A 138193-nucleotide genomic window follows, 5' to 3' on the forward strand; every position below is an offset into this window, starting at 1 on the left:
GAGAAGGTGGGGAATTAAGGAAGGCAAGACAACCGTTTCTCCCCCCCTCTTCCCTCCCCACCCTGCCTCGAAACCCACCATAATAAGGAACTGAGACTGTCAGCAAAGCCCAAGACTGCAGCCTCAGCACAAATTTTATCGGGTCAGCCAAGCAAAGTCATATTCGTTTGCTTCCCTTCAGCAATAAAGGAGCCGTTCGGAGGAGGAACACAAGAGATGGGGAGGCTTCAAAGAAAGGCTTGTTCCACCCCAAAAAACCACACACACACATACCCCTCCCCATTCCTTCCCTATCAAATGAGGCTAATCGGCAAACCAGCAAATGAGCATCTTAGTTAAGGAGCGAAATTTCTCCAGAGAGCCATCCCCAAGGGGATTTGGAGCTAGCTAACGGCAAGGGGGAAGCCCCACGAGGTTGGCCAAAGTGAGGAGAAGCAATCAAGAGCAACCATGGCTTTGTATCAAGGGACCCTAGAGATCTTCTAGTCCAACCCTCCGTTCGAAATCCATGCCAGACAATCTCTTCTTGAAAACCGCCAGCGAGGGAGCTTCTCCCACAACTTCTGGAGGCAAGTTCTGCTCATCACAGGTTAACAATCCTTTGTTCGGTGCCTGACGTTACAACGGCTCTGAAAAAAGTGACTTACGACTGTTTTTCACGGTTAAGTAAGGCCACACCTAGAGTACTACTGCATCAAGTTTTGGTCACCACATTATAAAAAAGACGTTGAGGCTCTAGAAAAAGTGCAGAGAAGAGCAACCAGGATGATGAGGGGACTGGAGACTAAATCATACAACAAATGGTTGCAGGAACTGGGCCTGGCTAGTCTAGTGAAGAGAAGGACCAGGGGAGACAGGATAGCAGTCTTCCAATATTTGAGGGGCTGCCCCAGAGAGGAAGGGGTCAAACTGTTTTCCAAAGCACCTGAAGGCCAGACAAGGAACAAATGGATGGAAACTGAACAAGGAGATATTTAACCTGGAAACAAGGAGAAACTTTCTGACAGTGAGAACAATCAACCAATGGAACAGAAGTTGTGGGAGCGCCATCACTTGAGACTTTCAAGAAGAGATTGGACTGCCATCTGTCAGAAATGGTGCAGGATCTCCCACTTGGGTGGGGGGGTTGGACTAGATGAACCAGAAGGTACTTTCCAACTCTGATTATCTGTTATCTGAAGGAAGCCATATTCACGTTTAGCAACCACGTGACTAACTTACCAACTGCAGGGATTCACTTAGCTGTGGTGAGAAAATGTTGTAAGTCGAGGACTGCCTGTAGCGATCAGAGAGGCCAGTTAGTTTTCTTGTGGGGTAAAGGCAGAACAAATACATTCCATTTAAAACCCAGTTTTAAAAAGTTATGAAAACTGAAATTAAAAACAAAAACAAAAACCAGGGTGAGTTTTCAGGAAGGGCGTTAAGTTTCTTTCAACAACGGTACAAGTTTCCAGTCCCTGGTGAAGTTGAAAGAGAATTGGAAATAATAAACTTGATCTCTTCCAGTGTGAAGTGCAAAATTTGAGTTGTTTTGTCATATTTCAGCACGTGTTAATGAATAACAAGGAGTGGGGGGAAAGGATCTAAATTCTTAGTTTGTGGCAGTCTTATCTTATGTTCAGACATGTTAATTAATAGATGTGTTAAAATATGACAAGGAAAAAAAAAAGAATTAAGACTTTGCCTTTTGTGACAATGCCTTATTTTAGAGCAGTGTTTTCATTTTAAAAAAGTATCGGTGTTTTGAAGAGAAGTTGAGACAAGGCATTTCAGAATTCTTTGCTGGCTGGGCATGATGGGGTTTGTAGTCAGGCCCCGTCGTCACACAGGGGAGACAATTGGCTTCAAGGTGTTCATGATTTCAAGAACCCCCCAAAATTCACTTGCCTGGGCTCTTCTTCTCTACAGCTGGTCCTCGACTTACAACAGCGGCCATTCAAAGTTACACGGGCACTAAAAAAACTGACTTAGGACCGTTTTTCAAACTTAAGACTGCTTAACCGCTGCGACAAGGAAGGGTGTAAAACGGGACAAGGCTCATTTAATAACACCCTCGTGTAGCAACAGAAATTTTGAGCTTGTAAGTTGAGGACTACCTAAGAAAACATAAACTACACAGAACTTAACACCAGCAGTAAAGATTCCCGAAGTATTCGGCTTCCTTAAAATTGTAAAATAATTCCAGCTCAAATCTTGCTAGGAACAGATCCGGGAACTTGGGTGTGAACTGAACCATGAAAAGATAATTGGTAGCAAAACTGAACTTTAATGAAATGCATCCCTTTCCATGGGGGGGATGGCGGGAAACCCCACTACCTAAAATATTTTTTTTTCTTTTCACTGCAAAAATATAGCCACAACTATGATAGCAGTATTCCAATATTTGAGGGCCAAGACAAGAAACAATGGATAGAAACCAATCAAAGAGAGGAGAACCTTGGAATGAAGGAGAAATTTCTGAACAGTGAGGACAATTAACCAGCAGAATGGTTAATTATTATTTGTGCAAGATAACTGTGTTTTTTTTTAAGAAAAGCCTGGACGTCTGAAATGTTTGACCAGGTGGTTGGCCTAGGAGATCTCCAAGGGACCCTCCAGTTCTATTTTAATTAAAGGAGGAAGAGGAAGAGGAGGAAGAAGGGGAAGGGGAAGGAGAGGAAGGTGGAGGAAGAAAAAGAAGGAGAAGGGAAGAGGATAAGGAAGAAGAGGATAACTGGAGGTTTTTAAGAAAAGACTGGACAGCTGCTTGTCTGAATTGTTTGATTTCCAGAGGCCCTTCCAGCTCTATTTAAATTAGAGGAGGAGGAGGAAGAGGAGGAGCATGAGGAGGAGGAAGAAGAAGAAGAGGAGGAAGAGGAAGGAATGGCTGGAGAGGAGGAGGAGGAGGAGAAGGAGAAGAAGAAGAAGAAGAAGAAGAAGAAGAAGAAGAAGAAGAAGAAGAAGAAGAAGAAGAAGAAGAAGAAGAAGAGGAGAGGAGGAGGAGGAGGAGGAGGAGGAGGAGGAGGAGGAGGAGGAGGAGGAGGAAGGAATGACTGGAGAGACACTGGACCCAGCCCAGAAGTACCTCATCCAAGCTACCACAGCCTTTTCGGGGAAATGAAGGCTCCACAATTAATTGCTAGCCCCGAGGCTTCGTTAGCCACGGCCTTCTCTTGTGCCTCCAATATTCTGCACGCTGCCACTGTTGTACCCCCCCCCAACCCTGGGCTCCCTTGCCTTGTCATGCAGAAAAGGAACTGGGGGGTGCACATCAAGGCAAGGGGGGGGGCGCAGGCATAGAGGAGGCTGACCCATTTGTCTCGGCTCCAGGCCAGCGGTGGGGAGGCAGGCGAGGCCAGGGCTCAGCTGGGAAACTGCCTGTGGCTCTCTCTGCCAGCCAAGGTGCCTGTGCCTCTGTGTGTGTGTGTGTGTGCGTGGTTTGGAAATAGCTATATTTGTTGGGGACTGGATTGTGTGCAGGAAGCAGACGGGCATCACATGACAAGGCCAGTGCTGTAAACAAGACAAGCTGGATTAACCCTTTTTCCATGTGGTTTCTCTCTCTCTCTCTCTCTCTCTCTCCAGAAGGTTAGAGGAAGAGCTGGGTGCAAGGGGAAGGAAGGGAGAGAGGAAGGAAAGAAGGGAACAAGGAAAAAGGAAGAGGAAGAAGGAAGGAAGGAGGGAAAAGGAAGAAGAGGGAAGGAAGGAAGGAAGGAAGGAAGGATGGATGATGAGAAAGGAAGAAAAGATGAGGGAGGGAGAGAGGAAGGAAGGGAGAGAGGAAGGAAGGAAGGGAACAAAGAAAAAGGAAGACGAAGACGAAAGGAAGGAGGGAAAAGGAATAAGAGGGAAGGAAGGAAGGATGGATGATGAGAAAGAAGAAAAGATGAGGGAGAGAGGGAGGAAGGAAGGAGAGAGGAAGGAAGGAAGGGAACAAAGAAAAAAAGGAAGATGAAAGGAAGGAGGGAAAAGGAAAAAGAGAAGGAAGGAAGGATGGATGATGAGAAAGGAAGAAAAGATGAGGGAGGGAGAGAGGAAGGAAGGAAGGAAGGAAGGAAGGAAGGAAGGAAGGAAGGAAGGAAGGAAGGAAGGAAGAGAAAAAGTGACCAAGTGTGGAGAAACATTTCCCTAAGCTCTGAATAAGCAATGTTTAGTTCCTACCTCTAGGGTTAAAACTTAAAATTGCATTTTCCCCCCTCCCTTATTTGGAGAAGAGGCGAAAGCTGGAACTAGAAACAAGCGGGAAGTTTTGTCAATGCTTCTTTGTCGTGTGGTGCTGCTGCTGCTGCTGCTGTTGCACTCTTCCCTACACGGGTCATGCATTCATCTGAATCCTTTGCCCTTTGCACATTTGGATGGCCATGGTCCCCACAGGCTGCCCAAAACAACCAGGCATTCGTTTGCATGAAAACAAGAGGTGGTTCCTGCGTAAAAATAGATTTCAAGCACAGACACACACCGTGCATTTTTTAAACTGGAGTGGCTTGCATTGTAATGGTTTTAATTTCAAACAACCCAATGAGCAAGCAAGAGAGAGAGAGAGAGAGAGAGGGAGGGAGGGGGGAGAGAGAGAGAATTTTTGTCTTGCACAACCAAAGCTAAATCTGCCCCTGCATCACAAACTCATCCTCCGCTGTCCACAAACACGGGTGGGAGGGAACAAAATGGCTGAAATGCACCAGAAATTTGTTTCGAACTAGATCTTGATCGTGATGTTCGTGACCCAGCGAGACAGGGGGATAATAAGACCAGGGATTCTAGAACCCAGCAGCTCCCAGAATCCCCCCGTGAGCACAAGTGGACTTCAGCTCCCAGAATTCAGCGGTCAGCATGCAGCAGGATGGCTGGGGAATTCTGGGAGTTCAAGGGCACACAACGCAAAGTTGTTAAGATTGAGAAGCACTTGTGTGCTAGACCGATAAATCATTCAAAGTTGTATTTCCTTCCTTCCTTCCTCTCTCCCTCCCTCTTCCTTTCCTTCCTTCCTCCTTCCTTCTTCTTTCCCTTCCTTCCTTCTTCCTTTCCTTGCCTCCTTCCTTTCCTCCCTTCCTTCCTTCCTTCCTTCCTTTTTCTCTTTCCTTTTCTTCTTCCTTTTGCTTCCTTCCTTCATCCCCTTCCTTCCTTCCTGTCTCTGTCCTATTTCCTTCCTGTCCTTCCTTCCTTCCTTCCTTCCTTCCCTTCCTTCCTTCTCTGTCTCTGTCCTTCCTTCTCCTTCCTTTCCTCTTTCCCTTTTCCCCATCTTGCCTTCCTTTCCTTCCTCCTTCCCCTCTGCCTCTCTCCTCCCCTCCTTCCTTCCCCTCCCTCCTTCCTCCCCAGCCTGCCTGCTTGCCTGCCTCTACACACTTTATCCTAAAATATAATTGCTTGCCAAAGTTTAGGCAACCTATTTCCCCAAACTCCCCCTCCCAGCCTGACATTTCTGCAAGGGATTAAAGGCAGGAAAGGCAGCAAAAACAGGGCCGCTTCTGGCTCTCCAGTTTCTATAGCTGCGAGCAGAAAGCAGGCTGGAACAGCCGCAGGAATAAGCTGGGGACAAAAGCTGGTTTGTGCTCACGGCCGTTAATCTCGGCTGCAACACAACTTCACAAGGTCTGATGCAAAGCCTGGACGGCGCCAAAGAAGTGCGCTTGGAGCAGGCCTGGCTTGTGCCAAGGCTGAGTTTCCCCCTCCCTCCCTTTTTGCAGCCAGGGTTTTCAGTCCTTGCCTTGGCCGTTTTTGCATTCCCCCCCCCCGCCACCTCTTTTTAATAACAAGACGTTTGACTGGACGTCCCAGGGATACCTGCAAACACCTGCCTGCTTCCTGGCTTCTTGAGAGCTGGCGGCTCATCCAACAAGCCAGCTGGTTGGTCCAGTCCAGGCTTTGTGGCTTTTTTCCCCTTTAAGAACCTGACATTGGTGAAGGAGCTTTTTACCTGACATCAATGCGCTGACTGACTCCTTCCGCCGAGCCCAATTCACCTGGGAAGGGAGCAGAGAACTCACCGGTTGGGTTTCTGCCCTCCCTGGGAATGGATGGTGCATCTGGCTTGCGTTGCTTGGGAGAGAGGCACCGAAAAGAGCTTTTGGGAGGCGGGGGTGGATTTAGGGGGAAACGGGGATTTTAACAAGAAAAGCGACAAGAGAAAAACGGTTGTGTGAATCCGGCCAGCAAGCGTGTTACACATGGATGGCAGCTAGGAGGTGGAAGACGATTGGGGTTGGAAGGGACCCGAGATGTCCTGCAAACCATATTTTTCACCTGAGTAATTTGCAAAAATATGTGGACTTCAGCTCCCAGAATCCCCCAGCCAGCATGCTGAAGTCTTCCCTTCTCCAGGCCACATACCTTTCCACTATTCCTCCTCATATGCCATTCTCCACCAGTGTTTTCCAAACATGGTAATTGTGTGGATGTGTGGACTTCAACTCCCAGAATCCCTGGCTGGGGAATTCTGGGAGTTGAAGCCCATCCATCTTGACGTTGCCATGGTTTCTAGATCTTCTCTTCTTTTCTGGATGCGTTCCTGGTGGCCATTGTCCTTCATATTCCCTTGAAGCCACCATCATCTTTGAGATACACAAAGTCTTATGTTGGGTGTGTTGTAGGAAACCAGCCTGACCATTATCAAACCAGGTTAGGTCTAAGAACCTAACCACAAGTGCTTCCTAACAAGGATGGGATCCCAACGTTACCTGATTAATCTTTCAGAGCAGCGTTTCTCAACTTTCTTGACTTTTCAGACAAGAGGACTCCCAACTCATAGAATTCCTCAGCCATCACCATGCTTGGACTTCATCTCCCAGAATCCCCCAGCCCGTGCTCCTTAAGATGTGCAGACTTCAACTCCCAGCATTCCACATCCACCACGGTGCCTGGGAAATTCTGGGAGTTGAAGTCCACACATCCTAAAAAATAAAAAACAACATCCCCAAGGTTGAAGAAACCCAGATTTAGGGGTACCCTAGAGGGAGAAGTTGTCTTGAATCCAACTCAACGGGCCCACGATAGACCACGTCCACGCCGGGGCCTCCCTACCGTCCCAACAGGGGTGGGTGGAAGGCCCCGGGGCTTCTGAGAAGCAGATGGACACCCAAAGGGAGCAGGGCAGATTGGACAGGATGGAGGACGTGCTGGGAAGAAGGTGGTGTCCGTCCCAGTCCTGTTCCCCCACCCCGCCACCCCCATCGGGGGAAGAAGAAAGCTCTGCCCGGGACACAAAAACAGGCAGCTGTCTCGGTGTTCCAGATCACGGCGGCCTCCTCCGTTTCGGTCGGCCTGCAGCCCAGGCAGGCTCCCGGTTTTCCGAGGGAGGGAAAAAGGAAAATTGGCCATAGGCCAGCCATTAGCAATGGAAATTTCTTTTCCCACCCCGTCGGCAGATTTAGCCAGATTTTCTCTCTCGCTCTCTTTCTTTCTCTCTCTTTTTCCCCTCTCTCTTTCTCTTTTAACCTCTGTCTCTTTCTGTTTTTCTCTTTCTCTTTCTGACTTTCTTTCTCTCTTTCTCCTTCTGTATTCCTGTCTCTCTTTCTTTCTTTCTTTCTTTCTCTGTTTTTCTCTCTTGTTCTTTTTCCCTCTGCCTTTCTGTTTTTTCTTTCTTTCTTTCTTTCTTTCTTTCTTTCTTTCTTTCTTTCTTTCTTTCTTTCTTTCTTTCTTTCTTTCTTTTTCTTTGTTTCTTTCTCTTTCTTTCTGCCTCTCTCTCTCTTTCCCCCTGTCTTTCTCTGTCTGTTTTTCTTTCTTTTTCTTTCTGATTTTCTTTCTGTCTCTTTCTTTCTATTTGCCTGTCTCTTTCTTTCTCTGTGTGTGTTTTTTCTCTTTTTCTTTTTCCCTCTGCCTTTCTCTTTGTTTTTCTCTGTTTCTTTTGCTTTCTTTCTGCCGCTCTATCTCCCCCACCCCCCGTGTGTGTGTGTGCTTGTGTGTCCCCTACCCAAGCCACATCTTACTCCTCAAAACCTTGCTTGGAAAATGCCAGACTTTCCCTCTTTTTTTCCTCTTTTTTTCTGCCTCTGCCTCTCTGTTTGCCAGCAGATGGGGACATGGGAGACAGGCTGTGAAAATAACAAGCCTAGTTTAATTGAGGTTTCTTCCCCTGTTGATCCAGTGGCCAGAACGAGCCTTTTTAAAAGAAGACGTAAAAGAAATACTTTTACTTAATTCTGGAGGTCCCCAATTGTGATGCAGAGTCTGGTGGTAGGAGTGGGGGGGGGATTTGTGTGTGTCCCTTACTGGGTGGGGAGAATGTTTAATTATGTAAAGGGGGATAGAGAAAATAAATCAAATCTTCTTCCTTCTCACCTGTTGAAAAGACCTGTTTGGGAAAGAGAGGTGAGGAAAGAGAAGATGGCACCATCAACCAAGGGTTCAAGGGTTTTAATCAGCTCATTGCCAGCAGAAGATGCTTACAGTTCTTCTAACTGATTTTGTAAATAACCATATAGAAAAGAAACAATAGTAATGAGTTTACTTTATGTATCAGTGGTCATCCATCCATGTCTGATGGTCACATCTACCTACCTACCTACCTACCTGCCTACCTGCCTACCTATCTATCTATCTACCTATCTATCTCATCTTCTTCCTCAACATGTGTCCAGTTTCTTAGCGATTATAATCTAGTCTAGTGAAAAGAAGGACTATGGGTGACATGATGGTGGTCTTCCAGTATTTGAGGGGCTGCCCCAAATATTCTCCAACGCCCCTTCAGAAGGCAGGACAAGAAGCAACAGATGGAAACTAACCAAGGAGAGAAGCAACCTAGAACTAAGGAGGAATTTCCAGACAGGGAGGATAATTAATCTGGAACGAAGTTGTGGGGCTGCATCGCTGGAGGTTTTAAGGAGAGTCTGGATTTGTCTGAAATGTTATAGGGTCTCTCCTGCTCAAGCAGAGGGTTAGGCTAGAAGATCTCTATGGTCCCTTCCAACTCTGTTATTCTGTTATTGATGGTGAGACCGGACTCTTTAAAAGAATTTGCTTCCCAATACCTCCAAAGATTTTACTTAACCATTATCAACAAGATCATCCTGACAAAGCTTCGAATAAAACTCCTCTAATGTCACTAGGGCTGGTTTTCCCCTCTGCTACCATAGAAATGAAAATTCAAACCATCTCTGGACAAGAGAAAGTGGTCAGGGCCAAAAGGAAAAAAGAAAATGGAGAACAAGAATTAAGAACAAGAATCAAGGTGAGCTTTTTAAAAAAATCCTTCCATCATTTTTTCACCATCAAGAACCTGGAGTGACATGATAGCAGTCATCTGTTATTTGAGGGGGGTCACAGCGAAGGCAAGAAGTAACAGAAGCCCCTTCCAACTCTTGTTATTCTGTAGTCTGTATTTCTGGAGCGGCTCAGTTTCTAGGACAACTTCATTACGATTGCAAAATTCAAAATAACCAGCAGAGGTCAGCAAAGAGGCACCCGAAATCTAATTCTTGGCTGCCATCCAGTGGCTGTCTGTAATTTTACAGCTGTGATTTGAGAGCCTTTTAAATCCCGCAAGGGAACCTGGAGTATCTGTTGGGCCACCCCCAAATCTCTGCAGAGATTCCAGATAATCATTGAGGTCGTTTCCCCCCAGCCAGCCTCCTAAGCTCCTAGATCAATTGCTAAGCGCCTGCCCCATCGTGGGGAGGGACAAGACAGGGCAGGGAGAGAAAAATTGCCTACCTCGTGGTTCTCCTAACCTTCCTCTAGCGGGAGAAACACAGCAACTGTTTTGTATTTATCTGGTTGCTGGGAATTCACATGGGGTGTGTTTGCCGACCGATAGGTTTGGATGATTGGTGTGAAAAGCATGTGCCCAAAAAAACCCGAAGCAAATCTACCAAGACGTATTGGAGGTTGCCCCACTCCACCCCAGAATTAATTTGGGGACAGTCCTTCATCTGCTGGATGCTGGGTCTTTCCGCCCCCAAACACACACACACACACACACACACACACACAAACTTTTGTTATTTTCTTCTTCTTTTCCTTTCAACCAGAAAACCGGAATGGTCGACGCTACAGGCTTCAGCACAGGGATTCGGTCTCGCTGGCGCTTCGGCGCGCCCTTGGAGTGTGAGGAAGGGAGGGGTGGGAAGGAAGAGAATTGGAAGCCGGGGACCAAAAATAACAACCTGGCGTGGATGGCTGAGACCGGGGCCGGCCGGCCGTTGGGTCTCTCGGAGAGGAAGCGGAGTAGGGTGTGCATTGCCCCGTCGAAAGACCCTGTGAAAACAACAGAGGATGGGAGGGAACGGCAGTGTGTGTGTGTGTGTGTGTGTGTGTGTGTGTGTGTGTGATTATAGTGTTATTATTTTTACAATTGTCACATTTGGTGTTCAAGTTTTGCCCAGCCTGTTGGTTTTGGCTGGGGAGAGGAGAACAGGAAAAAGGGGTCGGGGCAGAGGAGGGTTGGGGGCTCAGGCCAAGCTGGAGGAGAAGTGGATTTGAGGAAGGGGTCAAGCATATGGTGGGAAGGTGGCCAGAGAGCAGGAAGGCAGGGCAAAGGTCATCTATACCCCCCCACCCCCACTCTGGGTGAGGAAAACTCCCGGTGTTGACTAAAGGCAAGGGAGAATGGGCAGCTGTCTAAGTCTTCCCTTTTCTTTCTTTCCTTCCTCTTTCATCTAGTGGAACTGAGTTTAGCCTTAGGGATACAACACAACCTATCTCCTGCCCATATCACAGTCTTTCCAGCCGTTCCAAGAAGGCTCCCCATCCATTTGCACGATTCAGATGACCCTGAGGGGATAGATTAAACCTCCAAGCGGCCTCAACGACTCTCAGAAAGAGCACTAATGACAAGAGGACTGCAAGGAATATAAATCCTTCCACTTTCCACCATTCCACCAGAACTGAAGAAGCTTCTTGGATGAGAAGGGAAAAAATGAAGTCCAATGGCCTTTTTGGGGGGGAAATCTTCGGGAGAACTGCAGGGATTCTCTTAGCAACTGTGCCAAGAGCATTTGCAAAACGGGACAAGACTCACTTAACGCCTGTCTTGCTTAGCAACAGAAATTTTTTCCCCTACTTTTCTGTAGACTAGCCAAACCCAAATCCTGCCAACCGTTTTAGTCTCCAGGTCTTTAATCATCCTAGTTGCTCTTCTTTGCACTTTTTCCAAAGTCTCAGCCTCTTTTTTTTTGGTCATTTGTGGTGACCAAAACTGGATGCAGTATTTCAGCGTGGTCTTACCCAGGCGGATAGTAATACTTCACGAGATTTTGATTCTATGCCTCTGTTTATACAAACCAGGATCGTATCAGCTTTTCATCAGTTGAAGTTGGAGAACTTTGCCCACTGCTTGCTTACGCCAGAGACCCAACCCAGCCCAGCGTTCGGGCGTTGTGTGAAGCCAACTCAAACCAAGGAAAAGCCAACTGGAGTTTTTCCTTCCTTCCATCCTTGCTGGCTCCCTTGTGTTGGAATGGAGAGTTGAAAGCAAGCCCAGCCAAAACCATTGCAACACTGCCCCCTTGTGGCCAAAGGCCGATACTGCATGATCCACGGGGTACCACATTTTATCCAAACTTAACAAGCTTGGCTGGGTTCACACAACCTATTTCCCCACCCACCCCCTCCCCACCAGAGTCCCATAATCCACAGAGCCCAGAATGTCCTCCCTCTTGGCCATCCACCTCTCTTTCTTTTGATTGGCTAGCATCTTTACGGGCAAGTTCTATGACCGGTATTTTGCCAACCGATTTCCGTTTATGCGGCAACAACACCTTCACCTCCCCTTATTAATACGAAGGTAAACATATTTTTACTTCCTATTATTTCGACCCCAGGCAAACTGTTCTCATCCCAGAAGGGCTGCATTCAGACAACCACTTTGGTCCACATACGGCAAACCTTTCAGGTCCTCCTTGCGAGAGACAATTTCTCAACACTGCTGAAACTAGGGTTTTACACTGTTTTTTAAATTGATATATTCACATCCTTTTACAACTGAGGTGTGTTTCATCTTCCTATTTCTCCCATCCCACCGCTCTGTAAAGTAGACTGGGTGGAGAGAGAGGAACTGTCCCAAAGTCACCGTGTTATAGGGTCTTCTGCTTGAGCAATGGTTGGGCTAGAAGACCTCTAATGCCCCTTCCAACTGTTTTTCTGCAATTCTGTTTAAACCCTAAGTCTGTTCAGGCATATCAAGAAGTCTTTTTCTGAAGTTACCTGCATGCAACCTCCAGAACCTGGGTTCTGAATTACCTTGTACTATTATTATTATTATTATTATTATTATTATTATTATTATTATTATTATTATTATTATTATTATTATTATTATTATTATTATTGCTGTTGTTGTTGTTGTTATTAATTGATTAGCCTATAGGTCATATCAATATACAAGGTTCAAACACGTTATTACCAATAAAACCCTATACAAACAATTCAAATAAAGAGTAGGGTAAAATACAATAGTTACAGGATAAAAAACAATAATTTAATGCATAAATAGGTAAAATAGAATAAAATGACATAAAATTATATCTCTGTATTTGTCAAATAAATGACTGTAAACCATCAACCAGTCCTGGGCTAGTTTGGTAGCAAGTGCTCAGCTAATACACGCCCCCCCCCCCGCCCCCCCACACACCTCCTTTATCCAGATTTAATAATATCTAAAAGTTGAGCTAGATTTCGATCAGTGTTTCTCCAACTCGATTACTGTAAAATATGTGGACTTCAACTCCCAGAGTACCCCAGCCAGTGTGGGGTGGACTTCTATAAAGGAGGGGGGAAATGAGCAGAATGAGGAATTCTGGGAGTTGAAGTCCACATGTCTTAAAGAGGCAAAGTTTGAGAAACACTGAATCTAAACGTTAACACTTTTAATTAATACAGTTTCTGCAAACGGCACTTATTAATCTATTTTTCTTTCTGACTGATTTTATTATCACTGGGATATTTGAAGTTGTACTTTATCCTACCTTCTAATCATTGGACCCCTCCAATTTCTATTACTGTTGCTTAAAGCCCTTTAAACAAAACCCAGTGCCCATGTTTGAACCATTTTCTCTGTTCAATCCAATACTATTAAGCTCAGCTAACCTATCATTCTCGGCTTGGTTTTAGTTGGCTGCATAGGGCAAACCCACCTCCCCAAAACACCCACCCGGATCCAGATGTTGCACCCAAACACAGGTGCGGTTTTGCTGGTTTGCCCAATTCATTTGCAACAACTTTTATTTTCATCAATATTTGCCTGACTCCCTTGCAACAATTTTTGTTCGATAAACACCCGACCAATTCACCTGTACCATTTTTTTAAACATCATTCTCTTATGAAAAAAGTTCCACTTTTTTTTTTAAAACACACACACAAACACACACACAAAACCTTTTTTTTTTAATTTGCCAGGCCTAGGTTAGCTCAACGAAGAACCACCTCAAAAGGCGCTCTCACCATCCTGATTCTCACCATCCTGATAACAGGGTGGGAAGGGCCCTTGGAGGTCAGCTAGCCCAACCTCCTGCTCAATCAGGAGACCTATGCCCATCCCGATTTGCTTAGAAGTTCCCCTCCTCCGTCTTGCGCTAAACCCGGCTTCCCGATGCCCATACCAGGGCTGACCTTCTTGGCATCCCGCGCTTGGAAGAAGGCAACCCCAGCCTTCCTCCCTTTGCCCAGCCGAGCGCGCTCCGGGCACCCAGGCCAAGGATGCGCTTCCCGGAGCGCCTCGGCGCGCTCGGCGCTGCCCGGACCCCGGTGGCTCAGTCCTTTGTGATGCCAGGGCTGTTGCGCACGGCCAGCCCGCGCGATCCTTGCGCTCGGTGGCTCCTTCTTCCTCCTCCTCCTCCTCCTCCCGGGCAGCGAAGGAAATTGCGTGCCGCGGAGGAGGAGACTTGGCCGGTCCAATGCGCAGCGCCGGGTCCCCGCAGGCGGAGCGTCGGGCCGGAGGAGGCGCCGTGTGCCAAGCGGCCAGGGCAGCACGGAGGGGCGGACCTGCTTCCCGCAGCTGCCCCGGCCGCTCTCCGGGCGGTGAGTTCCCACGGGAAAGGGGCGGTTAGGAAGCGGAGCGACTCCGGAGCAGGAGAAGAGGAACCGGGAGCTCCGAGGCGGCTTTGCTTGCCTTTCCACGTGGCTGGCTCTGGCGCTGGGAGGGAGGGGCGCGCGGGTGGGGTGTCTCCTCCGTTGTCCTGCAGGGGAGGAAAGAAACCCCCCCGTTCTCCGCAGCTTGGCATCCCCACTTCTCTTCTCCCCCTCCCCCCTTTGCGCTTCTAAATTGGGGTCCGACTGAATCCATGCGCCCCAGTTTGGCAAAGCCACGCTGCCGGTAGTTGTCTGGTTTTTGCTATGCCTGCGTTTAAAAGGCCGGCCTGGGGAAGGGGTTTGGTCGCTTACCCGCTTTGCCTTGCCAGGCACCCCCGCCCTTCCTTGCCCCCCCGTCGCGTCGACCCGCCCCCAACACGACGACAGAGCAGCCCCGGACCGAGTTCACACGTTATGTCTTCACGCGGGAGTCTGGCACAGCCTCAGTTACCGCGTTGCGCTCCACCTTTGGGTTGGTACGGTATGGTAGGCGGTGCTTATGCAGCCCCTTCTCCGTCTTGGGGCTGACCCACCGGCTACCCCTGCCCCACCCCTGGTCCCAGCCTTGTTAAGTCGGTTATTTTTGTTAATACAATCCTAGGCCAAGATCTTTAACCAGGGTTTGTTTGAATAAAGGATACGCCTAGTACTAAGAAACAGTTACATCTCAAACATGGCAATGGGTTACAGGAGACCATTTGAATTTGGTCTGAGATAGTATAGGATCTATTGCTTGAACGGGGTGGTGGGATAGACAACCTCCCAAGATCCCTCCTGGCTCAATTCTGATTCGCCTTCATTTGTTCTGTTGCAGAGAAAAAGAGTGCAGGGTAGGTTAGGATTGGAACTAAAACCAGCGCTATGTTAAACTGCGTTCAGGCCTAGTGCGAATTCCTTGGCCAGCAACAAACGACTGTTTTATGCATGGCGTTAAAAGCATTACATCTCTTTAACTTGAATTTACCCATGGTGCGAACACGTCGGTTGTGCTGGCTCAACCCTACTTTAGAGTTTTGTGTTGAACGTGGCTTTTAAATAATCACACCGTGGGAGAAGCTGCCAAGCCTTGAGCATCTCCGGGCTCATTCGCACAACCGTGCCTTGCTCAAGAAGCAGACTTACGGAAGAAAGGAACCCCTTTGACTAGCATTAAACCCGGCTCCATTCGCACCCTCGGGGTACTTGTGGCTCAGAACCCAGACAGGTAAAAAACTTAGTTAACAAACCTGGCACTGTGGGAGACACGCACCCAACCATTGTGGCTTAGCTTGGGGTACACACTGGGTTGCTGGGGCAAACCCTGGTTGAAACCCCCCCCTGGTTTAGTGTTTGGCGTGAATGCTGCTAACCTGGCTTGTTAATGCTTGCTTTGCAGGGCTGTTAATTCAGTATGAGCTTGCAGCGGGAGGACGTTGGCCCTCAGCCTGTTTTCATAATTGGGCATGGAATGACATCTCTCCCAAGGAATGTATATATTTAGTCCCCAAGGCCCGTCCGTCTTGGTCGCACGTATTTTGGCAGTTACAAACACCGCCTGCATTCTACACCTGTCGGTTTTGTACACAGTGCACAGCCCATAAGCCCCAGCCTTCACACACCCCTTCTCTCCAAAACTCCCCTAATAATGCTTACACGGAGATCTAGATCAGAAGAAACGGAGTGTGATTTCGAGAGCTTTGGTTCCATTGCGTTCGGCCCTAATGGTTTTAAAAAGCAGATTAAATTCCTTGGGGAACAGATCAACCCGCGGTTATGAAGAAGGGCACGGTTTCTTTCAGCTATTCCTACCTAACGGGCTTGCTAATCAATTAAAAACTTTTTTAAAAAACCAAAAACAGTTTGGAAAGTTACCGCACTCAAAGAAAGTCAGAAGGGGAAGATAGAGGGAAAAACCACAGACCATTGTCATTTTAATATTTAGAATTTAGAATAACAGTTGGAAGGGACCAGTGGTGGGATTCAATTTTTTTTTTACTACCGGTTCTGTAAGCGTGGTGTGACTTGGTAGGCGTGGCAGGGGAAAGAACTGTAAAATCTCCATTCCCTCCCCACCCCACTAACCTGCTTTCCAGCTCCGTTCTCCTGTGCAGGGCAACCAAAGGAGACCCAGCCAATCAACTGGGACTCAATGGGAGGCAGAGAATAGAGGGGGGTTGACAGGGCCAGTCAGAGGTGGGATTGGCTGGTTCTTCAAAAATTTCCGCTACCGGTTCTCTAGAACAGGTCAGAACCTGCTGAATAGCACCTCTGAAAGGGACCTTTGAGGTCTTCTAGTCCAACCCCTCGGCAGGAAACCCTGCATCACTTCAGACAAATGATATCACTGAATATCAGCTGTTGGGGAGGTAGAAGGGAGAAGGGGAAGGGGGAAGCATTGGATTTGGACCAAGGTTGGATAAAATTAGGGGAACCCCAGCTTTTCAGGGGCCAAAAAAACGCAGCTAAATTGCTTTGCAAGACAAGAGATATATATGTAGGAACTGCTGGCAAGAATGAGAGGGTTTGGCCCTTAACCCTAAACCAAATGGGGACTGAGCACCCCAACTCAGCTCTGCTGATTGATGACCCGTCACAAAGATTTGGTTGACTGGAGTGACTTCCCCCAAACTCGACACCTTGGGACATGGGTGCGAATCCTGTGGCTGGGTTTTTTGTTTTAGGTGGGGGGGAATGTTTCGCACCTAAAACAGGAGGAAGTTGCATTTTACCCGACTTTAGAATTAATTGGGCTGTTTTTGTTGTTGTTGTTTTTTAACCTCTTCTCCTGCTTCTCTTCCTTAAAAAAAAGGGGAAAACTCAGACCAGCAGCAGAAAGCTTTTTTTGGAGGAAAACCACAACCATGGCCAGCGACGTGGTGGAAGATGAGCTAGAATTCTACTCCAAGGCCGAAAAATATTGGAGGGACGTCCCCCCCACTGTGGATGGGATGCTGGGAGGCTACGGGCATATTTCAAGTATCGACATTAGCAGCTCCAGAAAATTTTTACACCGGTTTTTGAGGGTGAGAAGATTTTGCCTAAGGTGGGGGACCCCCTGTGCCCCCCATTTCTATTTCTCTTTTTCCATCATTCTCTCATTTCTATTTCCTCTGTCTTCTTCTCTCATTTCTATTTCTCTTTCTCTGTCTCTTCCTCTTCCTCTTATTTCTATTTCTTCTCGCTTTCCCTTTCTCTCACACAAACACACAGTATTTTGCAAGGAAGATTGTCGCTGTTGTGCAGTGCTCCAGAGAAGTGTCTCTCTCTCCCCCCCGCCCCCCCTTTAGCAAAAGGGCCTTTATTCCAGTTATTTCTCAGCCTTGGCAACTTTTTAGATGGACGGACCACTGGAAGGGTAAAAAAAACGTAGCTTGCTTTTGAGGGTCATGTTTCTAGCCCTCATGGACTTTCTTTGTGTGTGTGTGTCTAGGACGGGCCAAACAGGACCGGCACAGCCTTGGCCTTAGACTGTGGCGCTGGCATCGGACGGATCACGAAGCGTCTGTTACTGCCTCTTTTCAAATCTGTGGACATGGTGGACGTGACAGAAGATTTCTTGAACAAAGCCAAGACGTACCTCGGGACTGAAGGCCAACGGGTCCGAAATTACTTCTGTTGTGGGTTGCAAGACTTCAGCCCCGAGCCTAACACTTACGACGTTATTTGGATTCAGTGGGTAATTGGTACGTGTCGCTCACAGGAGCAATCACAGTTTCCAATTTCATAAGGGCAAAATTCTGTTGATGCAGCTTTAGAGAACAGTCCGATAAGAGACAGCGTAGCCCTGAGCTGCATAAGGAGCAGGGAAAGGAACTCGGAAAGGAATCCTCCCTAGTTTCTCGGGCTGTAAAAGAGATGGTGGGTGATTTGTACCTTTGGATTTGCAAGATTGTGTTAATGTAGCTTTAAAGAAGAGCCCGATAAGAGACGGCGTAGCCCTGAGCTGCGTAAGGGATAGAGAAGGAGAAGAGACCCACCCTAGTTTCTCAGTCTGTAAAGGAGACGGTGGGCGATTTGTACCTTCAGACTTCCAAGATTCTGTCAATGTAGCCTTGCCAATAAAATAGAATTATGTTTGCCAGGGACTCTACCTGGCAAGACTTGGATCCCACAAGGCTCTCACGCGGCCCTGTTTCTCCTTCCCCAACAGGACACCTGACGGACGAGCACCTCTTACACTTCCTGCAACGGTGTCGCCTGGGGCTCCGCCCCAACGGCATCATCGTCATTAAGGACAACATGGCCCAAGAAGGGGTCATCATGGACGAAGTGGACAGTAGCGTCTGCCGGGACCTGGAGGTGGTTTGTAAGATCATCTGCCGTGCCGGGCTGAGCCTTCTAGCCCAGGAAAAACAGGAGAATTTTCCAGATGAGATCTATCACGTCTATACCTTAGCCATGAGGTGAAGGAGATCCAGGAAGCCGTCCCATGGTGCTCCGGGACAAACCATGGTTTCCAGCGGTCCAGGAGGAAAGGGCAAAGAGGCGCGATCAGCTGGGGGAGGGGTCTCAAGAGGTGGGGAGCAGGGAGGGAATTAAGATGGTTGTGTCCCTGGGCAGTAAAACGGACTGGGACAGGGGAAGTAAAGGTAAGCCCAATTGTAGTGTCCTATGTTGGTTTGTTATGATGGTTGGAAAAAAAAGATCAGAAGAATACACCTTGTACGGTGCAGGCAAGTTGCCGAATTGAATCTCTACAATCTGCCGTCATGGCTTGTTTGAGTTTCTTTTGCTCCCATCTTTCGGCAAAAAATGACCCCCACACCCCCCAAAAAAAATTTCCCCAGATGGGTTTAAGAACAATCCCGCGTTTCCAAGCAATCCAAAACGACCCAAGAGGAAAGCAGGATGGGGGGAGGGGAAGAGGAAAAAACAAGCAGGCTGCATTTTTTTTGCTTTACAATTTTTTTTTTTTAAAAAAAATGGTTTTTCTTAAAATTCACGGTCAATTAAAATGATAGAACAGCTGCCTTGGATGTAAAGAACTGCGGTTTGAAGATCCTGAATTGAGCATCTTAAATCGGGTATGTTTGTCTTGGTTAGCAACATAAATTTTGGGGCCAATTGTTGTAAGTTAAGGACTACCCGTTTGTAAAGTCAATGGGGAAAGACAGCGGGACGTCGAAAATGTACGATCGCATAACGGTGGGATGCTATGATTTGGCTAACAATGGCAACTCGGGTTTCTGGAACTACAAGTGTAAGTTACTCAACTCACATGATGTCACGTGGTGTGACTCGCTTAGCAGCGAAGACTTCCCAGTCCCAATTACCATCAGTAAGCAAGGACTACCTGTAGTAAGATTTATCACAAAGTGGAACAATGTTTTTATCCGTAGCACGACAATATGTGAAGAGCGTAGGCACGTTCTTTTAATCGGCATTCCTGTCTTGACCATGGATGGTTCAGTAGGGCTCCTACATATAAGCCTATACAACCTCACAATCCTTTGGCACAAGAGGGACAAATTCTTCCTTCTGCTGGTTACACAAGTCCAGAAAGGATTTTCCCCGCCGGTTCAGCTGCTGTGGGGATGTGATTCTGTTGCAACATCTAACTGCCACCCACCCACCTGCTCCCACATACCCACCAGTGGAAAGTGCTGCCGCAGACACGGTATATATACACCACGTCGTTGGCTGTCGAACGTTGATCGGAGACCTTGCCGTTTGTGTGCTGGTCCGCTAGCAACGAGGAGACCCAAGATGCCAAATATCTGAGGTCCACTTCTCCTTCCAGGAGGTCACACCTGCTCCAGAGATGCGCTCGGATCTATGAGGAGGTATCTCTTCAAGCGGTTGGGCAGAGGGAGGGCCTTCACCTTGACGTCTACGGGCCAAGGTTGGAGAAACTGCCGCAGGTAGACTCGGCACAGGTGCTTCAAGGTAGGCGGGCTGTTCTCCAGCTGTTTGAGCTTCCCGAAAAGCGCCTGGATCTTGTCTTGGTGGTAGCGGCAGTGGCTCAGGTCGATCTGGAAGTTGCTGGGCAGCTTGACCACGGGGCCGCTGGCCATCATCAGCTCCAGGGCAGTCTCGGCTTTCTGCAGCAAGTCGATGGAGAAGCTGTCGTCCTCAGACTCGCTGAGATGGGAACAGAGGCGCTCAAAGATGATGTCGAAGCCAGACCAGCATGTCGGTCCGTGGAGGGAGCAGCTGTGCGAAGCCCCGGACTCCAGCAGGAAACGCAGCAGCGGGAAATGCAGCCGGAAGCTCTTCAGGCAGAGGTGGGTGAGGGACTCATAAGGCGGGCACTCGCTGGGGTTGGCGCCGTGGGCCATGAGCAGCCGCGTGGCCTGGAAGCAGAAGCGGTGGATCATCTTGGCCTCTTCGGCGTCGCTGCCCACTGTCTCGCCCAGCAGGAAGATGATGAAGGTGAAAACGGTGTCCCCATCTTTGGTTGTCGCTTTGACGTCTGCGCCTGGAGAGGCAGAGGGGAGATTGAGAAGAAGACTGGCAAGAGTTTGCAAATTAAACATTTCTCAATCTCTCTTAAGTTTTGGGACAGTTTACTAGTATATTTGAGGGGCTCTTTAAGTTTTAGGACAGTTTACTAGTATATTTGAGGGGCTCTTAAGTTTTAGGACAGTTTACTAGTATATTTGAGGGCTCTTAAGTTTTGGGACAGTTTACTAGTATATTTGAGGGCTCTTGTTTGGACAGTTTACTAGTATATTTGAGGGAGGACAGTTTACTAGTAATTTAGGGCTCTTAGTTTATTTGATTTGAGGGCTCTTAAGTTTTGGGACAGTTAAGTATATTTGAGGGCTCTTTAAGTTTTAGGACAGTATATTTGAGGCTTTAGGACTAGTATATTTGAGGGCTCTTAAGGTTTTGGAGACCTTACTAGTATATTTGAGGGGCTCTTAAGTTTTAGGACAGTTTACTAGTATATTTGAGGGGCTCTTAAGTTTTGGGACAGTTTACTAGTATATTTGAGGGGCTCTTTAAGTTTTGGGACAGTTTACTAGTATATTTGAGGGGCTCTTAAGTTTTAGGACAGTTTACTAGTATATTTGAGGGGCTCTTAAGGTTTTGGAGACCTTACTAGTACATTTGAGGGCTCTTAAGGTTTTGGACAGCTTACTAGTATGTTTGCTACTCTACAAAGAAGAGGAGGAGTCCAGCTATTCTCCAAAGCCCCCGAAGGCAGGACAAGAAGCAACGGATGGAAACTCATCAAGGAGAGAAGCAACCTGGAACTAAACAGGAATTTCCTGACAGTTGAGAACAATTATTCAGTGGGACAGGTTGCCTCATGAAGTTGTGGGTGCTCCAACACTGGAGTTGTGCTCTTGTTACCTAGTTGGGTAATGAAACATCTGCAAACAAAACTGTTTGCCTCCAGAAGTTGTGGGTGCTTCATTACGGGAGGTTTTTAAGAAGAGATTGGACAGCTGTTGGTCCAGAAGGGTCTAGGTCTCCTGCCTGAGCAAGGGGGTTGGACTAGAAGACCTCCAAGGTCCATTCCAACCCTATTATTCTCCTATTTGTTTAGCCACAGATGTTTTGGTCCAGTTGTGGCCTTAAGTCTACCTGTCCTCCTTCACCCTCCTGTCACTAAATTGGGGCAATTCTCTTCATCTTTGAATGAGATTTCAGAAGCAAATTCTCTTCCTCCAGGTTGAGAACCGGCAAAAGGAAAAAAAAAATAACTTTTTCCGCATCGCAGAAAATCCTTTTTTTCCCCCTTGCAGCCGAACCTGGAAATTCCTCAAAGCTCTGCTTGAAAACGGGGTAGAATTTGCCCCCACCCCCCCCAAAAAAAATAGCCTTGAAGAAGGACGGACGGGAAGCAACTCACCTCCTTCCAACAAGAGGCGAATGTTTTCGATGTTGTGGATTTGAACGCCGTCGCTGCTGGCCAGCGCATGCAGCAAAGCGGTCTTTCCTGAAGGGAAGGAGAGAGGGATGAGAGGAAGAGCGGAAGAGGAGGGAAGAGGAAAGGAAGGACAAGCCAAGAAGCCCAATTCCAGTATCTCAACGCCAGGTGGGGAATTCTGGGAGATGAATCCCTGGCGTCTGAAGGAAGGATTCCCGAGGAAGCTAGAATTGAACTGCTGGGGTTTAAGGCAGTGGTCGACCACCAGTGGGCCGGGGACCACTGGTGGTCCATGAGAACATTTTGGTGGTCCGCAGAGAAATAGCTCCCCCCCCACATAGCAATTAATCCAGGCTGTGGGAACGCAAGGCTTGTGTTGCTTGCATTGAGAACAACATGAGGTAGTGAGAGGAGGGGGGAAAGGGCGGAGGGAGGGGGGACTTGCCCCACATGCCCCATCTGGCAACCGGGCTGCTTCTTTCTTCTTCTGCTTTTGGCTGCACGCAAGGAAAGCAGCCAAAGTCTTTCTTTCTCTCCCCCAAACTCCGCCAGAAATGAGTCTTTGGGCCCTTGCAAGGCCTCCTGCTCCAAGAGGCTGTGCCAGCCAAGACTCATTTCTGGCGGAGTTTGGGGGAGAGAAAGAAAGACTTCTGCTGCTTTCCTTGCATGGAGCCAAAAATCTCCCCCTCTGAGAACATAGCTGGAGATGGTATCCTGCAATCCCAAATAAAGAACGATCGATCGGTAGGAATTTTCCTGCAGACTTTTTTGGGGGGGATTTTCCCAGGGTCTCCGGTCCGCGGAATTTAAAATGATGAGTTTGGTGGTCCCCGAGATCCAAAAGGTTGGCGAGCCCTGGGTTTAAGGAAACCAGAGGGGGGGGAAAAAGGTAGAACCACTAACCATGTTTATCAGCAGCGTTGATATTGGCCCCGAGTTCTAGGAGACGCCGCAGACAAGGCAGGCGTTCTGGCTCTTCGCTGGCTAGATCCAAAGGGCTGCTTTCATGGATCTAAGAAGAATTGGAGAGATGGGAGGAATATTAAGAGTCCTGTTTCTTTCGACCTGAAATCGATGCTTTTCCATTACATTTAACTCCTGTCTAAAATTATCCCCATGCAGACACATCCAGTGAACCCCTGGAAGGAAGGAATTGAGCTGACTTTGCCCCTGGGGCTTCTAACAAGGTGACCCCAAGGCAGCTAAGTCACCAGTTGTGCATTCACACAACCTCTTTAAACCTGTTTAATGAATCCATGGCAGGAAACGTCATAAAACGGGGGCTAAACTCCCTTAACTATCATCTTGCTTAGCAACAGAAACGTTGGGGTTCTTGTAAGTCGAGGACTATCTCTCCTACCCATACATAAGAATCTGGTCAACCAATGGTTAAAGCCAAATTGGCACCAGATAAAGAGTGAAAGGGAATTCAAGGAAGGTCTGTCTTGTGGCTGCACATTGACTCCAAGCTGATGACACATTTAACTCCGCCCTCCAACTCAGTTCGGTCATCTCCTACTCTTTCCCCCAGTTACACCCACTCGGCTTAGGGGGAGGGTGTCACTCCCTAAGTGGCTCCATTTGGGGAACTGGTTTGACTTGTTTTAAGGGGACCCCAAGTCCCCATACAAAGGCACCCCATTTGCACTAGAGGTTTTGCTGATTTTGCACTGTTGCTCCAGGGACGAAAACGCTGCAGCCATGTATCATCTCTTCCCTTTTCTTCTCCTCCCCCCACCTCAAATGTGGGGTGGTGGTGGGGTTTACACCCACACACCCCATTGCTTTTTCCTCCATCGATATGAAGTGGGGTACTGACAAGGAGAACTGGGACCCCCAGTCTTCTTAATCCACCCTCTCGGCCATGTCTGCATGGTTTAGTATTGCGAAACCTCAGAACCATCAAAAAAAATAAGTTTTAAGACACACACACACACACACACACACACACACACACACACAAGATTTAGCTGGCTACAAACCCTGTCTCTACGGTTGATATCTGCGCCACGCTGCACCAGGAGTTCAACCATATCCGGCTGGTTTCGTAGCACCGCGATGTGCAAGGCTGTGTAATAGGTGACCGGATCTATGAAAAGTAGAACATGTTCATCAGAAAACAATCCGTGCAAAAACCCCAAACAGAGTTTTCTCCTTGTTAAGGAGGTCCACGTGCCTTCCAGCTTTGGCTCAAGGGCTGACCGTGGCCCCTCGAGCCCCCTCCCAATTTCTAAAACACCTGCTGTCCTACCCTACAAGGCTGGCGTTGCAAGAGCTGGCAGGAAGAAAACCTACCGTTCAGTACCGTCCCCCCGCAATAGGAAAGCCAGCAGGGGAAGAAGCAGCCGGCCCCCCGCTTCCTCCCCATCGCCCCCCCCATCCCAAATCAAAGACCCTTGAAAAGATCGGACAGACAGCCTCGCCGGGAAGCCGCCATGTTGCTCCGGAGACGGTTGCCAGGCACATCATCTGTAGGAGGAGCTTGGAACTCAGGAGGCGGAGCCTGAGGCTCGCCTTGCCATTCTTAGCTGTGCATACCAACTAAGGGGCGGGGCCTGTGGACAAAGTGGGTGGAGCTAGTGGCCAGGAAGAGAAAATACAGGCGATACAGACTTGTGACCCAATTTTCAGACTTAAAGACCGGGATCAAAATTCGGACGGCCACTTTACTCCCATTTACGATGACCTCAGTGTCCCAGGAGTCACGTGATTCTACCAAATATACCCAAAGTCCTCAACTTCCAACTGTAATGAGGCCTGACTATTACGGTCATAAGTCACAACAGTCCCCCGTGAAACCAACACGATCTGATCACCCCCTCTTTTGCAACGGTTGTTGAATGAACGCCGTGGTCATTAAGTGAACCAATGTTTGCTAGGGGGCATTTTTGCAACCATGCAGTTGCAGTAAATACGGGCCAAGATGCAATCACAGGAGGGGGCTGGCACCAAATAATTAAGTACCTTTTGGGGGGAAAAGGGGGGCAGACGTAACTTGACGCAGTCGTAAGTCTGAGGATTACCTACACCGATCTTATCCCTTCAAATGACAACAGTAGCACAGCGACATCTACCGGTGAGAAACAGGCAATGCAATGATGAACGGTACTTGTTCCAAAGCAGCAGGTTGCAAATTTGAATTACAACCCCCTTTAGTGGCAGAGCTGGGGTACACAACTAAAGGAAGCCGCCCACCCCTTCCCCTTCCAGGTCAACACCCCCCCCCCCGAAGTTTTCCCTCTCCCCTAAAATGAAACCAAGGCGAAAGAGGGGAGGCTGGCAAGCCCGACCTTCGAAGGTGATGTCTGCCCCATTGTGCAAAAGGACTTCAGCCGCTCGAACCAGCCCGAGCTCCGAGACCTTCAGCAGCGTGTAGCTCACGCCTTCTTGGTAAAAAGCCGAACGGGATTCGCTTTCCAGAAGCTTCTGGAGAACCAGAAATTTGCTGTGGTCTTCGGACGCAGACCTGGAGCTTTTCCAAACAGAGAAAAGACTGGATGAAAACAAGGGCAGCTTCACAATCTTCCTATTACACAAATGAAGAGCCTGTTTTGGAAAACGGGGACAAAGTAGGTAGGTAGGTAGGCAGGCAGGCAGGCAGGAAGGCAGGGAGAGATAAAAGATAGATAGATAGATAGATAGATAGATAGATAGATAGATAGATAGATAGATAGATAGATAGATAGATAGATAGATAGATAAGCAGACAAATGGAGATCTGTGAGCACAGAAGAAAGAATGTTAGCTTTTATATGAGGACGTACAAAGTCTAGCTTGGATGTTGCATGACAGCTAGTTCAGTTTAATGGTAAAGCTGTTGGCTTTGAAACCAGGAGCTGTGAGTTCTAGTCCTGCCTCAGCCATGAAAGCTGGCTGGGACTGACTTTGAGCCAGTCACACACACTCAGCCAAACCCACCTCCCTGTTGTAGGAGAAGGGAGGAATATTAAGTATGCTCACCATCTTAAAAGTAATAAAGATGGGAAATAAATAAGAAAAAAAAACATGTTTGTCTTAGGATGGTGGAGAAAGAATCCTTTTTTCCCAATTCTTTGTCGTTAAAAGCTGCTTACCTCTCCGGCAACTCCTGGTTTTCGGGGTCTTGTAGCCCCAGAGACTCCAAGATCGCATCTACTAAAGGCTGATATTCGAAGATGATTCTACGGAAGCCATGAAGAAACGGCATTCTTTCAATAATCATCCAGAAAGGATTCCTTCATGCCCAGCCCAATGGTTGCTTCACTCCAGCTTCTTCTCAGCCTGTTTCAAAAGGAAAGCAGGTTGATTTTTATTCATGATTTTTATTCAATCAGTAAGAATCAGCTGAGGAAGCTACTGAAACCATGACCGGATGCCAAGGGAAAGGCTTCAAGTTTGACTTTAGGGCCATGTTTTACCTCTTGCCAATGCAAGAAAGGAGAAGGAGGAGGAGGAGGGGGAGAGGAAGAGGAGATGGAGGAAGAGTGGTGATGGAGGAAGAGGAGGAGATGGCAGAAGACAAGATGAAAGAGGAGAAGTGGTGGAGGAGAAGGAGCCACACCCCTTCCCCTTTATGGCAGCCTGTTTTCTTAAAGTCATTTAAAATTACGATCGACGGCCACGAGATTTTGGCCACCTCTCCGCAGCTCCCATAAGATTCCAAGCAAGAATGCTGAAATCCTGCAAGATTTTGGGCAAGAACCCACGAAATTTCAGGAAGGAGGCGGCCAGATCTCATCAACGTTTGCCAGTTAACTCTGGCAGGTAAAAAACCAACCTTCCGATGGTGTAGCATTTTGGGAGCGTTTTTTGTAAGGCAAGCTGGGAACCGATCCCACCCCACCCCCCCGCGCGACTAAAAACCATCCAAGAAAGATGGGTAAAAGTGGGTTCAGAAACACAACCTAGTCGTTCCTTCAAGGTTCATCCTGAAGACCTTTTCAACCAAGGATGGAGATCCTACCATCCAGTTTCCAGCAGGAAGTCTTGGAAGGGGGCCCTGGAGATATCGTCTATGCAGGAGAACCCAAGATCGTATCAATGTGGGTTTGGGACCCTAACATCTCCTAGCCCTGGAGGTCAAAACCAGATTGACCAAAACTTTGACCAGATTTATGGCGTAGAAGGTCATAGTTATCCTTCATGTTCCTAGTAGCTCCCCCCCCCTCCGCAGAATTCTTTGATTCAACTGCCACCTCCAGAATCTGAGGCTGGTTTTGCTGGGACAGACCAAAATTTCAGGCAGGGAGGGGTGTAAGCCATATGCGTGGCATATGCTTGCGGTGGGACTAGAACTCCCAGTCTCCTGGTGAGTGGCCCAAAGTCCCCCAGCCAGCTCTTATGCCTAAGGCATAACTATAACTCCCAGTCTCCTGGTGAATGGCCCAAAGTCCCCCAGCTGGCTTTCACGCCAAAGACGGGACTAGAACTCACCATCTCCTGCTGGGCTAAGATACCTTTTCTGCTCTGGTTCTCCCCCTATGAGGATTTAGAGGTCTGGAGGCTGCAGGAATTATGTCTGGCTAGTCTAATGGAAAGAAGGGCTAGAAGAGAAGATGATAGCAGTCTAAGAAGAGAGTGGACATTCATTCGTTTGAAATGCTCGAGCAGCGGGTTGGGCTAGATGACCGCCAAGGTCTCTCCCAACTCCGTTACTACGGTCCTGCAGTCCTATAACATCTCAAGAACATGTCCAGAGACCCAGAAGTTGGACCTTGGTAAATCGTGGCTTATATTTTCTTTCGTTTTAAAAAGAGGATCTTGTAACCCACCTACCCAAAAGGAAGTCAAAATAACAACGTAAGGCAACTGTTTGCAACAAGGGAGATTCGTGGAAGCCCCATTATTTATTTATTTTTTTAAAAAAAGAAAACTTCGCAAAACAGATTATCTTTGCATGCAGAAGGAGGGTGGAGAGAGAGGCTAATCGAAAAAGCCAGTTGTTTTTTTAAGAGGCAGGGCAGGGACCTCACCCTCACACAAACCAACCTCAGTCATTTCTGTTTTGTAGAAATCCCCTTGGAGATGGCCTTAGGTGGTTGGTGAAGCTGTCAAAAGAATAAATTAAATTAACCCAGTGGCAAGCAACCAGGATGGATGAAGTGGAAAAAAAAGCAAATTGCAACAACCCCAAGAAAACAAATCCCATTTTCGGGAATGAATAAATAAAACCGAATGGCAACTCCAAGAGGAAATAAACTTAACTTGTAGCAAGGATAAAAGACTTGGGGAGAATAAATTTTCTGCCTCTTTTTATCTTTGGTGCTGGCCGATTCTACCTTCCCCTTCTTACGCAATATTGTTAATTGTTATTGATATTATTTCTTGATCGATACAGACTATTAAAAAAAGCATAAAAACACTTCCTGGGAAGTAACCGAGATTAATATATTAAAATTCTAACTTTCTCCTTTTTACGCGGCTATTTTTTTTTTTCCAGATCACGCACTCGCCCGATTTACGATGGCTTTGCTTACTCGAGGGTAACCAGCCACGGGTACCAGTAAAGCTTTACTTTTTCTCGTTCCCTCCTTTGCAAACGTTTACTCTCAATCTCTCTCTCTAGCGCTTCCTCCTCCGTTTTTTTACGCACCGTCTCGGATCAAAATCTCCGCAATTACGTTTGCACTTCCAAAGCCAACCATTCACACGGGTTTCTCTTCTCCTTTTTTCACCCCCCTTTTTTTTTCGCATCCGGGAAAATGCAGGAAGCGGAAGGGAGGAAAAAATATATGCAAGCACAGCTTTCGGTTGCAAAATTGCAGAAAGAAGCTCGCTCCTGTTTTATAATGTTTTCTTCTTATTCTTTTGCCCTCTGCAGGTTGGAAAGAGATTTCTGGCTGCTGAAAAACACCCGAGTTTCAGGTTCAAACGACCTCTAGAGGGAGCGCTTGGCTGGGAATATTCTTCTTTTTTTGTTTTTAAAGATGCATTTTTAAATTTTAAAAAAGAATTTTGGTTTTCAGCTTAAGATTTTTATTTCACATTTATGTAGCCAGGTGGACAGAGGACTATCTGGAGGGACATGATAGCCGTCTTCCTTTGGGTGCCCCAAAGAAGAGGAGGTCAAGCTATTTTCCAAAGCACCTGAAGGCCAGACAAGGAACCATGGATGGAAAACTAATCAAAGAGAGAAGCAAACCTAGAACCAAGGAGAAATTTTCTTGACAGTTAGAACAATTCATCAATAGAACAACCTCCCTCTCTGTGGATGTTTCATCCCTGGAGGTTTTCAAGAAGAGACTGGACAGTCATTTTGTCCAGAATGGTAGAGGGTCTCTTGCTTGAGTGGAGGTTGGGCTAGAAGACCTCCAAGGTCCCTTCCAGCTCAATTCTAATCGAGAACAGGGTTGTCGTTGTGAGGAAAACAGGAGAAGGAAGCTATATTTGGATATACGTACGTTGCCTTGAGTTATTTGTAAAATAAAAATAAAGGCGACCTGCAGATAAATCAATCAATAGATTAACAGTAACCGATCATCAGAGTTGGAAGGGACCTTATAGGTCATCTAGTCCAACCCAAGCAAGAGACCCTACACCGCTTCTGACAAATGGCAGTCCAGATTTCTGGATGTCTCCTCTTTTCTCCTGGTTTATATTTGGCATTGAAAAATCTTTCCACAATCAGAAGTGGGGCCGAGTTTAGCCACCTTGAAAGGAAAGGAAACGCTTGGAGATTTTTCTGAGCAACGTTGACTGTTGAATGATTGCAATGCTTTTTTGGGGGGGTGGGGTAGGGGGAAGGGGTACCTTTGGGGATACTCAATACTCCCCTTCCCACTTAGCAGTTTCTTATCTTTGAGAAATTAATCTGCCCTTTGACACAGCGTGCAAAAGTTTTTCCCCTTTCGGAAAAAAAAAACCCTCACTATTATTCTGGGCCATCTGTTTGCAATTTATAAATTCTAGTCGGAGTTGACTTTATTAGCTTTCCTCTAGCAGAGAGGGGTTCGTCCTCCCCTCCCCCCTCCCCAGCCCCCCCTTTGATCCCTTGTGCCTGGCTCTGCAAAAATTTGCCAAATTCCCAAGGACGAATCTTTCCTTCTTCTCTCTCCCTTCTTCCTCCACATTCACCATGTAACAGGCCTAATTCTTAAAATTATATATGATTAGGATGCAGGATGATTGCTGCTAGATGAAAAGGTTTTTTTTTTTTTTAATTGATAGAAACATAGTCAACTGGCAGCAGAAAAAGTCCCAGTGGTCTGTCGAGTCTGCCCTTTGAGGTTTTGTTAATAGAATAATAGAGTTGGAAGGGACCTTGGAGGTCCTGTAGTCCAACCCTCAGCTCGCGCAGGAGACCCTATCCCATCCTGCCCAAATGGCTGTCCAGTCAACTCCTCCAGTGTCGGAGCGTGCACAACTTCTGAAGGGAAGCCATTCCACTGATCGATTGTTCTCACCAACAGGAAATTCCTCCTTACTTCTAGATTGGATTTCTCCTTGCTTAATTTCCATCTGTTGCTTCTTGTCCTGCCTTCTGAAGGTGCTTTGGAGAATAGCTTGACCCCTTCCTCTTCTTTGGGGCAGCCCCTCAAATATTGGATGACTGATATCCTGTCTCCCCTAGTCCTTCTTTTCATCAAACTAGACATGCCCAATTCCAGCAACCATTCTTTGTATGTTTTAACCTCCGATCCCGTAAGCATCTTAGTTGCCCATTTTATGACCTTTGTTGTTAAGAGTTGTTAAGTGAATCATTGTAGTGGTTAAGTTACTAACATGGTTGTTAAGTGAATCTGGCCTCCCCGTTGAGTTTAATTCCCCTCCCCCCCTCTGCCCTATCCATCCATCCATCCATCTCTCCCTTTCCCTTCCCTTCCTTTCTGTCCTCCATCCATCCATCCATCCATCCATCCATCCATGCACCTCTCCCTTCCTTTCTTTCCCCATCCATCCATCCATCTCTCCCTTCCCTTCCTTTCTGTCCCCATCCATCCATCCATCCATCCATCCATCCATCCATCCATCCTTCCATCTCTCCCTATCTCTCCCTTCCCTTCCCTTCCCTTCCCTTCCTTACCCGAAGAGAATCAGAGGCTGAGATTGGCCCTTGCTTAACATTGATTGGACCTGGAAGGGAGCCATCACCTATCCAGCGGGGAGGCGAGGAGCGGAGGGGGCATTTTAGGAAGCGGTCCAGAGAAATTTGATCATTAAGAACCCCTCCTGGCTGTCTGGGGGAAATTTAATTAAATTGCTGGAAGGCCTGTGTGTAGAAGAACACATCTGGATTCAATATGTGCAACTTTGATACACACAGACACACAGACACACACATAAGTGTGTGTGTGTGGGGGGGGTGAATATGTGTGCGTGGAGGGAGAGCGGGTAGCAACAGAGAAAAGGGGAGGTGGCTGAAACAATTTTGGATGTATAGGAAGCTCCTATGAGTGGAAGGAAATCTACTTACTGAAACATCTGAAAAATGAACGTGTTGAATCAGACACTTAAGAGATCCTCCAGCCCATCCGTCCTGCCCATGGCAGGGACCCTCAGACCACCCAAGGCTGCCCAAACCTTGCTTCAAACCCTCCTGGGATGGAGACCCAGGAGGTGGGCCAGAACAGGGCTTTGGGGACTTCGTTCCAGACATCTCAGAATTAGTTCATGCACGGTGTATGGCGTAAATACCTTTTCTTCTCTTTCCTGCCTCTCCTGATTTTGATAGAAGACGGACCCACCGAATATCCTTCTCACTCTGAGAAGAATCAACCACTGGGGGAGAGAGAGAGAGGGAGGGAGGGTGGGAGAGAGATGTCCTACAAACACTGTGATGACCCAAAGGGGTGTGGCACAAAGGCAACACAGTCAGATAATCAGTAGGAGTCCCTTTATTAGCTCCAACTTTGCCCCCAATGTCCTGGTTACTTTCTGGGCCGGAGGAAAAACTCTCCGAGGAACAGCCTTTGGCTGCAGAGATTCAAGTCCAAAACGTGGTCAACAAAAACTATAACTAGAAGTCCAATCAAGGCAAAATGAGGTAATTAATCCAACAGGGCAGAGCAAGAATTCCAGATGTGAAGGAACAAAATAAACTCACGTTTGTTCCCAGCAGCTGCCACACTCAGCATGCATTTCTTTTAAACTCTCTTCCCAGCTGCAGCTAATGAAGGGAATCAGGGCCCTTTCCTCCCCCGTAAGCCACGTAACTCATGTTGCTCCCTTCCTCCCTGCGTACCCTAGGATGAAGAGGGGGTGGGCCTGGGTCTTCCTCTGAATTCCCTCTCCCTTGCTCTACCTCTCCCCTGCTCTGCCCAGCCTTCCCCAGTTTCCTCATAGCCAATGGACTCTGACAGGGGCACGACAAACACCCTCCTTTAACCTCTAGCGTAAATAAAGCAAATTTATTGCTTTGACCTTTCGAATCATCTCCAGGATGGACTTTGAGCGAATGAAAGAGAAGAGGCCAAAAGGGTAACCGGCTGGAGGCCGTTGAGGGTGGCCTGGGGCTCAGGAAAGGAAGCGAAGGACCAGTTTGTGCCACTCAAGGCCTGAAGAGCCACTGAGCAGTGGAAGGGGCCTCCCTTGCAGGCCTTTCTTGGCGTCAAGAGTGGAGAAGAACCAAAGAGGTCCGTCAGGTTTTGGGTGCCCAGGAAACAGTTTCCTAGTCTTGTTTGCCAGGAGGTTGCAGTGATCCTGGGGTCTCCAGGGGGAAGCCCAGATCCACTTAACAATTATATGACTAACTTAACAACTGCAGTGATCCACTTAACGGCTATGGCACGAAGGGTCATAAAATGAGGCAAAATCCACTTAACAACTGTCTTGCTTAGCAACAGAAACATAAACTTTGGCTTCTGACAGCAGTGGAGATAGATAGGTGATAGATGATAGATAGATAGATGATAGATAGATAGATAGATAGATAATCACACGTAATAGGCCCTTCCAACCGCCTCCCACCTGTAATTCACTTTTTTGCTTCAGTCATGTCAGGCAAAGGCGTATCTCTTGTTGTTGGTTCCTCTCTTGTCAGACCCAGCCTGGAATGCTTGTTTCTATGAGGTGATGTTAACCTGCTAGCTATTGCAATGTGTTGCTTTGCTCGGCAACCCATGTGTGTGTATGTGTGTATGTGCATGTGTGGGTATACATACAAATACACACACATATACATACACACACGTATACACACACACACACATATTTCTTTCAGTAGAAGTGAAAGTGATAAGCTTGTTAGCAGCTCCTTATGCCTTGTCTGCAAATTTACTGGTGGAAAACTGATACTTTCCTTCATCCATGGAAGGAAACCGACCAGCAGAGATAAAAGCACCTGATCCTATTTAATTGTGAACAGGCGGGCAGCTCCACCCGAAGCCCTCCCTCCGCCAGGCACACACTCATCCTTATAACTGGGACCTCTTAAAAAGAACCAGAGGCATTTAATCCTATCTAAATTTTGAAGCTGGGGAGAAGAACAGGGCGATGGGGGCGGGGAGGACAGAGGAGAAGCAGACATCCCCCCTCCCCACCCACCCCTGGGGTCCTACGCAGTGCCTTTAAGTACCCGAGAACGAGGGAGGAAATGGCATTAATGCGGCTTGTTTAATTTATTTATTTGACTTTGCAAATCACCGCCTTGACCTGCAGGGCAGGGAAGGGGGAGGTGTGTGTGTGTGTGTGTGTGCAAGGGCTTTGTGAGAGTCCCAATCTCTCCTCCCCCCCACACACACCTTCCTCCTCCTCTTTCCAACCTCCAAAATTTTCTCAATGACTTACTGTTCCAGCTGTGTGAAAGGTCCAGGGTAATTCTAGGGGTCCCTCTGCCGCAGAGCGCATACGTCTTGGCGTGTCTAAAGAAACTTTAGCTGCCTGCCAAGAAAACTTTCGGCCTCCCCCTCCTGAATCAGCAACCCCTAATTCTCTCTCTCTTTCTCTCTTTTTCTCTCTCTCTCTCAATCCTCTCCCCCTCCAGGCAAATCCTTTTTGCTTTAGAACTCGGGTTCTCCTTTGATCATAAAAAAATGAAACGCTCGTATTTCACTTTTCAAATACCAGCAATCATCGGACTGGAGGATCCACAGGGAGACTCAAGACTTGATTATGCTCCCCACATCATTATTTAACGCCCTGAGCAGCTACTCAGATGCCTTTGGGGGTCTCTCTCTCTCCCCCCCACAACCTTGGCTGGCCTCCCATCCTGGACTGCCTTCTTCTGGCAGAGGAACGGAAAGAAGAGAGGAGTTAAATTAAAGGAGTAGCTAGCGGCTAAGACAGCTAGAAACTAGGAGAATGGGAATTCTAGTCTGGCCTTGGGCATGAAGACCGGCTGGGTGACTATGGGCCCATCACCAGGAGAAAATGAGTTCTGGTTCGTCCTTAGGCATGAAAGGCAGCTGGGATGTTTTGGACCAAACCCCAGGAGATGGTGAATTCTAGTTCTGCTTTTGGGATGAAAGCTGGCTGGGTGACTTTGGGCCAATTATCAAGAGAAAGAGAAAAGAGGTGGAGGAGAAGAGGAGGGGAGGAGGAGAGGTGGTGGTGGAAGAGGAGGAGGAGGAGGAGGAGGAGGAGGAGGAGGAGGAGGAGGAGGAGGAGGAGGAGGAGGAGGAGGAGGAGGGAGGAGGAGGAGGAGGAAAATATCAAAGCCACAAGAGTGTTAGGTTTTTAAAATATAGTACTGTAACAAAGTTGGACGTTGGTATTATTATCCGCCAAGTTGGCCATCTTCTCTGCCGGAAAACTTTCCTTTTAAAAAAACTAATAGAGTCATGTGTTTTCAAGTCATCCAATAAAAACAAAATATGTCTGAGCCAGTAAGCTGACTGTCAGCAGTTTGAAAGAATCTTAGCCAGAATCCTGGAAGGGAACAAACCTCTTGACTCTGGTTGCTTTCTTTCTGGAATCATGATCTGCCAACACAGAACAAACCCAACATCTAGAAAGGGCAACATGGACTACAACTTCCATAATTCACCACCAGCACAGTCAGCGGGTGTTCATTGGTTTAATCCATGGCTTGCTGAAGAAAGAACAGTTGCCACTGTTTACTTGCTGTGCTAGATGAGGTGAGGAAGAAGAAGGCCAGGAGAAGAGAGGAGGAGGAGGAGGAGGAGGAGGAGGAGGAGGAGGAGACCTTCAACACATATAATAAAGTTGAGTTGACTCTTCTACCTTTTAACATCAGAACCAAAGTCTTTGGCGATTTCCCTCTTCTGAGGTCAACTTTAGATCCACCATCTCTCTCTCTCTCTCTCTCTCAGTCCTATCAAGAGATTTGACGTGTAACAAGAACTTCTCAACTCCAGTTGCTCAACTCAAGCCTCCTGATGCTTTCTGGTGCTACGGCTGGTCAAGCCCACACCGCTGAATTTTAACTCGGGTGTCAGAGGTCACGTATGGGCAGATCCCGAGCTAGGCCTCAGGGGACAGACCTCTGGTCTCTCTGCATGTTTTATGTCTGCCTGGCCCCTGACCTTCTGGACCATAGATCTGGAGAACTTCCACCTTTCCTCAGCGCTGTCCTTTGGGACCAATCCATGGTGTCTCTTGGGACCTTCGCATTGATGGTCTTCAAGAGCCAGATGCTCCCTTTTCCAGGGTGGCCCGTAAGATCAAACACACCTCGAGGGTAACAGATTGAGCTAAAAAGCTAGAAGAAACTTAGTTTCTTGGTCCTACTTTCCATCTTTGTTTGTTTGTTTTCAGCTGTTAGGTTATTTGAACGACCGTTTACAAGCTTTCCTAGACTTTACTATTATCTATTGAGATTTTCTCTCATTATTAGGCTGATGGGAAGGCACTTTTTAAAGCAATGGCTTTGGAACCTTTGAAGTTTACCTCCCCATGAAATTCTTCCAGCTTTTTCTTGTAGACCAAAAAAAACCAAAAGCTAAGACAAGAAAGTTTAGCCACTTTTTCTCTGGAAGTTTCCCTGAATTTCCTACTCTAGGTAGTCCTTGATGTACAACCATTATGTTTAGTGACCATTCAAAATGGCCGTAAGTCACTTTTTTTCAGTTCTGTTGTAACTTCCAATAATCACTATGCAAATAGTTGTAAGTTGAGGACTACAGTAAGTTTCCCCCCAAAAGGTTTGATTTCTGATTATTTATCTTTCAGAAATGGAAAGAAAATAGGGAAAACGATGAATGCTTCTGTTCTTAAGTGGATTTCATGGGCATTTTTGAGAACCAGATGGAGAAAGAATTTGTTGACATTCTTATCTAACCGTTTGCTTTCCTCCTTTATGGATAGGAGACCACCAGGAGATCTTAGAGCTGTCGAGTTGACTGGAAAATTTAAAAAATAAAAAATAAATCCAGAAGGAATCCAAGAAACCAGAGCCACACCTTTTTCCTAAAAACAGCAGGAAACAAAGAGGCCTTTATTTTTAAAATATATATATATATCAAAGGGAATTTTTATATAGCACAAAAGTTTTTAAAAGTTGCACTGAAAGACAGCGGGTCCTAATTGAATAAGCCTGCCCCCTTCATCTGCATAACTCCGCCCTTGAAAAGTGACACATTTAAAGAAACAAACTTATTTTAGCACCCCTGTGGGAGTGGGCGACAATTTGCTATAAGCCCCTCATTTTTTTCTTAGTTATCATTATCATTACTATTATTATTACTATTATTATTACTATTATTATTACTATTATTATTACTATTATTATTATTATTATTATTATTATTATTATTATTATTATTATATTTTTCCCCGTTTAGTTTTGTTCTCCTTCTGGGAAATTTGCAGGTTTCAAATGTCCCACGATTTGACTTGACAAGGCTTTGCAAGGCAGCCCAGTTTGATGAAGGGGGGGGGGCGGCCAGCGTGGTGGGGGGAAAGGATGCGAAAAAGGAATTTCTCTCTCCTCGCCGCCCCTCCCCAAATTATATTTCAAACTCAATAAGTCGGGTTGGCTTTCCTCTAATTTAACTCTTCCTCTTTCCCACTTGGGAGCGGGGGGGGGAGATGAAATGGGGAGGAGGGCAGATTGAGGGAGTGCGAAAGGCGGGGTGGGGGGGGGGAGAAGGGCAGTTGAGGAAGGGGGGGGACTTGTCACGTTTACGGGCTTCAAGAAGGCTCCATCAGTCGGTTTGAGGAGAAAACAGCGGCCGGGGACGGGTCAATTTCAATCTGGATGGAGCGGAAAAACTTTTGACCGAAGGGAAGTTTTCCGGAGCGGCGGCAACTGGGGTGCGCTGGGGAGGATGGGGGGCGGCCCGGTGACGGATAGACCCCAAGTAAAAAGTTTGGAGAAGTTCTTTCTCTCTCGAGTTCACAAGCTACACAGAGAAAAAGAGTGTGTGTGAGAGAGAAATAGAGAGAGAAAGACAAGAGAGAGAGAGGGGGGAAGAGAGCAAGGCAGAAAGAGTGAAAGAGGGAGAGAAGGACACAGGGAGAGAATAAAAAGAAAGAAGAGAGAGAGGGGGGAAAAGAGAGGAAGAGAAGAAGCCGAGAAAGAAAGAGTGAAAGAAGAGAGGAAGAAAGGGAGAGAGAGAGGAAGGAAGGAAGGAAGGAAGAAAAAGAAAGAAAGAAAGAGACCGAGATGCAGTGAATATAATAAAGCCCCACACACACCCTTAGAAACACACACACACACACACACACACACACACACACACACACACCCCACATCAGGAAAACGTAGGTGGAGGAGGAGGGATAGAGAGAGAGAGAGAAAGAGAAAGAGAGAGAGAGAGGAAATCAAAGCAGAAGGAAAAGTTTTGTTGGGGACGTTAAGTCGGTTTGGGGGGAGCCAAGGGAGGCTCGCCAGATCGCAGCTCCTGGCTGGCCGGGGGGTGTCTTTTTTTCTGCTCTCCCCCCCCCCGCCCCCCCAGCTGGATCAGGCCGCGATGGAAGCGGTGTCCGCCTACAGCATGGACAAGCAATTCGCCCCCAACCCGGTCCGGATCTTGGAGCCTGCAGACAACCCTCAGGCGCGCAAGAATTTCAGCGTGAGTCACCTCTTGGATCTGGAGGAAGCGGCCGTCGGCATGAACGGGACGCCCCAGGACGCCGGCTCCGAGGCTCGGGAAGGCGGCAAGGGGGCTTTCGACCCCTCCGGGGGTAGCAGTGGCAGCGAAGGAGGAGGAGGAGGAGGAGGCGCGCTGCGGGAAGGTGAGCGCGTCGGAACGCGCGTCCTGGCGCGTCCCGGGGGGGAAAGGAAAACGGCCCAAGAGACGGGGAGGTCTAGGGGAGGGCTGGGGTCTTGCCTAGGGGCCCTTTGGGGAGCCTGCCCCCTTCCCAGCGGCCTGGGGGAGGAAGGTCCCCTGCCGAAGAGCCAGCTTGGCCTTAAGGGGCTTAGCTCCTTGGGGTTTCCTGACTCGGAGGGCTCCGCTGTCCAGCGCCGGACACACTCTGGGAATCACGGGTTTCGGAGGGGGGGAGGCGGGTTGAGCGGAGAGAAATCTTTGGGAGGAGGAGAGGAGACTCAAAGGTGCTTTTTCAAGAGGCAGCTGGACTTTCTGAAGAAGCTGAAGAAGCTTCTTGGATGAGGAGCGAAAGGTCTTCAAAGAAAAAAACCAGAAAAATCCCAGTTGTCTCTTGAAAAAGAAAGTACCTTTGGGACAACCAGGACTTGATGGATGGTTGAGAATCTCCACAGACTTTGGCCAAAAAAAACTTGGGGGGGGGCAGTGGGATTCAGAGGGTGGGAATCCGGGAGAACAGTCAACAGATCCGAACCGGCCTTTGCAAAGATGCTGTCAATTATCCAGAACAGGCACCGAACAGGCACCCCGGATGAAGTTCAGTGTCTTTAGTATTTCGTATTTAGCTCCGTTTCTTCCTTCGTCTTCTTTGGACGTCTGGCAAGAACGTCGGAACAGGGAAAAAGAAATAGCCTTTTGCAGATTAATCCAGCAAATCCTATTTAGCCAGAATCGAAACAAATGTAAGGAGTTGGTTGAAATGGTGAGCGCCTAATTTGGAGGATAAATCCTGCCTAAGTTGGTCAGACGCATTTCCCCCCCCCCCCCAAAAAAAAGGCGGGAGGTGTGGAAACAGGCAGAGGAATTCTCTTAGTGAGGGGGGGGTCCTTGGTGCTCTCTGAGGTCGGTGGGTTTTTTTGCAGACGTCTCATAACCCAACTAGGTAACATCATCCATGCTCTGATGATGAGCACTGATGATGCTACCTAGTTGGGTCACGAAACATCTGCAAGAAAACCACCAAGCTCAGAGAGCACCAAGGACCTCAAAATTCAACCCTGAGCTACAAATATTCTCCTTTATTGGTAATTTTATTATTAGATTGCAATGTGGATAATTCTACTTTACAGTTAGTTGAAGGCCTTTCAAGACTCTTAACGCAGTTGCCTGTTTACTCTGTCTTTCTGGGTGCAAGGTGTAAAACCAGGTGTAGCTTCGCCTGCTTTTATTTCATTTCATTTTATAATTTATTTTAATTGTGTTATTTCGTTTCATTTTTTTAAAATTTTATTCCTCATCCTTCCACACCTCTCATCTCACTTATGGCATACAACATCCCTTTCATTTTGCCGTATAATTCACGCACAAAACATCCATAGCCGCCAAATAAGAAACTTCTCGGAGAGAACTAACCCCGATTCTCTTTTAGATGCCATGTAGGTTGTGATATTTAAAGATGTGTGATACACAATTCCACTAAATGGAATAAAAACATAAAAAGCAGGCTTCTGTCTTGAAAACAGGTTAGTATCCTGGCCATTTTACACAAAGGTGAAAAATTTTCTGTCAGCTTTTGTAGAGCCCTAATTTGTCCTTCCTGGTCAGATTCTACATTTCTGTTTCTTGATTTAACAGAATTCTTGCACTGGTTTTCAGCAACCCAACCAACCTTAAAAAAGACCTTCTTCCATCCTGCCATTCCAGTGAAAAATAATTTTATTTATTTACTTATAAAATTTATCGGCTGCCCGTCTTACCGTAGGGTAACCCTGGGCGGCCTTGGAGTCATAAAAGTGTGTCTATACATAGAATGAAAATATTAAAATCAATCATCAAAACCTAAGGACATGTGCGGAGGGCAGAAGCACCATTGCCAAAACAGCCAGAGTCCAAATATTTTATTATATTTGTTTCTGACTTGCAATATCAGATTCACCTCTCAGAGAACCAAGCCTCAGTTTCCACCTCTGTGAAATGAGCTTAATAATCACTGAACGCCTTTGTGGTGCCATGGCAAGGGAAATAAAACAGCAATAGGACTAGTTGTTTCCCCTCTTGGTGAAAATCCAATGTATCTGGATGCAAACAGGGCACTCAACTTATGGAGTAGATGTGTTAGTTTCATGGAAATTGAAGTCCCTTTGAAGTTTGATGCACCAAGAGCAGTGTAATTTTCAAGAACAACCTCCCCCTGTGCCTGAACAGACAAGTTTTTGATGAGTGTGTGCTACCTGCTCTAACATATGACGGTGAAATGTGAAGCCTAACCTCACAATCGATTGCAAAAGCTACAAGGGGCACAAAGAGGCACGGAATCCACACTTGGCAACACAAGACGAGATCGAAAGACCTGCCTATGGATTAGAGAGTGAAGGAGAGTATACAATGCCATCAAAAGAATTGAAATGGAACTGGGTCGGCCACACAGCAAGAAGGACGGGTGGCAGGTGGACCAAGGCAGCCGTAGAATGGATCCCACTTGATCGAAAGCATCTATGAAAGAGACCCAAAACACGATGGATCAGCAAATATGGTGGCAGAAACCAACCCACCAACATCAGGACTGTCTAGGTTGGAAACATGCAGAAGACGTACTTCATCCTGCAGTAGATGGACATTGGCTAGAATGATGATGATGAAAAAGAAGAAGAGATCCAGATAAAGGTGAATTTTGTATATGCAATTCTGAGTTCATGATGGCTTCTCAGAAATGGTCCAATGGAGATCAAATAAACTATCCTGTTTTCTCCTTCCTTCTTTCCTTCCCTCTTTCCTTCCTTCCTTCCTTCCTTCCTTCCATTCTTCCTTTCTTTTTCTTCCTTCCTCTTTCTTTCTTTCTTTCTTTCTTTCTTTCTTTCTTTCTTTCTTTCTTTCTTTCTTTCTTTCTTTCTTTCTTCCTTCCTTCCTTCCTTCTTTCTTTCTTTCTTTCTTCTTCCTTCCTTCCTTCCTTCCTTCCTTCCTTTTTCTTTCTTTCTTGCCAAATCAGGCTGTAAACATGCACATGTGAAAACGTGGCATTTCCAAAACCTATTTATTTTACTTCCCTTCATTTCATCGAGTTTCCTGCCTGCCGAGTGAGATTGTGATCGGGATGACTTAGAAGCAACCACTTTATTACTTTCCCCGTGGATACGCAGACTTCTCCCTGTGGTGTTTCCTCCGGAGTAGAAAGGCGGCATTCTTACTTACTCTACATCCTTGTCGGCCTTTAAATCAAGCCTGGTTTCCTTTAGAAGATTACAGCACAGCTTAATAATCTTTTCCTTTCTTTTCCTTTTGGATTCGATTCTTCAAGCTTCGTAGATTTTATTGGCAGCTCCAAAACTCGATGACTAAGTTAGCGTGCAACACTTTGGTATTCAGGAGTCTTTTGGAGTGGAGGTGAAGAAAGAAGAAAGAAGAAGAAGAAGAAGGGAGGAGGAAGAAGAAGAGGAGGAGGAAGAGGAGGAGGAGGAGGAGGAGGAGGAGGAGGAGAAGAAGAAGAAGAAGAAGAAGAAGAAGAAGAAGAAGAAGAAGAAGAAGAAGAAGAAGAAGAAGAAGAAGAAGAAGAAGAAGAAGAAGAAGAAGAAGAAGAAGAAGAAGAAGAAGAAGAAGAAGAAGAAGAAGAAGAAGAAGAAGAAGAAGAAGAAGAAGAAGAAGAAGATGATCATCCTTCAGTAGTTTGACCAAGGGACTGTTGGGAGGGATTTCTTTTCCCATGGCAGCTCTGTAAATATTCTCTCTGCTTTTCTTTAGAGGGGCAATATTTCTTGTTGATGGTTGATTAAAAACTAGATTTTTGGAAATGCAGTAGCATATGAGAGAATGGATGGATGGATGGGGAAAAGGGAAAGCAGAATGGGAAGGAAGGAAGGAAAGAAGGAAGGAAAGGAAGAAGAGGGGAAGGAAAGAAGGAAGGAAAGAAGGAAGGAAAGAGGAAATTCTTGTCTCTTTTCTTGCATTGCCTGGTCAAATATTCCTTCTATGCATTGTTACATCTCAATATTTATCTCTAATATTTGACAAAATAACAGAGTTGGAAGGGACTTTGAAGGTCTTCTAGTCCAACCCCTTGCTCAAGCAGGAAACCCTCTATAATAATAATGTCCTTGCAAAAGATGGAAGAATGGATGCTGGTCAGATTGGCCTGTGTGTGTCATTCATTCGTCAGTGAAGTAGTCATCACACGGATGGGGTGTAACACTGGTGTGTGTTCCTGCTCTAACATTCCGTACAGTTGAGATCAGCCATTTCACAACGGTGGCTGGTCCGTTTGCCTTTTGTCGGATTAAAAAGTGACAGCGTATTTTGAACCTATAGAAATGGACGCTTCATCTCCTGAACCTAATTTAGCTGAAAGGAAAACCCACCTGTTTACATTGGGACTAGATGCAATCTATGTTAGATATTTCCTTCCTTCCTTCCTTTCCTCCTTCCTTTCCTCCCCTTCATTCCCTCTCCCTCCCTTCATCACTCCATTTCTTCTTTTTCTCTTTTAGAACAGAACAGAACAGAACAGAATAGAATAGAATAGAATAGAACAGAATAGAATAGAATTCTTTATTGGCCAAGTGTGGTTGGACATACAAGGAATTTGTCTTGGTGCAAATACTTTCAGTATACGTAAAAGAAAAGATACACGTCTTTTCCTTCCTTCCTTCCTTCTTCCCACCCTCCCTCTCATGACTGTCTACCCAGATAATTTAGTTCCCAAGAAAACTAGATCACCACATTTTTGTAATAGCTACTATAAGATTAATCTCGACATGGAACTTGGCTATTGCTACACATAAAACCGTGTAACATAATAATGATGATCTCTGATGATCTGGATATGGTTATAAAAGAATGACTAAAGAGTCACACATGACAGGAAACCCCTTCATTTATTCATTTTATTAGAAGCCATAATGGAAAACCAGCTGATATGTTCTGCTTCTGAAATGAAGGAATAGAATGTACCACAGGATGCAGGACAAGAAGCAATGGATGGAAAGTTATCTAGGAAAGATCCAACCTTGAATTAAGGATACATTTCCTGACAGTGACCACAATTAATCAATTGTCTCTGGAAGTTGTGGATGCTCCCTCACCGGAGGTTTTCAAAAATAGACTGGACAAGTCATTTGTCTCTTCCAGGTCTATGATTCTATGGCATTGTCTTAGGAATATATTAGGAAGGTCCAACTCATTTTTAAGTCAACTTTTTTTCTGTTTTCTGTCTTGCTAACGCCTCATAAGATGAAGGGCAACAAAGCTCGTTGTCTTCTGAACAGAGCAGAATAACAGAGTTGGAAGGGAGCTTGTAGGTCATCTAGTCCAACCCCCCTTCCCCACCCAAGCAGGAGATCCTACACCATTTCTGACAGATGGCAGTCCAGTCTCTTCTTGAAAGCTTCCAGGGATGAAGCTCCTACAACTTCCAAAGGCAACTTCTGTTCTGTCGGTTGATTGTTCTCACTGTCAGAAAATTTCTCCTTATTTCTAGGTTATTTCGGCCCAGGCAACTTACAGACATTGTTAAATTCTCCAGGATCCAAGTTTTAGTCCACTACCTAGTTTTTAATCTATCATCTTTTTACAATGTAAAGATTGAGAGGGGGGAGGGGGCCATGAAAGTCCTTCTGGAGAAATGATGCTCAGAGAATTCAGATTAACCGAAGAAATTTGAGCAGTTCCTTTCTCGAAAGAATGCCCGGATGAGTTTTGAGGATTTTTTAGCTGTCCAACCACAAAAAAATTCTGGGTTTATTTGTATAAGTTGGAGGCAGGGCCCTTCTGTCTTGAAGAACCGTCCCTTGCCCATGTCAGGTTCCAGAATAAACATAACCTCCATGATCTCTCCAGCTTGAGAAAAACAACATTTGTTCCTTCGAGAAACCAGGATGGTCTTTCACAGGCGAGACCTCAGATTCGGCTCTTCCGATATTTCCTCCCGGCAAACGGAGAGGAGATCCGGTTTGCACCTGGGGACCCAACGCAAACTGGACACGGTGGTCAATCAATGTTGGAAAGCTTCATCGGAGGTGTGGAAGGAGGGAGGTCCTTCTCTTTGAAGCCACGCTCACGATCCTACCGTCTTGGCGCAACTCCAAGAAGTGCCCCCACGCAAGACATTTGGAGGGAATCCTCGACTTACGACTGGAATAAGGGGACTTAAGATATCCAGGTCTGAAATTCCGACGGTGGCCGTCTCCTTCCAATGTTTTGACTACATGCGTCATCTGGTCGTCATATTTTAAGACTGGCTTGGTGGAAAACCGGCATTTGCCTCTGTTTTTCAGCAAAACCGTGCCATCCTTCCGGTGAAGGAAAGCTGTACGGTCTCCATTTTTTTTTTTAAAAAAAGGGCAAAATTAGAACGAAAAAACAAAACAAAACCTGAGAACAATGTGGTGTTTTCACCTCCTTCCACCCACATTAATTAATCTTGATCTTGATCCATCGCTGACATGTGCCATCTGATTGCTACCATTTTAAATTTTCGTCTCAACAATCCCACCCTCCTCTTTTCTTTTTCTCTCTCCCCCTCTTTGGCTTGTTTTCTTTAGTTCTCCTTTTAAAATGTGTCTCTCGCTTCCCTTCCTTTCCAGCCCGGCCTTGCCTTCCTCCTTTGCTGCTAACTGGAACCATGTGTTGGGTTGTAAGAGAAGTTGGTTTAGGCCTTAGGCTCTTAAGTTCCACCCTGAACGTTGGGAGGTGTAGTGATGCTAACTCCCGGGGAGAGAAAAGGAGATGTTTTTGCCATTTTTTTTTTTAAACAAGGGGAGCCCTTGTAAATCCAAACCGTGTTTCTGTCAACTAGTCTGGGGGCTTTAAACACAGGAAGTTAACTAAGCCCAGTTTGGCTTTGAAATTTCTCTGACGTTGCTTCCATCGGATTCAGCTGATGCTACCGAGCAAAGAGCATTAAGGTCAACAAGGATCTGTATTGTTTTTTTAACCAGACAAAACATTCCCTTGAATGTAATGAGGAATTGGTTACAGAAACTGGGCTTGGCTAGTCGAGGGAAGAGGAAGACCAGGGGAGACACGATAGCAGCCTTCCAATATTTCAAGGGTTGCCCAAGAGAGGAAGAAGGGGCCAAGCTGTTCTCCAAAGCACCTGAAGGTCAGACAAGGAATAGTGGATGGAAACTGAACAAGGAGAGATTCAACCTGGAAATAAGGAGAAACTTTCGGACAGTGAGAACAGTCAACTCGTGGAATAACTTGTCCTCGGAAGTTGTGGGAGCGCCATCACTTGAGACTTTCAAGAAGAGACTGGACTGCCATTTGTCTGATTATCTGTTATTTAATCAGAATTCTTGTGACAGAATAAGGAAGTTGGGCAAGGGAACTTAGAGGTCTTCCAGTCCAACCCCCCCTGATCGAAGCAAATGGCTGGCTTCTTGGAGCCCTCCAGTGATGGGGGCATCCACAACATCTGGAGACACGATTTTTTCCACCCATTACTTCTTGTCCTGCCTTCAGTTGCTTTGTGGGGTCAATCCTCTCTTCTCTGATAGCCCCTCAAAGATGCTATCATGCCACCCCTAGTTCTTCTCTTCATTCAACTAGACACACCCAGTTCCCTTCATGGTTTATCATATGGTTTAGCCTCCAGACTGTCCTCAATTTATAATAGTTAGTTCAAAGTCACAACAGCATTGAAAAATGTGACATTTGTCCGTTTTTCACGCCACCGCTGCAGCTTTCCCAGGGTCACATGATCAAAATTCAGAGGCTTGGCAACTGACACGTACTTGTGACAGTTGCAGTGTTTCCCGGGGTCACCTGATCCCCTTTCGCAATCTTCTGACAAGCAAAGGCAATAGGGAAGCCAGATTCACTTAACAACTGTGGCACGAAAGGTCATAAAAAGAGGGCAAAGCTCACTTAACAGCTGTCTCGCTTAGCAACAGAAATTTGGGGCTCAATTATAGTCATAAGTCAAGGACTACCTGAAGCATCTTTGTTGCTGTTCTCTGCACTCTTTCAAGAATCTCAACACCTTTTTGATATAGTGGTGACCAAAACGGGTATAAAATCACGAATGATTCATATAACAATTGCCTTCCTTAATGGTGTAAATTCTGGCCCCAGTTGCAGTCGTAAAGTGAGGACTACCTGTGAAGATGCTCATTTTTGCCCCTGGTAGGGCAGGAGGCAAGCCCAGTTTTGAGGAATATTTGGAGATTTTCTCTTCCCCTGGAAAATTTGGAGGAGTTCCACAGTTCCACCGTGCCCAGTTCTGTAACAATAAGCTATTTTGTCCTCAGCTTATGGCAGAGCAGTGAGAAACGGTTCAGATATCAAAGGAGGAGCCAAAAAAAAAAGCCAATGCAATCTTAGGCTGCATTAACAGAAGGTGCCAGACAGGCAGTGAGGTGGCAGTTCTGACTCACAGATGGAATTGAGGTCACCTGAATTGTTAGTACCACTTTATAAAGCTTCAGTAAGGCCACACCTGGAATTCTGCATCCAGTTTAGGTCGCCACATTATAAAAATGATGTTGAGATTCCAGAAAGAGTGCAGAGAAGAACAACTAAGATGATTGGGGGAGGATAAAAAATAGGAAGAGCTTTTGCAGGAATTGGGCATGTCTAGTTTAATAAAAAGAAGGACTAGGAGAGACAGCCTTCCAATATTTAAGGGGCTGCCATAAAGAAGACAAGGACGGTGGGGGCGGTCAATCTATTTTCCAAAGCACCAGAAGGCAAAACAAGAAACAATGAATGGAAACTAACGAAAGAGACAAGCAACGTAGAACTAAGGAGAAATTTTCTGAAAGAACAATCGGTCAGCGGAACAGCTCCCCTCTAGAAGTTATAGGTGCTCCAACCCTGGAGGCTTTCAAGAAGAGACTGGACAATCCTTGGATCAGGGTGGTGTACGGTCTCCTGCTTGAGCTGGGGGTTGGTCTAGAAGACCTCCAAGGTCCCTTTCCATTCTGAAATTCTGCTTCAAAGTCCGTCGGAACTGGCCAAGGTGAAACCTTGTGATTTTGAATCTCTTGTAGGACCATGTTTCTGTTTTGAACAGACTTCATTCCTTTGCTTTTAAGTTTTTTTGTTTTTTGTTTTTAAAGGCAGGTTTTGTGTGATGAGAAGCCAGGAGCAATTTGAAAGCTTAAAAGCAATGGAAGGGGAGAGGAAAAATGGATTGATTGTGTTTGCAGCAAATTACAGCTAAGGCAAAGGACAAGGGCGTGTGGGTGTGGGTGGAAATTCTGAAATTTTCCAAAATTGTTTGGTTCCACCCCAGCCTGGAAAGACCCACCAGCAAGGCAAAAATAGGCAAAGAAAGAAATATACAGGTTGAGATGTGTAATTCCTTTGTGTAAACATCTGTTTACATTTATAGTGATGATATTACTGGCAGGAGAACCTCAAAGGCAAAATAATAATAATAATGATAAGAGAGAGAAAGAGGGAGGGAGGGAGAGAGGGGGGGAGGGGGGGAGAGAGAGAAAGAGAGAGAGAGAGAGAGAGAGAGAGAGAGAGAGAGAGAGAAGAAATTGGGGGAGGCAGCTAAAACTATGAAACCCAGGTTGTCCAAAGATTGTCAAGTAAGTTTATCAACGTGTTTACAGAGGAGACAATGCAAGGGTTACCATCACAAAGCAGGGATAAGAACAGAATTTTGGAACATTGGTGAGTTTAAGATGTGTGGACTTTAATTCCCAGAATTCCCCAGCCAGGAAGGTCCTACCCATCTAAAACTTGCCAAGGTAGAGAAACACTGAGTTAGAATCTTTCTGCACCTGTGATCTAAAATGTTTCCAATTTTACACCCAACGCTGCACGGATGCATCAGTTGCAGCTCATTTGAAGCAAGCCGTGGTTTAGTGTATGAAATATTGCAGTAGCTAGGATCCATAATTGCAATCCCGCCAACTGTCTTTAGAACATGGAATCAAATGGTTTAGAAGGGACCTTGGAGGTTATCTACTCCAGGAGACTAGAAAGGCAGGAGACCTTATGCCATCCTGGTCAAAAGGTTGTCTAATCACTTCTTGAAAACCGCCCGTGACGGAGCACCAACAGCTGCTCCACGGATTAATTGTGGAATTAATAGAATTCTCCGTAATTCCAGTCTTGAAATTTTTCCATCCGTTGCTTCTTGTCTTGCCCTGGGGTGGCTTTGGAAAATAGGTTGACCCATGAGATTCCATGACCTAAACCTGCCCGCCCCCCCCCAAAAAAAGGCTTTTAGTGGATTATGTGGGATTCTCCTTTGATGGCTCCCTTCATGTATCAAAGAAGTTTAGATGCCGATTCATGTTATGGAAGGCGGATCCTCGCATTCAGCTGTATGACTGCAATCTTAAGGGGCAACCTGACTTGTGTCAACTTTTAATTAAACAATGCCATCATGCAAATTGGCTAGTGGTTTTCCCCCATGAAACATCTGGAGAACTTGGGTTCTTCTAAACAGTGCAAAAGTCAACCGAGGCCAAGGTTAGCAAACCTTCCCCGACAGCCTTCAACCTTCTTGGGCAACGACCAATCCCCTCCTCTCGCCCATTTACATCACTTGAGTCTGATCAAACTTTTCCCAATTTGGCGCCCTCGGATATATTTTGGGTGTTCTCACCCAACCCTACCACAATATTTCGATGCGATGCTGTGGAAACCCACAAAGATGCCAAACATTTGTAAGACGTTAAACACTTGGATGGTTTTGAGCCAGTTTTGGTTAAAGGAACAATGGAGATTGTCTGGGAAGGCGGGTCGTAGAAGGTGGGATGTCTGACGGATATCCCAACTATCTCAGGCTGGAATCCAGCTCACCTCTCCTTCTCAGATACCGTTGGTGGACCCAAGCTAGGGTTGGGGCTGTGGCATGATAGCAGTCTTCCAGGACTTGAGGGGCTGTCCCAGAGAAGACCCCCAAAGCAGCTGAGAAATAAGAGATGGAAACTTATCAGAGAGTCCTAGAACTAAGGAGAAATTTCCCATCAGGGAAAACAATTAACCAGTGGAACAACTTTCCTTCTGAAGTTATGGGTGCCCCATCACTGGAGGTTTTGAAGAAGAGATTGGACAGCTGTTTGTCTGAAAGGTTACAGGGTTCCTGCTTGAGCAGGGGGTTAGATTAGATGACCTCCAAGGTCCTTTCTCTAAGGTCCTTTCCAACCTCATGGTGCTCTGTTCTAAGCAGTGTTTCTCCTCTCCTGGTTGCTCCATCCCTGCAGATTTCCAAGTAGAGATTAGACCACCATTTGTCTGGATTGGTGGAGGATCTTCTGCTTGACAGGGGGCTGGACTAGAAGGCCTCAAAGGTCCCTTCCAACTGTGTTATTCTTTAGGGTCTGCTGTTCTCCACACCTCTGGGCTCGAGAGCTTTTGCTCTCCAAAAGCCCAGGGGTGGCAGGCTGTGAACTCACTCCTGTCTTGCAGACAGCATCTTCCCACAGCTCCTTGCCTCTTCCTTGTTCTGCACCCCTTTTTCGCCTCTGTTTCTTTCTTTCTTTCTTTCTTTTTTTAAAAGGAGAGTGCGGAGCTGCCATCTCCCTTAAAAAAACCCACCCTTTTCCTTCGCAGCCGTAGCCCTGGCTCGGCAAACTGTACGAGTCTATTAAAGTCTGCGCGCCTCTCTCGACTGAAGTCTGTGGCTTTAGGCCGGCGCCAGGGTTCCACTTCGAACCAGATGTGGAGAGGCGCCATGGTTCCCAGCCAACAAGGCTGGCCTTTTGCAGGGCCTCACACGCGAGGAGACCTGGAAGGCACATGGAATAAGCGTGAACCAGTGTCGGGAACCTGGGGGTGGGGGGTGGGGGGGGGAGAGTAGAGAGGCAGGGGTACAAACGTCCTTCCCCCAAAGTACTGCATGGAAACAAATCTGGGTGGGGTTGGGTGGGAAGAACCAGCCAAGTTGGTAGAGGAGGAGAAAAGAGGAAAAATAGCTGTAGATTCAAATTGGAAGGAGAAGATGACGAACAAGAGAACATTGGTTGCGTATAAATCTGATTATCTATCAATCTTTTATCATCTATCATCTATCTATCTATATCTAGCATCTATCTATTTATCTCTATCATCTATCAATCAATCATCTACCTACATCATCTATCTATCTCTATCATCTATTTCTATCTATTTATCTCTATCTATCTATGTATCTCTAACTATATCTATCTACCAGTATCTCTTATCTATCTCTATCTATCTAATAACTATATTTCATCTATCTGTCTGTCTATCTATCTATCTATCTATCTATCTATCTATCTATCTATCTATCAATCTATCTCTATTTATTTATCTCTATTTATATCTATCTATCTATCTATCTATCTATCTATCTATCTATCTATCATCTATCTATCTATCTATCTATCTATCTATCTATCTATCTATCTATCTATCTATCTCTATCATCTATCTATCTATGTGTCTATAATGTATCTACTGTATTTATCATCTCTTTATCTATATGCTTTAAACTATAATCTATTTATCTATCTATCTATCAAATTTTGATTGGCTTCTCCTGCCCAGAGCCAAAGCTGTCCATGAAGGCTAAGGTGGGTCCCCCTTCTGACCATCCCTCCGTTTTCCAACCCTGCCGTCAGTTTCCTGCCAGGAGTGAAGGCAGAAGGACCTGCTCTCTCTCTCTCTCTCTCTCTCTCTCTCTTTCTCTCTCTCCCCCGCCCTGTGGCTTTCTGACAGTCTGGATGAATCAGAAGGAAAACTGAGATGCCCTTAAACGTTTTCAGATGGAGGACTTCAGAGGCAGCAGGGTCACCTGCCTTCAGCCCTCCTCCTCCTCCTCCTCCTCGATTGCCCTGGTGGGGTTTAAAACTTTGCCCTTTTGCATTTTTCTAACCCCCTTAGAGGAAAAAGTCAATGCTGCTTTTCAAAGGCTGGGTAGGAAGGAGGCCGGGAAGGGTAGGTGGGGTGCGGGGAATGGAGAGGTTTTCATTCCCCAAAGAGCTCTGAGAGGCATAATAAATGAAAGAAGCCGTCAATCAGGACTGATCCAGCAGCCTCGGAAAACCATTCCTGGCCTCTCTCTCTTTCTCCCTTGCTTTCATTCTTCCTCTTTCTCTCTCTTTCTCTCTTCCTCTTTCTCTCTTTTCTGTCCTTCTCCTTTCTCTCTGTCTCTTTTCTCTCTTTCTCTATCACTCTTATTCATTCTTTCTCTCTTTCCCTCTTCCACTCTCGTTTCTTTCGCTTTTCTGTCTCTTTGTCTTCCTCTTTCTTTCTTTCCCTCTCTTGAGGAAGGGGTTGGACTAGAAGATCTCCAAAGTCCCTTCCAGCCATAGGATTCTTCGAACTCCTTTTGAAAGATGTTCAAGATTCCATAACTATTCAGAAATGTAGCCCAGGTTGAGCTGTCTGGCCCCGTCAAACATCAGGAGCTGACCACATGAAATATTTTCGTATAACGTCATCAGATGCTTTATGATAATGTCGGGGTTCTAAAACAGTTTATAAAATTTGCTGAATTTGAATTCCACGGGAGATGTATGGGTCCTGGAATTGGGATGGATTGGATAGCCATCTGTCCGGAATGATACTGGGTCTCTCCTGCCTTTTTTGTTTTGTTTTTAAATATACTTTTAATTTTATTGAACAAACAGAAACAAAAACCAAAAAAATGCATTAAAAAATTGAACATGGTACAATCTTCCTAACCCACATATTTGTCTTACATTGCTAAATCACATATAAAGATAAAACAAATTTACTTTCAATATAATATTATAATATAATATAATATAATAATGTAATAATAATGTAATGTAATGTAATGTAATGTAATGTAATATAATATAAATACAATACAATATATATGTATACACACACACACACACACACACACACACATTTAATCCTTTCTTATTGTCTTGATCCTTCCTCTTTTCTAACCAACCATAAAACTTGTCCCATATTTTGCAGGAATCTGATTCGTCCTTATTTTTTAATTCCTTTGTCAATTTGTCCATTTCTGCGCACATCCAAATTTTCCTAATTATTTCTGATTCATTTGGGAGTTTCTTTACCTTTTACATCGTTGTGCATAAGCCAATCTCGCAGCGGTCTCAGGTGCTTGATTAGGGGGTCAGACTAGAATACCTCTAAGGCCCCTTCCAATGCTGTCATTCTGCTATTCTGTTATTCCCTTAGTTGGTCCCTTCTTCACAAAATTGTTGCCCTACAAGGCACTGTTTCACCCAGTTAAAGGTTACACACAAACAGGAAAGTTGTAATAGCACATAGAAAGCAAAACTGTGTGTGTATTTTCCCCTCACTCAAATCACCCCTGATGCGTCCCTCTGACCAAGGCTGCGAGCATGTTAAATCCACATTAAGAACCCGACCTCTGCCTTGTTTGTTTTTCTAAATTCCGAGACCGGAGAACAAATGGGTACCCAGGAATGACCTGTGTTAATTAATAAAATCTATTTATTTGATTTAGGAGTCGCTGCATCGCCCCAGGCTGTCTTGGCTATAATTATTATTTCAATAGAAAAGTAGTATCCGTCTTGGACTTGTTGAAAGAAGAAGGAAAGTTAGAAAGAAGACAGGATATATTTTTCTTCGGAAGAATTTATGACTAATAGCCTTCAGGCTATTTCAGCCCACTCAATTAAACTGCATATTTAAAAACAGGGGGGTGGGGAGGGAAAAGGGGAAAAAGGAGGGGAGAATAGAAAGATGAGACAAAAGGAGGGGGAAATGGAAAGGAGAGAAAATTAACTTTGAATCAGGGATACTGCCGAAATTCAAAATTACTTCCTTGGTAAATTGAATTTGACATCCTTATAATTCACAAGCCTGGGCTTAAGTCCAATTAATTTTTAGAATTATGAAATTTGAATATGTACATCTGTGTTTTCAATGGCAATCGTGCTGTTTAAGAGTGCAGAAGTTCTTTTTCCATAAACTTTTAGGAATTCAAAGTGGCTTCTGGAAGTTTCAAAATTATTTCTCTCTTTTATTGTTTTGTAACTCTAAAAAGATCTGAAGTTTTGAATCGTAGGGCTTTGATATTTTTTAGTTTTTGCAAAAGACTTTTATTTTTTTTGAAAAGGTCCCTTCCAATAACATAACATAAATAAATAACGGAGGTTATTCCTCCCTCCCTTCCTTCCTTTCCTTCCATCTGAATAGGCTCAAACCTGAATTGAGTGGTTGAAAGTACAGTTAGTCCTTGACTTACAGCCATTGAGCCCAAATGTTCTGCTGCTAAGCAAGACAGTTATTAAGTGAGTTTTGCCCCACCTTACAAACTCTCTTGCCCAAGTTGTTAAGCAAATCATTGCGATTGTCCAGTTAGTCACAGAATAGTTAAGATAGTTCGAAACAAATTTCTCTGTGAAGACCCAGGATAGGATATAAAACAAACACAGTCACAGAAAACAGGTGAAGCCTGTTTTATTTCTTCACTTTGCTTCCAAGCTCCGAATATCTTTGATGGAAGACAAAAAAAAACTTCTACACAGTTACACGAAGAAAAACAACAACAACACAAACCAGGCAAGAAAAGGGCTGGAGGATGTCCATAAATAACACACGCTGGGAAGGACGCCAAACTCAAAGAGGAACTATAAACTAGAGATATTTACACGCTTTGTTTCCAACGTTTGCCAGTACGCAGGTCCAAACTCTTATCCAGTTGTTACAGCTGCAGCCCATGAAGAAGATCAAGGCCCTCTCTTCCCGAGGAGACCACGTCTCTCTCTTATCCTCCCCTCCCTGCGTGCCCTAGGATGGAGAGGGGATGAGCCTGGCTCTGACTGCCCAGCCAGCCTCTCCACAACCTCTGGAGCCACACTTCCACTCCCTGTCGGCTGTTCCTCCTCTCCCTCAGAGTCAGTCTCCACCAGGGGCATGACATTCTCACTTGGCAACATAAATTTTGGGTTCCATTATGGCCGTACGGTGAGGACTGCCTGATGGTCAAAACACCTGAATTTGGGACTTCCGGTTTGAAGGACTTCGGCGACAGACAGAAATCCGCGATTGTGCACGGTTTCTGTCTGGGCTCGCCACTGGAGCACCCTGAGCCGGCTGGTTTCGGGGCTAAGCCACCCTGTAGAAGTGGTGAAGAGTGGGGAGACCACCAGCAAGGTCGAGGAGAGCCGCATCTCTCCTCAGCTGGCCATTACTCCCTTTCCCGAAGGCGGTTGCAGCGGTGGTCAGAAATGGCCACCACAAAGAAGAACTCGACCGGAAAAGAATGTGCAGGGGGAAGATAAGAAGTGAAAGTTTTAGCTGACCAGGTTAAATTGTAAAAGCAACAACCAAGGTACCCTGGAATTTAAACTTACAAAAAATAACATTGCTCCCAAAGAAGAGTCGGAAGCAGTGAAGGAAAGGGAAAAGGGAAAGATTTGCCTTTTTTTCCCCTTCTCTCTCCTTCCCTATACTGACAACTAAGAGACTATCAGAAATGGTGTAGGGCCGACTTCCGGTTTGAAGGGCTTCGGCGACAGACAGAAATCCGCGATCGTGTATTGTTATATTAGTAATAGAAATAACTTTAGAAAATTGTAAACAACGTATGATTAAAATGAGAATAAAATAGTTAGTGTAATTTAGTGGAATGTTTGTGAATAAAATAAGTGAAATAAAATAAATGAGAAAATTGAATTAGGAAGGAACGGGAACATTTTAATTAGTTAATGTTTTATAAAATATAAGTGAAGGGGGGGAATTAACTATGGAAAGCTTATAATTGTTCCCCTAGAAGTATGATATTTAATTGAAAAGTAATGTTAAAGATGTTAAGACTTTAATGAATATTAATATTAATGATAGAATTGACTTGGAATGGAATGTTGTTTTAATTATATACATTTATAATTTTTTCTTTTTTTAAGAATACACTGTGTATTTTAAGAATGTACCAAGCAGAATCCGAATGGAAGTTATGTATTATATTGAATGTTACAACTTTAGGGAAAAGGTATAAAGGCGTCATACTCCAATCAGTAACTACAGGAGAAATTTTGTTTAATGAGAAAAGATAACAGATAATTGAAACAGGACAGACAAAAAATATAAATACAATGATTTGGATTGAGATGAGATAATTAAAATAAAATTGAGAAAATTAAAAGAGGGGAGAAGCTATGCAGAAAATGTAAAATAGTAATAAGATATGGAATAGAATATAAAAATGAGCATGAACCTGAATTTGTGTCTGTACGAAGAAATGTAACCCGGGATTATGCTGCTTTCAGAAAATATGTTTTATTTGTATTTTTTTTTCTCTTTGTGAAAACTCAAATAAAATTTACAAAAAAAACCCCCAAACACCTGAATTTGGATCAGGTGGCCCTGGGAATATTGCGCCAGTCATTAAGAGCCAGTATCATTACGACAACCGATCGTAAATCCCATTTTTCAGTGATGTCATAACTTCAAGCAGTCACTAAATGGTTGTAAGTTGAGGACCACCTATAAACACTTCCAAATGTTGGCAGGAGGGAAACATATTTTCATATCCATCTGCAAGAAAGAAAACAACTGAAAGCAAAGATTATTTTAAAGTGAGATTTTTTTTTGAGCGGTATCCTTTTCCATCGCTCCGGTGCCGTTTCCGGACAAAATTCTCAAAGGTCCTTTTATGAAGGAATTCTTCAAAGCGGGCGAGATTTTTCTTTTCTTTCTTCTTTTTCCCATCTTCTTCTTTTTTTCTTCTTTTGCCACATCATAACTGTTCAAGCTTGATATATAGCAGAGGAATTCAGGGTAACTGGTACAAATCAGACAGCTGTCATAAAAGTATTCCAAATTTTAAAACCATCCCAAAATAAAGGGGTTTTTTTTTTCCTCCCACCCTCCGTTAGAGACCAAATGGGAACCAGATGTTGGGGCAAAGTGGCCAGCTCGTGTTTCAGAGGAGAATTTAAATGAAGGCGCAGCGGGATGGCCTTCTCTGGTGCGGAGTGTCCCCCCCCCCCCAAAAAAATCTAAATTTCGTGGGATTTGCTGGGATCCTAGAATGGGGTGTTGTCAGGAGACATTTAAAAATATACGAAGCAAAGAAAGGAGGCCCAGAAGGGATTTGAAATAAGATGGAAATGAGTCTGAATATTGAGATCTGTTTTGGCAGGATTGTGGGATGCTTTGCTGGTTAGAACATAGAAAAATAGACTTCAGAGATCATCTAGTTGAACCCCCTGCTTATGCAGGAGACCCTATGCTATTTCGGACAAATGGCTGTCCGGTCTCTTCTTGAAAGCCTCCAGTGATGGAGCAGCCACAAGTTCTGGAGAAAAAGTTGTTCTACTGATTAATTGACTTCACTGTCAGGAAATTCCTCCTTAGTTCTTGGTTGTTCCTCTCCTTGATTAGTTTCCATCCATTTCTTTTTGTCTTGCCTTCTGGTGCTTTGGAAAATAAGTTGACCTCCTCTTCTTTGTGGCAGCCCTTCCAATATTAGAACACTGCTAAACCTTTGTCCTTACTAGACAGACCTACCTTTCTGCATTTTTCAAGGACAAACCATCTCGGTTAAAATTAAAAAATCTTCATGAGATAAACCAATTCTTCTAAAATCACCGTTCATGCACAAAATGAAGAAAAGTAAAATAATTGCTTGCTTTCTCGCTTTTTCTGCATGATGGGGAGAAAGGTGGTGCTTCTTCTTTTATTTATTTGTTGTTGTTTTTATGCTGTCCATCTCTCCTACAAGGTGACTCCAGGTAGTTTACAAGTTATACAGCAAGTAGAAAAATAATTAAAACTCAGGTAAGTCCTTGACTTACGGCCACAAACAAGCTCCAAAGATCCACTGCTAAGCAAGACAGTTGTTAAGAGTTGGTCCACATTTTACAACCTTTCTTAACCACAGTTGTTTTAGTCACACAGTTGTGAAGTAAATCTGGCTTTTCTATGGCCTTTGTTCATCAAGTGACACTCCAACTGTCATAAATATGAACCTAATTTTGATCACGTGACCATAAGGATGCCGTGGTAACTTCATATGGTCATATGTTTGTAAGTTAAAGACTGCTTGTAGTCAATGAAACTAAATTGAGGCTAGAGAAAAGGTTCAGTGGAATTCATGGAGGGAAAGGCTGGACTTGATGTCTCTTTGCATCTATGTAACGATTCCGGTCTCATGACCCGTTTAATTCCCCCTTCCAGCTCTGCTACATAACCTCTCTGGCCCCTCTCTCTCTTCTGATCACAGGGCAGAGCTTGAGTCCGACCCACTCCTCCTCTAAACGGAAGAAGAAACAACGGAGGAACCGAACCACATTCAACAGCAGCCAACTTCAAGCTCTGGAGCGAGTCTTCGAAAGGACGCACTATCCAGATGCTTTCGTCCGAGAGGAGCTGGCCCGAAGGGTGAGCCTTAGTGAAGCCAGAGTCCAGGTGAGAGCGATTGGATTCATCTACAGGTAGCCCTCATGACCACAACTGGGACCAGTTGTTAAGTGAGTCACATCTGATTTTTATCGTCCTCCTCCCCCTCTCCACAAACCCTACTTCCTTCTAGCACTGGTGATGTTACCTAGTTGGGTCATGAAACATCTGCAAGAAAACAATCCAGCTCAGACCTACTGTATATAAATAGGGAGAAACCCCACACTCCCCTCTAGAATTGATGACGTTCCCTAGTTGGGTCATGAGACGTCTGCAGGAAAAACACCAGGCTCAGAGAGTACCCAGGACCCCACAGTTCAACCCTGAGCTACAAATATTCTCCTTTATTGCTTACCTGCGTCTTTCTTCCCTTCCAGGTCTGGTTTCAGAACCGAAGAGCAAAATTTCGCCGGAACGAGAGAGCAATGTTGGCCAACCGGTCAGTATCGCTCCTCAAATCCTACACTCAAGACACAGCCATCGAACAGCCCGTCGCTCCCCGGCCCACCACGCTCAGCACCGACTATCTATCGTGGTCAAGCACCTCCCCCTACAGGTTGGTTCAAGTTCCTTTCCTTCCTCCCTCTCTCCCTCTCCCCATCCCTACTTCTGAGGTTCCCCCCTGAGGCGATTCCTGCTCCAGGTTAGCTCTAATCGCAATGTTATGTTACCTTTCAACTCGAAGTGCTAACCAAACCGAGGAAGGGAAGGGAAATAGAGGCTGTATTGCTCTGCGGGCCAAGGAACACATTTCTTCTGGGGCAGAGGAGGAGAAGGGGGTGGAAAACCTCTGAGCTAAAATTAGACTGGACTTCTCGGCTGTAAAAGAAAAGCAATGCCTTCTCTGCCTCCAGAGAGCGCAATCTGTTGCACGCCACCAGAATGCAAGGGCTAGAAATCTGTGCTTTTTATGCCTTTGTTAACAATCCTATTGTTTAGGGCAGCCTCACCCTGGGTTGTTTTTTTTTTCTAGAGCCCTTTGAAGGGATCCCTGGCCCCGATGGTCATCCTTTGAAAGGTTAATTTGCTCCACGCAAAAGTTTTCAGTGTACATTTTTGCAATGCAAGCTCTCTTTTTTTTATTTTGTTCATTTTTATTTTATTTTATTTGGTTTGTCAATTGCTTACAGGGTAATAGGCATAAGTAAAAACATAGTTATGAATACATGGATAGATATAAGAAAAATAAAAAAGAAACGATAGGAGAGGGACGGTAGGCACGTTGGTGCGCTTATGCACGCCCCCTGACAGACCTCTTAGGAAAGGGGTGAGGTCAATAGTAGACAGTCTAAGGTTAAAGTTTTTGGGGTTTGGGGAAGAAACCACAGAGTCAGGTAGAGTATTCCAGACATTGACCGCTTTGTTGCTGAAGTTGTATTTCCTGCAATCAAGTTTGGTGCGGTTAACCTTGAGTTTGTATCTATTCTGTGCTTTTGTGTTGTTATGGTTGAAGCTGAAGTATTCATTGACAGGTAGGACATTGCAATGTATGGTTTTATATACTATACTTAGATCGGACCAAAGACGGCGAAGTTCTAGGTTTTCTAGGTCTAGAATTTCAATTTTTAACATAGTGGCCACTGCTCGTACATAACTTTTAGGTATATATTTTTTAATCTGCATTTTTTAAATGTCTCTGTTCATAACACCCTTAGGGACTGGAGGGTAAAACATGCAAAGAACGGTTGCAGGAACTGGGCATGTCTAACCTAATGAAGAGAAGGACTAGGGGAGACATAATACTGATAGTACCTTCCAATATTTGAGGGGCTGCCCCAAAGAAGAGGGAGTCAAGCTATTCTCCAAAGCACCTTCAGAAGGCAGGACAAGAAGCAATGGGTGGAAACTCATCAAGGAGAAAAGCAACCTAGAACTAAGGAGGAATTTCCTGAGTGTGAGAACAAATAACCAGTGGAACAACTGGCCTCTAGAAGTTGTGAATGCACCAACACCGGAGGCTTTTAAGAAGAGATTGGGTAAACCATTTGTCTGAAGTGGTGTAGGGCTTCCTGCCTAAGCAGGGGGTTGGACTAGAAGACCTCCAATGTCCCCTTCCAACACTGTTATTCTGTTGTTTAACAAAATAACAGAGTTGGAAAGGATCTTGAAGGTCTTTGCTTGTCAGACAACCTCAAAATGGGATCAAAATGACCCCAGGACACTGTAACTGTCATAAATCCATGCCAAGCGTCTGGATTTTGATCACGTGACCTTGGGGGATGCAGCAATGGTCATTAGTGTGAAAATGCCACTTTTTTTCAGTGCCATTGTAACTTTGAACAGTCGCTAACCAAAGGCTTTTAGGCTGAGGGCTAACTATATATCCTATCCTAACATTAGTAGAGTCGATTCTTCTCCAATGTTTAATGCTTCTTTTCTGTTGCTTCTCCTTTGTTCCTGTCTCCTTCTTCCCATCTCCTCTGCCTCTTCCAGCAACACGATGCCTTCATACGGTTCCAGTGCCCCCAACACCCCCACGCCGGGGGTCAACATGGCCAACAGTATTGCCAGCTTGCGCCTTAAAGCCAAAGAGTTCAGCCTCCACCAGAACCAGGTACCTACCGTGAACTGACGTGACCGTCCTTCCTTGGTTGTCCACAGCATCCCTGGCGATCTCCACCAATCAAGACATTGGAGATATTCATGGTCCATCAGGGCTCAAAACTCTTCCTCTGCCCCCTAATGTCTCCTTCTCTTGAAGACCAAAGGAGAGAGCTTCCACCAACTTGAGAAACTTCTTGAAGCTCCCTTGGGGAGGAGGCAGCCTCTTCAGGATCTTGCTGGTGGACCATGCTGGTGGACCATGACTTCTTCAAGGAAGAGCAAATGATCCAGAAGATGCGGCCATCCAGAAATGAAGACATGGACCTCAGAGAGCTTTCAGGTTGAGTTGAAAGCCTAAAGATCTAACTCTTCAAGAACACAGGCTTCAAGAACCCAAATATAATCTGGTCACTGCATGGTCTTTTCAACCCCGATGATCTCCTTGCCCTTCCTTGCCTGGATATGGTGACTTTGGGGCCACTTGGATTTGGCATGGAGCAGTTTTTATTCCAAATTGGCATCTCTCCTGTACATGTTAGTTTGTGCATCTCTGCAGAATGCACGCGTGTCTAGGAAATTCGTGGCCCTGCTTGGCTTTCAAACGATAACGGTGCTTGTTCTGATTCACCGTGTTCCCCGAATGAATTCAGGGACTGGTTTGAAAGTGGGACAGCTGCTGATCGCCCGCAGTCCTTGGACAAAACCAGCAAAGAGTTTGATTGCACGGCTGTGAGTCCTTTAGAACGGCCGTTTTTGCAACTTAAGCCAGGTTGCAAAACAAACATTTGTGGACGCTGCTTAAATCAGAGGGTGGATTTGCAACAGAGGTTGAAAAAAAGAGGGAAAAAAAAGACACTGAATTTTAGTGGTGAAAGGTGGGCCGCTGAGGAGGGGTGGGGGGGGCGATGTAGAAAAAAATGGGGCTGGGGGCTGCAATTAAATCATTCCCTTGCAATATCAGCTTTGCCTTCCCATAACCCTTGCTCTGTTTTACTTCTCTCCGGCTTGGCTCAGCTGGGAGGGGGTGGGTGGAAGTTACATATGAAGGAGGATTTTGCTGGGATTACATGTTGCCCCAAATTTGGGGTGGTTGTCATTCCGTTTTTGTCTTTGTGAGAAACACGTCGCATTCCAGTAGGCTGGTTCATCCGTTTCCATTCCCTGGAATTCCCATAAGATAGTCCTCAATGTATGGCCACCCGTTTGATGACGGGGCTGAAAAAAAGGTGACTTGTGACTTTTCACACAGTTGTGGTGTCCGCATGATCATGGGATCAAAATTCGGACACTTGGCGTGTGGTTTTTGACCGTCTCAGCATCCCAGGAACAGGCGGTCTCCATGTATGACCTTTCCAGACAGATTCAGACAAGCAACGGGGAAGGCAGATTGATTTAACAACTGCATGATTCACTTAACAACCATGGCGAGGTAGGTCATAAGATTGGGAATGACTCATTGAACGGGCCCGTCACTTGAGGGCTTGAAGCTCCAGTCCCAATTTTGGCCATAGGTTATTTCGATCTCCCAGAATCTCCCGATGAAAGGAATAGAGTCCAATTTCCCTCAATACCGCCCACCCCAATCAAAGGAGTATATGGCCCCTGATGACCCTGTTTCAAACAGGATCTCAAGTTTTGCTCTGGAAATTCCTTTCGGAATGGAACTTGTAGTGGAGAACTCAACCCTTGGAACAAATTGAGCAATTGTTTCTTTTGCCCACCCAGTCCCTACAAAAATAAAAATCTGAAAACCCAGTCTTATATAGTGCATTGGGGTGTTTTTATTTTTAATTTATTTGCATCTGCCTTTTTTATTATTTTTACAAATAACTCACGGCAGTGAACATATCCAACATGCCTTCTCCTCCTATTTTTCCACCCAACAACAACAACCCTGTGAGGTGGGCTGGATTGAGAGGGAGGAAGAGAGAGAGAAAGGGACTGGTTCAAAATCACCGAGCTGGCTTTCATGGCTAAGGCAGGACTAGAACTCACCATCTCCTGGTTTTCTAGCCAGGCTCTTCTTGTGATCGTATAGGATAATTTCTACCAGTCCATTTCTAGAATCCAAGACCGGTTTCTGGGAATGATCTAAAACTAAAATGTGACTTGGCATTGCCAGTAAAAATAAAATAAAATTAACTCTACCATAGTCAGCTATAGATAGAAAGAGACGCTAGAGGGCAGTGCTGTAGCATCACATGCATAAAATGAACATTTCAGAATCATTTTTGCAGCCAGCAAAAATGGTACTGAATCCTTTCCAAGTGTGCGTTTATTTTAGGGATTTTCCTCTCGTGAAGATCCTTCCACATTAACCAGTGGGAAGACTTGCCTCCAGAAACCGTGGGTGCTCCGTCACTGGATGTTTTTAAGAAGAGTCTAGACAGCCACTTATCTGAAATACTATAGGCTGTCCTGCTGGACTAGAAGATCTCCAAGGTCCCTTCCAGCTCATTCACTTTATTCAGGGAGGGGCAATTAAAGGTGAGAAATCTGGAAGTTGTGTCATGGCAAGTGGACTTTTATTTTTATTTTTTTAAAGAAGGCTCAAAGTTCTCGGGAACTTTACCTGGATGACTCAGAATCTTCATTGACATACAGGTAAGAAACTTTACTCAAAAAAATAAATTAGAAGCATGGTTAATTTGGTTTCTGGGACTTTCACTTCCTGCTCTCTTTCACTTTAGATTTGCTTTGAACTCTGCACATTCTCTTGGGAAATCCACAACCCCGTTTTTCCCATGAAGTGCTTGGCGCAGATGGATGAGCAGCCAGGAGGCTGATGAATCAACGAAAGATTCCATCGCTGAGTGGCAATAGCTAGAGATCTCTGAGTGGTCTCCCATTCAACTTCTAACTGTGCTTAGGTTTTTTTTAGATGTTTTGGCAGGGTGACGATGCCACTTGTGACCTTGGTGAGGTACAGAAGCGTGGTAAAACAGCTACAACAAGTAGCAGTACCTACACACATTGTAAACACTTGTTCACGGAGTTGGAAGAGGATTTTCACCACGACCTGCAACTCAGGGAAAGAATTCAAGACTTTCTGAGAAATAGCTGTCCTGCCCCAGCCTGAATTCACCCAACCTTGAAGTTACCCTTGTGGGCCGTTGGTTCCACCATCTAACTGTTTTTCCACTTAGACATTTTTTTTCCCCTTAACGTTTAATGAGAATCTGATAATCTGTATTTTGAAATCTATGCATCTGAAGGATCTCCTACAACTCCCAGAATTCTCAGCAGTCTCTGCCCCGACTGAGGAATTCTGGGAAATGAACAATTCCAATCTGAAGAGCCTCCAGACATAGCATGATGAAAGTTTGAGAGGGTTAAGAAAAAAATTAATCTGAAACCAGGAGTTTCATACAAAGTTGAAAGAAAGTCTCCACCAACTGCAAAGCTTATGTAAGAAAGCTTTAATTTTGTTTTTATTTGTTCAATTAAAAACAGTGTGAAGATTAACAGTCATGTCCGTGCTGGACTCTGAACATCTCGTAACTGGAATGGACATCCCGAGAGATTTCAGCTGAGGTTAGGTGACCCTTTAAATGAGAAACTATTTCATCCTTCAATTGATGCAGGAAAAACTCTTTACACACACACACACACACACACACACCCAAGTTGTGATGCTTCTGAATTGCCCACATCTTCAAGTTCTCCCAAGCCCAACCTGGCCCTTGCAAAAGTATCATCCGCCCCTTACAAGCAAGAGATCGGGAGATAAGAAATCCATCCATTATAGTCTTGTTCTGCTGAGAGAGAAGCCAGAACTGGTTAACTCAGCCCTAGGGTGAAGCATTGATTCCCTCCCTTTGGATTCTTGCTATCCCTTCACATCCTCCATTTCACATCACGCAAGGGCCCGCTGGAGACAAAGGCCACCGATGGCCGCTAACGTCTGGTCACCGAAAGGAGGATCTGCAAGGCCATGGAGAAACATGGAATCTGAGCCACACTGTAGGCCACGGACCGGATGGGAGGTCTCAGCTTCAGGAGATACGCCACGGTGTGAACCATCCGGCCAAGGAAGAATATCAGAAAGTGGATCCAAGCCACCAGTGGATTGGGATGCAGGAAGCTATAGACGGCCCCAATGAACAGAAACGGGAAGATGTTTTCCATATCGTTGCGATGAACTCTGGAGACAAGGACACAGAAGAGGAACATGACCATGGTTAGTCCTTTAGACCCAACATCGGGAAGACTCACCTGGGCTTCTCTGGATGCTATTGTGGGGGTCCCAGAAGATGATGGACAGGATAGAACAGATTCAGAGGAGTCCCAAAGGGGACAACCAAGACCTGGACGATGGAGAATCTCCATGGATTCAGAGGCCTGTGTCAGAGATGGGTATGGAGATCTGAGGACAAGATTTTTGAAGGACCTTGGGTTTCAGTCTGGAGGACAGAAGACCGAGAAGAGAAATTTTGGCCATCTTCAGATATTTAGAAGAGAAATTCAGTTCTGGGAGAGAAGTTCTAATTTGGGAGAAAATTCCGTTCTCTTCTCCTTTTTAGTCAACGAGTGAAATGCAAAACCTCTCTTTAAAAAAATCGATGCTTTGCAGAAGTCACCACACAGATTCTGCAGAGTGAACATTCCAATACAAGACCCAATTATTCAGCGAATGAATTCTGTGGGGAGGCTATGTTGGAAACCCCACGACTGACTTAAATAACATTTAATCACATCATTAGAAAAAAAAAAAACAAATCAGAAAACCTGCCAGATCATTACAATGAATATCATCAAACTGGCTCCTCCAGTTAAATTCACAAGGTTTGCCAGGAATCTTGGAGCGAAAACAATCACCAAGAGAACTGTTTCCCAGCAAAGGTACGGTTGGCTGGTTTTGCAAAAAAAGAAAAAAAAAGACGACAAACATCTTAAAAACAAACGCTGATTTCATCTTTTCCTTGAACTAGTGGAAAATCCCATCTAACCCTAGTCAGCTGCAGTCCGAAATGAATTTTGCACCTAATTTGTGAGTTGTAGCCTGTAGTCCATACCTCTAACTGGTTTTACACCTTCGACAAAGACGTGGCTTGTGTTAATTGTGATTTATGGAAGACAGCCAGCAACAGAGGCCAAGGTAGTCCTCAACTTGCATCTATTTGCTTAATGACCATTTGCATAAAGGAGAATGAGGGATGAAATGAGGGATCTTTGGTGCTCTCTGAGCTTGGTTGTTTTCTTGCAGACGTTTCATTGCCAAACTCGGTAACATCATCAGTGCTACCGTAGAAGGGAATGGGGTTTGTGGGGGAGGAGGAGGACTGTGGGTTCCTTGACATTCTCTGCGCTCGGTTGTTTTCTTGCAGACATTTCATTACCCAACTAGGCAACAAGGGAGTGGAGTTTACTCTCATTTTATATATTAAAATGCTGCAACGGTTAAAAATGTGGAAAATGGTTCATAAGCCACTTTCTTTAGGTCCGCTGTAATTTCAAGCAATCACTAAACAAAATGGCTGCAAGTCAAGGATTGCCTGTACTTTCCTCTCTCATCACTTCCACAAACAATCTTTACATACCTGCCATCTACATTATATCAGCCATGCAAATCCTTCCCAGAGGTCAGAACCGGGGCTGGGCTTTTTACATGAGTCTCTCTGTAGCTCATGGGCTGCATCTAAGGCAAAAGCTCACAGCTGTAATCCACTGTTTTTATTGCAAGACAGATGGACACCCTGTAAATCCACTTGAATGGAGCCTTGGCAATTAGAATTCCCTCTGAAATGGGTTTTGTTTACCCATGAACATGTAGGGTTGGCCAAGAGTCTCATCTTCAAGAATGGCTTGAGGTCAAAAGAAGCTCAACTGTAGCTTGCATTGAATGACACCCACATCTGGATTCCATCCCCACGTTTCTCATTTGCAAAGAGGAAAAAGAAAAGTGTGTGCTACCACAATGGTGCTCTCCATCCATTTGGGTCTCGTTCACGTACACACACACACACACACGCACACTCACCCCTTGGCCATATCCCAAAGTTGTTAAAAGGAGATTATATAAACAAGACAAGGTTATGACCTAAGGCACCCAACTTCAGCTACTTCCTGCCCATATTTCAGCCTAGGGCATAAACACAACTCAGACTGAGCTGTTTTGTTGGTGATGTTGAAGATTAACCTTCCGATGACCCAATTAAGGGATTTCTTGCCTAGGTGTTATACTTTAGAGAAACTCTGCCCTCTTTGGCTAGGAAATTCAGAGTGTAAATCATTCTTTGGCCCTCAAGGCAGGGAGGAAATACTGGGGAAGCAGGAATGAGTTAAGACAAGTTCTCCATGGGTAACATGGAGATTGTAACAAAGGAAAACCGCAACACATCAGAAATACAGAAGGACAATTCAATCGCTTCACCAACCAAGGCCTTTGGACTTAATTATAGTCAATTCACTGAACGGCAATGAAGCTTCAATTTAAAAGGTATTTCTTTTTCCATCTTTTTCCATCGGGTCTTCCCTCAGCTTTGCAAAAAAAAAAAAATAATAATAAATGGGCCATCCAGCGAAATGCCTCTGGTCCTGGATGAATGCCAGCCAGCCCTCAGATGTGGAGGCCGAGTTCTTTGCTAACTGACCAAGCTGAAAATTCCTTTTTTTTTTTTTTTTTTGCTTACAATCTGGAGCCAACTTTTTAAGCTTCAAAGCAAACAATATGTTGTAAATCTCCCCAAATCTCCATCGCTTTCTCTGGAGTGCCTAAGCTGGAACAAACAATTTTTTTTTTACAGCCATTGGCTGAAATAAGAGGCAAGGAGGAGAAATAATGTGGGTGTTTTCAAAAGTTAAATAAACAGAGGTTGCTTCCTCCCTGAATCAAATTCCTTTCTCTTGCCTGGAGAAATCAAGATTATCCCCCTGGTTGTGGATTGAAGTGTTTAAGGTTTACACTTGGGCAAGAAAAACCAAATGTACAGATATAGTATAAGTGGGACTTGGCTCAATAGTAATAACTGTGAGAGGGATCTCGGAGTCCTAGTGGACAATCGCTTAAACATGAGCCAGCAGTGTGCTGCAGCTGCTAAAAAGGCCAACACAGTTCCAGGCTGCATCGACAGAAGGATCACAAGATCACAAGAAGTGAGAGTGCAACTTTATACTGCATTGGTGAGATCACATGTGGAATACTGCATCCAGTTTTAGTCACTCTGATACCAAAAGTAAAATAAAAAACGAGACCCTAGAAAGAATGCACAGAAGAGCAACAAAGATGATGTAGGGATTGGAAGCTGAGGGAACCACATAGGTGCAGACGAATGAAGAAAAGGATGGCCTGATGGCATCTTCCAATATTTGAGGGGCTGTCACAGAAAAGAGGTCTTATCTATTCTCCAGAGAACCTGAAGGCAGGACAAGAAGTAATGGATGGAAGCGTATCAAAGAGAGATCTAATTTAGGGTTAAGGAGGAATTTCCTGACAGAACAATTAGTCAGTGGAACAGGCTCCCCTTCAGAAATTGTGGGTGATCCATCACTGGAGGTTTTCAAGAAGTGATTGGACAGCCATATGTCCAGAATGCTATAGGGTCTCCTGCTTGGACAGAGGGTTGGACTAGTTGATCTCCAAGGTCCCTTCCAATTCTCTCTGGTGCAACAGACCACGAATGGCCTATCAGGGTGGAACAAGGAGCGGCATTTCTCACAGCAAAGCCCTATTTCCTAAGCAGTTTTGCAAAAGAACTTAAAATGCCACCCAGATGTACAAGAGACCTCTGTCCTGCTAAAGAACCAGGTGAAGAATGCCAGGTGAGGGGGAAAAATGCTTTCTTCACCTGGGTTGCATGCTTCTCGAACCCAACGCCCATCCCTGTTTGGCACTTGGGTCTACATTCCTTTTTAGCTCCACCTTATCATTGCCAGTCTCACTCAGGAAAGGAGAGGTTTACAAGTTTGAAATTGCACAAGGCAGGATGTTTTTACATCAGGGGAACTCTGATTCTTTCTACCGGGGTTGAATAATAATAATAATAATAATAACCACAAAAAAAAATCACTCTAAGGGGAATATATATGTGGGAATTCGGACTGATTAATTGGCAGGAGGAAAATTGCCAAATTAACCACATGATTCATATCCCTACGGAATGCAAGGCTATCCTGCTTTTTAAAAAGAAAAGACGCCTCCCTTTTCAGAATAAATCAAAGTTTATTAGGCATGTCTGGCACACAAATGTTTGCTTTGAAAAGATGGGACACAGCTCCAGCGAGGAGGGAAGGGTCTGGAGACCTTCTCAAAAGATTTGGGGGATGCCCACAGCCCTTAGGAGGTCTCAGGCCTGCCTTAAACCACAACAAACAAGCTACAACTGAGCCCCAGCCTAGATAAACCACTTTTGGGTTTAGGGCAAAGTCTTGCTAGAAGGTCAAAACTGGCTTGATAGAATTGGCCAGCAATATTATCCTTGGTTAATTTGATGGAGGGTGGAGATGAGAAGGATCCTTCTCCCAAGGAAAACCGGATCCATAGCATAGTGGTGACATGCTGAATGAGGGAGGGAGTGAGGAGAAGAAGAGAAGAGAAGAGAAGAGAAGAGAAGAGAAGAGAAGAGAAGAGAAGAGAAGAGAAGAGAAGAGAAGAGAAGAGAAGAGTGAGAAGAAGAGAGAAGAGAGGAGTGAGGAGGAGAGAAGAGAGGAGCGAGAAGAGAGGAGTGAGGAGAAGAGGAGAGAAGAGAGGAAAAGAAGAGAGAAGAGAGGATTGAGAAGAGGAGAGAAAATAGGAGCGAGGAGAAGAGAAGAGTGAGGAGGAGTGAGGAGAAGAAGAGGATAGAAGAGGAGCAAGGAGAGGAGAGAAACCTATTCAGCTTGCAAGGTTCTGTCACTAGAGCTATTCTAATCAAAGTAGTTGTAGACCTACATGGCGCCTGTTTCTTCGTCTGGTCTCCCTTGCTGAGCTGACCATGGCTGATCCCCCAGGATGACTTACCTGAGGCACCTCTGCACATAAGGGTCTTCTCTGTGGAACTCCAAGCCACCATGTTTCAGCGCGTCCTCAGGGTTGGCAAAAGCCTGGAAAGGGCCAGAAGGAGAAGACAATGAACATCCAAGGAGAACATTCACCCAACCACAACGGATGGCTTCTTGGATGAGAAGCAAAGCATCTTCTTCTTTTTCCTGAAAAAAAAACCTGGCCCAGTTGCCTTTTGACAAATAAAAAAAAGGCACTAGGGCCTGGGTAACTGAGTACCTTCATCCAAGGAGAAGTTCTCATACCGTTTATTCATGTTCTACAAGCCAGTTTTGACCTTCTAACAAGACTTTGCCCTAAGCCCATAGGTCGTTTATCTATCTGGGGTTCAACTGTAGCTTGTCTGCTATGGTTTAAGGCAGGCCTGAGACCCCAAAATCTTGGGGCATCCCCCAAAATCTTCCAATCCCAAGACTGAGAAATATCACTCTAGCCTCTGCAGTGTGTAGGACAACCAATTAAACCGCCCTTGAAGGAACCATCTTCTCTGTAAAGACCTCCAGAGATGGATGACCTACAAACCCCAACTCTATTTCACTCAATTGAATACATATTATTATTTTGTTCCCACGTCCTGCTTAGAAAGCAGCCTTTCCTAAACTCTCTGGCATGAGCCAATTTTTTTTTTTTTTACAAGAGAACTTAAGAGAAGCCATAACTTTGCTTGCAAAAGATAAACAGTTCCTCCTCCTGCCTGCTTTAAAACCTTCATGGATTATGAATCTTGAAAAAAAACAGGCTGGGGGGGTTTATATTCTCTTGCTATGAAGGATTATTGGCTTCTCTGCAGACCTGCATAAACTTCCCACCCCTCAACAGCAGCCATGGCTCGTTTTTTGGCAACCTTCAAATCCTACATCCCTTCCTATCGCTTTAAAACAGCTGCTTATTAAAGAAAAAATAAGGCAGGATTGCAAAAGCATTGACGTCAAACGGTGTCACCCCCCTTTTAACATTTTTCCAAGAAAACTATTTGAATATCCCATGTTTCAACACTTTAAAAAAAAAAATCTAATATTTGAAAATGTTGTGCAATCCCCAATTTTTTTAAAAAATTCCCATTACACCACCCATGACGTAATTTTAATGTTGGCATCAATCATGGCAGGAAAATCTTGGTGGTCCAGTTAACATTTAATACTGGAGCTGAGATGACATCAGCGTCGGCCAAGACTTTTAACAGGGTTACATTCTGGGGGATCCTGGGAGTTGAAGTCCACCTCTCTCTTAAGGTTGCTAGGATGGTAAAACACTGGCTCACTCTATGCGTTTAACAAAACTTCATTGCTGTGTTGGGTTTTGGGGATTTGACGGCAGTGTTACAATATTTGAGGGGCTGCCACAATGAAGGGGCGGTGGTGTCAACCCATTTTCCAAAGCACCAAAAGGCAGGACAAGAAGCAAGGGATGGAAACTAATTACGGAGAAAGGCAACCTGGAAGTAAGGAGGAATGTCCTGAGAGTGAAAACAATGAACCAGTGGAACAGCTTTGTCTTCAGAAGTGACTGGAGATCCAGAGCGATCAAGATTTAATGGCCCGGTGATCCCTAGGGCTGAATTTAGACATTTCCGTGTCAAATGCCAAATACCCCATTTAAACAGAATACAGATTCCTCCCTGCCTAAATCCAAGCATGAACAAGTTGTTTTTTTTAAAAATGACACAATTTTTCTGTCGGGTGTGCCATGGAGCTATGCACCTGGTCTTCTATTTAATCCGCAAACACAGCGTTTTTTTTAAAAAAGCTATCGTGTTTCTTTTATGCGCTGGCATTGTTAGAAATAAAAAAGGCTCCGGGATCTGGTCTTATCCAGCTTGGCTCTAACTTCAAATCATTTACACACCACAATCCCATTTTAGAATATTACAGTTGATTATAATGCGATGTGGAGCTGTACTCCCCTAAAATGGAATTGGGCATCTCACATAAAATTTCCCAACAGTGAGAACAATGAACCATTGGAATTTCCTTCCAGAAATTGTAGGTTCTCCATCACTGGAGGTTTTTAAGAAGATTATTGGACAACCATTTGTCTGAAATAATATAGAATCTGTCTGAGCAGGGGGCTCAACTAGAAGACCTCCAAGGTCCCTTCCAACTCTAATTTTGTTATATGTGGTCTAATGATAAACTTAAAGGCTGCATTGATTTTGTATCAATTCCAATAGATATCACATAGATTTATTTTTTTTAACTCGGTCTGGCGGTAACCAAAATATATTCAGTTTTTCCCTTCACAGCACTATTCTTTTTTCTGCATAAGAAGTTGTATGCATGAAATTTAAAAAAAAAATCATACAATCCTTACTCAATGGAAAAATATTGTCTTAATTTTTAAACCATGTATCATTTGGCTCACCAGTATTTAGTCCCAAAGTGAGAAACTTCTAAGATATCCACCCATAAAGCCAAAATATTGTTTTCAATAAGTTTCAATTTATGAAAAGTGATGCAACCCAAATAATCTCCCACCTTTATTTTTTTTTAATAAATAACAAAGTCGCAAACATATCTAATATTCCAATTTTCTCCAGGTATCTAATCACTTTTCCTTTAATTACAGAGCAATGTGCTAAAACAACATTCACCAATGAATACACATGTCCCAGGATAATGTTGCAGAATCCAATCTGGGTCGGTCAGGGGGTACCTGAGATTTATTCTGCCAAATTTTGGGGTTCACCCTGGAGCCCATCCTCTGGAAACTTCTCTATGTATCTTGGGCTATTCTGAATGTGGTATTGATATGGTGGCTTAATAGCCGGCTTATAAATACCATAACCATAAGCCAGCATCAACACCCCAATCTAAATCGCTTCACACAACAGCCACCATATCAATACCACACACAGAAAACAGCCCAGAGTACACAATTCCCCCCAGGATGGGCTCTCCAACATGAACCAAAACTCTCGAACCTCTTGTCCCGGTGGATCCTAAAACAATCTTTTCCTAAAAAATAAAATCCCCATATTTTAAAAGCCTCAAACATCTCTTTCAACTGCGCCTTCTAGAAAAAACATTCCCATGTGTTGCAGCCTTCCCTGGGAAAATCCCTAGCTTCTTCTGAAAAGCTCCGCTGTGGATAATGGGTTCTGGAACCCCAAAGCCAGCCAGAAGCCCTCTCAAACATGGTTACCTCCTGCCCCCCCCGTCTCCGTTCTCCCTAAAACAACCCCCCCTCCCCACCCAAAGCTGGTTAGTTGACATCCAAGCGGTGATGCTGCAAGAGCGAGATTCGTCCTTTGCTCCTCTTCTAAAAAGAATTTGCAAGGAAAGGAAACTTCCTTTGGCTGTTCCCCACCCCAACTTCCCCGCCACCGGTCCCAAGCCGCCCCCTTTGCCTTACCTTTCTCCGAAGTCTGACTTGCCCCGTGAGGATGGCCACGGCGAACATCTTCAGGATCAAAAGCGTAGCGAAAAAAAGGAAAGACGCGAAGACCTCGTTTTGCATCATTTTGGCAACGCCGGAGAGAAAGGACTGTTTCCTTACGCGTTCTGGCACGGACTATATAGGCCGGCGATGAAGAAGGGGTGGGTCTGCTGGGGGTGGTGGAGGGAATGGGTGTGTGTGTGTGTGGGGATCAGCCCTCCTTTGCCGCCACTTACAACCGAAGCGAGCCACTTTCGCGTCGTTGTGACGCCTTAAAAAGAACGTTTTTGGTCACCGCGTTGTGCAACAGACAGACTCAGAAAGATTTGGTAGGGTGCTATGCTAAACCAGTTTGTTGAAGTGCTTCTTAAGGACAGAATATTTGTATCTCGGGGTTGAATGATGGGGTCCTTGGTGGTCTCTGAGTATGGTGGTTTTCTTGCAGACCTCTCCTGACCAAACTAGGTAGCAACATCAGTGCACCATGCCATGTCAGTATCATCAGCTTCCCCTGTAAGTTTTCAGAGCGGAGTGGCTGCAGTCACGCAACCAATGAATGCTAAGGTTGGTAATCCAGCTACAGAGTTCCACAATGTTGAGATGGAGGAATAAGCAGCCTTTACTTAAATCTTCTCCCCAGTAAAGGACAAGGAAATTCCCGAGTTCACAATGCAGTTTCCTTGAGCCCCTCCCCATTCACATAACATGCCAAACCAGGTCAAAATAAGCCACAATAGCTGCCTATTGAGCTTGTCTGGCTGAACACTGTGGTTTAGGTGGATTTCATCTGGGTTTTATTTATTTATATGTATTTTGCAATATAGGGAGATGTATTGCCCAGCTCATAATTCCCTTTTATGGACTGAGTGGAAAGGGAGTCATTTCCTAACGAGGTTTGAAGAGGAAGTAGCCAAGAGTCACCCCATTTCTGCAGATGTTCCTGGACAAACCCTCCTCTGAATTATTGGAAGCAACGTGTTGAAATTACAGAAGGGTGATCGGGTAAAAATGCATGACGCCATCTTTATTTCTGGCAATCGGGCTTTTCTTTCTTGTCTGGGCATGTCTTTTCACAAAAGCAGCATCCAAAAATGCCAATTCAATTGTTGGCGTGGTTGTTGGAAAGCCAACACAGGGACACACCTTTACCTGGCATTCTAAGGTGTCTTTGCTATGTCTTCTTTTGGAGGTTTGGCCACGGGCTACGAGTTTCCATCTTGTTCAACGTCGGGGCAGGAGGGAGCCCTCATAAAAGTTTGCGTAGACCAGGGGTGTCCAACCTTGGGCACTTTTAAGACTTGCAGACTTCAATTCCCAGAATTCCCCCGCCAGATTTCTGGCCGTTGAAGTCCACAAGTCTTAAAGACCCCTGAGCTACTGAAGTTCTTGGGAAGGCTCTTGGTCAAGTTTGGAGACCCCTGCAATAGCAGCAGCTGAAAAAAAATTCATGGTGGCTTCTTTGTTGTAGTTTGGAGCGTACAGATGGCCCCCTTTCCCAGGGTTTAGCCCACTGGATTTGCTTATGTAAAACCTTCTTAAAAAGATAAACAAATGCTTAGTTATGTCTCCAAACACAGCAGCAGCTGGAAAGAGATGCCCTTCCTAGTGAAAGGGGAAGCCGGAGAGATGATCACTCTAAGCTGGAGCCATGGACGCTGAGACTCAATCCAGCTTGCTTCCCGCTTCCCTTCTCACCAGCTGTTCTGGTTCCACTCCTGGTATTGTAAACAGGAGGTCTTCTACAAAGCAGGGCCGATGTCAGGGCCAACCCTCAAACACAAGGGGCCAAGCTGGGGAACCTTTGCTTGGGAAGGGTCTTAAGCCTTGGTGTGCTCCACCCAATTGAAGATGAAGACCCTGGCGGGCTACCCAACTGTGACCAGGGAAGGTAACCTCTGAGTTACGCCAGATGTAGAGCTTTGCCCAGGTGGAGGCTAAACCCTACGATGAACGGTTAGAGGAACTAGTCTAGACTAATGAAGAGAAGGACCAGGAGTGACAGGATAGCAGTCTTCCAGTAGTTGAGAGGCTGCCCTAAAGAAGACACAAGTCAACCTATTCACCAAAGCACCAGAGGGCACGACAAGAAGCTGATGGATGGAAACTAATCAAGGAGAGAAGCAACCTGGAATTAAGGAGAAATTTCCTGAGTGAGAACAATAATCCAGTGGATCGACTTGCCTTCAGAAGTTGTGGAGGCTCCAAAACTGGAGGTTTTTAAGAAGAGACCAGACAGCCACTTGTCTGGAATAGTGTACGGTCTCCTGCCTTGGGCAAGAAGGGGTTGGACTGGGAGATCTTCCCACTCTGTTATTCTGATTTTCTGATGTCTTTTATTAGGTACAGAATAATTGTTGTTCGGGAGTAGATGCCAAATGAAACAAATTAAAGTGGGATCCTTGCATTCAGTTCTTAGAGAGCATGTCTCCTTAAAGGGACGTGGGTAGACTTGCACCCATTTCTTAAGTGATTGTCAAAAATTAGAACAGCTCCAATCAAGTGGCATACAACCGATCCTCAAACTTATGACTGTTGCACACAGCATCCCCAGGTCACGTGATTGCCAACTGCACTTAATGACTGCAGTGATTTTCTAAACGTCCATGGGGGGAAAATAACATGAAATAACAACGGCCTTCCTTAGCTATGGCAATTCTGCTTCCATTTGTGGTCGCAAGCCGAGGACTGCTTCTCTGCCCTCTCTTATCCGATCGTTCCCTAGGCAGCCTATTTTTTGCCCCAAGTACCATCACAGTAAGAAAATGCAGGAGGCATTTAGCTGAACAGACCCGTTTTTCTGGAATCTGTGCTCATTTGGCGACACCGAGGCATGAATTAAGAATAATTAGTTTTTAATTAATGAATCAGGTACGATTAGGTCATTACCGAAGGGAGTGAGGATTTTTAAAGCACTTGTTCATGCTGCCCCCTGGTGGTAAGAAAAAATTCCATATAAACTGTGTTAATGCCGCATTTCTTACCACCAGAAAGAAAGAAAAAAAAAAAACCTGATATTTTAAGTAAGGGATCAGAGGTGGGATTCAATTTTTTTACTACCGCTTCTGTGGGCGTGGCTTAGTGGACGAGGCAGAGGAAGGATATTGTAAAAATCTCCATTCCCTCCCCACTCCAGGGGAAAAGTTACTGCAAAATCCTATTCCCTCCCCACCCCACTAACCTGCTTTCCAGCTCCGTTCTCTTGTGCAGGGCAACCAAAGGAGACCCAGCCAATCAGCTGGGACTCGAGAGGCAGAGAATATAAGGGGGTGGGGCCAGTCAGAGGTGGCATTTCCCGGTTCTCCGAGCTACTCAAAATTTCTGCTACTGGTTCTCCAGAACTGGTCAGAACCTGCTGAAGACCCTCTTTGCCTACCACCACCCATACAATTACATAATATTGAAAATATGTCTTTGCAGTTCTGAACAATGGTCCAAGGCAGTGTTTCTCATAAGACACATGGGCTCCAACTCCCAGAATTCCCCAGCTTGGCTGAGGAACTTGCACCCATTTCCCAGCTTGGCTGAGGAATTCTGGGAGTTGAAGTCAAACATGTCCTCAAGTTGCCAAGGTTGAGAAACTCTGGTCTAAGGCATTCTGGGAGTTGAAGTATTGAGTTGAGGTATTCAGAGGGCAACCAGGTTAGTGCCATTGTAATCCACCTCTAAGTGAATCCAGGAGTCTTTGTCAATGTTGGGTTGGAGCCAGTCTGTTGAGAAGATGAAGCCAGCAGCCTCTCTTCTTTGATGATGTCAACCACAGATCCTGAAGGACCAGAAGATCCATTGGAAGAAGGAGATGTCCAGCTAGGTTTTCCCTCGGAGAAATTACAGAGCTCCAATGAACTGGAGGACGTTGACTTGTTGGTCACATCCCAGATTTCCACCAAGGGTGAGCAGATCGCTCCTCCCATCATAGGAGGCTATAAGGCAGGAAGGTGAGATTTACAACAATGGAGGCACTCTGGACTCACAGATGTGTTCAAGAGGGTCTATCCAGTTGGCCCAAGTCCTTGCATTTGGCCTGGGAAGATTGGAGAAGTGTTGAAACCTATTGTTCAGTGAGATTGTTCTTCAAGGACCTGTGATGGTCGCGGTTGTCTTCTTTTCAGCTTTACTCCACCCAAGAGTCAGACTCCAAATTCACATCTAGATAGCGGCTTGGGATTCCAGTCAGAGAAATGTTGGATCTATTTCATTAAAAACAAGTAAGGGATCAAGGATGAGCTGGACAGATTAAGTGGGCAGAGTGGGAAGGATTTTTCTCTGAAACCTGATGGCATTGACCATGCAGGAAGCAACTTGGGGGAGAGGGGGAGGAGGAGGGGGAAATTAAGAGGAGAGGAAGAGGAGGAGGAAAAGAAGGAGAAGGAGAAGGACAAAGAGGAGGTGGACAGAAGGAGAAGAGGAGAAAGCGGAGGAGAAAGAGGAAGATGAAGTTGAAGAGAAGAGGAAAAAGAAGAAGAGAAGAAGGAGAAGGGAGGAGGAAGAAGAGGAAGAAGGCAAGGAGGAGTAAGAAAAAGAAAAAGAATAGGAGGAAGACAACAAGAATAGTAGTAGTAGTACGGTAGTAGTAGTAGTAGTAGTAGGATGGAAGCAAGGGGAGTGGTAGAAACAAAAAAGAAGCCAATAGCCAGGTTGGACCTAATCATTTCTTTTTAGGTTGAACTAAATTTTATCTCATCCAGCTATCTCTGGCTCTTTAACAAACCATGTTACCCTGTTCACTTACTACCAGTAGATGGATAGACTATTTCCCTCTTTGAAACTATACTGGACCCCAAATTCACATAAAACCAACTGCAGGAAGGCTAAAACACCTTAGGCTCAAACTCATGCCACGTAGTCCTTGGCTTGCAACCTTTCATTTGAAGTTACAACGGCACTGTGGCTTTTGGTTTTTGGTTTTCTGGTTCCAGACAACTGTGGTCCTAAGTCGAGAACTACCTGTAAACCATATTGTCGTTTAAGATGCTGGATTTCACACTTGGAATCTGTTGTACCCAAAATGGTTGTGTGAACGGATGTGGCTAGACAACCACGGGCAGCTGCTGATCTAAGCCCATCTTCTGTCTCCATTTTTGCTCAGGAGTTTTGCCCGAAGATGCCAACCAGCCTTTCCTAAGATGGCACCTTCCGACGCTGCTAGATTTCAGCTTCCAGAATTTTCTGGAATTCCACACTGAGAAATCTTGGGGAGGTGCAATTTTGCACCCCTGAAATGATAAGACACCCAGATCCTCTCTTACCTGTCCACCAAGGGTGTTGCCCTTCCTTTTCACACACCAAGAAGTTGAGTGCAGCTCATTTGCACGCCAGCAATAGACTTTTGCATGGCCTGACACAACTAAATAATTGATTTGCATCTTGGCTAGGAGGACAAGATCTCTTTTCAAAAAGCTACCAGATCATTTTACCTTCTGACCCAAAAGGTCACCACCTGGCCAATCCCATTCAAATTAGATCAATAGTTACCTCCCTCTGCCTCACATACATGCATTTCCCAAAGCCATCTTCCCTTAGCCACTATTATTCATTTAGTGACCATTCAAAATGATCATGGCACACTGAAAAAAGTGACCCATGACCATGTTTCACACTTACGACAGTTGCAGCATCTGCAGGCATCAAAATTCAGGCCCTTGGCAGCTGACTCATATTTATGACGGTGGCAATGTCCCATGGCCATGTGATCTCCTTTTGTGACCGTCGGATGAGTCAAGTCAATGGGGAAGACAGGTTCACTTAACAACCATGTTACTATTGTAAGAATTGCAGTGATTCACTTAACAACTGTGGCAAGAAAGGGGGCAAAACACACCAAAAATACTGACTCGCTTAGCAACAGAAATGTTGGTCTCAATTGTGATTGAAAGTTGAGGACTACCTGTAATGTTGACTCTTTTTAAACTATAGTTTAAACAAAGCAGGTATTAAGATTGAGAATATTGTTCCTAAGTCCACATTTACCCACGAATAAACTAGTCCTTGAGTTACAACCACAACTAAGAACAGAAGTTTCATTGCTAACAACCCACTAAGGCCAACCAAGAGGAATCACTTGGGTGGCTTAATGTATTGTGTGAACCTGTCCATCTCAGGACCTACAGGAAGATCTCATAGAACAGACTCATAGGGATAGAAGGGACTTTGGGAGTCTTCTAATCCCATCCCTATTCAAGCAGGAGTCCCTATCCCATTCCTTACAAAGACTTGTCCGATCTCTTCTTGAAGACCTCTAGGAATGGAGCAGCCACAACTTCTGTAAGCAAGCAGTTTTACTGATTAATTGTTCTCACTGTCAGAAAATTTCTCCTTAGTTCTAAGTTGCTTCTCTCCTTGATTAGTCTCCATCCGTTGCTTCTTGTCCTGCCTTCATTTTTAGAGTGGACAAGGTTTATTTATTAATTAATTTTTTATGTCGCCATCAGTTGGGAAACACTTCTTTGTGGCCAGACCTGAGCATTAGGTGATGGGAAGGGTAGCTGTCCAAGGTGCTGAAAAGTCACTATTGACACATTGACGAAAAGGCTGAAAAAGTTCCTGGTTTCGCGAGACAATTTATTTTATTTTTATTTATTTATTTTTATTTGTCAATTGCTTACAAGATAATAGGTATAAGTAAAAACATAGTTATTTTGGCTATGTAGTTACAGTGGGCTCTAGCACTTAGGTCATTTGAGATGAGTACTCCAAGATCCTTGACAGAGTTTGGATCATCAACAAGGTCTTGACTATTCAGCCTGTATTTTATTTTCTGATTTTTTTTGCCAGATACCCATTACAAAATATGGAAAGGTAGGGTGGCTTCAGAGGATGGCAATTGAGAGCTGAGGGGTCTCTTTACGTAGAGTTTCAGCCTATCCCCCTACCCTGCCTTAACTGGTTGAGCAACATGGGGGCTGAAATCCAAGACTCCTGGAACAGATATTCTGATTCAAAACTTGTCCTGCGAAGTGGCGGTTTTGCTAGTTAAAGTTTATATAAGGACAGTTTTAGTAGTAGATAGATTAGCTTTCCGGTGTCGGTGTAGTATTTACTTTAGGAGCTTTCCAACATTTCTTGCGTGTCTCATTCTGCTTCCCTGTTTACTCAGGGTTTCCCCAAAGTTTGCTTTGCAGGGACAGAGTTTATGTCAAGTTTAAACATGACTTAAAACAAACCTGTCTGCCCTTTGCACCTTATCCTTATGTGGCCACTCACAGATTTGGCAAACGGGCATTGGAAAGGGAAAATGGATGAGCAGGAAACTGCAGCAAGGCTTCCTGGGAGATGTAGTCAGGAGAGCTTGGGTCATGAACGTAAGCCATCATGAATTTTATCTGGCTCTGCACATGGCAGCTAAGCCCTACATTAAAAATAAGGCCATTATAGAATTAAGTCACTCAACAAAGCCTGATCCAACAAGCCACAATTCAACAAGACAGAATCCAACAGCCCATAAGCCAACAAGCCATGTTGGATTGTGGGCTGTTGCACTGTGAAGAGTGGTGGAGGTGTGATCCTGTGGCCGGACTCACACCATTAAACTTGCTCTTGCATTCACACATTGCATTAGTTGTTTTTTATACTTTGGTTTCCTTCAGCTATTTGGAGTGTGGTTTGACCCCAGCCATGTTGGCTAATTTATGATTTAATGCACAGCACAAGCACAAGACCTGGGATTGATTTGTCAGTGTGTTGCGTGACTTCGTAAAACATTGTCTCAAATCAACTCGAAACAAATATCTTTATTATGAGCATTGACCAGCCTTTGCGATAAACAGAGTATACAATTAGTCCTTGGCTTACAATCAGGGGTGGGATTCAGCCGGTGTAACAACTGGTTCGGTGAGCATGCGCTTCGACAACCGTGACCTGGATGGCGGAGAATCTCCATAGACCCCCTGGACTAGAAGGTCTGTACTCCACCCACCCCGATTGAACACATCTTGCCAACCATCGTGGTTTAGAACAAGCAACGATGGGGGCGGAGGGGAGGAGATCCAGGCTGCCTACCTTCACCGGGCTTTGGTTTTGCAAAGCTGTCATCCTCGGACCGGCCACCAGAGGGCCAGGGGCGCCCTGGACCAAGATGTGGGCGCCTGCGCGCAGAGCCGGACGGGACGGGAGCGCCGCCGCGGGGCGCGCCGGGAGTTGTAGTCTTTGCGGGCGGGGCAGAGGCAGCCATGCAGCGGCCGGCGGGGCTGCTGGCGTTGGTGGTGGCGGGCGTCGCGCTGCGGTCGGCGGCGGCGTTGGAGCCGGTCAGCGTCAGCCTGGCCATCACGGCGGCCTCAGTGCTGACCGGCTTCCTCGCCCAGCCCCGCTTCTACTGCGGCTTCGTGGAGTGCTGCCTCCCCGACGACCACTCTCTCGACCCGGCAGGTATTTGGGTGGTGGTGGTGGGGCTGACTCGCCCCGCACTCCCATCGTGCACAGCCGGGGATGGGCAGGCCAGCCCGGTCCTTCCTCCCCGGGAATCTATCTCCCATGCTCCCCAGCATCTCTGCTCCCCTGCTTTCAAGGTATAGGACTCCATCTCCTATCCTCCCCAGCCGGTCTCTGGAAACACGGGGACGCCCTTCCCATCCTCCCCAGCCGGCCTCTACTCGTCCTATGTGTACAGGGAGTCTGTGCATCTCATCTTCCCCATCTGTCTTTGCCCTTCTTGGTTGTCTAAGGATGCAGGGGGTCGGGGTGTGTGTGTGTCCATCTTCCATCCTCCCCAGCTGGTCTTCCCCACAAACTGCTCCATGGAAGTATGGGAATACACTTCCCATCCTCCCCAGCCCCTCTCTGCGCCTGTTTGAGCTCTTAGGTGTATAGGAATCAATCTGTAGAGGAGTTAGGAAAAGGAGGATATAAAAAGACTCAAAAGTTTATGGTTGCTCACGGTTCTTCCTTCCTTCCTCCTTCTTCCCATCCTTCTCTTTTCTTCATCCCCTTCCTTCTCTTCATTTTTCCTTCCTTTCCCTCCTTCCTTTCCTTCCTCTCATTCCCCCCTTTCCTTCCCTCCCTCTTCTCCCTCCCTCCCTTCCTTCCTTCCTTCTTCCCATCCTTCTCTTTTCATCTCCTTCCTTCTTTCTCTTCATTTTTCCCTTTCCCTTCCTCCTTTCCTTCCGTTCCCTTCTTCCCTCCTTCCTTTCCTTCCTCTCATTCCCACATCCTTCCCTCCCTCCCTTTTCTCCCTTCCTTCTCTCTCATCTCCCTTCCTCCTTCCTCCCTCCCTTTTCTCCCTCCCTCCCTTTTCTTCCTCCCTTCCTTCCTTCTCTTCATTTTCCCTTCCTCCTTCCCTCCCTTCTCCTCTGCAGCCCTGCAGCAGTCCCTGGAACAGAGGCTCTTCGGGCAGCACTTGGCCCAAGAGGTCACCCTGAAGGCGCTGACCGGCTTCATCCAGAACCCCAACCCGAAGAAGCCACTGGCCCTCTCGCTGCACGGCTGGGCCGGGACGGGCAAAAACTTCATCAGCCAGATCATTGCCGAGAACCTTTACCCAGCCGGCCTGAAGAGCAAATTCGTGCACCTGTTTCTTTCCACGCTGCATTTCCCGCACGAGCACCTGGTCCCCCAGTACAAGGTGAGAGCAAAACCTGAGTCACTTCAGCTCAGCGCAAAAAGGAGGCACTTTGTGGGGAGAATCTTTTGTCAGAATTGCAGCCGCTTCCAGGCCAGCGTTGTGTTCATTTTACAATCTGGTATCCCTGAGAATTGTGACTAAGGAACCCAACCATAGGACCCCCACCACCACCCACCCACTCCCCAATATTAGGGGAGGGAAAGGAGCTGGAAACCAATGTCATGACTTGGTGGCATCTCCAGGACTCCGGTGACGCTGGACAACCAAGCAGGAAATGCTATTTATTTGTCCTCCGGTGATCTTTCGGGAGAGCGCGAAAAAAACAAGCTGAACTTGTTTCACGGGGCGTAGAAATCCCCTTTTGTAAAAATAATAATCTTGTGACTTCTAGAAAGGACAAAGCCATTGGAAGGAGGAAGCGGAGAGGAATAGAAAGCGAAACTTTAAATGTTCTGGGTATTTAAGGTTAAGGATTTTGGTCTGGATTCATAGGTAGTCCTCAACCTACAACCACAATTGAGCCTAAAATTTATGTTGCTAAGCGAGATAGTTGTTCGGTAAGTTTTGCCCCATGTTAGGAGCTTTCTTGTCACCGTTGTTAAGTGAATCATTGCAGTTGATAGGCTAGTAGTCCAGTCTTTTAAGTGAATCTGCCTTCTCCCTTTATTTTGCTGGTCAGGAGGTTGCAAAGGGGGATCATTTAGGGACCCCGGCACCCTAAATATGAGTCGGTTGCCAAGATCTGGAGAGTTGATCCCGTTCCCTTCCAGTGGAAACGGGGAGAGGACTCTTGGCACAACTTTCACCTCCTTCTGGTTTCCCAGGACCAGCTGCAGAAATGGATCCAAGGCAACGTGAGCGCCTGCGCAAAGTCCGTCTTCATCTTTGACGAAATGGATAAGCTGCACCCGGGGCTGATTGACGCCATCAAACCCTTCCTGGATTACTATGAGCAGATCGACGGCGTGTCGTATCGGAGAGCCATCTTCATCTTCCTCAGGTGCCGGGAGACCTGCCATCTGAATGAGTTAACCAGAGCTTGTTAAAATCGGAGTGGATTTGCCCTCCGTGGTTTTCATTCCATCTAACGTAAGATATCGTTGCTATTACAAGACTTCAGGCATAATCGTCAGCTTACCACCACAATTTAATCCAGAATGTACGGGGTTTCCAGAGAGAAAAAGTAAGCCAGGATCTCTGCCATGCTGATAGCCCAAATTCCTTGTGGGTCCAATCACACTTGGCCAATCAAGAATTCTATTCTGTTCGATTCTCCTTAGGGTGCAGGCAGGAATTCAGCAGGGGTGGGAATACATCATTTATGACATTATCTCCCCCTCCTCCCCAGAGGGTTTAGAGATGAGTTTTTTTTTTGTGTTAAGCTGCAGGAATTCATTCTGCGGACTTTTGGAAAATACACACTCAAATTCAGGATCAAGAATTGGGCGGTAAAATGGAACAGGCAGCTTTGGTAGTGAGGCTGCGGGTTGCCTCCTCGTTGTCTTAAAAGCTCCGTGGATCCAATTGGATGTAGGGCTGGGTTTGTAGTGCTGGTTCTTTTCAACTTCTGCTTCCCCCACAGTAACGCGGGAGGAGACCTGATCACGAGAGTCGCACTTGAGTTTTGGAGGAGCGGCCGGGAGAGGGAAGAGATCCAGTTGAAAGATTTGGAAGCAGTCTTATCCCTGGGGGTTTTCAACAACCGGAACAGTGAGTCGTGGTCTTGGATTTGCCCTATGTTAGATGTTTCCACCTCCCAAACCCCGTGCAAAAACCCAGGTTTTTCTAAATCTCAAGATATGGGGAATGTCTTTGTCAGTTAGGTATATTATCAGTTCCCAGGATGGCTGAAAGAGTTTGTCTTGAAATTGGGGAAAGATGATAGATAGGTAGGTAGGTAGGTAGGTAGATGGATGGACAGACAGGATAGATAGATAGATAGATAGATAGATAGATAGATAGATAGATAGATAGATATGATAGATATGATAGATATATAGATGATAATGATAGATAATGGGACAGGATGATAGATAATGGGAAGGGAAGAAAAAAGGGAAAGAAAGCAAGGGAGCAAGGAAGGGAGGAAAAGGAGAGAAAGGGAAGGAAGAAAGGAAGGGAGTATGGGAAGGAAGAAGGGAGGGAGACAAAGGAGAAAGGGAGGGAGGAAGGCCAATAAAGTTAGTTTAATCTGACATCAGTACCTGAAAGGACAGGCTGAAGACAGAAGTTTTCAATCAGAACCTTCTGGAAATTATCATAGGCATCTCCCAAATCTATTTTGGGAGAACATTGCAGGAAGAAGAGGGAGCCACCACCAAGAAGGCCCCGCTACAAATTCCTACCATGGCGTGCATAGAAGAGGGTCTTCAGCGATCATAATGCAAACCGGTTGTGGGCCACATCTGCTTTCCTTCCAGCCCTTCCCCCATTTCAAACACCTTGTCTCTCCCGCAGGTGGCCTGTGGCACAGCAGCCTGATCGACCGAAACCTCATCGATTACTTCGTGCCTTTCCTTCCCCTGGAGTACAAGCATGTCAAAATGTGTATCCGGGCAGAGATGAAATCCCGTGGCAACACCATCGACGAAGAGATCGTTGAAAAGGTGGCAGAAGAGATGACCTTTTTCCCCAAAGAAGAAAAGATTTACTCGGACAAAGGCTGTAAAACTGTGCAGACTAAGCTGGATTTCTACTAAGGGTTTCTATTTTTTAAGGGTCCCCAAAACAAGGGAGAAAATATTTGCAACAATTTCCTCTGTTTAAGCACTTTAAAAAAAAAAAAAAGCAAAAAAAGGAAGTCTCTGGACCTGCACTTTTTAAAAATTTGGGGCAGTTTTTTTTTACAGCCCCCTGGAACCTTTTGGGGTGCCGTTTCCTCTTCCCCAGATGTGGTCACCCAAAAATATTGCTCCGGGCATCTTCCACTGTACTGCACTTTTTAACACTCACTAGTGGAAGGCGTAGAAGATATAATTCAATCTATTGGCAGGGAGAATTGAAGAGAATTACTCAATTTGATTATTCCTGGCGGTCTGTATGAACTAAACAAAGGCCTGAGCTGACCAGTTGTAAAGTAAAGCCACTAGATGTTACACAAGAGCTGTTTACCTATCTCACCCCATGCGCATCCCTGCCAAAAAATAGTTTTTGAGAATTTCAGGTTAGAGAAAGGTCAAAACCAGAGTGTGCCTTGTTAGGTCAATATTGATGAGTGTCACGTTGTAGAGATTGTGTCAGTTCAAAGTATCTTGTGGGCCAAGTTGATAAAATAGTTCCTAAGCTTGTTGAGACTAAGCTAGGGGCCTGCTCAATCGGAGGGAAAGGCTCTCCTTTGACAGGGATTCTTTTGTCTGGATCAAGTGCCAGGTGTAAGGATGGAGAAATAGCTCAGCAGCCTCTTGAGGCGATGTGGGGAGTGCAGCTATGCTCAGGGACCCATTCAGTAGGAAAAAGAAAAATTGTCAGCCTTCCCTTTACCTGGCAGTCAGCTTTTCCTGCAGCCCATCATGAGATCAGATTTTTTGGTGGGGGACGGATGGGGGGGAGATAGTTGCATCTTCAGTGGTGGCTGATGCGACTTTCTATGGTTTGCAAACCTGTTCCCTAAAATCCAACGTGGGCAAACTGGGTGTGTAATTTACTTGAGCTATATCTCACTTTTTTTAAACAGAAACAGCTTTAAAGAAATGTATTTTTTTAATGAGTGTTTTATACGTAGAACACTAAGATTATTATACGATTGAATGCAAGGGGGCGGGTAAATGAGAATTATAATAAATGAGTGATGATTTGGGTTGAATCTTGCTTTATTTTTTTTCAGTTTCAGTTGCTTGTCTATTACAGTTTTTTTTACTGGAAAAGGCTACGTGCTAAAGAAATCATTAACCGGGAGTCTTGTGTGTGGCAAGAGAAAGATTTTAAGCTTTCTACTGGCCGGGAGCCTATTAACCTCTTTCGTAGCCCTGTTTTCTTGTGGGAAATATGTGCAACAAATGTGCCCCTGGTAAACCGGGTAGCCAAGTCTCAGCAAGGCAGCTGTGTGGCAGGGCGACAGCCTCCCAGCCTTGCCTTTGCACACTTTGGGCCCCTGCTAGGCTGATTAGCCTGCCTCTGCCTGGCCCCCTGCCTGCCCCGGTGGCCTTTCACCATAACCCCTGGCCAGACATTCTAGTGTCATTAGGATTCCTGCAACTGGGTCCTTTTTTTTTCTAGGGTCTCTCAAAGTACACCTTTATTAAAAGGGTATACATAAGTGAACAGCCTAAAGCTGAGTTTAGTAAAAGCTGCAAAGTCTGTCCTCTCGTGGCCACTGTGTGCTGTAACATTTGGCAATGAAGCCCTGGAGTGGCTTTTCATTCTTTACTGAAAGCTCAAAGCAGCCACAGAAGAGGCTGTCAAAGAATATAAATATTAGTTCCAGCAGCTAAAATTTCATTTTTAATAGGGCACCGAGGATGGCAAGACAGGGATTGCTGCCCTCCTGTGGCCAGGTATGTCCATGGCATTTTTCCCCTTAAGGTATAGCAGAAAAGATTACTGGATTAGTTAGGTTGGATAAAATAGAGATAGATCAATAGATGATTGAGAGATGGAAAATAATTTTATGACAAGTGCAAAAATAATTTTATTGGAGGTTTATTTTGGTAGAACAGGACATTTCCGAATACACCAAAACCCCGAGTCTTCACAAAAGATTTTCCTTGGTGATTTCAGCAAAGAGCAGAAGTGCAGGGTGCCCAACAGGTCCAAGATCCTGATTGCAGGATCACAAATATAGTTGAGGAAGACTTGAAAGCATTCAAATACTTTATTGTTAGCATCTCATCTCCAAGCATAACCCAACTACAACAGTTTGTACAACAATTCAAATCATAGTAAAGTCATAAAAATACATAAAAGTATCATCCAGTTTTTTAAGGATGACAAAAAAAGTCACATAATCATAAACATTACAAAAGCAACAATAAAATACCATGATGTAAAGTAAATGGTTCACTTATTTAAAATGACATTTTTAAAAAATGGTGAGGTGTAAAAGAAACCACAGTTGTTATTGAAAGATTTCTCTCAGAAGAAAGAAAACAAAACTTTAATGTTCAAACACTTGAATATCACAACAGGTATCTCTTGGTGAAGAGATGATGATATGAAAGGATACATAAAAATAGGCAACAGATAAAATATCTTGTCTATCATAAGCATCACAGCTACTTAACAACAGTAAGTCAGGGGTAAAACTCTTGTCAAACAGAGTATAACCAAGCCTGGAATAAAAAGATGACTAATGTGTGTGATAAAAGAAATCAAAATTCTTGAGATGAGAGCCACATATTGTGTGTAATTGTGTGTAATTTACCAGTCAAAAACAACATACATTTTCAACCACATCCCAGGCTAAAATTATACCTAACTAGAAACCTTTTATTAATAACTGGCTATACCTAACATTAAAAAGAGCCATTGAGGCTTTTTTCCTGGTTCTAAGAACAATTGCCATGGCTAAATTTATGCCAGGCAGGAAACTATAAAATCGATTATAAATCTCTGGCACACTTGACATTAAAAAGGGCTGTTGAGATGCTTTCTGGTTCTAAGAACCAATGAAAAGGTAAAGGTAAAAATTCCCCTCCCACATACCTGCTAGTCACTTCCAGCTCTAGGGGGTGGTGCTCATCTCCGTTACAAAACCGAGGAGCCAGCGCTGTCCGAAGACGTCTCCGTGGTCACATGGCTGGGATGACTAAACGCCGAACGCGCAGGGAACGCTGTTACCTCCCCACCAAAGGGGTCCCTGTTATTCTACCTGCATTTTTACATGCTTTTGAACTGCTAGGTGGGCAGAAGCTGGGACAAGGAGCGGGAGCTCACTCCGTAACGCGGTGCTGGGGATTCGAACCACCGAACTACTGACCTTTCTGATACACAAGCTCGGCATCTTAGTCACTGAGCCATATCATGCCTAAATTAAGTCAGGGCAAGAATCTAGGGTTTCAACGGCCACATCTAGAATTAAAAAGGGCCGCAAAGATTTATTTTCTAGTTTAAGGACCTACCTAATTATACCCTAGCAAATGAGTATTTATTAATTTATTGGAGTGGTGTGCCAAAAGGATTCTTCCAGTTTGAGTCCCATTTGGGGATCCTCAGGGACTGGGGGAGCCTTCTCTCTGGGCGCTCTAGACTCCTCCAGTGTGATTCACCCACACCGCCCACTCAGGGACTGGGACATGTCCTCCACCAAGAGGCGCCGTAGCATTTCCACCATCATGCGTGGGTGTTTGGGCACAGATGGAATCAGGAACAGTGCAGCCTTTCTCCCGAAAAGCGCACCCCATCAACTCATCTGTGCTCATGCGTGAACGTAGGTAGGTAACGGATGTGGAGGAGGACTGGTGATCCCAAGAGATTCCTTTCCAGTTTGAGTCGCATTTGGGGATCCTCAGGGACTGGGGGAGCCTTCTCTCTGGGCGCTCTAGACTCCTCCAGTGTGTTTCACCCTCACCGGCCACTCAGGGACTGGAACATGTCCTCCACCAAGAGGCGTCGTGGCATTTCCACCATCATTTGAGCACAGATGGAATCAGGAATAGTGCATCTCTCTTGGCTCACTTGTTTCACAGACTGCACTGAGAATGGTCATCACTAGCCATGTGTCACATTCAACAGACTCAATGGGCAAAGTAAGCAGGGAGGGGATCGCAATGGACTCCCTTCCAGTTTGAGTCCCATTTGGGGATCCTCAGGGACTGGGAGAGCCTTCTCTCTGGGCGCTCTAGACCCTCCCAGTGTGATTCACCCTCACCGCCCATTCAGGGACTGGAAGGCCTCCTGCACCGGGGTTGCCATAACATTTCCACCATCATGCATGTCTGGTGTGAGTCACAATGGCCTCCAAACAGTGCAGACTCCATCAACTCATCTGTGCTCATGCGTGAACATAGGTAGGCTACGAATGTGGAGGAGGAGGACTGGAGATCCCAGGGGATTCCTTTCCAGTTTGAGTCCCATTTGGGGATCCTCAGGGACTGGGGGAGCCTTCTCTCTGGGCGCTCTAGACCCTCCCAGTGTGATTCACCCTCACCGCCCACTCAGGGACTGGAACATGTCCTCCACCAAGAGGTGCCGTGGCATTTGCACCATCATTTGAGCACAGATGGAATCAGGAATAGTGCATCTCTCTTGGCTCGTTTCACAGACTGCACTGAGAATGGTCATCACTGGCCATGTGTCACATTCAACAGACTCAATGGGCAAAGTAAGCAGGGAGGGGATCGCAATGGACTCCCTTCCAGTTTGAGTCCCATTTGGGGATCCTCAGGGACTGGGAGAGCCTTCTCTCTGGGCGCTCTAGACCCTCCCAGTGTGATTCACCCTCACCGCCCATTCAGGGACTGGAAGGCCTCCTGCACCGGGGTTGCCGTAGCATTTCCACCATCATGCATGTCTGGTGTGAGTCACAATGGCCTTCAAACAGTGCAGACTCCATCAACTCATCTGTGCTCATGTGTGAACATAGGTAGCCTACGAATGTGGAGGACTGGTGATCCCAGGGGATTCCTTTCCAGTTTGAGTCGCATTTGGGGATCCTCAGGGACTGGGGGAGCCTTCTCTCTGGGCGCTCTAGACCCTCCCAGTGTGATTCACCCTCACCAGCCACTCAGGGACTGGAACATGTCCTCCACCAAGAGGCGCCGTGGCATTTCCACCATCATGCGTGGGTGTTTGGGCACAGATGGAATCAGGAACAGTGCAGCCTTTCTCCCGAAAAGCGCACCCCATCAACTCATCTGTGCTCATGCGTGAACGTAGGTAGGTAACGGATGTGGAGGAGGACTGGTGATCCCAGGGGATTCCTTTCCAGTTTGAGTCCCATTTGGGGATCCTCAGGGACTGGGGGAGCCTTCTCTCTGGGCGCTCTAGACTCCTCCAGTGTGATTCACCCTCACCACCCACTCAGGGACTGGAAGACTTCCTGCACCAGGGGGTGCCATGGCATTTCCACCATGCATGGGGGTTTGCTTTGAGGGCAGTTAGACTCAGGAAGCTTTCTCCCTTTTATCAACTCACTATCATTTTCCTATTTATGTTGGGGGATTTGATGGGGATTTAAGGTTTATGGGGACGCGGTGGCTCAGTGGCTAAAATGCTGAGCCTGTCAACCAGAAAGGTCGGCAGTTCCGTGGTTCGAATCCCTAGCGCTGCGTTACGGAGTGAGCTCCCGTTCCTTGTCCCAGCTTCTGCCAACCTAGCAGTTCGAAAGCATGTAAAAAGGCAGGTAGAAGAAGAGGGACCCCTTAAGTGGGAAGGGAACAGCGTTCCCTGCGCCTCCGGTGTTTAGTCATGCCAGCCACATGACCACGGAGACGTTTTTGGACAGTGCTGCCTCTTCGGCTTTGTAACGGAGATGAGCACCACCCCCTAGAGCCAGAAACAACTAGCACACATGTGCGAGGAGAGTTTTTACCTTTTACCTTTTACAAATTCTAAGAACTACACTTATGGCTAAGATTATACTATACCCAATAACTAATTAGTACTTTAATAATCACTGACTGCACCTAGCATTAAAAAGGGCTAAAGACATTCTTCTTGGTTTTAAGAACTATCACCTGGTCTAATAACAATGAGGCAAGAAATCTATGGAATCTTATATACATCGTGGAACACATTTAGATTTAAAAAGAGTAGTTGACCTTCCTGGTTCTAAAAACCATCACCATGGGTAGAACTATGGCAGGCAAGAAAACTAGAAATTCTATTATCTATCAACAGATACAGACAACATGTGTAGTATGGTGTGTTAATGAGAATGACCTACAATGTCGGTGAGTCCACTACAGGTTAGTTTTGACTGACTGGGTGAAGTTCCACTCTTGACGAAGGTCGTGTTCATTCTTGCTTTCCATTCTTCTTCCATTTTGACCAACAAAATTGCAGGCTGACAATTCGATCTTCTGTCTTCTAAGATGGTGAAGCACATGTCTTTGAGATTAAAAAAAAAAAAAGTTACCTCAGCTACCACTGGAGTATTACTCCTAAAGAATGCACAATATACAGTGGTTACTATTACCTTAGATGCAGGGGTTATCCATACTTACCTGGAGACAAAAGAGGCTAACAATTAATGGAAGACCATCCCACTCCCTCCATTATCCCAAAACATTGAACGACAGAAGACGCAACTGAACTTACATCACAGCGTAGAAAGTGACATCCCAGCTGAGGGCTAAAAGGACTTGGGCTGGAGACATTTTCTTGCTCTCATTTCTTTTTTCTTCTTTCATTTTCTTTCTTCCTCTGCAGTGCTCAGAAGAATATTTGGCAGCAGGCATACACTCATTCCTTCTCTCTGTCTCAGAAACTATAAAATCTACATCTCAACAGCCACACCTGGCACTAAAAATAGCTGGTGGGTTTTCCTTTCTGGTTCTAAGAACCATCGCCAGGGCTAAATTATGCCAGGCAGAAATTCATAAAATCTATAATCGATCAACAGCCACACCTAGCATTAAAAATGGCCATTGGGTTTTCCTTTCTGGTTCTAAGAACCATCGCCAGGGCTAAATTATGCCAGGCAGAAATCCATAAAATCTATAATTGACCAACAGCCACACCTAGCATTAAAAATGGCTGGTGGGTTTTCCTCTCTGATTCTAGGAAACATCTCCAGGGCTAAATTTACGCCAGGCCAAAAAGGTATGAAAACTATTGTCTATAGGTCAGTTTTGATTGACTGGATGAAGTTGTGCTCTTGATGAAGACCGTGTTCATTCTTCCTTTCCATTCCTTCTTCTTTCATTTTACCACCACCGTCGCAGGCTGACAACTCAGTCTTCTGGCTTGTAAGAGCCTGTAGCACATGCCTTTAAGATTAAAAAAAAAAATCATTACTTTGACTGCCATTGGAGATTTATTCCTAAGAATGCTCAATACACAGTGATTACTATTGCCTCAGATGCAGGGCTTACCCTTAGTTATCTGTGCAAAAGAGGCTATCAATTAGTGGAAGACCATCTCCTCCCTCCATTAACCCAAAACTTTGAAGAATAGAAGACTCAACTGAACTTACCTCACCTCACTCTTCCATTTTTACCACGAACATTGCAGGCTGGCAACTCAGTCTTCTAAAGATGGTGTAGCACATGCCTTTGAGATAAAAAAAAAATCAACATTACATCAGCTGTCATTGGAGATTTACTCCTAAGATTGTACAATAAACAGTGGTTACTATTGCCTCAGATTGCAGATGTTACCCTTACTTACCTAGGCAGAACAGACCAATAGACAGTGGGAGATCAACCCCACCCATATCCTAAAATCTTGAGTTGTAAGACTCAATTGAACTTACCTCACCAAGTAGGTGACATCACAGCTGAAGGCTGTCTTGGGTTGGAGACATTTTCTTGCTCTCTTGTTTCTTCTTTCACTTTTCTTTCTTCCTGAGACATGCTCGACAAGCATTGTCTCTTTCGAGGAACATGTAGCAGCAACAGTGCACTTGTTCCTCCTCTCGGTCTGCGAAGCTAGAAAACTAAAAGATCTTTTACAGATCAACAGCCACATCTAGCATTACAAAAGTGCTGTTGAGATTTTATTTTGGGTTCCAAGAACCATCGCCAGGGCTAAATTATGCCAGGCACAAAAGGTATAAAATATATTATCAATCACTGGCCACACCTACCATTAAAAATGGCCATTGGGTTTTCCTTTCTGGTTCTAAGAACCATCGCCAGGGCTAGATTATGCCAGGCAGAAATCCATAAAATCTGTAATCGATCCACAGCCACACCTAGCATTAAAAATGGCTGGTGGGTTTTCCTCTCTGGTTCTAGGAAACATCGCCAGGGCTATATTTACGCCAGGCGAGAAATGTATGAAATCTATTATCTACAGGTCAGTTTTGATTGACTGGGTGAAGTTGCGCTCTTGACGAAGACCATGTTCATTCTTGCTTTCCTTTCCTTCTTCTTCCATTTTTACCACGAACATTGCAGGCCGGCAACTCAGTCTTCTAAAGATGGTGTAGCACATGCCTTTGAGATAAAAAAAAAATCAACATTACATCAGCTGTCATTGGAGATTTACTCCTAAGATTATACAATAAACAGTGGTTACTTTTGCCTCAGATGCAGATGTTACCCTTACTTACCTAGGAGGAACAGACCAACAGATAGTGGGAGATCAACCCCACCCATATCCTAAAATCTTGACTGTAAGACTCAATTGAACTTACCTCACCGAGTAGGTGACATCACAGCTGAAGGCTGTCTTGGGTTGGAGACATTTTCTTGCTCTCTTGTTTCTTCTTTCACTTTTCTTTCTTCCTGAGACATGCTCGACAAGCATTGTCTCTTGTTCCTCCTCTCGGTCTGTGAAGCTAGAAAACTAAAAGATCTTTTACAGATCAACAGCCACATCTAAAATTACAAAAGTGCTGTTGAGATTTTATTTTGGGTTCCAAGAACCATCGCCAGGGCTAAATTATGCCAGGCACAAAAGGTATAAAATATATTAACAATCACTGGCCACACCTACCATTAAAAATGGCCATTGGGTTTTCCTTTCTGGTTCCAAGAACCATCGCCAGGGCTAAATTATGCCAGGCAGAAATCCATAAAATCTGTAATTGATCCACAGCCACACCTAGCATTAAAAATGGCTGGTGGGTTTTCCTCTCTGGTTCTAGGAAACATTGCCAGGGCTATATTTACGCCAGGCGAGAAATGTATGAAATCTATTATCTACAGGTCAGTTTTGATTGACTGGGTGAAGTTGCGCTCTTGACGAAGACCATGTTCATTCTTGCTTTCCTTTCCTTCTTCTTCCATTTTTACCACGAACATTGCAGGCCGACAACTCAGTCTTCTAAAGAGGGTGTAGCACATGCCTTTGAGATAAAAAAAAAATCAACATTACATCAGCTGTCATTGGAGATTTACTCCTAAGATTGTACAATAAACAGTGGTTACTATTGCCTCAGATTGCAGATGTTACCCTTACTTACCTAGGCAGAACAGACCAATAGACAGTGGGAGATCAACCCCACCCATATCCTAAAATCTTGAGTTGTAAGACTCAATTGAACTTACCTCACCAAGTAGAAGGTGACATCACAGCTGAAGGCTGTCTTGGGTTGGAGACATTTTCTTGCTCTCTTGTTTCTTCTTTCACTTTTCTTTCTTCCTGAGACATGCTCGACAAGCATTGTCTCTTTCGAGGAACATGTAGCAGCAACAGTGCACTTGTTCCTCCTCTCGGTCTGCGAAGCTAGAAAACTAAAAGATCTTTTACAGATCAACAGCCACATCTAGCATTACAAAAGTGCTGTTGAGATTTTATTTTGGGTTCCAAGAACCATCGCCAGGGCTAAATTATGCCAGGCACAAAAGGTATAAAATATATTATCAATCACTGGCCACACCTACCATTAAAAATGGCCATTGGGTTTTCCTTTCTGGTTCTAAGAACCATCGCCAGGGCTAGATTATGCCAGGCAGAAATCCATAAAATCTGTAATCGATCCACAGCCACACCTAGCATTAAAAATGGCTGGTGGGTTTTCCTCTCTGGTTCTAGGAAACATCGCCAGGGCTATATTTACACCAGGCGAGAAATGTATGAAATCTATTATCTATAGGTCAGTTTTGATTGACTGGGTGAAGTTGCGCTCTTGACGAAGACCATGTTCATTCTTGCTTTCCTTTCCTTCTTCTTCCATTTTTACCACGAACATTGCAGGCCGACAACTCAGTCTTCTAAAGAGGGTGTAGCACATGCCTTTGAGATAAAAAAAAATCAACATTACATCAGCTGCCATTGGAGATTTACTCCTAAGATTGTATAATAAACAGTGGTTACTTTTGCCTCAGATGCAGATGTTACCCTTACTTACCTAGGAGGAACAGACCAACAGATAGTGAGAGATCAACCCCACTCATATCCTAAAATCTTGACTGTAAGACTCAATTGAACTTACCTCACCGAGTAGAAGATGACATCACAGCTGAAGGCTGTCTTGGGTTGGAGACATTTTCTTGCTCTCTTGTTTCTTCTTTCACTTTTCTTTCTTCCTGAGACATGCTCGACAAGCATTGTCTCTTGTTCCTCCTCTCGGTCTGCGAAGCTAGAAAACTAAAAGATCTTTTACAGATCAACAGCCACATCTAAAATTACAAAAGTGCTGTTGAGATTTTATTTTGGGTTCCAAGAACCATCGCCAGGGCTAAATTATGCCAGGCACAAAAGGTATAAAATATATTATCAATCACTGGCCACACCTAGCGTTAAAAATGGCCATTGGATTTTCCTTTCTGGTTCTAAGAACCATCGCCAGGGCTAAATTATGCCAGGCAGAAGTCTATAAAATCTATCATTGATCAAGTCAAACCTAACACTAAAAAGGGCCATTGGGTTTTCCTTTCTGGTTCTAAGAACCATTGCCAGGGCTAGATTATGCCAGGCAGAAGTCTATAAAACCTATCATTGATCAAGTCAAACCTAACACTAAAAAGGGCCATTCAGTTTTCCTTTCTGGTTCTAAGAACCATTGCCAGGGCTAGATTATGCCAGGCAGAAGTCTATAAAACCTATCATTGATCAAGTCAAACCTAACACTAAAAAGGGCCATTCAGTTTTCCTTTCTGGTTCTAAGAACCATTGCCAGGGCTAGATTATGCCAGGCAGAAGTCTATAAAACCTATCATTGATCAAGTCAAACCTAACACTAAAAAGGGCCATTGAGTTTTCCTTTCTGGTTCTAAGAACCATTGCCAGGGCTAGATTATGCCAGGCAGAAGTCTATAAAAACTATCATTGATCAAGTCAAACCTAACACTAAAAAGGGCCATTGGGTTTTCCTTTCTGGTTCTAAGAACCATCGCCAGGGCTACATTATGCCAGGCAGAAGTCTATAAAACCTAAAATCTATCAACAGTCATGCCTAACATTAAAAACGGCCATTGAGGTTTCCTTCTCAGTTCTATGAACCATTGCCAGAGCTAAATTATGCCAGGCAAAAATCTACAATATATATCATCAATCACAACACTAGGTAGCACCCAGAACACTTGTTCCTCTCCTCAGTCTGCAAAGCTAGACAACCAAGATCTTTTATAGATCAATAACCACACTTAGCATTAAAAATGGCCGTTCATCCAGTCATCCTGTCCAGTCAAGCAACTGCCAAAGAAGCTAACAACAAAAACCCAACGAAGGACCTCCAAGACCATTTCTACCAACACCGAAAGAAGCCACTAGACTAGTGCACAAACTGAGAAAAAACTGCACTCCCTATCAGCACTGATGATGTTCCCTAATTTCATAATGAAACCTCTACAAGAAAGCCGCCGAGCTCAGAAAGCATCAAGGACGCTTCATTTCAACGGTGAGCCTGGCTGGTACTGGCATTATTTCTTAGGGTGTGATGGTGGGAGGGAGGTGATCCCAAAGGTTTCCCTTGCAGCCTGAACCACACTGAGGGGGTCCTCAGGCACTGGAGGAGGCTTCTAGCTGGGTGCAGTTGCCTCTTCCAGTGTGATTCGCCCTCAGTGCTCTCTCAGGGACTGAAAGGGTCCCCCAAGGATGACCCCAGAGAGGACTTCCAGTGTGAGTCTCCCACCCTGTCTGCTCAGGGACTCAATGAGACAGGCAGCGGATGGACTCCCGGGCTCATTCAGTGTGACCATCAGAGTGGAAGCTCAGGGACTGGAAAACCTCTAAGCAGGGGCATCACCCCCATCTCCAGCCTGTGTTGGAATGTGGAATGCGCTCTGGTTCTAAGAACCACAGCCAATAGCCAAATTATGCTAGGTCAGAAATGTTTCGATACTTTTTATCTAGGTTTGTCACACTTATGACTGTTCTTTTTACTATCGATATGTTGTAGTTTTTTTTAAAAAATTTTTTTGCTAAAGCAAGCCTTAAGAGTAAACTTTAGCAAGGCCCAAATATTTTTGCAGTAATAAACGTAATAAACAGTACCTGCCAGGCTTCCTCACTTTCATGATACACCAGAGAGTGAATTAAACCACCTGTCTTACTGTTGATGTCTTCTTCTTCGTCTACAGGTCAATTTGGATTCATGCCTTTGAAGAAGGAAAAAAAAAATCACTGTCACCAAATGACCAACAGATGTTCAGAGACTAGAATATCAAGTCATTTTACAAAGGGACTTTATGTGGTTTATCCCACCAGTGAAAGAAGGCACGATAGAATGAATTGGAACATTGTGCCCTTGGGAATACCTCAGACCAGAGATTTTACTGTTCCTAGAATTAGAATTAGAAGAACTTTATTGTCATTGTACAACGAAACTGTGGATGCACCCCAGCAACTGTTCGCAATACAATAAAACCAAAGCACTTAAAAATGAAGATAAGAAAGATAGAGTACCCATGTCTCCATTTGCAATTTGAGATCACAATATCTATGATATGGCCTCTAACCCAGGGTTTACCCTTACTTATCTAGGCAGAATGGACCATCACTTAGTGGAAGACCATTCCCCTCCCTCCATTATTCCAAAACTTCAAACAATATAAGTCTCAACTGAACTTACCTCACAGCATAGAGGCCTCATCACAACCAAAGGGTGAAAGGACTTGGGCTGGAGACAATTTCTTGCGCTCTTGTTTCTTCTTTCATTTTCTTTCTTCCTCTGTCATGCCAAAGCAAGTGTTGTCTCTTTCAAGGAACATTTGGCAGCTGGTGTGCACTTGTTCCTTCCCTTAATCTCAGAAATTATAAAATCTTCTACAGATCAACGGCCACACCTAGCATTAAAAATGGCCATTGGGTTTTCCTTTCTGGTTCTAAGAACCATCGCCAGGGCTAAATTATGCCAGGCAGAAATCCATAAAATATATAATCGATCAACAGCCATACCTAGCATTAAAAATGGCCATTGGGTTTTCCTTTCTGGTTCTAAGAACCATCGCCAGGGCTAAATTATGCCAGGCAGAAATCCATAAAATCTATAATCGATCAACAGCCATACCTAGCATTAAAAATGGCCATTGGGTTTTCCTTTCTGGTTCTAAGAACCATCGCCAGGGCTAAATTATGCCAGGCAGAAATCCATAAAATCTATAATCGATCAACAGCCATACCTAGCATTAAAAATGGCCATTGGGTTTTCCTTTCTGGTTCTAAGAACCATCGCCAGGGCTAAATTTATGCCAGGCCAGAAAGTATGAAATCTATTGTCTGCAGGACAGTTTTGATTTACTTAGTGAAGTTGCATTCTTTACTATCAACACTGCAGGCTGACAACTGAGTCTTCTGTCTTCTTAGAGCCTGTAGCACATGCCATTAAGATAAAAAAAAAATTAACATTACTTCAGCTGCCATTGCAGATTTACTCCTAAGATTGCACAATACACAGTGGTTATTATTGCCTGAGATGCCGGGGTTTCCCTTACTTACCTAGGCAGAACAGACCATCAAGTAATGGGAGACCAACCCTCTCCATTAACCCAAAACTTTGAGGAATACAAGACTCAACTGAACTTACCTCACAGCATAGAAGGTGATGTCACAGCAGGCTGACAGTCTTGGGCTGGATAAATTTTCTTGCTTTCTTCTTCTTCTTTGGCTTTTCGGTTTTCTGCCATGCGCAGCAAGCGTTGTCTCTTTCAAGTATCTGGTAGCAACGGCGCACTTGCTCCTCCCTTCAGTCTGCAAAACTAGACAACTAAGATCTTTCACAGGTCAACAGCCACACCTAGCATTAAAAATGGCCGTTGGGGTTTTAGCACTATTATAATAAAGAATGGTCCAGTCAAGCAACTGCCAAAGAAGCTAACAACAAAAACCCAACGAAGGACCTCCAAGACCATTTCTACCAACACCGAAAGAAGCCACTAGACTAGAGCACAAACTGAGAGAAAACTGCACTCCCTATCAGCACTGAAGATGTTCCCTAATTTCATAATGAAACCTCTACAAGAAAGCCACCTAGCTCAGAGGGCATCAAGAATGCCTCATTTCAACTGTAAGCCTGGCTGGTACAGGCATTATTTCTTATGGAGGTGATCCCAAAGGTTTCCTTTGCAGCCTGAACCACACTGAGGGGGTCCTCAGGCACTGGAGGAGGCTTCTAGCTGGGTGCAGTTGTCTCTTCCAGTGTGATTCGCCCTCAGTGCTCTCTCTCAGGGACTGAAAGGGTCCCCCAAGGATGACCCCAGAGAGGACTTCCAGTGTGAGTCTCCCACCGTGTCTGCTCAGGGACTCAATGAGACAGGCAGTGGATGGACTCCCGGGCTCATTCAGTGTGACCATCAGAGTGGAAGCTCAGGGACTGAAAAACCTCTAAGCAGGGGCATCACCCCCATCTCCAGCCTGTGTTGGAATGTGGAATGCGCTCTGGTTCTAAGAACCACAGCCAATAGCCAAATTATGCTAGGTCAGAAATGTTTCGATACTTTTTATCTAGGTTTGTCACATTATGACTGCTCTTTTTACTATCGATATGTTGTAGGGTTTTTTTTTTAATTTTTGCTAAAGCAAGCCTTAAGAGTAAACTTTAGCAAGGCCCAAATATTTTTGCAGTAATAAACATAATAAACAGTACCTGCCAGGCTTCCTAACTTTCACGATATACCTGACAATGAATTAAACCACCTGTCTTACTGTTGATGTCTTCTTCTTCGTCTACAGGTCAATTTGGATTAATGCCTTTGAAGAAAAAAAAATCACTGTCACCAAATGACCAACAGATGTTCAGAGGCTAGAATATCAATAAAGTAATTTTTACAAAGGGACTAATGAATTGGAAGATTGTGCCCTTGGTAATACCTCAGACCAACAACTAGTTCTGTACATCTTTTGCTTCTTTTAAGGAACTGTAACTAAAATTTCCTCAGGTTGCCAGAGTTAACTTTATTCAAGGAAGTAAGGTCAACTCCCAATATTGAAGCTGTTTTTCCTTTGAGCTAATTTTAATGCTTGTTCATCTGTGGTAATTTTGCCCTTTTAACTGCCCCTGGTTAAAATTGCCTCATGTTTATTTGTGAGAGTAAACTCAGCTCCTGGGCCTGAAGTAATTTTAGTTAACTTTCTCCTCTACCTACTTGAAGTACTTTTAGTCTGCAAGGATATAGCTAAGATTACCTCAGACTTTACTCCAAAGCTAATTTTAACTCTTATTCCCCTGTGGTGGTTTGGTCCTTTTAAAAGGACATGGCTGAAATCACCTCAGGCTCCACCAAAATTTTATTCTAAGAACTTGGCTACCTCAGACCTCAAGAATTGTTACCTCAGACCTCAAGAATTGATATTTCAAGAAAATAAGACCAACTCCTAGACTTCAAGTAATTAGTTAGCTTTTGCCTTTGGTTACTTGGTTAGTATCTACATATTTTGCTTCTTTTAAGGACTTGAGCCTTGACTAAAAATATCTCAGGTCCCAAGAAATCACTTTATTCTTAAGAGCAAGGTTAGCTCCTGAGGTAATTTTATTTTTACCTTTAAAGCTATCTTTAATTTTGACTCTCCTATGGTGGTTTTTAACAGGGCATGGCAGAGATTACCTAGAATTCCATCAATATTTTATTAAAAGTTTGAGCCTTGGCTGAAATTACCTCACAATGCCCCCAAGAGTTGGCTTTATTTCAAGAAAGTAAGGGCAACTCCTGGACCTGAAGTAATTTTCATCAACTTTTGCCTTTAGTTGCTCAAACCAACTAGTCCTCTACATGTTTTGCTTTTTTTAAGGAGCTTTGACTAAAATTTCCTCAGGTCCTCAGAGTTGACTTTATTCAAGAAAGTAAGGGCAACTCCAGATACTGAAGCTATTTTTCCTTTAAGCTAATTTTAATGTTGTTCACCTGTGGTAATTTTGCCCTTTTAACTGCCCCTGGCTAAAATTGCCTCCTATTCCTGAGAGTGAAGTTAAAATCTGGTAAATTTCTTACTCAAGTAATTTTAGTTAATTTTCTCCTCTACCTACTTGAAGTACTGTACTTTTAGTCTCCAAGGACATAGCTATTACTACCTCAGACTTTACTTGGAAGCTAATTTTAACTTACACCTGTGGTGGTTTGGTCCTCTTAAAAGGGACATGGCTGAAATTACCTCAGGCTCCACCAAACTTTTACTCTAAAACTTTGAGCCTTGGCTAAAATTACCTCAGACCCCAACAATTCACTTTATTCCTAAGAACAAGGTCAGTTCCTGAGGAAATTTTGCCTTTAAAACTAATTTTTAACTCTTATTCACACCTGTGGTGGTTTGGTCCTCTTAAAAGGGACATGGCTGAAATTACCTCAGGCTCCACCAAACTTTTACTCTAAAACTTTGAGCCTTGGCTAAAATTACCTCAGACCCCAACAATTCACTTTATTCCTAAGAACAAGGTCAGTTCCTGAGGAAATTTTGCCTTTAAAACTAATTTTTAACTCTTATTCACACCTGTGGTGGTTTGGTCCTCTTAAAAGGGACATGGCTGAAATTACCTCAGGCACCACCAAACTTTTACTCTAAAACTTTGAGCCTTGGCTAAAATTACCTCAGACCCCAACAATTCACTTTATTCCTAAGAACAAGGTCAGTTCCTGAGGAAATTTTGCCTTTAAAACTAATTTTTAACTCTTATTCACACCTGTGGTGGTTTGGTCCTCTTAAAAGGGACATGGCTGAAATTACCTCAGGCTCCACCAAACTTTTACTCTAAAACTTTGAGCCTTGGCTAAAATTACCTCAGACCCCAACAATTCACTTTATTCCTAAGAACAAGGTCAGTTCCTGAGGAAATTTTGCCTTTAAAACTAATTTTTAACTCTTATTCACACCTGTGGTGGTTTGGTCCTCTTAAAAGGGACATGGCTGAAATTACCTCAGGCTCCACCAAACTTTTACTCTAAAACTTTGAGCCTTAGTTAAAATTACCTCAGACCCCAACAATTCACTTTATTCCTAAGAACAAGGTCAGTTCCTGAGGAAATTTTGCCTTTAAAACTAATTTTTAACTCTTATTCACACCTGTGGTGGTTTGGTCCTCTTAAAAGGGACATGGCTGAAATTACCTCAGGCACCACCAAACTTTTACTCTAAAACTTTGAGCCTTGGCTAAAATTACCTCAGACCCCAACAATTCACTTTATTCCTAAGAACAAGGTCAGTTCCTGAGGAAATTTTGCCTTTAAAACTAATTAACTCTTATTCACACCTGTGGTGGTTTGGTCCTCTTAAAAGGGACATGGCTGAAATTACCTCAGGCTCCACCAAACTTTTACTCTAAAACTTTGAGCCTTAGTTAAAATTACCTCAGACCCCAACAATTCACTTTATTCCTAAGAACAAGGTCAGTTCCTGAGGAAATTTTGCCTTTAAAACTAATTTTTAACTCCTATTCACACCTGTGGTGGTTTGGTCCTCTTAAAAGGGACATGGCTGAAATTACCTCAGGCTCCACCAAACTTTTACTCTAAAACTTTGAGCCTTGGCTAAAATTACCTCAGACCCCAACAATTCACTTTATTCCTAAGAACAAGGTCAGTTCCTGAGGAAATTTTGCCTTTAAAACTAATTTTTAACTCCTATTCACACCTGTGGTGGTTTGGTCCTCTTAAAAGGACATGGCTGAAATTACCTCAGGCTCCACCAAACTTTTACTCTAAAACTTTGAGCCTTGGCTAAAATTACCTCAGACCCCAACAATTCACTTTATTCCTAAGAACAAGGTCAGTTCCTGAGGAAATTTTGCCTTTAAAACTAATTTTTAACTCTTATTCACACCTGTGGTGGTTTGGTCCTCTTAAAAGGGACATGGCTGAAATTACCTCAGGCTCCACCAAATTTTTAAAAACTCGAGGCTTGACTAGAATTACTCCACTGGTTTGAGTTATTCCCTGAAGCAAACCTATTGGCAAGACTGAGGTATTGGAGTCCTTTAAATAACACACCTTTTGAGATATTACCTCAGCCTCCCCTGCCTTTTTTACTCCTTAGAATACACGTCGTGGTTAAAATTACCACAGGTGCTATCCTTACTCCCCGAGAACAATAGGCTAGTATTAATTATCTAAAGAACTCACGCTCCCCTCCGTATCCTATAACTATAACAAGTCTCAGAATTACCTCAAAAGCTCTAAAGGCTCTGCCCAGCCTTGAGCTCGAGGGCTTGGGCCGCGGGGGCGCCGTTGAGATATTTTTTGGGCTCTCCGGCGCCCCGCAGCATCGTCCCCTTTCAAGGGACGAGAGACGCGGCAGCCGCTTCGGCAGCGCGCTCGCTAATTTGACACACAGCTGAGGAGCCCGCCGACTTTTAAATGCCCCCTTCCTTCGGGAGAGGAGAGGCCTCCCGGCCAATCCGAGGGACGGGTTTTCAGAGCGGCCAATAAACGGGCGAGGTAGGCGTGGAGGGAATCGGACCCGAGGGAATCGGGCGGGAGGGGCGCGAGATGGCATACGTGCGGGTGGTCCTCCGTTCCCGCCCTGGACCCCCCGCCGGGCTCGCCTCCCGGGGCGGTTGCCATGGAGACGCCTCATCAGGGCCAGGTGTGCCGCACAGGTGAGGGAGATTGGAGGCTGTGTGTGTGTGTTAATGCCTTCTTCTCGAAGCTTCGCTCCCTCTGGGGACTTTTCGCCCTGCCCGGCCATCCTTTGGACTACATATCCCATCGGTCTCCCCCTGTGCATGAGAAGCCGGAGTAGGGTTTAGGGGGGCTTGCCTCCCCCACCCCCCCCGCTGCAAAGGCCCAGTTTTCAAAGTCTCCCCATTATTTTTGCAACGGTGCTTTTTTAGCATTGAGAGATGGTGTGACTTGGGCTTGTACTGAGAATTAAAAGTCCCATCAGCCACTCCCAGGGTAGGGCTGTTGATAGGGACAGTCCCTTCTTGCCACAGAGAGCTCCCCCCCACCCCTTGAGCAGGTTCCCCCCCTGCTTTTTTAAAAAACAAATCTGAAAATTTAATAATTACAAAAAATAAAACAAAATGGTTATATGTACAGTGCTTTGGACTACAGTTCCCATTAGCCAGTCTTTTGCAAGAGAGGCAATTCCCCCCGCCAAAAAAAGGCTGGCTAATGGGAACGGTAGTCCAAAACATCTCTAAAATTGAACCCCTTTTTCCTGTTCCTTTGCATTTTTCTCCACCCTTGTTACAATCTTGCCAGGAAGCGCTTGGTTTTATTTTGTTCTGCAAATATTGAATGTTATCCCCCACCACCTTTTCTTTGTTAAGAGCAAAATCCCCAGACCAGTTTATTTTGCTTTCTAGGGATTCTGCTTAAATGTTATAATTATTTTGATACATGGTGTCTTGCCCTGAGAAAGAAATGTAACCTAAATTCAAAATTATTTCTTCATTTTTCTATTATAGGAACTCTTCCCTCCCCCCACATTCCAGTTCAAAGTTTTCAAAAGCTTGTCTGAAAGTGCAAAATAATAAATGGCTGTCTTGGCTGCATTTCTTCATGGTTTAAAATGTGGTTTATGGAATTAACCAGATTTTCTGCCCTTAAATGACGCTGAACTATAAATGACCCATACAAGCTATTTTTGCACAGCACTCTGAAGTGGGTGACTGATTGTGTTGGGCAAACCCAACTATTGCAGAAAAACTGTCTTATTTCTACTTCATGTGTTAGAATAAAGTTGCAATGGAGAAACTGTGATCTTTTGGATATTGTATTACACAGACGGAGAGTTGGGGACTCCTGGTTTAGGAGGTCTTGGCAAGGGGATGGCTTTTTTTTAAAAAAAATTAACAAATCCACTATATAATAAAAATCCCACCCCATTTCCCATGGCAGCAGCAATCTACACAAGTTGCGCTTTTAATGAAGCTCCGCTCAAAATATTCCACCATGTTGCGCCCTCCAGACAGGCTACGATAATGGCCTTCAGAATTAACCAACCGGGTTTTCTTTTCTTTATTCACAAAAATATTCCAGAACTTTCAACAAACGGTTGTAAAAGATGAATACCTTCTTGTTAAGGAAAGCTGTTTCACAAAGCCATTTTATTTGGATAGGTGGAGGAAAAGGAATATTGTGCTAATGATTGCAGAGACCCCAACATTAAAACTTTCTCAGAAATTCTGTGTCTGGGCATGAAGGCAACGCTTTCAGAATTGGTTCTGATATGTTCTTGCTTCAAGGAATTGCGGTTGATTCTCAAAATACTTGGAATATGTCTGCTGTTCAGCCCGGTCAGTAGTTAACATAGCAAGTTGTGTTTTATTCCAAAGTTACAAAAAAAACCTCCCTGAAATAGTGTCAAATCTTTTGTTTGTTTCTAATTTTCTAGCTTATTTTCTCTCTCTTTTTAGCACCAACACTGGTTTCCATACAGAATAAAGGCTCTTTAAAAGCAGATCGAAGGATATCCAAAGAATCATTTCTAACGAAGTGTACTACATTAGCTCAAGATTACTGGAAAGATTCAAGCTGTTAATTTGTAGAATTTTTTTTTTAAATGCATGCATTCAAAAACATTCATTTCTTAGAAGTCACAAATGTTTCAAAAAGACAAAAATCAGAATACTTTTCATATCAACCGTTATCTAATTAGAACTGTTTTCACTTCCAGATAGACGTGTTCCCTAAAGCGCTCGTGATGTGGACCAAAACACAGTCATGATTAAAAACATTATTTCCACGGATGGACCGAGAAACTGTTCTCTTAATGAATGAGCCACCATTTTAGACATCCAAGATCCCAGCTCTTCCCCAGTCTCAATTAATTGTCCTATTTACATAGGATAAAATTAAATTTGGGGAAAAAAGCGATTTGGTTTCTTTTGAGTCCTCTGTCCGGGCGTATTTTCTCCCCACTTCTCTGAAGTTGCAAGCGGAAAACGATTTTAAACATCGTAATAGAAATCTAATTTTGTGTAAACTGTCTTGCATCCTTTGTCAGAATAGATCCGCTCCTCTTTGGGGAAATAGGTCATCTCATCGGCCACCCGAGAGACCACATCTTCATTGACCGCGTGGCCCCGAGATTCCAATTCAGACCTGATGCACATTTTCACGTGGCTGATTTCCAGAGGCAGGAATGGGATGAAGTAATCAATGACATTTCGATCGATCAGACTGCTGTGCCAAAATCCACCTGCAAAAAAAAAGCACGTTGCCTTGAGTGGGATTCCTTTGTAAAGCGATTAAAAGAAAAGCAACTATGGGCAGTCCAGTATTTGAGGGGCTGCCACAAAGAAGAGGGGGTCGACTTACTTTCCAAAGCCCCAGAAGGCAAGACAAGAAGCAACAGATGGAAACTAATCCAGGAGAGAAGCAACCTAGAACTGAGAAATTTCCTGACAAAATAAATGAGTGGAAGTACTTGTCTCCAGAAGTTGTAAGTGCTCCATCGCTGGAGGTTTTCAAAACAGATTGGAGATAATGCTATGCTATGGATAACAGATTTATCCATAATGGTGTGAATTCTGCTTGTGCAGGGAGTTGGACTAGAAGACTTCTGGGGTCCTTTCTAAATCTGTTATTCTGCTTTTCTCTGAAGCAACTGAAAGCAGGACAAGAAGCAATGGGTGGAAACAAATGATAAATAAATGTGTTACTCACTATTTTTGTTATTAAACACAGAATTTGACAATGATTGTTGCAAAACATGCAGAGTCAGCTCTTCCCTCTTCTTTCCATTCTTCCAATAGTTGAGAGCCATTTCGGTTATTTTTTCAGCTCCGGCATTGCTGAAGGAACAGCATTAAAAAAAAAAAAGACTTGTGACTCTTTTTCACACTTAAAAATCTTGCAGTATCCTCATGGTCATGTCATGCTCCTGTCAGAATCTGACTTGGAAGAAGCCGGACAACTGACAGGGAGTGGGATTGTGGCTCCGCTGGCTGTGGAAGACACTGGGGAAGGGCAAAGTCCAGCTGGGCAGAGCAGGGGAGAGGGAGAGCAAGGGAGAGGGAGTTCAGAGGAAGACCTAGGCCCACCCTTTCTTCATCCTAGGGCACGCAGGGAGAAACAGAGAAGAGAGCAATGTGGGTTGCATGGCTTATGGGGGAGGAAAGGGTCCTGATCCCCTTCATGGTAACAGTGTAAAAAAGGCAAGCTGCATGCAGCAAGTTGTTGAGAGCAAACGTGAATTTCTCTCATACCATCTCTTATATCAACAAACTGTTGTAGAGAACTACCTGTATACCTGTAATTCAGTTCAATGGCTGCCCCCCCCCCTTTCCAATTAGCAACAGACATTCTGGTCCCAATTGCGGCTATAAGTTCAGGACTACCCGCATTTGCTGGGGAAATATTTGAGAAGGACAGAAATACAGAAGTGACACTGGTACATAAGCAATAAAGGGACAAAAATTAGGTTTACAATAACCCGGATTTTTTAAAAACTAGAATCCTGAAATCTAGGAAACGTTCTCTCCAGCAAATTTGTTTTAAAATATACATTTTTGTTGTTGTTGTTGCTGTCGACCCAGCCCTGGCATGGTGCCTCACCTGAGGAAAATGAAAATCGCTTTTCGATACGAGATGCCATCTATTTCTTCATAATATTCCAGGAAAGGCTTGATGGAGTCTATGAGTCCAGCGTGCATTTTATCCATCTCGTCAAATATGAAGACTGACCTTGCGCAGGCGCTCACATTGCCACGAACCCATGTTTGCAATTGGTCCTGAGAGATTAAAAGCAAAGCTGAACTGAAGGAGCCCTCCCAAAAAAAAGCAGAAAAGGAAACTAAAAGGCATAATCACACTCCCCGGCAATCCATACCCAGATGACCAGAGATTAAAACCAAGATTAATAGTAGGTCAACACTGAAGTGGCCTAGAGGTGGAGTTCTTGCCTCACAATCAGGAGGTTGTGAGTTTGATCCTACGTAGAGGCAGATACTTCTCTCTCTGGGCATACTGAGAATATATGTGCTGAACAAAACTCTGTATTGGTGACAGGAAAGGCATCCGGCCAGTGAACACTCAGCTCCAGTTGCCCAGACTCCATCCCGCAAGGGATTATGGGGCCATTAAAAGAGGATGATGATCAATAGACCAACAATCAAGAAGTCAACAAAACAAGGAACTACCAACTCAAACAAATAAGGTAAACAGCAGCCCAATCAAGGAACCACTGAGAACAGTCTCACCGACACTGACAAGGCTTGTGTATAAAACGAAAGCAGTGCTACCTCACCACCACTGATGATGTTACCTAGTTTGGTAAAGAAATGTCTTTCAGCTCACAAAAGGCAATCAAATGACCCCCGAGTCCGACTTTTGATCACATAACTTGGGGAGGCCAGCAAAGGCGGTGCGACAAACAACCAGGGCCTTTCGAATGGTCCCTAAGTGAACTTGTTGTAAGTCGAGGGTTACCTGTTACTGAGGAAAACAATGGGCTTGCCTGCAGGGTCCTCCGGATCAGCTCACCTTGTACTGACTGATGTTTTGCTGGTGTGGGAAGTGCAGCGTGGACACAAACTGGTGGACGTACTTGCTCTTGAGCCCTTCGTCGTAAAGGCTTTCCGCCACAATCTTGCTGACGAAGTTTTTGCCCGTCCCTGTCCATCCGTGCAGGGAGAGCGCCAGGGGTTTCTTCGGGTTTGGGTTCGTCAGAAACCCCATCACGGCTTTCACAACCACCTCCGACACCAGGTGTTGGCCGAAGACTTTTTTCCCCAGGTTGTCCTTAAGATCTGCAGTGGGAAGGGGAGGAGAAGAACGGTGGGAGAAGCCAGAAATAAATAAATTAAAAAAAGAGCGATCACCTGAAAGTTTTCTGCAGAAACAAGAGTAATGTTTTACCTACTTTCTGAGGGGAGATCAATAAAACTCATTAAAAAAATGTTTTAAAACCACTTAGAAAAAAGCGGTGAGAGAGTACGGTGAATCCTTCACTTGCAACCATTCCTTTAGCAACCGTCCAAAGTTACAGGAGCACCTGGGAATAAAGCGAATTATGACCGTTTTTCACACTTAGGACCATTTGCAGCCTCCCCATGGTCACCTGATCAAAATTCAGACTCTCGGCTGAGCAAAGCCAAGGGGGAAGCCGGATTTGCTTCACAGTGGTGTAATGTAACACCTGCAGTGATTCTCTTAAGCGTGGCAAGAAAGGTCATAAAACGGGGCAAAAATTCATTTAATGTCGATCTTGCTCAGCAACCTGAATGTTGGTGGTCGTAAGTCGAGGACGTCCTGGTTAATCACTTGCTGCGGCGCCCCGCCCACCTCCTCTGACGTCAAAGCGCCCTCCCCCTTCCACGTCCCCAGCGGCCCCGCCCCTTCCCACAGCCCTGACGTCACCCACCTCTCCCGACCTGTGCTGCAGGCCTTTCCACGCAGCACTCGGCGAAGTAGCAATAGAGCCTCGGAAGGGAGATGATGCCGGTGAGGGCCGAGGCGGCGCCGGCCACCGCGATGCTCAGGGTCATCGGGTCCATCGCCCGCGCCGCCGGGCCCAGCTGGCACAGCACCAAGGCCAGGCCCCACACCGCCCCGGGCGCTCGGAGAGGCTTCATCGCCGCCCGCAGGCACACTTGGGCCGCTGCCTAGTTCACCTCAGCGTCGCTTTTCCGCTTCCGCCCGAGCGGCTTCCGGCTCCGCGGGCGCCATCTTTGCGTCGGGCAAACTAGCCCGGCCGGGAAGGCCATTGACTGTCGGAGACAGAGGGGGCGTGGCTTTGCTTCCTCTGCTTGCAGCCCGTCGGGGTTTTCGCCTTCTGGGTCTTCGCACAACCAGTAGACCCGGGTCAGCAAGCCAAATCGCGCGTTTTCAACGTCACCCCCGACCCGCAAGTCTTGGATGCACGTCCACCTGGGCGGCCAAGTACTGACACGCGTTCCAGCCCTCGTGTGAATTGCAAGAAATTCTCTTTTTTAAAAATTGAGGGTGACCTACTTGTGCCTGCTAGGGCCTGGTTTTGTAAAAGGATGAATTGCAGGGTGGTTTTGCTCTGGGTCTGATCCCAAATATATATAATATATATATATATAAAATATATAAATATATATAATATATATATATATATATATATATATATATATATATATATATATATATATATATTTATATATATATATATATATATATATATATATTATATATATATATATATATAATATATATATTTATTACTCCCATTTAAATAGCTGCCCATCTTCCATATGCGCTACAGGAATCTGAGTGGCTTGCAAACAATTAAATATACAAAGAACAATAGAACTATATAAAGAGTAATAAAAGCAAGGAAGGCATATGAGAACATCTAAAAAGCCATCATTTGACTGATTGACTGACAGATGTGACATTAATTCAGTGTTGACTCTATGCTGGAAGACTTCAAGGACCAAGTTGTGGGTGCTCCATCACTGGTGGCCTTTAAGAAGAGACCGGACAGCCATTTGACAGGGATGGTATAGAGTCTCCTGCTTAAGCAAGGGGTTGGACTAGAATACCTCCGAGGTTCCCTTCCAGCCCCTATGATTCTATGTTCTATCTGGAGAGGACCAAGTAACTTATTTGAAATCTTTGGTGGGATGGCGAGAATTCAAATTTCCATCCTGTGTCATTGCATGCAGAAAACACAGAAACAGACAAACCCTTCAGGGCATCCTCTGCTTAAAATACAAACCTTTACTGCTGCACATGCAATACACATTTCGGTATGAAAAACATCTAACAGTGACTATAATGCAAGGCAGTTTCGTGGAGTAAAATGGAAGCAAAACGAACAAGAAGTGAGAAATGTTAGAAATGCAGCCCAGTCTCTGAGAACCAAACAAGCTCTCTTCAGTATCTCCGGTTCATCTTCTTAAACTTTTCATAGTGATAATCATCGGTGGCTTTCTCATTTGGTGGGCGCTTGCGATTCGGCGGAGATTCTACAAAATTTAGAAAGAGACATCCCGAAATAAAGATTAGCCATTGGAAAGAGATAAAATACAAGGAAAGCTGCAATATATCTCACTGTTTGTGCCTAGCGGCTGGCAGATCGAGTTCTGTTTTTTGTTGGAGGCAATATGCAAACGGCTTCGCGAGGGCTGTAAAGCGGTATATAAGTCTTAAGTGCTATTGCTATTATTTAGTACGACAATGCTGTGAACAGTATGCTCCAAATTGTCATCTTTATACTATGAAAACCCTCCTGTTTCGGTGTTTGTAACCTTGGCCGAAACGGTGCATTGTAGAGCAACAATTTTTGAATCCACAGACCTCCGATAGGCCGAATTAAGGAATGTGTCCAAAATCCAGGATATGTTATTCCCGCAGGATTGAAATTTCAATGATCTTTAGATAGTGTGGCCTTGTGGGATCAGCCATCATTAGGTAATTGTTCTTTCCAACGCTCCCTGCCAGCTTTTCCCAAAGGAAGTTGGTTTCTATTTCTGCCCTCTTGAAGATCGCAGCAAAACAATTTATCCACCAGCTTGTTGTGAGAACTAGACCAAAGTAGCTAGATAACCAACCCCTCAGTATACATGACTTACTTTCCATTTCAGGTTTTTCAGTGTCTCCCACTCTCAGGGGCCGAGCCTTAGGTTCCTCTTTATTTCTTCTTACCGGAGCATGTATCTCTTCATGATAAACTGAAAAAGAGATAAAAAGATCAAGTTCACTACTGAGGCGTATAAACCATTTATATTATCACTATCGTTATCAATAAAAATATTTTATGGTTTTTCATCAGGCATGTGTTTAGGCCACCAGGTTCCATCCAACAAACTCAATTCATTCTAACCTCAACCTTGTTCCAACATCAACCAATCCTGCTATTTGATTATGTGTCAATCAGCTTTTATCCAGGACAGTGAGCTGAAATCCTGTGGTACTCACATCGGTTGTGTTGGACATAGTTCACCGCCATATTGGTGGGGACAAAGGAAGTTTCGCTGTCTTTCTTCTTATTTTGCTGTTCAGCCAGCAATCTTGCCTTTGCATCTTCGGTCGAGATTATGTTTTTTATCTTGGCCCTATGACCAAAAAGAAACATCAGGCTGAGATATTTTCAAACTTGCAGGGAAGAAATGTAGGACTGATGATAGCTCTAAAGAGAACAGCTAACGATCATTGTGAAATGAAGAAGGGGTAAGTTGACTTGCTCTCTGATAATTCCTCTCTGGACAAGGAGAGGACTTGAGATTACCCAAAATTTCTTTTAAAGGAGAATATTTGAAGCTCAGACTTGAAATGAGGGGTCCTTGGTGCTCTCTCTGTTTGGCTGTTTTCTTGCAGATGTTTCATTATCCAAACTAGGTAACTAACACTGACAATGTTGCCTAGTTTGGTATTGAAATGTCTGCAAGAAAACCACGCTCAGAGCTACTGTATATAAATGGGACAAACCCCACACTCACTAGCACTGATGATGTTGCCTAGTTGGGTAATATCTGTAAGAAAACAACCAAGCTCAGAGAACACCAAGGTCCCCTCATTTCAATTTCAAATATTCTTTAGTGGATTACAAACTGTCAAACTTACTCGATTCCAAGGTCCACTTCGGGGATCCCACTCAGCATCTGATTGGACAGCATTTCTTCCGTCTTCTTAGCCGAAGAGACACGAATACTCTCCGGGAGCTCGTACAGACAATCCTCAGCATTCTTCTGCTTTACTTTCTTCTCCTCGTTTTCCATAATCCCCTTCCTCTTCTTCAGCTCGGTTTCAATGTATTTCATCCTGAACGAAAGCCAGCTGGGTGACTTTGGGCCACTCCCTCTCGCTCCGTCCAACCCACCTCACAGGATTGTTTTTGTGGGGAAAATAGGAGGAGGAAGGTATGTTGGATATGTTCGCCACCTTAAGATATTCGTAAAAATAATATAGGAGGGAGATAAGCCAGCAAGCAAATAAATAAATGATGGCAAGTCACTTACATGTCCGCATCTTCATCTCTCCTGTTGGTCTCGGCTGAAAACGAGGTGCCAAGATTGAGGTCTTCCTCTTCACTGATCCTATAAAAGGGCAACAACGATGACTCTAAGCACCATCAAGACGAAAGAGCCAGAAGCAATGGAATTAATCTTCGGTCAACCCTCAAGCCCATCTGTCATAATCCATAGCCCCAATTCAAAACATCTAAGAGGCTGTGCCTCAAGGAACAAGCTACTCCTCAAGTCACACAATTGGGGCCCAAAAGGGTCCAGGCTCACCTCTCCTTCCCTCGCTCTTTCAACTTCTTCATGTCCACCATTCCGCCTGACTTGATCTTGAAGGGATCATCCTGGCCATGTGGAGAGAACAAACGGAGAAGATACATTTTGCAGATGCTGGAATCCGAGGGCCATAAATGCTGATTTACGCAACTGGGCTTCCTCAGTCAACAGGATCACCTAATTCCTCTCAAATCATGAGTTGTGAAAAACCACTGTTAAGGGTACACCGAAATGGGTTGTGTTTTCACTTCAGGGAAGGGAGGGATGTTTACAGGCCTCTCATCTCAAGGCTTCCCACTCTGATCTTACCACCAAAGTTGTCTCTTCTTGTAGCTTTTCTCCGACAAGCAAGGCTGCAGCACTTGGGGGGGGAAAGCAGACAAGGACGAAGAATTAGGATGATTTAAAAGAACTTTTCGTTTTTATCTCAAATCTGGTCACAATGCAACCCAGTGTCACTTTGGGTTACAGTACATTAGGAGAGTTTGATATTCCATTCCTTCCTTGAGAATACTTGTTTTCAATGATTGGCGTCCAAGAGTCGGGACAGGTAGCCCTCAATTTATGACCATAGCTGGGAGCAGAATTTCCATTGTTAAGTGAGTTGTGCTTGATTTAACCACCTTTTTATTGGGTCTGTGATAACTCGCCACAGCCAACTCGCCATAGTTTAATTATTGGAACTTTATATAATATTAATTTGAACTAATTACAGTGAACTACACTCATACTAATTTGAACTCATGGTTAAATTATTTGAAATAATTTGAATTTTGAGCATGTGTCCACAAAGATGCTATGACCATCCTAAGTGGAAGGATCAGCTGTAAGTCACTTCTTTTCCCTCAGTGCTATTGTACCTTTGAACAGTCGCTCAATGAATGGTTACAAATCAATGACTACTTATACAGCACAGTGCTAAAGTAGATTCAGGGAACCCCAGGTTCAAATCCTTGCTTGTTCTTGAACTCATCATGGACTCCAACAAGCCCTGATCCACAAAACTATAATTGGTTGGCTCTGTGCAACATGCTGGTGAAGTTGTGGGCAGAATCTAACCATTCTTAGCCAAATGGCAGAGACGAGGACATACCTTAATGTTCACAAGGAATGGTAAATGTATTTTAGAATCTTAATTTCTACGGATATAAACGGTTCTCAACAAAAACCTAGAATTTCAGTCTGTGCTTGCTACAAAGATTACCTTGACCTTAAAACTCCATGGAAAAATTAGTATTACCTTACTCCATTGGGTCTCCTTCTTAAACTCTGCACTTCCTTCGCTTCTTCTAGTTTTAACCTGGAGCGGGATCATAGAACAGAAATAATTAAATACCAAGATCTGGGGAATTCTGGGAGTTGGAGTCCACACATCATAAAGGTGCTGAGATTGAACCTGGTTTTGGCCTTGATCGTTTAAAAAAAATGATTTGCAAGCAAAGCAAACTTGTGCATATTTTATTCTTAGATTTTATGTTTTAAATTTTATGTCATATAGTACATCTTATTTTAATTGGGGTGTTTCTGACACGAATAAGTAAATAATAGATAATAATAAATGATATTTTTTTAAAAAAATAATAGAATAATAATAAATAGAATAATAATAATAGAATAATAATAGAAGCAAAGTTTCAACCTCTTTTCAACCTCGCCTCCCTCCCCAATATTTCATTCCCCCCCCTTCCCCCCCCGGCACCCACCGAACCTCCTCGGCCACCAGCTCATCCTCCTCTTCCTCCTCCGAGTCGGCCTTCCTCCGGCGAAAACTCTTCCCGGCCGGCATAGTGAGAGACCCTGCCCGCCTCCCACCGCCTCCAAATCGATTTTGCTTCAAGGTGGTCGCTTGGAAAGCGCTTCCTGTTTTGCAACCTGGGGGGCGCGCGTCGCGTGACGTCGACACCACGCGCCGAAGCCGCCCGCTGTGGCTCTAAGTTGCCCTTAGAAGGGCAGGGCAAGGGATTCTATAGAAAAATATAGATGGATGGTACAGGGGAGAAAAGACGGGTCTCCTTAATTTTTTTTTAAACCTGTATTTTAATTTATTTTATTAGATTGTCAGAAGGAGCCCTAATTTGCTCCAAAGATGGAAATTTCAAACTGGCATTTTATTTATTTTTTTGCAGCGAAGCCACAACAGCCCTGCGTGTGCCATTGCATTCGCAGAAGGGAATAAATATCCTGGCTGGTATTGCATGCAAAATTGTAAAAGATTATAAGGCAGGTATTCAATGCAGGCTCCATCACGTATAAAAAGCAGGCGAGACGGGAGGATGGTCTGTCTGCCCAGGAGGCAACATTGAGTGTCTTGTTTCTTAGCAATAGAGGCGGTCCTTGACTTACAAAAGTTCATTTAGTGTCCATTCAAAGTTACAGAGATTTTCAGAGTTACGACCTTTGCTGCATCAGGCACAGGGCAATTGACTCATACTTACGACCGTTGCTGTGTGTGTGTCCCAAGATCACGGGATCCCCATTTGCAACATGCAAAGTCGGGGTGGTGGTGGTGGATTCATTTAACAACTGGGCTACTTACAAATAAACTACAGGGATTCACTTAGCGATGGAGGAAAGGAAAGTTGTAAAATGGGGCAAAACTCACTTAAAAACTGTCTCGCTTAACAGCAGACATTTGGGGCTCAATTGTGGTCGTAAGTCGAGGACTACCTGTAGTTAAAAGCATGCATTAAGGTCATTCATTTCAGAATGATCCATAACAAAGCGCTGAGTTTTCAATCTATAGAGAGGCTTTGGAGCCTGTGGGGCCCCCAGAGGGCATCTTGCTGAGATTTAGAGTGGAAGTCTGTGGGGACTCTAGGGGGCATCTTGTCCACAATCTATAGAGACATGATTAGAGCCTATAAGCCCACCAGAGACCACCTAGTCCACCGTTGAGAAGAGAAACCGAGTCTTTGGTGCAACCAGAGGTCATCTTGCCCTGTCCCTAGACAGGAAACAGCCTGTGGGGCACCCTGAGGGCATCTTGCTTACTGTCTATAGGAGAATAGGAGCCTTTGGGTCCCCCAGAGGTCATCCTGCCCACCGTCCAGGAAGAAAGTGGAGTGCCTGGGACATCCTGAGGGCATCTTGCCCGACTCCTCCCCTTCAGGACTGCCTTCTCTTCCGAGGCCCCGCCCCGCCCCGCCCCCTCCGCCGCCACCATCGCCTTCCCCCGCTTCCCCCGAGCGGCGCGGCGCCCTCCGAGGCGGCCCCGGCCGGTAAGCAGCGCTCTTCTCCGCCCGACCCCCCGACTCTATTCGATCTTCCCGGGGCTTCGCTTTGTCCCCCGGCTTCGTCTCCCGGCCCAGTGGCCAAGAAGGCGAGAAAGAAGGGTTTGCGGCCTAGCCTGCTCCGAAGCCCCGGACTCGCCTTGCGCTCCCAGCCGAGGAAGGCGCGTCGGAGGCGGCCGGGCGAGTCTGATCTTCGGGGGGGCCAGCGGCTGTGACAGTGGCCGATTTGGTCTGGGGACACTGGGTAGGGGGGAAGCAGGACCCCTCCCCCCAACCCTTGATATTTTTAGAGGGTTTTTTGGCTTAAATTAGACGTTTTAATGCTTTTTATTGTTTTAACGTGTTTTTTAAGAATTTGCTTATAATGTTTTCCAATTGGGAGCCGCCCACAGTCCTTTGTGGAGATGGGCAGCTATAGAAATCAGATGGAGAGATAGATGAGCTGGATAGAAGTTAACTAGAGGTAGGTAGGTAGGTAGAACAGAATAACAGTTGGAAGGGACCTTGAAGCATGGATGGATGGATGGATGGATGGATGGATGGATGGATGGATGGATAGATAGATAACTTAAGATAGACAGAACAGAATAACAGTTGGAGGGGACCTTGAAGCATGGATGGATGGACGATAGATAGATAGATAGATAGATAGATAGATAGATAGATAGATAGATAGATAACTTAAGATAGACAGAACAGAATAACAGTTGGAGGGGACCTTGAAGCATGGATGGATGGATAGATAAATTAGATGGATGGATGAGGGGGAGAGGGGGGCTTCCTCATATCTCCCACCCACAAAACCAGGGCAGAATATTGCACGCATACCCTTCCCCAGCTGGTTCCAGGTCTGCATTCCCACCTCCTCTTAGTCCAGCTCAGCTTCGACCTGGGTTATTTTGGGGTGTGTCGTGTGAACCCAACAACCCCTTGGCTTCAGGGCACGGGGTGGACTCCCAAATTGGATGAATTCCCTACACTGCTTCCCTCCCTGGGCTTGGCCGATGGGAGCTGTAGTCCCAGCCATCTCGAAGGCCCCAAGACGGAAAGCTTCTTAAAATTGAGAAAAAATTGAGAGGAAATCCCCAGGGATCAATTCACATTTTTAGGAATCGAATTGGGGAACGGGTCCTGCCACCTCTAAGCAATTTTATTGGAAAATGAGGTGGTTGTCTTGCAATAGATTTTAAATTGGATGGTTTTTTTTCCTACATTTGCGGTTCTCTTTGCAGTTTGTGTCTAAGTTGGCTTGTGGTTGATTGCACAAAGGAGCAGGTTTAATGTTGAATTATGGTTTGATGAATGGTAATTTTGGATTTAAACCAACTTCACTCCCATCTCATGCAGACTCACGCTCTATCCTCTTGGCTTTGGGTTTAGTGCTAGGTCTGAACCCGGCCGTTGTGGGTTTAACAAACTATGGCTAAAACAAACCATGTCTTAGTGTGTTGTACTAAAGCTGGTAGTTTTAGCTTGCGGTGCTGTTTGTTAGTCTGTTGTAAGAATGCCTAGAGGGCTAAATTTACGGTTTAATGTGTGGTGCAAACAATTATTTGGTTAATTCCTGGTACGTTAACTTTAGAGAAGTTAACCTACCAGGAACATGAGAATAGAGCCTGTTTTTATAAGATCCCTCATGGGATATTGTTCTTACAGTTATGTTCATAACAGTAGAGGTAGTCCTTGACTTACAACCATTCATTCAGAGACCGTTCAAAGTTACAACGACCCTGAAAAAAAGTGACATAGGACCTTTTTTCACACTTATGATTGTAGCACCATCCCCGTTGTCATGTGATTTACATTCTGCTGCTTGACAACAGGTTCATATTTACAACGGTTGCAGCGTCCCAGGGACACGTTATCCCCTTTGCGACCTCCCGACCAGCCAAGAAACCAGATTCCCTTAACAACCAGGTTACTAACTGCTGGGATTCACTTAACCAAGACAGTGGAGCAAAATTAAAAATGGGGCAAAATTCATGAGGCAACTGTCTTCCTCGCTTAGCAGCAGAAATTTTGGGTTTGATTGTGGTTCGTAAGTCAAGGACTACCTGTAGTTTGTCTTCCGTGTAGGGAGGCTTCTCAAAGACCAGAGTTTTCATGATGGAAAGGACCTTGGGAAGATGAGGAAGGAGCCTACCCTTTTCACGACAGCTTGCAGAAAAAAGCTGGCTGTGGACAGTTCCAGCTTTTGTGAGGAAAATGATGAGTCAGCCTCCATCGGAGCTGGAAAAAAAATAATTGGTTGCTAAGACTCCAAGCTACCACGTGAAGGCTTTGTTTTGATCCGTGCTAGGAACAACCAGCTGATGCTTTGGGAGAATTTTAGGGAGTGATTTCCAGAAAAAGGTTTATTTAATACAGCCCAAAAGGTGCCAAATTAAATGAGGAGGGCCAAAAAGGGTTTTTTTTTCCAAAATCAGCCACTGTGTATGAGTTGGGTAGCTGTGTAAATCTGGTAGGTAAATAAAACGCACCGAATTGGGAAATTCTACTGGGAAAATGTTGAATTCTAAGTGTGGATGCAAGACTGCTCCAGGAATACTTTATCCCAGACACTGGAAAGAGTGCATAGAATAACAATAAAGATGATTAGGAGACTCAAACTTATGAAGAATGGTTGCAGAAATTGGGCATGTCTAGTTTAATGAAAAGAAGGGCTAGGGGTGACATGATAGCAGTCTTCTGCTATATTTGAAGGGCTGCCCCAAAGAAGAGGGAGTCAAGCTATACTCCAAAGCACCTGAAAGCAGGACAAGAAGCAATGGGTGAAAACTAATCAAGGAGAGAAACAACCTAAAACTATGGAGGAACTTCCCGACAGTTAGAACCATTAACCAGTGGAACAGCTTGCCACCAGAAGTTGTAAATGCTCCAACACTACAAGTTTTTAAGAAGAGATTGGATAGTCATATGTCCAGAATGCTATAGGGTCTCCTGCTTGGGCAGAGGGCTGGACTAGAAGACCTCCAAGGTCCCTCCCAGCCCTGTGATTTTATGATTTGTACACCCCCATGAGCAGTTTCAAAATTAGATAGATAGATAAAGAGATAAGAGAGAGAGAAAAAGAGAAAGAGATAGAGATGGATGGATAGATAGGGATGGATAGGTACTGTAGATAGACAGATTTACTTGCTTACATGGGATATTAAGTGAATTCTGGAGTTCTTTTTCTCCTTTATAATATTGATTCCTTTTTTAAATTGCTCAGGAAGCACTGTGTTTGTGCCAAAACTACCACATTGGATGTTGTGCAAGGTCAAAACCAATCACAACCCATTTAAAGCTTCTATTCTATTGGCTGCATTTTGACTGAGCCAGGCAAAGCAGAACAGGGAACATTCTGTGAACTGCATCTTAATTAGTATTTATCAGGCCGCCAGCGTGCCTTGATTGATTTCGAGAAGGATTCAAGAGTCGATGGAGCAGTATTATATTTTTATTGTATTTGGCCAAGAGCTGGAAAAGTAGCTGGAAAAATCTAGCCCGTGCCTGGAAAGCCACGGGAATTCCTTCAAGCTCAGTGGATCCGAAAGGACGTATTCCTTCTGTGGCTTTGCTCCCACCACGGTATTCTCACGCTGAGTGAGTCAGAAAGAAACAGGGAAAATCAGCTGGTGAATCTAAAAGAGAGGAGTGGGTATCCCATCAAGGTTGCAGTTCATTTTTCATCTTGCATTTTGACTTGGTGCCACCGCCGAAGCATCAAACTGAGTGACAAACGGATTGTCGCGAGTTGCTGTCAATTCAGAATTCCTAATGCAGTGTTTTTCTCAACCTTAGCAACTTTGAAATATGTGAGCTCCCCAGAATTCCCCAGCCAGGATGCTTTAGGATGTCTGGACTTCAACTCCCAGATTTCCCCAACCGCCCTGCTTTCGGATGGGTGGACTTCAACTCCCAGAATTCTCCAGCCAGCATGCTTTAGGGGGTTAGAATAGAAGAGAGAACCCTATTTTTAATCGTTTCCATGTTCTTTTACATCTTCGGTGCCCTGTAATTGAGGAGGCAGAGTGTTAATACTGGAATTATACTGGAATTATAAATACTGTTCTGTTTATTGGCTACCTTTTTAGACTGCCATCCTCTCCAAGCGCCCATGAATTATGCAAACCTTTGGAAGGTTAAATATTTCAGCTGCCTTCTTCTTGAAATCCAGTCATCTGCATCTTAATGCAACGAAGCAGGTTGGAATCCCTTCTCTTTTCGTTTCAGGCACCGATGGTGGACGGAGCTGGCCTGGAAAAAGAAGCCATTCTGTCTCCGAGCTCTTTCTCGCCGCCTCCATTTAGGGGGAGCTCAGGCACAAAATGGGGGACCCAAGAGAACTCTGTCCTCACCTGGATTGCATAGGTGAGGTCACCAAGGATGATATGCTTTTCAAGTCCAAGGTAAGAGGCTGTTTCTCTGCAGCGGCATTTCTGCTTGTTGGCATATACGGATAATCCTGGACCAAGATGGAGCCCAACATTTCTGTTGTTGAGCGAGACGTTCGTTAAGTGAGCTTCGTTCTATTTTACAACTTCTCTTGTTGTAGTTGTTAAGTGAGTCACTTCAGTTGATAAAGTTGGTCACACGGTCGTGACGTGAATCTGGCTTCCTCCTTGACTTGGCTTGCCAGAAGGTTGCAAAAGGAGAATCGCATGTCCCTGGGACACTAAGTCCGTCATAAATACGAGTCCATTGCCAAGCGCCCGAATTTTCACCATGTGACCACAGGGATGCTGTAACAGTCATAAGTGTGAAGAAATCGGTCCTTTTTTTCTTTTTTTAATAATGTTTATTGAAAGTTTCAAAAAAAAAATTTTTTTAAAAAAGAGAAACGTTCTCACATTTTTGCAACGTTTTCACATTTCTATTAGTGTCAGTTAAAGTCATTTGCTACAAGTAAATCTATAACATTTCCTAAACCGTTACTTTTTTATGTTATTATTACAATTAGAATACAATATTTAATTATATTACTTTACATATATACATAGCTATATAGATATTTATCCTTATTTCCATTTTCCCTTGTTGTTTGTTTAATCGGTTTCACTAGACATCTTTGCTTCCTTTTTATACAACAATTTGTACCATATATTCCAAATTGTAAAAAAACTCCCCCTCTTCCTTATTTTTTAGTAACATGGTTAGTCTAACCAAGAAATCGGTCTTTTTTTCAATGGCGTCGTAACTACGAATGGTCACTAAATGAATGTTTGCACGTTAAGGCACATTCTTGTTTCAGTTTAACAAAAAAAGAGAACACAAAACTGAAAATCCGAAAGCTTTGTATCCTAAGCAATCAAACAATCATCGTCTCCTTTTAATGACACCATAATCCTTTGCGGGGTGAAGTCTGGGCAGCTGAATGGAGCAGAGTGTTTAATGGCCGGATGCTTTTCCTGTCCCCGGTGCGGAGTTTTATTCAGCAGATAAATTCACACTGTGCCCAGAGAGAAAGAACTGCCTTTACCCAGGCCTTCGCATCACTGCTAAGCAATCAAATAATATCAAAACAATACAGTCTGTCTAAATAAAACATATAGCCTATAAATGCATCATAACATCACCACTTCGTTTATTGTTGGGAACACAAACGAGCGTGTCAAAATGAGTCAACGTTTTTCATTTTTTTCCCCCCTCGCTCTCCCATGTCAATCTAGGGAACATGCCAGTCTTGCGGTGCGGGAGGACCAAATCTCTGGGCCTGCCTTCAGGTGAGACACCCCTCCCCACACCTTGAAAACCAAACTTTTGCGGAAGGGGAATGTTGTGTTCCTCCCGCTGTCAAATCTGGGGAGATAACTGGACCACCGATGGTCCTTCGAGGGCACAGAGACCTGATTTTTTCTGCCCGCGTTACAAATACAGCCGCCTTCCAGTTCAGTGTGCTTCAGCTTAAATCCGTCTCTCTACTTCTCCAGGTTGGTTGCCATTACGTCGGTTGTGGAGAGTCCTTTGCGGATCACAGCACTTTGCACGCCCAGGTGAGGGACTTCCCACCGACTTCGTTTGACTTAAGTGGAGCTGAGTTGATTTCCTGGTGTTGAGACTCTGGAAAGAGCGCAGAGAAGAGCAACCAGGATGATGAGGGGGACTGGAGGCTAAAACGTACGGAGAACGGTTGCAGGAACTGGGCCTGGCTAGTCTAGTAAAGAGAAGGACCAGGGGTGGCATGATAGCAGTGTTCCAATACTTGAGGGGCTGCCACAAAGGAGAAGGGCTCGACCGATTCTTCAAAACATCAGAAGGCAGGGTGGAAACTAATCGAGGAGAGAACAAATCTAGAACTAAGGAGAAATTTCGTGACAGTGAGAATACTTATCCAGAGGAACAGTTTGCCCCTGGAAGGTCCTTTCCAACGCTGTTATTCTGTAACTTGGTGAAGTCTGTGAATCACAAACCCTAATGGCTGTTTTGCTGCTGTGGCTTCTTTCTTTTTTTCTTTTTCTTTTATCCTTTCCCCCACCCCTCAACCCGCACCCAGGCCAAAAAGCACAATTTGACGGTGAACCTGACCACGTTTCGGGTGTGGTGCTACGCATGCGAGAAGGAGGTGTTCTTGGACCAAAACCTGGCTTCCCATCCTACCAACCTGCCTTCCAAATATATGGAACAGGTAGCGAGTGTTATTTTGTGGACTTCGTTCCTTTTTATCGCGCCCCCCCACCCTTTCTCGGTTCGAGAACGCGAAAGAGTTGCTGGGCAACAGCAAAAATTGTATTTGGACGATATTGGAAAAATGAGGGTACACCTACAGATGAAAGTATAATTAGAAAAAATATCAGACTGTGCGGAGTCGGATAGATTGACATTAATAAGAGATAAGGAAGAAACAGAATATTTTTTAACATGGGATTTGTTTTATCAACGGTTAAATAAAAGAGGTAGACATTAGAAGATGAAAGCACACTGATATGCATAAGTGAAGAATGCAAGTGTGATGACTCGGGGCACAGCACTAAGGCAACACAGTCACATAAGTAACACTGTGTTCCCAGCTGCAGCTAATGAAGGGAATCAGGGCCCTTTCCTCCTCTGTAAGCCATGCAACCCACATTGCTCCCTTCTCCGTTCCTCCCTGGCCCTAGTATTAAGAGGGGGTGGGCCTGGGTCTTCCTTCAAATTCCCTCTTTCTTGCTCTACCTCTCCCCTGCTCTGCCCAGCCAGACTGTGCCCTTCCTCAGTTTCTTCCACAGCCAACGGAGCCACACTCCCGCTCCCTGTCATCTGTTTGGCCTCCCCTTCCGAATCAGATTCCGACGGGCATGACAGGAAGAATTGGATTATACATAAGTAAACATTAGTAATATTATTCCAGTTATTATTATTACCGGTATCAGGGTATTCAGCAGGTTCTGACCAGTTCTGGAGAACCGGTAGCGAAAATTTTGAGTAGTTCGGAGAACTGGCAAATCCCACCTCTGACTGGAGATTTTACAGTACCCTTCCCCTGCCACGCCCACCAAGCCACACCCACAGAACCGGTAGTAAAAAAATTTGAATCTCACCACTAACCGATATTATTATATCGTATAAGTAAATGGATCCAGACAATACACCGTTTATTAAGCACTTCAAAGAAATATATATATATATATATAAAAGTTGCTGAGCTCATTTTGGCTCGTGCGGGTTTGCATAAAAGTGGGCATCCTGAGCACCATTGCTCTCAGAGAGCAAGTGCGTTGCCAGGACCCGGGTGACGGCTTTTCCAAGGAGAATGCTGTGCCCCCTCCCCACCCCCCAAAAAATCCTGCTTTTCCCATTCCTCCTCCAGGATGCTGTCCCACCTGCCCACCTGCTCAAAGCCGTTCCGATTGCCGTCGCTGACGAAGGAGAATCGGAATCGGAAGATGACGACCTCAAACCAAGAGGTGAGAAGTTTGGGGTTCCTTTTGCCGTGTGTGTGTGTATGTGTGTGTGTGTGGCTGGGGAGGGGGGAGAACCAAAGCGTTACAAAAAGCAACAAAGGGGTGTCAAGAGCTTCACCCATTGGCATTCCTGCCCCCCTTTAGGCCTTACGGGAATGAAAAATCTCGGGAATTCGTGTTACATGAATGCTGCTCTCCAGGCTCTCTCGAACTGGTAAGTCGGAGAACTGTCATTGCCAGGTGGTCCTCGAGTTACGAAAATGGAGCCCACTGTTAAGTGAGTTGGCCCCATTTTCACGACTTTTCTTGCCGCCGTTCTTAAGCAAATCGTTGCATTTGTTAAGTCAGTAACGGGGTTGTTATGTGAATCTGGCTGACCTGTTGTCTTTCCTGGTCAGAAGGTTGCTAAATGGGATCCCGAGATTATAATTATAATTAGAATTCTTTTTATTGGCCAAGCGTGGTTGGACACACAAGGAAATTGTCTTGGTGTAAATACTCTCAGTGTCCATAAAAGAAAAGATACATTCGTCAGGAGTCATGAATCATCAGGTAGAACATTTAATGATAATCATACAGTACAAATAAGCAATCAAATCCCACTAGGAAACAGTCAATATAAATCATAAGGATACAAGTGACAAAGTTACAGTCCTACAGTCACAAGTGGGAGGGGATGGGCAATAAGGAGTGATGAGAAGATTAACAGTAATGGTAGTGCAGTCTTTGTAAATAGTTGGACCGCGTTGAGGGAATTATTTGTTTAGCAGAGCAATGGCATGCAGAAAAAATGTCCTTGTGTCTAGTTGTTCTGGTATGCAGTGCTGTATAGCATCGTTTTGAGGGTAGAAGTTGAAAGAGTTTATGTCCAGGATGTGAGGGGGTCTGTAAATATTTTCACAGCCCTCTTTTTGATTTGTGCAGTATACACTCCTCGATGGAAGGCAGGTGGATAGTAATTGTTTTTTCTGCAGTCCTAATTACTCTGCAGTCTGTGTCTGTCTTGTTGGGTTGCAGAACCAAACCAGACAGTTGTAGGGGTGCAGATGACAGACTCAATCATTCCTCTGTAGAACTGGATCAGCAGCTTCTTGGGCAGTTTGAGCTTCCTGAATTGGCGCAGAAAGAACATTCTTTGTTGGGCTTTTTCAGTGACATTTTTGATGTTTCAATGACATTTGATGTTAGGTGTCCATTTTAGGTCACGAGATTTAGATCCCTGGGACACTGCAGCCACCATAAATATGAGTCAGTTGCCAAGCGTCTAGATTTTGATCATCTGACCATTCTGGGGGTGGGGAGATGATGCTGCAGGGGTCGTAAGTGTGAAAAACAGTCATAATGCGACCCTTTTGCGACCTTCTGACGAGCAAAGTCCACAGAAGAAGCCAGATTCACTTAACCACCATGGCAAGGAAGGTCATAAAGCGGGGCAAAGCTCATTCTTAACAACTGTCTCGCTTAGCAACAGAAGCGTTGGGCTCAGTTGCAGTCGTAGGTCTGAGGACTGCCCGTACGTTTGAATGGAGAACTCTCTTCTTTGTTTCCGTTTTTGCTCTTGTGAATCTGCATGAAACCGCCGGAAACCTTCTCACCCACCTTCTTGCCCCCGTTTTTTTTAGCCCCCCACTTACACAGTTCTTCCTGGAATGCGGGGGGCTGGTGAGAACCGACAAGAAGCCAGCGCTCTGCAAAAGTTACCAGAAGCTGATTTCCGAAGTCTGGCACAAAAAACGGTGAGTTGGTTGAGGAGAGCCCAATGCCAACTCAAAAAGATAGATGCTCCTTTGGTCCTTTTAGCTGCCAGAAAAAGGGAACGGGGGGAAACAAGGCATTCCTTACATGCCTAGATAATCGTCCTGGCAGCCCAAAGTGGTCGGAGTGCAAGGATCTTATTGGAGAGCGTGATTGAAGACTCTTGGCTATGGATGTGTCCCATTGGAGAATATACATCCAGGGAATGGGTGGACGGCCAAGGTCAAGGGGGAAATGTATGTATGATGTAATTTAGGGTCGGCTGTACCAAGCTAACGCCAGCATGGCCGTTTCTAATAAATCAATTTTCTTTTCTCTGAGATGCGGCTAGAGACTTTTGATTTGAATGGGGGGTGGATTTCTCGAAGCCCTGACACCCAGTTTGTGAGAGGCTAAAGTAAATTCTTAGCATTGGTGGCGGGTGGATGCATGGATAGGGAAAAAAACCCCACACAATCCTCTCACTTGTTCCCTGAACTTGGTTTTCTTGTAGACCTTTCTTTAGCGAACTAGGTAACCTCATCAGTGCTAGGAGGAAGTGAGGTGTGCTCTTGTTTATATATAGAAGCTTGTTTTCTTGCAGACCTTTCAGTACTGAACTATATTAGGCGATGACGTTACCTAGTTGGGTCGTGAAACGTCTGCAATCAAACAACTAAGCTCCAAGCAACTGTATGCGAACAAGGAGCAAGTCACACCCGCTAGCACTGATGATGAAACCTGGTTGGGTAATGAAATGTCTGCAAGAAAACAAGCAAGCTCCGGGAGTACCAAGGACCCCACAATACTTCTCCTCCTCTTCCCAAACTCCACTCCACTGAAGTTACCTAGTTGGGTAATGCAACCCTTTGCAAGCAAACAACGAAGCTCAGAGATACTGTATGAAAAAACAGGGAGCAGACGCCACACTCACTTGCTCTGATGACGTTCCCTAGTTGGGTCATTTGGCGTCTGCAAATAACCACCCAGCTCAGAGGGCACCAAGGACCCCACAACAAACTGCTGGCTGTTTAGATGGCCTCTAATTGTGTGTTATCTCCGTTTCTCCTCCCTTCCTCCTAGCCCCAGCTACGTGGTCCCCAGCAGCCTCTCCCACAGCATCAAGCTGATCAACCCCATGTTCCGGGGCTACGCACAACAGGTGAGCAGCTTGCTAAGGTGGGAATTATCTGGGATCTCCCTCCTGCAATGGTTACAAGTGATTCTTAATCTTCCTCGCTGTGGAAATAGCACTTCCCTATTATTGGGTAGGGAGTCTTGCCTCAGTCACATCTGGGTCGCCAAAACGTTTTGGAGTTTGTTCGCGGGACGTCTGTCTTCTTTTGAATAAACCCATTTTTTCCCCTAACAAACCTCTTTTTGCCCCCTTCCCAGGACACGCAAGAATTCCTCCGCTGCCTGATGGACCAACTTCATGAAGAGCTGAAGGAGCCGATGGTGGCCGAACTGCGTGACTCGGATGCCAGCGACACCGACGAGAAGAGGGAGGGGGACCGCAGCCCCTCGGAGGACGAGTTCCTCTCCTGCGACTCGAGCAGCGACCGCGGGGAAGGGGACGGGCAGAGCAAAGCGGGCTCGGCTGAAGCGGAGCTGCTGATCCAGGAGGAGGCGGGCCGCAGCATCTCCGAGAAGGAGCGGATGAAGGAGCGGAAATTCTCCTGCCACCAACGGCGGAGCAACTCGGAGCAAGTCGACGAAGATGCTGACATTGACACCTCAGTGATGGCAGTGGAGGGCGGGGCTTCTCCAGAAGGGCTCCTCCCACCCCCACCTCGACCCGCCAGCCCTGCAAGGACCCCAGGTAGGATCTATGTGAGGCGTCCTTCCTTCCTTCCTTCCTTCCTTCCTTCCTTCCTTCCTTCCTTCCTTCCTTCCTTCCTTCCTTCCCTTTTCTCCCATTTATCTTCTCTTTTCTCTTTTCCCATGTTTCTTCCTTCCTTCCTCTCTCCCTCCCTTTCTCCCATCGTTCCTCCCTCCCTCCCTCCATCTCCTCATCCTCCCTTCCTCCGTTATTATGTATCTTCCTTCTCCTTTTTTCCTTTCCCACCTTCCCCACCTCCCCTCCTTCTCTTTTCATCTTGCCCTCCCTTCCTTTTTATCTTCTCCTCTTTCTTCTTCTCCTCTCTGCATTTTTTAAGCCGCCCAGAGTCTCCTTACAGTGGGGGGAGAGGAGAGACATAAAAATTTGATAAATAAAATGCATCAAATCTTCTCCATTCCCAGAACCAGATAACGATGCTTACCCACGTTGTTCCTCGCGGCCCTGCAGCCCTGTCCACCACGACGTGTACGCCAAACTCTCGAATCCTCCCCATCCCAGCCCGGTGAGGCTGGGGCCCTCGTACGTGCTGAAGAAAGGTAGGAAGAGAGCGTGTCTATGCCATGGGGTTATTTGAGTCCTCACCTGATTGGCCCCTTAGCTAGTGGGGTTGTGAAGTGAATTTGGCTTCCCCATTGGCTGGGCATCCATGTTAGACGGGGGTGATAGGCGTCGTTGCAGGATGTCAGCTTGTTCCAAGCGAAGCTGCCTTTTGCAATTGACTGGGTGGCGATTTTGTCAGTGTTAGGAGCGTGGTGGCGCAGTAGTTAGAATGAAGGATTGCAGGCTAGCTCTGCCCACCGCCGGGAGTTCGATCCTGACCGACTCAGCTTTCCATCCTTCCAAGGTGGGTAAAATGAGGATTGTTGGGGACAAGATGCCGACTCTAAACCGCTTAGAGAGGAGGGCTGGAAAGCATCATCGTGAAGGCTTAAGTGCTGTTGCTATCGGTGTGCAAGTAGTGTTTCCGTCTATTTTGCAATTGCACCCAAGGAGTCTATCGCTGTGGGTCAGTCTCTTTCCTTCTGCTGCAGTCGTTTTGTTCTTATTCATCTCCTTCTCCAGCTCAGCTGTTGACTGCTGGAAAAAAGAAGAAAGAGTTACGTTACCGTAGCGTCATCTCTGACATCTTTGACGGCTCCATTCTCAGCCTCGTCCAATGCCTCACCTGTGACCGAGTGAGTTTCTGTGGAACTTCCTTTTCTTGCAAGATCCAATCGGGGTCGGTCACCAAAACCTGAGGTTTAGCCTTCTGAGCTTTCGGACTCATGCTGGAACTCATCCTTGGGGAACTTCTATCTATCAGAATGGGTTGTTTTGGGCTGTTCTGTGCATTGTATTTATGTGCTGCCTTCCCATTGGCTGATTGGTGTGTCAATGGCCAGCGATTGGCTGTTGTTTCCCTGTGCTGCCAAGTCCTCGGCTCCTAAGTACCTGATAGGTTGGTGTTAAATCAGCACTCCTGTCGACTGACAAGCCGCCCATTTCCCAGGCTTCAATCATTTCCCTGGCTATTTTTGTACCTGCTCGGCCAACAATCTTAGTAGCTGCGAAATTGAATGTATGTCCTTGTTCATTGGCTTTCGTTTCCACTTAGTTACTTACTCCTCTCTTCCTTCGGTGCCCTCCAGGTTTCCACCACTGTAGAGACTTTCCAAGATCTGTCGCTGCCGATTCCCGGGAAGGAAGATTTGGCTAAACTGCATTCGGCCATTTACCAAAATGTGCCCATCAAGGCAGGAGCATGCGGCGACAACTACGCCGGCTCGCAGGGCTGGATTGCCTTCATCATGGAGTACATTCGCAGGTCTGTGGATCTTGGGAGCGCCTTCAGATGTTAAGGCCAGCTGGGGAATTCTGGGAGTTGAAGTCCACACCTCTTAAGGCTGCTAAGGTTAAGAAACAGCGCTCTATTGTTTCTTGATTTATTGTGTTTTCACACTGACTTTGATAGCTCAGAACAGGCCACATTGGTTGAGAAGGAGGAGCCTGTTTTTTTTCCAATGTTAACAATGAGAGAGCCAAATTCACAGTCACATTTCTGATGCAAAGCATCAAGAGTGAATGTTGGGTCTAAAATGCGCTGTGTGGATGCAGGCAAATTTGAACCCGGGGTCTCCCCGATCCATTTCAATGCTCGCATTAAGACCTGCTCTGAGGGGTTTGTAGAGAGCAGTATTGTGGGGTCCTTGGTGGTGCTCTGAGCTTGGTGGTTTTCTTACAGACATTTCACTACCAAACTAGGTAACATCATCAGTGCTAGAACGGAGCTAGTTTCCACCCAGTGTTACCTTCTAGCGCTGATGATGTTACCTATTCGGGTAATAAAACGTCTTAAAATAGCATTGATGGTGAAAAACCAAATTCTCTGACACTGAATGTAAGACAATTGGCCCTCAACCTCCTGTGGTCAATTTTAATTTTTACTAGTGTGGAAGGCCGGTTTGGAGCCTAACCTGGTTCAGAATTGGGGCTCAGAATGATTCACCCCTCCCCTCCCCCAGGTGTGGTTTTCCAGAAGCCCCGAGTGCAAATTCGTAATTTCAAGCAGGGTGTTAGCTCCATAGTGATATATTTATATATATATATTAGGCACATCAATCAGTCTTCGTTACTCTGCATGGAGAGTAACTACAATGGAGACAGAACACGAGGAGAGAGAGATATACCCTCTCATGGCCTCCTTTATATGGACAGCTTCTTAAAGCGGCAATAACCCTGCTGACTGATCCTCATTGCATCAGCATTTACAGCAGCTGGTCAGCTATTAAACCTCCAATACTTTAACATTGTCTTCTCCAGGTTTGTGGTGTCCTGTATCCCCAGCTGGTTTTGGGGGCCCGTCGTTACTCTGGAAGACTGCCTGGCTGCCTTTTTCGCCGCAGACGAGTTGAAAGGTGTGTGTGTGTGTGTACAGGGAGGAAGGCTGCTAATAACTGCCTTGCTTAGCGGTGGAAATGCTGGTCCCAGTTGAGATTGTAACAAGTAGTTCAAGGACTATTTGTAGCCCTGTGGGTTTGTGTTTCATTTTCCAGTTCGATCACCTGGTGGTCCCCCATCGAAGCACAAACCGTCAGCCTTGCATAGTTTGTTTTTTGGGGTTGAGAGAGAGAGAGAGAGAGCAAGAAATTAAAAATGTGGGTCGTTGTCTGTTTTACATCTGCCTTAATTTTACTTTCCCTTCTAGGCGACAACATGTACAGCTGTGAAAGGTGTAAAAAGTAAGTTCCCTTTTCCCACCCTCCGTCGTGGGGAGAAGTCCTCCCTTCCCATAAAAAAACCCACTCCCCCCCAAAAAGGGATATTTTCCCTGGTGGCTCCCACTTTGGCAAATTTTGAGGAACGATGCTCAGCATCCCGGTGGGAGAATAAAATTGGAAGCAGCCCAGAAGCGACTGCGTTAGCGGATCCAGGAAAGTTGGCTGGGGAATTTAAAGTCCGGAGAGCTTAAATGTCACCACCGTTTGAGAAACCCTGGACCAATAATAATCCTCCTCCTCCTCCTCCTCCTCCTCCTCCTCCTCCTCCTCCTCCTCCTCCTCCTCTCCTTCTTCTTCTCCTTCTCCTTTTTCTCCTCCTCCTCCTCCTCCTTTTTCTTCTCCTTCTCCTCCTCTCTTTCTTTCTTTCTTTCTTTCTTTCTTTCTTTCTTTCTTTCTCTCTCTCTCTCTCTCTCTCTCTCTCTTTTTCTTTTGTTCCTCCTCCAGGTTACGGAACGGAGTCAAGTATTGTAAAGTGCTTCAACTGCCTGAGGTGAGCAGTTTTCCCTTTGCTTGGTTTTGCCCAACACCGTTTGGCTGAATTTCTTCCTCGGTTAATGGTGTTACCTGCTATTTGCAGAGTGAGGGATATATGTTCCAGAGCCCTCACTCTGGAAGGACAGCGCACTAAGGGAAGACGTGGGCAGGGTGACATATACACATCGGGGAGGCATATTGTGGGAGACAGTTTTCTAAACAAAAAAAGGACAGAGGAGGGAAAGAAAAGGGATTCCCTACCATTCGGTCATAACTCAAGACGCTTCTTGGGTGAGAAGCGAAACGGCTTCGAGGAAAAACAGAGAAAGCCCCTGTAGCCTCTTGAGAAAGTACCTTTGGGGGGAAAAGGGAGAGGAAAAAGGAAAGGAAGTAAATAGATGACGAAGGGAAGAGAAAGGGGAAAGGGAAGAGATGAGAAAAGGGAGGGAGGGAAGGGAGGAAGGAAGGAAGGAAGGAAGGAAGGAAGGAAGGAAGAAAGAAAGAAAGAAAGAAAGAAAGAAAGAAAGAAAGAAAGAAAGAAAGAAAGAAAGAAAGAAAGAAAGAAAGAAAGAAAGAAAGAAAGGAGGGAGGGAGGGAGGGAGGGAGGGAGGGAGGGAAGGAAAGAAGGGAGGGAAGGAAGGAAGGAAGGAAGGAAGGAAGGAAGGAAGGAAGGAAGGAAGGAAGGAAGGGAAAGGGAGAAGGAACGGAGAGAGGAAGGGAAGAAAAAGAAGGAAGGAAGGAGATGAGGGGAGGGGAGATGAGAAAAAGGGAGGGGGAGAATGGTGACTTCCTGGTGGGTTATGACCCCTGCAGGCATTTTTCAGACTCTTCTTCCCTGCCCGCCTCCAGGTCCTCTGCATCCATCTGAAGCGTTTCCGGCACGAAGTCATGTATTCCTTCAAGATCAACAGCCACGTTTCCTTCCCCCTGGAAGGCCTGGATCTCCGGCCCTTCCTGGCCAAGGAGAGCATCTCCAAAGTCACCAACTACGACCTCCTCTCGGTGATTTGCCACCACGGCACGGCCGGCAGTAAGTCCCCTTTCCTTCGCCTCGCTCGGTTCCTCCCAAGTGGATGCCGGACACAGGGCTCTGGGCCTTGGGCCCCGCTTCAATTCTCGGCCTCTCGGTCCTAGGTGGACATTACATTGCCTACTGCCAGAACATGATCAATGGCCAGTGGTACGAATTCGATGACCAGTACGTGACGGAAGTGCACGAAACGGTCGTGCAGAACGCCGAGGCTTACGTCTTGTTTTACAGGTAAGGGTGACCTTGTTCAGGTAGTCCTCAACTTACGACCACCTCTCAGCCCACCATTGCACCATCTCGAGGTGATTGGCCCAAAGTCACCTAGTTGGTTTTCATGCATAAGGTGGGACCAGAACTCACCATCTCCTGGTGATTAACCCAAACGCACTCGGCTGACTTTCATGCCTAAGGTAGGACTAGAAGTCACCGTCTCCTAATGATTGTCCCAAAGTTACCCAGCTGGCTTTCACACCTAAGGTGGGACTAGAACTCCCAGTCTCCTGGTGACTGACCTGAGTTCACTCGGCTGACTTTTATGCCTAGGATGGGACTATAACTCACCATCTCTCTTAGTGATTGGTTCAAGGTCACCCAGCTAGCTCTCAAGGGCTAGAACTCACTGTCTCCCAGTGATCAGCTCACAATCACCTAGCCAGTTTCCATGCATAAGATGGGGCTAGAACTCCCCGTCTCCTGGTGAATGGGCCAAAGCCACTAGCCAGCTTTCATACTTGAGGCGAGGCTAGAACTCACGGTCTCCCACTTTCTAGCCCCGGTGCCTTTTCCTACAAAACCAAACTCTTCACCTCCTCCTCCCACAGAAAAAGCAGCGAGGAGGCTGTCCGGGAGCGCCAGAAAGTCGTCTCGTTGGCCACCTTGAAGGAGCCCGGACTGCTCCAGTTCTACATCTCCCGCGAATGGCTGAACAAATTCAACACCTTCACGGAGCCCGGGCCCATCAGCAACCACACCTTCCTGTGCTCCCATGGAGGTGAGGGAGTTTCTTTACGCCCCCAACTGAGCCCCCAATTTATGTCATTGGGTGAGTTGCGCCCCATTTTGCAGGCTCCTTGCCCCAGTTGTTAACTGGATCACTGCAGTTGCTAAAGTGAATGATGCTTCGACCGTCATAAATAGGAGCCAAGGGTCTGGATCTTGATCACGTGACCCCTGGGATGCGGCAACGGTCGTAAGTGTGAAAAACAGTCCTAGCTCCCTTTTTTCCAGTGCCGTTGCAACCATATCAGACAGCCACTATAAGAATGGTTGTAACTCGAGAACTGCCTGTATCAAAGAAAACAACGGCACGCTCACAGGTGGGGCAAAAAGTAGATTTAGGGAGTTCTACGTCACCCCACCTTGATTCTACAATTGGTCCTTGACTTACGACCACAATTGAAAACAGGAAATTCATCATTAAGTGGCTTGGTCGTTCTGCGAGGCCTCACATAACTCCACCTGGTTTTACATTTCCTTGCTGCCTTTCCCAGATCACTTTACTTGTCCAGAGCTGATAAGGTCTCCAATAGTGATCCCCTGATCCCCTACAACCGTCGTAAATGAGAGCTGTTCTGACCCAAACCTTTTTCCAATAAAAGAAACACGAACCAAAGGGGAACAGAAACCTTTGAATGATTCTTACGAATCCCCGGTTAAAAGGCTGCTGCAAACTAATTAACTTTTGATAAGCACGAGCCTCGCCAAAGCTCTGCGAGGCTGCCAAGAATAACAGATAAGGTTACCTGGAAATATTATACAACACAAGAGTCTTCAAATACCAACTAAGATACTGCAAGTTTCAAAATGTCTTTGCTTCCTGCAAAGAACGTCCACTTCACAGCTGGCTTTTATCTTCTTGAAGGAGGGGCCATTACCTTGCAGCCTTACTCCCGAGTCGCCCGTGCTGCCGCAGCTGCTCTTTCCTGCGAGCAGCCTTGCGTGCATGCGCACTTGGCACAGGCTCCTCGGGAACCTCCTCATTGCTACTGCCAGCCCCCACGATCTCTGAAGGCAGCAGTCCACTCCCTGATAGTCTTGGCCCCTCATTTGAGTCCTTGCTCTCCTCAGCCGTCTGCACCTGCTGCCGGCTAACCACAACAGTTGCCCACAGATCACCACAATGGTCATAAGCACGAGAACTGGTCGAAAGTCATATTTTTTTCAGTTCCATGATGACTTCCAACAGTGCAGTTCTTAACTCTCTGTTTTCTCTTTCTCAATAGGAATTCCACCGAATAAATACCATTATATTGACGATCTGGTGGTGATTCTGCCCCAGAATGTTTGGGAATACCTGTATAACAGGTGAGGAGTTTCCTGTTCCAGTGGTTCAGCCACCGTTGGGAGTTTCTGTTCTTTCCCTCCTATCACCTCTTCACCCTAGAGCACGCAGAGAGGAGAGGATAAGGGAGAGACGTGGTCTACTGGGGAGGAGAGGGCCTTGATCCTCTTGATGGGCTGCAGCTGTGATAACTGGTTCAAAGGACGGACGTGCGTATGGGCCAGTGCTGGAAACAAAGCATGGAAATATCGCTAGTCTGTCGTTCCTCTCTGAGTTTGGCGTCCTTCTCAGTGTGTGTTCCGATAGCTGTGGACGTCTTCATGCCCTTATCTTGCCCGGTTCCCTTGATTGCTTCAGTGTGGTTTGTGTTGTTTTTATAACGTATTGGCATTTTTTAGTTTAAACGGCATTTCCTCTTCCTCGTAACTGCTTGCGGGGGAGTTTTTTTTTTGTCTCCGGTCAAGGATATTTGGAGCTTTGAAGCAAAGTGAAGGAATATAAGGGGCTTCACCTGTTTTTTGTGACTGTGTTTATTTTGTGACCCACCCTGGGTCATCACAGAATGGTTATAAGTTGGTGGCTTCCCGTGTAACTCTCTACACCTCCTGATCTCCCGAGTGACCAGGCCCAGGAAAACCCACCTTGTCAGTCCGGAGTAGAGTACCCCTGCAAGCGTTCGATCCCAGGGTGCAAGGCGTTCATTGAATTTACCACCCAGTTTCTTTCCCTGCTCAGGTTTGGGGGCGGCCCGGCTGTGAATCACCTCTACGTCTGTTCAGTGTGCCAGGTGGAGATCGAAGCCCTGGCTAAGCGGAGGAAAATGGAGATTGACACGTTCATCAAGGTAACATGTCCCTCCACCCCCCAGAGCTGGCCTGGTATAGTAGGGAGCCCCAACAGTGGGTTCAAGGGGAGGGGCTGGTTGGGTTTGCCAAGGGCCCCCTCCCAATTTGGAAAAAAAAGAAAGAAAGAATTCAAAAACTGGAAAGGGGAATCCAGAATATGCCGATAACAGCCTTGGGGTTACCCCAAAGAGCATACACTTACGACCGCAATTGATCACCAAATCTCGGTCCTTGTTTTTAGAATTCTGTACCGTCTGCCAGATGGTAATAGTTCAAAAAAAAAGGGTGCCCAGGATGAGACGGGTCTTTGAGAATGTTTTGAACTTTCTTGAGGCAGCGGGAGCTCTAAAGCTCTTCCAAAGAGGGGAGAGGGCAACCAGTGATCCTCTGGGCAATGACCTTAACCCTCTGGAGCGCTGTACCATCTGACCCTGTGCAATTGGCAAACAAACAGAGGTGCAATAAGTTAAGATACTCTCTATGGTGCAGCGGTAGAAGGTCACCGGCAGTTTTTCATTCCGTTGTTGTTTCCTGAGAAGTCTCAGGTAGCATAATCTCTGCTGGTCCCTTTTGACCAGGGTGGGGTGGGGGACACATGATAGCAGTCTTCCTGTATTTGAGGGGCTAACACAAAGAAGACTGGGATCAACTTATTTTCACGACCCCTCCCCCCAGCCTGACCGCTCTCCCTTTTGTCCTCTCAGCTAAACAAAGCTTTCCAGGCAGAGGAGTGCCCGAGCGTCATTTTCTGCATCAGCATGCAGTGGTTCCGTGAGTGGGAGGCCTTCGTCAAAGGGAAGGATAATGGTGAGAGTGGGGGTGACCCTGGCTTGGGTGGGGGGGAGGCAGTGAGGACCCCACAAAGATGTGAACCCGGAAGCGACATTTTCCAGGACGCTGGTTTTACCTAAAGGGTAGCCTTTAATTATCGGGAGGGATTGCAAAATGGCGGAGCTTCCATTTCCTCAGCTCACTCGGTTATTTCCGTTCCATATTCTGTTTTAATCTCATTCGTGTTCCGTTTTATTGTTTTATTTTATTACTTCTTCGTTTTGTTTTATTTTATTTTGTTTCATTGGACTTGTATCCCGGACTTGTGCAGTGACCTAGAGGTGGCGCTCTCACCCTCCCAATCAGGAAGCTATGAGTTCAACCCTAGGTAGAGGCAGATATTTCGCTCTCTGGGCACACAGAATATATCTGCTGCGAACTCTGCATTGGCGACAGGGAGGGCATCCGGCCAGTAAACACTCAGTTCCATTCGGTTGCCCCGACTCCACCCCAATACAAGGGATTACGGGGGGTCATTAAAAGACCAATAATAATAATAATAATTAGTAATAGCCAAACCACATCCAGAGCAGGAGGCCGCCCTCAACGCTGCACACTCGCCGACCCGCAACTCATAACCGCTGTTTTTATTTTCCACAGAGCCCCCTGGCCCGATCGACAACACCAAAATCGCTGTGGCCAAAGGAAGCGGCCACATGCAAGTCAAACAGGGTAAGTACGGAAAGGGAACACCGACTTGTCCACCAGCCCTCCGGTCTCCCATCGGGCCAGTCCAAGAGCGGAGAAAACCCAGCCTGCCTTTGATCGGTGCTTGAGGTCTTGAGTCTTTTCCCAGGAGCCGATTATGGGCAGATCTCGGAGGAGACCTGGATTTACTTGAGCACGCTCTACGGCGGAGGCCCCGAGATCGCCATCCGGCAAAACGTGGCCCAGGTGCAGGAGGTGGAGAGCCTCCACGGGGAGCAGAAGATCGAAGCCGAGACCAGGGCTGTTTAAAACGAGGGACGCATTCAGGTAAGTCTGTCTGGAGCAGGGGTCGCCCAACCTTTTGGGCCTCCGGGACCACCAAACTCATCATTTTAAATCCCGCGGACCAGAGGCCCCTGGGGAAATCCCTCCCAGAAAGGTCTGCAGAAAAATTCCCCACCCCCATTTTCCTACCGATCGATCGTTCTTTATTTGGGATCGCAGGATCCTGTCTCCAGCTCCGTTCTCAGGGGGAAAAAGAGAGACTTTTGGCTCCGTGCAAGGAAAACAGCAGAAGCAGCAGAAGTCTTTCTTTCTCTCCCCCAAACTCCGCCAGAAATGAGTCCTTGTGAGACTTGTCACCTTGTGAGACATCCTCTTGCCTTTATTATCTACACCACAGGAATGCTGCAGCTGTCGTAAAACGGGCCCTGAGCCATGTTTTTCAGGTGCTGTTGCAGCTTCGGATGGTCACTAAATGAACAGCTGTAAGTCGAGGGCTACCTGTATTCTAAGTCCAGCAAAGGAAACTGACCTCTACACTTTTTTAAACATTCTTGAAAACTTTGTTTTTTTTAAAAAAAAATAGCTGCAGGGAGTCCCCGACTTAACAACGGTCCATGCAGGGAATGTCGGACTCGGTGGTGGTAGTAAGTGGTGGTAGTAGTGGTTGTGGCGGTAGTGTTAATTGTTCTTGACTTTTCCTTCCTTCCTTCCTTCCTTCCTTCCTTTGCGGCCTTCGGATGAGCAGAATCTTTGCTTTAAAAACTGTCCTTTCCAAAATTCCTTTCCTAACAGTGGTCCATCCTCATAAATCAAAGTTTCCTTTCCTTCCCTCCCTAGCAACAGAAATGTTCCCTCGTGGTGGTAGTAGTAGTTGTGGCAGTAGTGTTCATTGTTCTTCCTTCCTTCCTTCCTTCCTTCCTTCCTTCCTTCCTTCCTTCCTTCCTTCCTTCCTTCCTTCCTTCCTTCCTTTCCTTTCCTTCCTTTCCTTCTCTTCCCTTCCTTTCCTTCCATCCTTCTTTCCTTTCCTTCCTTCCTTCCTTCCTTCCTTCCTTCCTTCCTTCCTTCCTTCCTTCTTTCCTTCGTTCCTTTCCTTAGGTCGGCTCCCCCGTCAAACTCCTCCTGCATTTTGGAAGTCAACACACATCCAGCCGCTGCGCTCACCACTACCACCCACTGCCCTGTCCCCAACAAGCCC

The 138193-nt window shown here is 45.3% G+C and overlaps 8 protein-coding genes and 1 long non-coding RNA gene across 15 annotated transcripts in view; 4 read left to right on the plus strand and 5 right to left on the minus strand.

Moving 5' to 3' along the window:
- The first annotated feature begins 13790 nt into the window (after window positions 1-13790).
- Window positions 13791-18643, plus strand: NTMT1 (N-terminal Xaa-Pro-Lys N-methyltransferase 1). 2 transcript variants are annotated; one of them, XM_087914720.1, is made up of 5 exons: window positions 13830-13927; window positions 14793-15182; window positions 16767-16980; window positions 17388-17640; window positions 18108-18643. In XM_087914720.1, the coding sequence occupies exons 3-5, from the start codon at window positions 16819-16821 to the stop codon at window positions 18362-18364; spliced, it is 672 nt and encodes a 223-aa protein (XP_087770846.1). In that variant the 5' UTR covers window positions 13830-13927; window positions 14793-15182; window positions 16767-16818; the 3' UTR covers window positions 18365-18643. The 2 variants fall into 2 exon arrangements, with proteins under 2 accessions (XP_026568112.1, XP_087770846.1); XM_026712327.2 differs by lacking the exon at window positions 14793-15182 and having other exon boundaries at window positions 13791-13927.
- A 665-nt stretch (window positions 18644-19308) lies between these two features.
- ASB6 (ankyrin repeat and SOCS box containing 6) lies at window positions 19309-31454 on the minus strand. Of its 4 annotated transcripts, XM_087914714.1 has the most exons (8): window positions 28348-28434; window positions 27744-27802; window positions 25850-26036; window positions 25067-25248; window positions 23759-23865; window positions 22680-22788; window positions 21759-21845; window positions 19309-20375 (listed from the first exon to the last, which is right to left on the minus strand). In XM_087914714.1, exons 3-8 carry the CDS (start codon window positions 25975-25977, stop codon window positions 19702-19704), a joined length of 1287 nt encoding a protein of 428 aa, XP_087770840.1. In that variant the 5' UTR covers window positions 25978-26036; window positions 27744-27802; window positions 28348-28434; the 3' UTR covers window positions 19309-19701. The 4 variants fall into 4 exon arrangements, with proteins under 4 accessions (XP_087770840.1, XP_087770842.1, XP_026568111.1 ...); XM_087914716.1 differs by lacking the exons at window positions 27744-27802; window positions 28348-28434 and adding an exon at window positions 31389-31454; XM_026712326.2 differs by lacking the exon at window positions 27744-27802.
- Window positions 31455-36672: 5218 nt separating this feature from the next.
- On the plus strand, window positions 36673-61459 carry PRRX2 (paired related homeobox 2). Of its 2 annotated transcripts, XM_087914719.1 has the most exons (5): window positions 36673-37829; window positions 56979-57163; window positions 57532-57710; window positions 58128-58172; window positions 59588-61459. In XM_087914719.1, the coding sequence occupies exons 1-4, from the start codon at window positions 37565-37567 to the stop codon at window positions 58135-58137; spliced, it is 639 nt and encodes a 212-aa protein (XP_087770845.1). In that variant the 5' UTR covers window positions 36673-37564; the 3' UTR covers window positions 58138-58172; window positions 59588-61459. The 2 variants fall into 2 exon arrangements, with proteins under 2 accessions (XP_087770845.1, XP_026568020.1); XM_026712235.2 differs by lacking the exon at window positions 58128-58172 and having other exon boundaries at window positions 36778-37829.
- A 1643-nt stretch (window positions 61460-63102) lies between these two features.
- On the minus strand, window positions 63103-72694 carry PTGES (prostaglandin E synthase). Its single transcript, XM_026712236.2, has 3 exons — window positions 72030-72694; window positions 68637-68719; window positions 63103-63842 (listed from the first exon to the last, which is right to left on the minus strand). Exons 1-3 carry the CDS (start codon window positions 72135-72137, stop codon window positions 63596-63598), a joined length of 438 nt encoding a protein of 145 aa, XP_026568021.1. The 5' UTR covers window positions 72138-72694; the 3' UTR covers window positions 63103-63595.
- Window positions 72695-80147: 7453 nt separating this feature from the next.
- On the plus strand, window positions 80148-85408 carry TOR1B (torsin family 1 member B). The gene is made up of 5 exons (XM_026712234.2): window positions 80148-80414; window positions 81341-81606; window positions 82431-82606; window positions 83189-83316; window positions 84064-85408. Exons 1-5 carry the CDS (start codon window positions 80219-80221, stop codon window positions 84303-84305), a joined length of 1008 nt encoding a protein of 335 aa, XP_026568019.1. The 5' UTR covers window positions 80148-80218; the 3' UTR covers window positions 84306-85408.
- A 10356-nt stretch (window positions 85409-95764) lies between these two features.
- LOC148124537 (uncharacterized) lies at window positions 95765-98596 on the minus strand. The gene is made up of 3 exons (XR_015739775.1): window positions 98120-98596; window positions 97166-97902; window positions 95765-96692 (listed from the first exon to the last, which is right to left on the minus strand). It is a non-coding gene; the product is annotated as an uncharacterized LOC148124537 (long non-coding RNA).
- A 5856-nt stretch (window positions 98597-104452) lies between these two features.
- Window positions 104453-109088, minus strand: LOC113443799 (torsin-1A). Its single transcript, XM_026712241.2, has 5 exons — window positions 108832-109088; window positions 107952-108217; window positions 107025-107200; window positions 106134-106261; window positions 104453-105666 (listed from the first exon to the last, which is right to left on the minus strand). The coding sequence occupies exons 1-5, from the start codon at window positions 109040-109042 to the stop codon at window positions 105416-105418; spliced, it is 1032 nt and encodes a 343-aa protein (XP_026568026.1). The 5' UTR covers window positions 109043-109088; the 3' UTR covers window positions 104453-105415.
- Window positions 109089-110136: 1048 nt separating this feature from the next.
- On the minus strand, window positions 110137-115734 carry C17H9orf78 (chromosome 17 C9orf78 homolog). Its single transcript, XM_026712242.2, has 10 exons — window positions 115667-115734; window positions 114379-114639; window positions 113916-113975; window positions 112985-113036; window positions 112673-112743; window positions 112397-112474; window positions 112002-112199; window positions 111357-111493; window positions 111011-111109; window positions 110137-110404 (listed from the first exon to the last, which is right to left on the minus strand). The coding sequence occupies exons 2-10, from the start codon at window positions 114459-114461 to the stop codon at window positions 110313-110315; spliced, it is 870 nt and encodes a 289-aa protein (XP_026568027.1). The 5' UTR covers window positions 114462-114639; window positions 115667-115734; the 3' UTR covers window positions 110137-110312.
- A 74-nt stretch (window positions 115735-115808) lies between these two features.
- USP20 (ubiquitin specific peptidase 20) overlaps window positions 115809-138193 on the plus strand; it is a 23832-nt gene continuing 1447 nt past the window's right edge. The window contains exons 1-25 of one of the 2 annotated variants that reach the window (XM_087914679.1): window positions 115809-115893; window positions 120124-120299; window positions 121560-121613; window positions 121821-121883; window positions 122384-122515; window positions 123677-123773; window positions 123915-123984; window positions 125393-125506; window positions 126588-126666; window positions 126900-127326; window positions 127749-127883; window positions 128410-128522; window positions 128976-129151; window positions 130147-130241; window positions 130532-130565; window positions 131049-131094; window positions 131928-132108; window positions 132213-132339; window positions 132930-133099; window positions 134331-134412; window positions 135125-135233; window positions 135939-136041; window positions 136666-136737; window positions 136862-137040; window positions 138094-138193. The exon at window positions 138094-138193 is cut by the window's right edge and continues 1447 nt beyond it. In XM_087914679.1, the coding sequence (XP_087770805.1) occupies window positions 120219-120299; window positions 121560-121613; window positions 121821-121883; window positions 122384-122515; window positions 123677-123773; window positions 123915-123984; window positions 125393-125506; window positions 126588-126666; window positions 126900-127326; window positions 127749-127883; window positions 128410-128522; window positions 128976-129151; window positions 130147-130241; window positions 130532-130565; window positions 131049-131094; window positions 131928-132108; window positions 132213-132339; window positions 132930-133099; window positions 134331-134412; window positions 135125-135233; window positions 135939-136041; window positions 136666-136737; window positions 136862-137022 (2721 nt within the window). In that variant the 5' untranslated portion in view covers window positions 115809-115893; window positions 120124-120218 and the 3' untranslated portion in view covers window positions 137023-137040; window positions 138094-138193. The remainder of the gene's footprint in view (window positions 115894-120123; window positions 120300-121559; window positions 121614-121820; window positions 121884-122383; window positions 122516-123676; window positions 123774-123914; window positions 123985-125392; window positions 125507-126587; window positions 126667-126899; window positions 127327-127748; window positions 127884-128409; window positions 128523-128975; window positions 129152-130146; window positions 130242-130531; window positions 130566-131048; window positions 131095-131927; window positions 132109-132212; window positions 132340-132929; window positions 133100-134330; window positions 134413-135124; window positions 135234-135938; window positions 136042-136665; window positions 136738-136861; window positions 137041-138093) is intronic. The other variant, XM_087914680.1, reaches the window with a different exon arrangement.

This window comes from Pseudonaja textilis, chromosome 17, assembly GCF_049901715.1.
Source record: "Pseudonaja textilis isolate UNSWEBS1 chromosome 17, rPseTex1.2, whole genome shotgun sequence".
Taxonomy (NCBI): Eukaryota; Metazoa; Chordata; class Lepidosauria; order Squamata; family Elapidae; genus Pseudonaja; species Pseudonaja textilis.

What these genes read in the sequence shown, in the direction of transcription:
- NTMT1 (XM_026712327.2), top strand. Translation starts at nt 16,819, where the DNA reads ATGGCCAGCGACGTGGTGGAAGATGAGCTAGAATTCTACTCCAAGGCC. An exon ending in TTTTACACCGGTTTTTGAGG is followed by an intron (nt 16,981 to 17,387) that starts GTGAGAAGATTT and finishes GTGTGTGTCTAG; the next exon opens with GACGGGCCAAACAGGACCGG. An exon ending in TTGGATTCAGTGGGTAATTG is followed by an intron (nt 17,641 to 18,107) that starts GTACGTGTCGCT and finishes CTTCCCCAACAG; the next exon opens with GACACCTGACGGACGAGCAC.
- ASB6 (XM_087914716.1), bottom strand. Translation starts at nt 25,977, where the DNA reads ATGATTATTGAAAGAATGCCGTTTCTTCATGGCTTCCGTAGAATCATC. An exon ending in ATATCAACCGTAGAGACAGG is followed by an intron (nt 22,789 to 23,758) that starts GTTTGTAGCCAG and finishes AATTCTTCTTAG; the next exon opens with ATCCATGAAAGCAGCCCTTT. An exon ending in CAACGCTGCTGATAAACATG is followed by an intron (nt 21,846 to 22,679) that starts GTTAGTGGTTCT and finishes CCTTCCCTTCAG; the next exon opens with GAAAGACCGCTTTGCTGCAT.
- PRRX2 (XM_026712235.2), top strand. Translation starts at nt 37,565, where the DNA reads ATGGAAGCGGTGTCCGCCTACAGCATGGACAAGCAATTCGCCCCCAAC. An exon ending in AGGAGGCGCGCTGCGGGAAG is followed by an intron (nt 37,830 to 56,978) that starts GTGAGCGCGTCG and finishes TTCTGATCACAG; the next exon opens with GGCAGAGCTTGAGTCCGACC. An exon ending in TTAGTGAAGCCAGAGTCCAG is followed by an intron (nt 57,164 to 57,531) that starts GTGAGAGCGATT and finishes CTTCCCTTCCAG; the next exon opens with GTCTGGTTTCAGAACCGAAG.
- PTGES (XM_026712236.2), bottom strand. Translation starts at nt 72,137, where the DNA reads ATGATGCAAAACGAGGTCTTCGCGTCTTTCCTTTTTTTCGCTACGCTT. An exon ending in AAGTCAGACTTCGGAGAAAG is followed by an intron (nt 68,720 to 72,029) that starts GTAAGGCAAAGG and finishes GGCCCTTTCCAG; the next exon opens with GCTTTTGCCAACCCTGAGGA. An exon ending in TATGTGCAGAGGTGCCTCAG is followed by an intron (nt 63,843 to 68,636) that starts GTAAGTCATCCT and finishes CCTTGTCTCCAG; the next exon opens with AGTTCATCGCAACGATATGG.
- TOR1B (XM_026712234.2), top strand. Translation starts at nt 80,219, where the DNA reads ATGCAGCGGCCGGCGGGGCTGCTGGCGTTGGTGGTGGCGGGCGTCGCG. An exon ending in CCACTCTCTCGACCCGGCAG is followed by an intron (nt 80,415 to 81,340) that starts GTATTTGGGTGG and finishes TCTCCTCTGCAG; the next exon opens with CCCTGCAGCAGTCCCTGGAA. An exon ending in GCCATCTTCATCTTCCTCAG is followed by an intron (nt 82,607 to 83,188) that starts GTGCCGGGAGAC and finishes CTTCCCCCACAG; the next exon opens with TAACGCGGGAGGAGACCTGA.
- LOC113443799 (XM_026712241.2), bottom strand. Translation starts at nt 109,042, where the DNA reads ATGAAGCCTCTCCGAGCGCCCGGGGCGGTGTGGGGCCTGGCCTTGGTG. An exon ending in TGCAGCACAGGTCGGGAGAG is followed by an intron (nt 108,218 to 108,831) that starts GTGGGTGACGTC and finishes TTCCCACTGCAG; the next exon opens with ATCTTAAGGACAACCTGGGG. An exon ending in AAAACATCAGTCAGTACAAG is followed by an intron (nt 107,201 to 107,951) that starts GTGAGCTGATCC and finishes TTAATCTCTCAG; the next exon opens with GACCAATTGCAAACATGGGT.
- C17H9orf78 (XM_026712242.2), bottom strand. Translation starts at nt 114,461, where the DNA reads ATGCCGGCCGGGAAGAGTTTTCGCCGGAGGAAGGCCGACTCGGAGGAG. An exon ending in AGAGATGAAGATGCGGACAT is followed by an intron (nt 112,200 to 112,396) that starts GTAAGTGACTTG and finishes GCTTTCGTTCAG; the next exon opens with GATGAAATACATTGAAACCG. An exon ending in CTATGTCCAACACAACCGAT is followed by an intron (nt 111,110 to 111,356) that starts GTGAGTACCACA and finishes TCTCTTTTTCAG; the next exon opens with TTTATCATGAAGAGATACAT.